We start from the raw sequence: 144,179 nt of genomic DNA on the forward strand, positions 1-144,179 counted from the left end.
ACATTACCCCTTTTCGTGAATGGCATTACATTTAATTATACAAGACGAAGAAAAGTGATGTTTGATCAAGGCTTTTGGAGGGTCCAAATGATCTGTTGATAAAAAAACTTGTAAATGATCACAGACTCCCGCAACACATGATCTAAGTTACTTAAAGTTCAAGTGAGCTTTATTGTCATTCTGCTATGATAGGCTACTGAACACTTTCTTTCCATTTCAATATATTGACACGCGTCACAATACACACACATATATATATATATATATATATATATATATATATATATATATATATATATATTTGTGCTCTTATTTAAGATTGTGGATGCTTGTCTCTTGTCAAAATTGTACACAAAGTTTCACTGGAAAATAAGAAGAATAAAGTTATTTTTCTTTTTTGATAAAGTTTAAATAGAAGATATTTACAAAGTTATAATTTTACCAAAAAAATAATACTTTTAGCTATACAAGGAATGTTTGTTAAATGAAAACTACGAATTGAACATATTTGCATTTAAAATGGTATTTTCATGTAATTTGACAAACTTCCAGTTTAAGCCACGCCCACTTCCGGATCTATCCGAATACAGATACAAATAATTTTGAGATTGTCATAGATACAGATACAGATACAAATTATGGCTCCGCTGCACACCCCTAGTGCAAAACAGCTCAAGTAGTACATTTTACTGTTCTTTTATTTATTTATTTTTTTTTCTCCTAAAATTTAAGTAAAATATGAATGATTTGCAAAATGATTTGACAAATGTTATATGTATTGGTACATACTATTTATATTGCAGAGAATACCGTCGACAGACAAGGGTTATGGGAGGTAAGTTAAAACAATACTTAGAGTTTCAAAGTTTCAAATATTTACAGTGCTAAAATTTAGCTGGAGTGCTTGGAAAATCTTTCACATTGCTGCTGAATACTTGGTGATGTAGCAATATAATTTCAAATATGCTTAAAACAATAATGCCTGTCTTAAAAATGCAAAGATCGAAAGGATCTAATAACAAACATCTTCTTCAAACAGCCAGTGTGTCTTCACCGGACAGGAAGATCGTCCTTCTTGGGAAAACCGGAGATGGAAAAAGCAGCGCTGGCAATACAATCCTCAGAAAAAACATTTTCACCTCTGATGCTTCTCCAAACTCCACAACATACACATTTGGAAAAGGAGAGAGGAAGGTTTATGGAGAGACGATCACAGTTATTGACACACCTGGAGTCTTTGACACAGATCGTGACGATGAGACCATCAAATCTGAGATCATTAGAGCCATTACTCATTGCGCTGCAGGTATTGATGCCTTTGTCATTGTTCTAAAAGTTGAAAGATACACAACACAAGAAATGGAGATTGTGGATCAAATAAGTCAATGTTACGGAGAGGATACCTTTAACAATGCAGTGGTTTTATTCACTCACGGCGAAGAACTAGAGGGTCAAACAATTGAAGAATTTGTTCAGAGAAGTCCAAACCTGCAGGAGCTCGTTCGTAAATGTGGAGGTCGCTGTCACGTCATCGACAGTAAATACTGGAGAAAATGTCTCCATTGCCCCTGTAGTTGTGGGTACAAGAGTAATAATTTCCAGGTGAAAAAACTCTTGGATACCATAAATAAAATGGTGGAAAGGAATGGCCGCTACACCAATGATCTGCTTCAAGCGGTGAACGAGATAATTATTCAAGAGATGATGAATGCAAACGAAGACACTGTGCCTCCAAGCCAGCAGCGAGAAAGAGCAGAAAGAGTTGTGCATGACAGTCTCCTGCTGAAACTTGCAGGAGCATCAATAGGGGCCCTAACTGGCGCTTTATTGGGTGTTGTTGGTAGTGTTGCAACAGCTGTGAACTGCCTTAACGAAGCCAGCACTTCAGAAGTGGCAGTAGCAGCGGGGACAGGTGTTGGAGCAGCTGTGCTGAGGGCAGGAGGTGCAGGATCGGTGCATATGCTGCAGGTGTTACTCTTGCAGCTTCAGGTCTTTTAGGATTCATTGCAGGAGGAGCTATAGGATGGGAAGCAGCAAATGATGCTGAATCCATGTACGAAGCAATAAATATGTCTGCATCCGCTACTTATGAGAACGCAAAAGTTGCATTTGAGAAGGCACAAGAACATATTTCATTTATCTTTAACCCTCATGCTCAACAATATAGGCCTACTTAAATGTTTCGCTACTTCACATCTGTGACCCTGGACTACAAACCCAGTCTTAAGTCGCTGGGGTACATTTGTAGCAATAGCCAAAAATACATTGTATGGGTCAACATTATCCATTTTTCTTTTATGCCAAAAATCATTAGTTAATTAAGTAAAGATCATATTCCATGAAGATATTTTGTAAATTCACTACTGTAAATATATCAAAACGTTTAGTAATATGCATTGCTAAGAATTCATTTGGACAACTTTAAAGGCGATTTTTTTGCACCCTCAGATTCCAGATTTTCAAATAGTTGTATCTCAGCCAAATATTGTCCGATCCTAACAAACCATACATCAATGGAAAGCTTACCGATGCTGTAGAAATCTCAATTTCGAAAAACTGACACTTAAGACTGGTTTTGTGGTCCAGGGTCACATCTCACCTCACTCTCTTTCAATGTTGATGTTTCACACTGGAATTCGTGCTCTGCTTCTGTGAACAGTAAACCCCACCTACATTGATTTAATTGGTCATTGGTCATTGACGAGTGCTGATAAACCACTGAAGCCTAACATTTTTTTTACATTTTAAACCTTATTAAAAACAAACCACCAAGAAGTAAATCAGAATCAGAATAAGCTTTATTGCCAGGTATGTTTACACATACAATGAATTTGTTTTCATGACAGAAGCTTCCACAGTGCAATAGAATGACAGCGACAGAACAAAAACACATAATAAAAGAAGAATTAAAAATAGAACAAGTAAATAGGGAATAACAATGTACAAATTGACAATTGTATGTACAGGTATATTACAATAGACAGTTATATGTACAGATATATTATGAGCAAATTGAAGTATGTATGTTAGATAAGTGTATAAATAGCGTGTGTTCCACGTTTATTGTCAAGTGTTCATGAGATGGATTGCTTGAGGGGAGAAACTGTTCCTGTGCTGGTCGTTCTGGTGCTCAGAGCTCTGTAGCGTCGACCAGACGGTAACAGTTCAAAGAGCGAGTGTGCGGGATGTGAGGGTCCAGAGTGATTTTGCCAGCCCTTCTGCTCACTCTGGATGAGTCCAGTTCTTGGAGAGTGGGGAGGGTTGTACTAATGATTTGCTCAGCAGTCCGGACTACCCTGTACGGTCATTGTCATTGTTTCACACAAAACCCATTTTGATGAGGCCAGAAACAGGCAGAGCTGGATTAACATAAGGGCTAAGCGGGGCTGAAGCCCCAGGGCACGGATTGAGGGGCCCGATGTCTTTGTACTCATTCACACTAGAGTTGCGGGTATGTTTTAAACGCCACGGCTTTACTGTAGCACATGGAAAACAAACACTAAAAGCCAAGTGATGAAATGGCACTACCTGATTAAACTGCACAGCATGAGAGAACAGCTGGACCGCACCGGACCGGTGTCTCCTGCCCGCACAGCGCTGACAATGACTGCAGTTCGACACTTTCGCCTCTCTATTGAAGTGATAATAAGCAGTGCTTGTTCATTTGAATTTGACACAAGACACTTATGTGTACAGTAAAGTCCCTGTGGTGAAGCTATAGCGGAAACCAGATTGAATAGCAACGACCATGTATACTGAAGTGTCGAGGTCAAATGTTGGCTACTACAAAACAAAACTGTAAATAAGCAATGTAATCCACAGCACCACACCTAGCTATTGAACATGCAGTTACTGACACTGTAAAAATATGACATTAATGACAGCCTATTTATTATTAATGTCACGAAAACTATTATAGGCTACTTATAGCCTATTAAATATTGGGAAAAATAAAGGCAATACGTTACTTTTATAAAGGTTTACTATACTGTTAACTCTTGATTCAAGAATATGCTTTAGACGTCTATTAGATGTATTTAAGATGTTTGATTTAGAATGTTTGTAAAACTGACATCTTACAGACGTCTGTCAGATGTTTGTACACAGAAGATGCTTTCAAGAGCAAGTGATCTTTAACAGACATCTTGCAGATGTACGTGTGCTATCTGGGAAACAGAAGAACAGGTGTACAGACAGGGAACCGACCGTTTTTAGTGACCTATATGATGCTGAACTTTAAGGTGATTAGGCAACTAAAGATAAAACTAAATTATCTAAATGTATATTTTACGATTTTGTTTGTTTTTCATTTTACCTGTGTTATATGAACAGTCACTGTTTTTATTTATTATAAAGTATTATTTTGTCATTAATTAGAATAATAAAACTATTTTAAACAACTATTTGTGTAGGTCTCTTTTATTCTTCTCACAAGAGTACATGGACTACTCATTACATTTGAGTTATTTTCTTATAAGCCTTTAATTTCAGTGTACACTAAAAACGTTGCCCTACTTTATACATTTACTCATACGGGACTGTTCAGGATTGACTTGTGCGATAATCCAGTGGTTCTCAATTCCAGTCCTGGGGGCCCCCTGCTCCGCACATTTTGCATGTCTCCCTTACTTAACACACCTGATTGAGATCATCAGCTCGTTAGGAGAGAGATCATGAACTGAACTAACGAGCTGATGATCTCAATCAGTTGTGTTAAGTAAGGGAGACATGCAAAATGTGCGGAGCAGGGGGCCCCCAGGACTGGAATTGAGAACCACTGCATAATCATTATATGGACATGTTGGGTGACTCTCTGTCCAGCAGGTGGCGCTCTTGCAACATGAATTATCGTGCAGTTAAACTCAGTGATAAAACATTCCAGTATCTTTTGGCATGAAATTAGCTTTATTGTACAAACATCCAGAAAAGGTTGTAAGTACTGTTCCCAGTTTATTGAAAGCATGTGGATTGAAAAATTACCCTTACAAGAATAACAGCTTCTAGAACTGTAGGCGTACTTGTGGAGTAAACTGCACACACAGTTATATTTTCTACTGCATCCAAATCACAGCAATGAAAATGTCTTCCAGGTTTCCTGCTCCCAGTAAAGAAAGCAAAAATGCAACACAACTGCAACACAGCTTCCATTGTTTAAACACACTTGTTTTTAAACACACACACACACACACACACACACACATTAGATTAGATTAGATTCAACTTTATTGTCATTACACAAGTACAGGTACAGGGCAACGAAATGCAGTTTAGGTCTAACCAGAAGTGCAATAGCAGCAAGTGCAGTATATACAATGGTTGAATAAGTGCAGGACAAGGATATGTACTGAATATATGTATAAATATATATAGAAAGATGGTTATTAATATAAACAGAATTTACAGGTGAATATGTATAGTGAATAAATATACAGAAATTACAAGTGAATATGTATAGTGAATAAATATACAGAATTTACAGGTGAATATGTATAGTGAATAAATATACAGAATTTACAGGTGAATGTGTATAGTGAATAAATGTACAGAATTTACAGGTGAATATGTATAGTGAATAAATATACAGAAATTACAAGTGAATATGTATAGTGAATAAATATACAGAATTTACAGGTGAATGTGTATAGTGAATAAATATACAGATGGCTATTACTATAGGCAGAATTTACAGGTGATATGTACTATCAATATAATATATATACAGATGACTGTTACTATAAACAAGGTGTAAAAGTGCAGTGGAAGTGATTAACTGTACAAAATATTAATGTAAGCATTGATAATGTAACAACAGTCGGCAGTGCAAATGAGCATAGTCCAATTTAGGTATGGTAGTGCAAGATACAAAAGTAAACAGTTGTTACTGTAATAGATCCTTAAGGATGCTGCGAGCTCGATGCAGACAGCGTTTCCTCTGGATGTGTTCGATGGCAGGTAGTGGAGTCCCTGTGATGCGCTGGGCAGTTTTCACCACCCGTTGCAGTGCCTTGCGCTCCGCAACAGAGCAGCTCCCATACCATACTGTGACACAGTTGGTCAGGATGCTTTCTATTGCGCAGCGATAGAAGTTCACCAGGATAGCTGAGGAGAGCTGATTCTTCCTCAGTGTCCTCAGAAAGAAGAGGCGCTGGTGAGCCTTCTTGACCAGGCTGGAGGTGTTGGTTTTCCACAACATGTCCGCCGAGATGTGGATCCCCAGGAACTTGAAACTGGAGACACGCTCAACAGCCATTCCATTGATGTGGATGGTGTCGTGTGTGTCTCTTGACTCCTTCCTGAAGTCCACGATGAGCTCCTTCGTTTTGGTGGTGTTGAGGAGCAGGTTATTTTCAGTGCACCATGTGGCCAGGTGCTGGATCTCCTCCCTATAGGCAGTCTCATCGTTGTTACTGATGAGGCCAATCACCGTGGTGTCGTCTGCAAACTTGACGATGGAATTAGATCCATACACAGGCTTACATAGCCTATATATATATGATTTGAAAGTTTTGTTTGATTTTGAGTGCAGGTAAAATGGTTTTAAAGTGATAGTTTGATTTTGCCGGAAGAGTTTAGTTTGTAGATTTGGATTTGTGTTTAAGGTTTTGAGAAAATGAGTGATGGTTTCAAGAAATGTGTTTTAGAAATTCAGAAAAACTGTAAAGAAAACCATGAAAAACAACATGACATACTGTGACATCAATTTGCCTTTTTGTCTTTAAGAGTAACCGAGGCAAATTCTTGTACCTTCTCATTCACATGTAAGGTTCCTGCACATGTATCTGCTGCTGCTCTCTTCATTGCGTCATCGACTGAATCGGCTTCTTCTGCTGCATTGCATCCAATAACTCCTCCTTTAACAGCTCCTGAAAGTAATGGAATTCCAAGAAAGACACCTGCTGCCCTGACTGTTTGCAATGGTGTATTGTAACGAAGTAATAATACTTCGTTACAGTACTTAAGTATTTTTTGGGAGTATCTGTACTTTACTTGAGTTTTTATATTTCAGCCAACTTTTACTTTTACTCCACTACATTTCCTCATTAAAACGTATACTTTTACTCCGATACATTTCCCCGAAGACTGAAAGCCATACTCAAGTAAAAGTACAGATATCTTACCAGAAAATGACTTTGGCAGAAGTTGAAGTCACCCTTTAGAATATTACTTGAGTAAAAGTCTTAAAGTGCATGATATTTATTGAACTTAAGTACGAAAAGTACTTAAGTATTGTAAGTAAAAGTACAAGTAAATGCAAAATGGAAAAGAAGCAAATATACAGAGCTGGGTAGTAATTGATTACATGTAATCTGGATTACATAATCAGATTCCAAAATTAAGTACTTGTAATTAGAGTAAGTTACATTTTAAAATACTCGTAATCAGATTACAGTTACTTTTTTTATAGATTACATGATTACATATTATTCACACAATAGCAATACAATATTCATAATATTCACTGATTCTCCCTAATGTCTCTTTTTCATCTTTTAAATTTTCCTTTCTAAAACAGCCTACCGATTATATACATATTATATATGTATATATAGTCCAGTTTTGTGGACATTCAGACAAAGACCAGTCATTAGTCAGGTGGCGACAGCATTTGACCAATGGATTTACAAAAATCATTTCAGGTTTAAGAAGGGTTTCAACACTGCATCAACTACTGATGAACACATTCATTTCTATTTTAATTATTACTCTGTAGGTTTTTTAATCATGTTTTATTAATTATAACTAATTAAAATACACTAATTTCTTAGTTGCATGTAATGCAGGCATTCCAAAACTTTTGTCATCTAAACCTTATTCACCAAATATATTTGCTTTAACCCTCTTCGGTACGCAATATGATATCAATGAGGAAAAAATTATTTGTGATGTTTTTCCTGCTTAAAATTGGACACTATAACAATATCAATAAAGATTTTCAGAAACTTTTTATTTATTTATTTTTTTAAAGTTTGTTGCCTCAAGGCAACATTGTACCACAACGGACAATTTTAAACATTTGACATTTTCATGCATAAAAAATAAATATATTTATTGTTAACATCATTTTCTTTAACCAAATACTTGAACAGTTAGTTTTATAGTTTTTAATGTATTGCACATCTCATATTTAGTAAAATGCAATTTCATATCCAGCTGTTGCTCTCAGGCAACATTGTACCATCGTGGATCACAAGTATAACCAAACCATCATATCAGTTATCATATCAAAACATTACAATCAGAGTTGTTTGAAGGAAGAAAAAAAAAATCAGTATAACCTTATCCTAATATGCACCTTATCCTGACAAGCATGCACGTAAACACACAAGCACATGCATGTAAAATCTCCTTCTTCACTAATGACGCCTCACTGCTTGTGAAAACTGAGGAAGCAATTCCTCTCAACAGAAAAATCATAATACCGTATGTGCAGTCAGTGGCGCCTGCAGGTGTGGCTGTACGCACTGTGCGTACCATGAGCGCTCAGACTGACCTGAGATTTGCCCAGCAAACATTTCAGCAGTAGATTATAGGCCTGTTTGTCCCATATTTCTGTCGACTGAACCAGCCATGCCATTAATAACGAATGTATCAGTCTTTTGCATGCCAAAGTCAATTTCTGCTTATAAACAATAATAATAACAATGCGTCAAATAGAAAGAGAAAATCGTGCTACACGCGCTTTCATGAGATCGGGTTAGACTACAACAATTAATTTGTAGCCTATTTTACAAATGGGAATACAACGAAATCATGACAATGTTTTACATTCAAGCTACTCGTAAAATTTATAGTGAAAAGTTCTTTAAACAATTCTTTAATCTGGAATGCAATAAAGTAATTTTTAAAGCTGTTTTGCTGCATGGATTAAAAATAGGCTAATAAATAATTCACATATCAGACAAAATTGCGTTGCAGAAAATCCTTTAAATCTTAAGGAATTCAGAGCAGAGCAACATAAAAATCAGAAAAAAAATATAATCGGGCCTGTTTTAGGCTTTTCCTTATTTTAATATTTTAGATGGTGATGAAAAATGACTCGCCATCTCCACATTGGACGTGCCTTTAGAGAGAAATGCATCTTTACGGATTACATAATGAAAGAGTTTTTGTTTTCGATTTGAATTATTTCGTTTTAAAGTAGTAATTTAAAGCTTTCTATAGATATATTTATCATATTTGTGACTCTTTCGGTTCATCATTGTGAAGCGCTCCTATTCAAGACGAGACTGCAAGCGCATCTGTTTTCCTATTTATTTGAATAAAAGCACAACGTTTTGATAATATTGTGAATGCACACAAATAAAAGTAGACCTTTACAGTTCCGAATGATGTATTACTGTTACCTTTATAAGCAAAAATTACGGCATATTTTAAGTTGTTTCCACTATCAAGAAAAAATGCAAGTGATCGCTCTGGCGCCTCCATGTCCTGCAAAGTGCGCTTCAGCTTCCACTCTTCACACAAACGATTAGATATGCACCTAGCGCACATTTATATAGTTCAAACATTTAAACTAACATTGTGATATGCTTGTTTTATATCTATAGATTGTATGTAGGCAAGTCGTGATGATTTGAGAAGGCTAAATTGATCAAACATAGGCTATGATCAGCTCACTGTCTGCCGCTGGCCGCTTGGTCGTTACTTAAAAAAAAAACGTACATTTAATGAACAAAAAGAGCTCCAAACGTTTTTATAAATTAGCTTTATAAAAAACAAAACGAAATATAATCACTTTACCATAACATACACACTTCATGTTGTAAATTACAATGAATGGAAAAAGTTTTCTTACTCTTTGCATTTTTACATTATGGTACAAGGTAATGCTATTTAAATCAATGTGATAAACGAGTTTAATCAGAAGTAATCTAAAAGTAATCTGATTATATTACTTAAAATGTGTAATGTAACGAATTACGTTACTGACTGCAATTTTTGTCATGTAATCTGGAATCAGTAACAGATTACAATTTGTCAGTAATCTACCCAGCTCTGCAAATATATATGCTTCCATTTTGTATTTTTGGATAAGACTAAGAATCACTTCACCAGGTACTTAGTGTCTTTCATTCCAACATAAGAAAACATTTCTGGAATCTGCATCTGAAATAGCATTTAGATGTATTTACACAGTTTATGTATCGCAGAGGGGACATGGATGAATTTAAACTGCAGTTACAGATGCATAAATAGGCCTAATGTTTTGTTTTTAACATAAAACGTTAAATATTGATATTTGAAATATTTAGACATGAAAAAAATAAATAGTCGAAATGTGAAATGAAAACCGGCAGTAGGTGACAGCAAGTGACTGTTAATGAGTGAGTCATTGAGATCAACTGATTCATTCAAACAGATTCATTCAGAATTTCATGAAAATAGTTCCAAACAAAGATCACAGCACTGTTTTGCGTCTCTGAGCAATGGGCTGTGTTTACTTATTGAATGAATCAGCTTTTTGAATGAATCGGTTGAATAAATGATTCAGTGATTCACTCATTAACACAGTCAAATGCTTTGTTCCTGAATGAATCAGCCACACAAGAACATGGTCAACTTTATTGCTTTATATTTCATCAGCAACAGATGAGCTTTGAACTCGTCCCCTTAATCCTCTTTGTCTCCCGCTACCAGGATTCATTTTCCAAAACAGATCACCTGTGCTCTTGTTCATATCATCCTGAGGTTCTGACTCCTGTGTGTCATCAGTTTTGCTTCTTAATGTTCACTCATGGATAAATGTGTGCTATTTGTGTTTATTTTGTGATTCTTGAGGTAGTTATATGGTATTAAGCGGCTCCGCCCCGGCCAGTGTTCCCGAGAGTCGAAAGCACTTTAGGCACATAACCTTTTCTAGGCTTCAAAGTAAGTCTGCAATCACCTGGCCCGAATTCAATACACGAGTCATCAATTGAAAGCGCCTGCAGGTCTCCAACTCGCTTAACAGAGGCCAGCACAAGCAGGAGGAAAATTGCCCTGATATTGAGGTGAGTTTTGTATGTTTTTCGACTTTACTGGACTGCACAGTGGAACAGTCAAAACACAGAGCGAGCGGACTTGTTCAGTGGCTTGTCTTCGGCGCTGACCACTATCAAATCGCTCTTGAAGGAGGGGGCAATAAACGTAAAATTTCTCAAGAGCAATGTTTGAAGGGGCCACAAATAATACAGCCAAAATTGTACTTGAAAGGATAGATATGTGTACACAGCATGTGTACATAGCATGGAGACCATGTTTAAATATGAGTTCATGGTTCACCACGCGGTCATATTATAATTATTATTTTGCATCATCCATAGTATTTTAGGTTTCGTCTGAAACCTAGTACGTCTCTTTCGCATTAATTCAACCGCATTAAACCCACTGATCTGCCACTTAACATCGTATTGAACGAAACCCAACATGTAGGCCTACAATATAAGCCTAATATCAGTTCACACACAGGCTTATCGCCAACTATTAACTAACTTGCTCTCTCTCACCAGACTCGTGTGTGTGTGTGTGTGTGTGTGTGTATCGGTAAAGAAGGAAAGCAGGCAGTGGACCAAACCACTGTGAGGAAAGGGAGGGGGGAATCAAAACATTTATGAACTTAAAACGCTTTTTTTGCGTTTATTTTATAGGCGGGATAATCCACGGGGAGTGGAGATTACACCCTCTGACAGTGAAAATGATTTGGAGTGTGTTCGGCAAGGCGGAGGTGGATCTCTTCGCATCAGCGGAGAACACTCACTGCCCGCTGTTTTATTCACTGACACACTCTCCTCTGGGAGTGGATGCACTAGCTCACAGCCGAAAGTACACAAGTATGCCTTTCCTCCAGTGAAGCTTCTGCCTCGCGTGCTTTGCAAAATCAGAGAGGAACAGGAATCTGTTCTGTTAGTGCGTGGCACCGAAATACACATATATGTGTGTGTGTGTGTGTGTGTACCTTTCAACTGATACTTGTTTAGAGTGACTATTACTGTATTAATTTTCAAGTTAAATATACTGTACAATTTCTGTACAAATTAATGGCAAATCACTCCAAATCTCAATGTGCATTCTCACATTTTCTCATAAGCACTTACTCATAAAAAGCTTTCCTTAATAGGTTTGCTCATTCTTCCAATTGATTCCTGTTAACAGTGACCCTGACTATTATTGTAATTATTTTCAAATATTTTTACTGTATAGTTTTTGAGAAAATTAAAGGCAAATTCACCACAAGCATCTGAGTGTATCCTTGCACTTTTACATCACGTACCATTTTCAAACACTCATAAAACTCTTTGCTTTATAGGTTTGCTCATTCTTCCAGTTGATTCCTGTTCACAGTCACCCTGACTATTACTGTATGACTTTTCAAGTCTTTTTACTGTATGGTTTTGGAGAAAATTAATGGCAAAATCACTCCTAAAAACAAAGTGCATTCTAGCAGTTGCACCATTACCCATTTTCAAACACTCATAAAAATATTTCCTTATAGATTTGCTTGTTTTATCAACTGATTCCTGTTCACAGTGACCCTGACTATTACTGAAATAGTTTTCAAATATTTTTACTGTATAGTTTTGGAGAAAATTAATGGCAAATTCACCCCAAGCATTCAAGTGTATCCTTGCACTTTTAGATCAAGTCCCATTTTCAAACACTCATAAAAGTGTTTCCTTAATAGGTTTGCTCATTCTTCCAGTTGATTCCTGTTCACAGTGACCCTGACTATTACTGTATTGATTTTAACATAATTTTACTGTATAGTTTTGGAGAAAATGAATGGCAAATTCACTCCAAAAAACAAAGTGTATTCTAGCAGTTGCACCATTACCCATTTTCAAACACTCATAAAAATCTTTCCTTTATAGATTTGCTTGTTCTTTCAATTGATTCCTGTGCAATTTATCCAAATGGCACATATGAACAAAGTAAATTCACAAATGTAAACAATCCAAACCAAAATATTCAAAACTGAAATGCACCGCATAATATAACATTGATTACTGAATCTGAACAAAAATAGGCTCCTACAGCAGGTATTGATGGCTTTGTCATTGTTGTAAAAGTTGAAAGATACACAACACAAGAAATGGAGATTGTGGATCAAATAAGTCAACGTTACGGAGGGGATACCTTTAAACATGCAGTGGTTTTATTCTCTCACGGCGAAGAACTAGAGGGTCAAACAATTGAAGAATTTGTTCAGAGAAGTCCAAACCTGCAGGAGCTCGTTCGTAAATGTGGAGGTCGCTGTCACGTCATCGACAGTAAATACTGGAGAAAATGTCTCCATTGCCCCTGTAGTTGTGGGTACAAGAGTAATAATTTCCAGGTGAAAAATCTCTTGGATACCATAAATACAATGGTGGAAAGGAATGGCCGCTACACCAATGATCTGCTTCAAGCGGTGAACGAGATAATTATTCAAGAGATGATGAATGCAAACGAAGACACTGTGCCTCCAAGCCAGCAGCGAGAAAGAGCAGAAAGAGTTGTGCATGACAGTCTCCTGCTGAAACTTGCAGGTGCATCAATAGGGGCCCTAACTGGCGCTTTATTGGGCGTTGCTGGTAGTGTGGCAACAGCTGCGTCCTGCCTTAACGAAGCCAGCACTTCAGCAGGGACAGGTATTGGAGCAGCTGCGCTAGGGGTCGCAGGAGGTGCAGGGATTGTTTTTGCTGCAGGTGTTACTCTTTCAGCTATGGTGCTCTCAGGATTCATTGCAGGAGGAGCTACAGGATGGGAAGCAGCAAAAAAAAGCTGATTCCGTGTATGAAGGTATAAATAGGTCTGTATCCGCTACTTATGAGAAGTTACATTTGGGAAGACACAAGAATATATTTCATGTATATATATAACCCTCGTGCTTAACAATATGAAAAGTTACATTTGGGAAGACACAAGAATATATTTCATGTATATATATATAACCCTCATGCTTAACAATATACTTCGCTACTTTATCATCTTATCTCACTCTCTTTCAATGTTAAAATTTATTCTTCATACTGGAATTACTGCTATGCTTCTGAGAACGGTAAACCCCGCCTACATTGATTTGATTGGTCATCTCAATCATTTTGACATTGACGAGCGCTGATAAACCACTGAGGCCTAAAAAAACATTTTTTTAAAAATTAAAAACAAACCACAAAGACGTAAATCAGAATGAGCTTTATTTCCAGATATGTTTACACATATGAGGAATTTGTTTTCGTGACAGAAGCTCCACAGTGCAACAGAATGACAGTGATAGGACAAAAACACATAATAAAAGAAGAATTAAAAATAGAACAAGTAAATAGGGAATAACAATATACAAATTGACAATTGTATGCACATGTATATTACAATAGACAGTTTGTATGTACAGGTATATTATGTATCTTTTGAATTCTACTAGGTTTGTATGTATATTTTTAAATTCAATTGTAAAGCAATTTTTGGTGAAAAAATGGTAACACTTTATTTCTATAGTCCACTTTAGACATTCTACTAACAGTAAGTAACTTTGCAACTACATGTCAACTAGCAGTCATTAGAGTATTAGAAGACTGTCTGCTTAATATCTTCTAACACTTTATTTTGATGGGTCCACAACATACAACATACTGACTATGAGAAACTTTGCAAGTATATGTCAACTTATTCTACTAACCCTAAACCTACACTTGCAGTCTACTCTGAGAGTTAGTTGACATGTAGTTACAAAGTTACTAATGTCTAAAGTGGACTATCAAAATGAAGAGTAACCAAAAAACAAACAAAAAACAGATACTATTCATAGTTCTGGTGTTGGTAACAGTGACACAATTCCACCTTCTATTTGATTCATGCTTCCCAAGAATGAAAACACACAGTAAAGGTAATGAATCATTTATACTTCAGCCTTTTCTATTCTGCTATTCTGCTAATAACCAAGTTTGACTTTCTTTACCATCTGTTCTGAATTTGGTGTGATGAGATTGTGACGTGAAGTAGGAGGTGTGTGAAAGCGTACGGAGGACTGGTCGTTCTGGTAATTCCTGTAGCTCATCTGTAGTGTCTAACGACTCATTTAAGGGTGTTTCGAGCAGAGAAACTCTTCAAGCTGTTCGCTGATACACATCAAATAGCCTTTATGTTTCTGTAGCTTTTTATTAAATGATCAGATGGAGAACCATGAACCATGACTGGATGAGATTTTAGATAAAAACATCAATACAACATAATTTTGATTCATTACTGCACCTCAGTTGTGGACGGGACAAGAACATGGGAGGTAAGAAATTATACCATTAATGAAATACCTTTCCTTATGATTCTAAAATATGAGATGATCATTTTGACTTTGAACGATTCCAAGTGTTGCCATATTTAAGATGAAAAGCTACTAGAGTGTTTAACCTTTAGAAATTCAGATGCTACCAATCTTAAAGGGGCAGTTCACGCCAAAATGAAAATGATTATTATTTATTACCCTTCAATTTTGCTTGAATTGTGAAGAAAAAATGCAAAGAAAATCAATGTTGTTTGACGCTCATTGTTCTTTGAAAACTTTTCTTTATGTTCTGCAGAATAAAATCAGTCAATCTCATGCCTTACACCAAAAGATTACTGTTAAGCATAGAAGACTTAAATCTGTAGACCTCAGTTTATTATGAAAATGGAAACTGATTAACAATACAGCTTTCAGTCACATGACCGGCTCGAAGACCTGGAGGGCAAAACATCCAGAACTGCAGCACAAGCCTGTTAATTTTCCATCTGTTTCACAGCCGCAAATATTTAGATAACCTCTCAAAACAATAAAACAAGTTTTGTCCATTTGCAATCCATAATCAGCACCTGCGGCAATATTCCAATCATTAAACAGTGCAACAAAACGTTGTAAAAACACTTAAAGTGAGTTAATATATTTAAAACAGTAATATTAAAATATCAAATTCAGTAATCTCTATAGTTAATGATGCATAGTTTACATGGGCAAGCAGATGAGGACAGAATATGAACGCATTCGCTTAATGGTTCAGTGTTTTGCTTCTAATGGTTTTCTATGGGAAACCACTTAACGTGAAATTGTGCACATTGTGTTTATATTCTGGTTTCATCTTCTTGCCTGTACAAAATATACATCATCATCAATAAGGTGTTTACTGAATTTAGCCTTTTAATATCTGCGTTTTACTACATTACTACTTAAAGGGGTCCTATTATGCACTTTTACAAAGTCTTGATTTTGTTTTGGAGGTGTACTAGAACATGCTCTCATGCTTGGTGGTTTGAAAAACGCATTATTTTTCACATAATTTACATTATTACAATACCTTTCTCCCCAGCCAGGCACAAATGGCTTAGTTCTGGATTTGATGAAGGCCCGCCTTCCGAAAAACGAAATGTGTTGTGATTGGTTAGCTGTCCCAGTGCGCTGTGATTGGCGAACAGCTTAGACAGTGTTTCAGTATTGCTCCGCCCCTTGCCAAAACAGTAACTTCGTCAGTTTTGCTATATCAGTTCAGACCTCGAGAATATTGAACAAGAGGATCACGCAGAACCTTTGCATGCACGGATATTGCAAGACATATTAAAGTGGTAACGTTTTTGTTGTTTTTTTGGCTAAATTACGTTTTAGATACGCTGTCAACAACAGCTTAAAAATAACTGCATTTACTGTACAGATAAGTGCAACGGTAATATGTATTATGTGTATTGTTCTTTAATTCTAACATTATAATATGAATTGCAGTAAAACTGTTATACAGTTGAATTTATTTATACCATAGTCCAGTGTTTCCCACAGACACTCTATTTGTGGCGGCATATATATGCAAATTCATTCTCTGCCAGCAGGAGGCGCTGTTGGAGCGGGAGAGATCGAGGTTTCCCCGGTAATGCTGTACACAAAGCAGAAATGCACACAAACGCTGCTTTATCAGACATTACATGCAAGATGAAATAAAAATTCACAATTTTTCTGAAGCAAGTCGATTTCCTTCAGAAATACAGTGATATAAAAACACCCGCACCGGGTTTATATGTCTATGGTTCTAACCACGACCTGGCCCCTCCCCACCCGCCAACCACTCGAATTTCTGTAGGTGGGATTTATTTTAATGATATTCTAATTGGCCGCTTTGTGATGTCACAAACACTGGAAAACAACATTGTAGTCCAAAGTAGTGATGGGAAGTTCGGATCATTTTACTGACTCGGACCTTTCAGTCTCGTTCAGCAAAATGAACGAATCTTTTTTCGAGTCATTTCGTTCATTTTAGCAAAATATAATTAAAATGTTACGTGCTACTTCCCTAACACATCTACTACTTATGTGAACGTTGATCACTACAAACAATACAAAACTAATGCTATAAGAAACAGAAAAGATTACTTCATCGTTTACCTGGGTCTTGATTAGCTCACCTCACCTCTTGTCTGACAAGTCTTTGGGTTTGAGTCGTTCGTTCATCACGTGACAGTCCCATAAGCTAAACCTATGCAGTCAGAGCCGGAAAGATAATTGATTAGTTCGTCTCCCGAGTCTTTCGAGTCGTTCGTTCTTTTGTCACGTGATGTGACAGCATTGGACAGATAAATTAGTTAATTTACAAGCTTCCTTACAAACGGGTGCATAGTTATTATTATTATTATTTACTCTTACAGTTACGTGATGCGTTTCTGGTCTCAAATTGTAGCTTTTTAATTACAGTTTATAAATGTGAATTTCTGTCATGATTCTTTTCCATAACACTGAATGTGGTAACAAAGGTAATAAACTAAAGAGTTGGTTATTGTTATTATTATTATTATTAAGTATTTTTCCCTCAGACTGAATAGGTTTAGCTTATGAGGCTGTCACGTGATGACTCAAACCCGAAGACTCGGGATACGAACTAATCAATTATCTTTCCGGCTCTGACTGCATAGGTTACGTGTATGGGGCTGTCACATGATGAACGAATGGCTCAAACCCGAAGACTCGAAACAGGTGAACTAATTCAGTGCAGAACCTATAGGATGTTGCGCATGCGCGACTGAACGAATCACTCTCAGAGACGACTCGTTCTTCCCGAGTCACATTAAAGATTCGTTCAAAAAGAACGAATCGTTCAAGAACGACTCATCACTAGTCCAAACGAGCTGTTCGTTGTAGTTCTTGAAAAGGTTTTTTTCAAAAAACGAAATATCTCCCTTTGGAGTGGACTTTGAGATTTGTAACTTTGTAGATCTTTTTATGCCCAAACATACACACTACACACTGACTAAAATTAAAAAAGTGAAAAAGCATAATAGGACCACTTTAATGCAATCTGCGTAAAAATAACTGGTGGTCAGTGGAGCAAAGCTTCGTTTTGCCCTCCAGGTGATGCCACGTGAAAACTATCAATATCATATTCCCAAGTAGTTTTAGTGTTATGTCATTGTGACTTAAATTTGACTTTTTATGCCACAATCTTTACTTTTTTTCCCCATCATTTGGATTTTTATTTCTGAATTTTTACTTTTATCTCATAATTATGACTCTGTCATATCAGCTTTTTATTAGATTTTTTTCATATTTATGACCTTTTGCCATATGTGACCCTGGACCACAAAACCAGTCTTAAGTGTCAATTTTCGAAATAAAGCTGAATAAATAAGCTTTCCATTGATGTATGGTTTGTTAGGATCAGACAATATTTGGCTGAGATACAACTATTTGAAAATCTGGAATCTGAGGTTGCAAAAAAATCTAAATATTGAGAAAATCGCCTTTAAAGTTGTCCAAATGAAGTTCTTAGCAATGCATATTACTAATCAAAAATGAAGTTTTTATACATTTACGTTAAGAAATTTACAAAATATCTTCACGGAACATGATCTTTACTTAATATCCTAATGATTTTTGGCATAAAAGAAAAATTTATAATTTTGACCCATACAATGTATTTTTGGCTATTGCTACAAATATACCCCAGTGACTTAAGACTGGTTTTGTGCTCCAGGGTCACATATTTTAAACTTTTTATGTCATAATTTCTCTGTCATCATAATTTATTGTATCATAATTTTAACATCTCACAAGTGACTTATGTCATATTTTATTCAACTTCAATTTCAACTTTTTATCTATAATTTTGACCTACAGTGTCATAAGTATGACTTTGATAGTATCACATAATAATCATGACTTAGTATGTCAAACCTTTTATGGCATATTTATGACTTTTTATGTCAACATTATGATATGTCATAATTTAAACTTTTTATCTCAATTTAATCTTCTTATCTCTCAATCAAAAGCATGCTTTTTCTCAAGTGGAAAAAATGGACTTCCATATTATGATTACATGTTCAAGACATAATATAGATTTGTAGACCTCATAGTGTATTATTAAATTAGTAAATTCCTTTATTAACAACAGCATTTTGTTTCCCCTGAATAGCTTCTGACTCTCAGCCTGAGAAAAGGATTGTGCTTCTTGGGAAAACCGGAGATGGCAAGAGCAGTGCCGGGAATACGATTCTCAAACAACAAGTTTTCAAGAGCAAAGCTTCACCAGAATCTGTGACGGCTGAATGTGTCAGTGGAGACCGGAAGATCCACGGCAAAAAGATCACCGTTATTGACACGCCTGGACTCTTTGACACCGGCCTGGATGAGGAGATCATCAAATCAGAAATCATTCGATCAGTGATCGAGAGCTCTCCGGGTCCAGACATGTTCACCATCGTCCTGAAAGTTGGGAGATACACAGGACAAGAGATGGAGGTCGTGGATAAAATCGTTGAGTACTGTGGAGAAGACACCTTCAATCATTCAGTGGTTTTATTCACTCATGGAGAACAGCTAGAAGGTCAAACCATCGAGGAGTTTGTGAAGATGAGCCCAAAGCTACAGGAGCTGGTTGATAAATGTGGAGGCCGCTGTCACGTCATCGACAGCAAATACTGGAAAAAACGACAAATACGACACTCTAAGTGTTTTTTCCAACGTTTTGTTGCATTGTTTAATAATTGGAATAATGCCGCGGGTGCTTAATATGGATTGCAAATGGCCAAAACTTGCATATTGTTTACATACCTTTGTTTTATTCTTTTGAGAGGTGATCTACATATTTGCGGCTGTGAAACAGATGGAAAATTGACAGGCTTGTGCTGCAGTGCTTGTGCCTGGATGTTTTGCCCTCCAGGTCTTCAAGCCAGTCACGTGACTGAAAACTATATGAATTGTGGCGACATGTCGGTCAAGATGCCTTGGCCAATCAATAGCATAGGCGATTGCAGATGAGCAAACACTCTAAAAAGTGCAGATGGAAAACCCTTACGAAAATTAACCATGGTTTTATTGTATTAAAATTGTGGTAACACTTTACAATAACAGTACATGAATTATCATGTACTAATACCTTAATTAATAATTACTTGACTATGAACTAATGAAGAGTTAAGACATGTATAATGAAGAACTAACTTAACTACGACATGAGTCATATGAATTACCGCATGAATAACACCACCTTAATTACATGTTAGTTCCTGCTTGTTAGTTAATGTATTAATTAACACTTTGGGGTAAACTAAATCAAACATGCTCTAGAAGAAATATTCATGAAAATGGCACACTGCAAAATTGTTTATAAATTTTCCACCTGCAGCTATGTCACAAACATCAGTGAATGACAGTGGATTTCTTGCAGTATTTACGTTTAACCTAACTCATCCAACGCACAATGATGCATTCATAATCAAAAACAACTTCATCTCATCCTGTTTTGAGTGATTCCACTGCTGCCCTCCTACAATAATGTATTCATTAAGCAGATGCAATTTTCCAAATTAAAATCAGTGTTAGCAGAGTTGATGGTTATGTTATGGATTGGTTTACTGTCTTTATATCATAATAATGCACTGAAATCAGACGTTTGTCTTGTGTTCTTGCTCTTCTTTTGGGCCACTATTGCCCCTTCAAAATGTTAACCTTCCTCCTACCGTTCAGTTCCTTCTCCATCCAAACGCAGCCACATGACCTCTGCTCTTCCACTTTTTTACAAACCACCAAAAAACACCAAATATCTGATTTAGATGAGCTGAATATGTATAAAACGTGTAATTTATAACTTTTTAAAAATGTGCCCCTCCAAGACAAGTCATGACATGATACATTGACAACTCATGAATTCATGTTAAGTTATAAGTAATTAATGAGTTAATGATATTGTGCCCCCCCCAAGTAAAGTCATGACATTATGATACATTAACAAGGCATGAGTTCATGTTAGTTAATCTATGAGTTGTTAATGATTAATTAATAATGTGTACAGTCAAGTAAAGTCCAGCGTGATCTCATGATAATTCATATGTATTTTATGTAAATTGTGGTTCTATAAAACGTACATTTACTTACGTTTTTACAGGCACTAAAAAGTACAATACTAACGTATTTTCAGCATCTAAATGTACAAATACTTACATATTGACAAAAATGAATCCTTATGAATATTGAAATCGCGGAATTAATTGTATTATTAGTTGTCATATCAATTACCTTGTTTCCAATTGCATCATTAAATTGTTTACTCGTTTACTTAATATGAAATAATAACATTTCGTTTTATTGTGTGATTTCTGCTGCCGGCTCGTTTCCAATAATAGGCCTACAAGTTAAACAAGACTTAACTTTAAACCTTAAAATAAATAACATTTGAAATTGTTTAACCTTTACTTGTCATGAAATGTTTACTTTGTTTGCCATGGGCCACAAAAGGCATTTTCTCCAACATGCTGTGACTGACTATTAAAACTATAAAAAAAACCCACCAAAACCGCAACATAATTATGAAATGAAACTATTTTATTCATGCACTGTAATCCAGATCTTCAGAATCCATACGACTGCGAGGAACAGACCCAAATCCAAGCCTTTATTCGACGATCTTCATCTCCATCCCGAGCAGCGAGTCCAGCGACCGTAAACAGCAAAGCCCGCGCTGACTGACGCGTTCGTTACAAATTCAAATGTTGCCACTTCAAACGACAGGTTTTACGGCAGGATAATCGAACGCTCATTGGCTCTCGCCTGCCTTCGTCAAAGATTGCGACATGCCGTGTTTCTGGTGAGGTGTGTATTTGAATGATGCTAGCAGCACGCATGCGCCTTCACGAGTTCACTGAGAGGGAGAGGATCAGGAAAATAATCTGGATAATATTTTCAGCGATTAACAACATAAATTATGCTCAAATGAAGATATCAATCTTTCATTTGAAAGCCATGTTTCTAGCATCTGTAAAACTGCGTTTTTCCATCTCAAAAACATATCTAAATTGCGACCTATGCTCTCAACATCAAATGCAGAAATTATAATTCATGCATTTATGATCTCAAGGTTAGACTATTGTAAATACATGATTGTAATTGCATTTATCTGTCTGTCATGTTTTTCTTCTACTGTACAGAAATAGCTATGTTTAGGTGTAGATGTAGGAGTGGGATTAGCTTTTTTAATGCTTATTGTTACTAAAATGGTTATTTTATTGGATGTTTATAAAATGGGTAGGTTTAGGTTTGGAGGTAGGTTAAGAGGTCTAAATGTCTAAATCACTTATTGATAAAATGATAAAAATGCATTGATAAGAATATCTTAATGATATAAAAGATACATAAATATTTTAAGTTTTGTCATGACATGGGGGCACAATATTACTAACTCATCATTAACTTAACATTAATTCATGACTTGTTAATGTATCATAATGTCATGACTTTACTTGGGGGGGGCACAATATCATTAACTCATCATTAATTACTTATAACTTAACATGAATTCATGAGTTGTCAATGTATCATGTCATGACTTGTCTTGGAGGGGCACATCTTTAAAAAGTTATAAATTACACGTTTTATACATATTCAGCTCATCTAAATCAGATATTTGGTGTTTTTTGGTGGTTTGTAAAAAAGTGGAAGAGCAGAGGTCACATGGCTGCATTTGGATGGAGAAGGAACTGAACGGTAGGAGGAAGGTTAACATTTTGAAGGGGCAATAGTGGCCCAAAAGAAGAGCAAGAACACAAGACAAACGTCTGATTTCAGTGCATTATTATGATATAAAGACAGTAAACCAATCCATAACATAACCATCATCTCTATGCTAACACTGATTTTAATTTGGAAAATTGCATCTGCTTAATGAATACATTATTGTAGGAGGGCAGCAGTGGAATCACTCAAAACAGGATGAGATGAAGTTGTTTTTGATTATGAATGCATCATTGTGAGTTGGATGAGTTAGGTTAAACATAAATATTGCAAGAAATCCACTGTCATTCACTGATGTTTGTGACATAGCTGCAGGTGGAAAATTTATAAACAATTTTGCAGTGTGCCATTTTCATGAATCTTTCTTCTAGAGCATGTTTGATTTAGTTTACCCCAAAGTGTTAATTAATACATTAACTAACAAGCAGGAACTAACATGTAATTAAGGTGGTGTTATTCATGCAGTAATTCATATGACTCATGTCGTAGTTAAGTTAGTTCTTCATTATACATGTCTTAACTCTTCATTAGTTCATAGTCAAGTAATTATTAATTAAGGTATTAGTACATGATAATTCATGTACTGTTATTGTAAAGTGTTACCAAAATTGTAGTAACCATGTTTCCAGACCTTCAGACTGATGGATGAAGGTCTGGCTACACGAGACTACACTAACCATAGTTTGACCATGGTATTTGTAGAAAACTGTGGTTTTACAAATGGTAATCAATGCGCCAGAAAAAAACATGGTTACTACAATTTTAATACAATAAAACCATGATCAATTTTTGTAAGGGTTTTACATCTGCAAGACGTATTTTTTTAGAGTGTTCATCTGCAATAGCCTAGGTCTATAGGACGTTTCCCATCAGATGTCAATTTAAGACATAACTGACATCTTACAGACATCTGCCAGATGTTTGTACACAGCAGATGCTTTATAGATCAAGTGATCTTTAACAGACATCTTGCAGACATACGTGTGCTATCTGGGAAACAGAAGAACAGGGCCTTTATTCACAAATGGCGCATTTCCACTGCACGGTACGGTTCACTTTTAGGGGGTTTTCCACTGGGTACAGTACCTGGTACTTTTTTCAGCACCACCTCAGCTGAGGTTCCAAGCGAACCGTACCGATACCAAAACGTGACGTGTAAACTCTGCTGATCACTGATTGGTCAACTGCGTCATTGAACTTGCGACATGAGACACAACAGACCCGTTAGATTTAAATCAGCACAGCCAGTGAAGGATCGAATGCAACTGTTTTGAATGAGCGCACCTTTTTTAACAACCTGTTTCGTGGTCTGTTGAGGAAGTACAGACGTTCCTCTCGTTGATAGCCAAGGAGCGGATCCAGCGAGAACTTGATGGAGCGACGTGGAATGAAAAGGTTTTTCAGGAGGTCGCTTAGCTCTTGGCCGCACACGGCTACCAGCGACAGTAGAGGCGGCACAACTATCCACCTTTTTCTTGCCGTAAAAATTGGCGAGGCCATTTGTAAATTCTATGAGTCTAGCTTCCGGTCTCATCCGCGTCCAGCTATTTTTAGCTGTACAAAACAGTTTGTTTTGTTGCTTGATATTGAAAATTGGTGTCTTATCATATTATTTTAATGTATTATCTTAATTATGATCACACTGGTTTGTAGTGTAAACAGTTTTACCGTTTACTGCATGTTGTTATTCTTCTCGTACTTGTTTTGTTGCTTGATATTGAAAATTGGTGTGTCTTATCATATTATTTTAATGTATTATTTTAATTATGATCACACTGGTTTGTAGTGTAAACAGTTTTACCGTTTACTGCACGTTGTTATTCTTCTCGTACTTCCGCGTTGAAGAAAAAGGTGGATAACGACATGTGAATAATCCTGCCCCGCTCTAAAGCGGTACTAAACTGAATTGGAAATGCGAACCGAGCCGAGTCATATCACACAGTGGAAAAGTGCCAAAAGTAGCTCATAACTTTCCGATTTAGGAGAAAATCTTAAAAATAATGTGTCAGTCCTAAATTTAGGACTCCTAAATATTTGCTCTAAGAGTTTTTCACAAAGCGTTTTAGCACTAAAACTAGCTCCTAAATCTGTGAAACGTTAGGAGTAGTGAAGAGGACTTCTAAGTCACTAAGACCAAGCCACAAACTATCCTAAAATGGCTGTTGCCGGCAATCTGCCTCAGAACACAAACATTTTAGAAACATTTGACAATAATGAGCTTTTAAAAAGGTATCACCTTTGACTTTGGTGGTTACCCCCAACTCCAAATTTTCCTTTGTTTATATCCTTATTTTCATTAACCAGTTGGGCAAGAAGTAACAGCTGTTCTTGCGTCCAGAATTTAAAAAAAAAAAGCCTTGATTATTCTACTCTTTTAATTAAAAGGCTGTTTATATGCACATACACTAATTGTTTTTGAGAAGCATACATGTAAGAGGCTGACAAAGCTGAACATATACTTGTTTAATGAATATAATGAATTTTGTGGTTACTGAAGTTTTACTACAAATAGCATAATTATGGATACTATAGTGACATAATAGTAAATTTGTGTATACTGTGATTTTACTGCAAATGCCATAGTTATGGTTACTATAGTAAAAACATGGTTAATTTTCCAAAGGGCTTTAGATAACACGCCTTTTTAGAGCGCTTTTAGCTGTGCAGTAGCGCAGACGTTTAAATTAGTTTAGCGGGGAAGGTCCCGAGGTTGCCAGATTTATGTAAACAAATTAGCCAAATTTCCATTCAAAGCTAGGCGTAAAAATGCAGGCTTAGAAATACTGTAAGACTTGGCAACACAGGAGGGTCCTGGAAGATCGCAGGCCGGATTTTCACAGGGGAAAAAAAGGGTTAAGTGAATCTGAAAATGCCTGCACGGAAAACTGCTACATATAACGACTTCGAATTGGGGACCTTGATATAAATGCAGTTGAGTAGAAAGTACGATATTTGTCTTTCAAATGTAGTGAAGTTAAAGTCGCAAGTTTTCAGAAAAAAATAATACTCATACTCAATAAGTGTACTTAAGTACTCAAGTAAATTTACTTCGTTACTGTCCACCTCTGAATGACATTAATTAGGAGTCGTTTACAAGGCAGATAGCTGAAACCATTCAATTGACCTATCGCCCCTCCCCCCTTAATTACTGTTGCACACTCGGACAAACAAATGGAGTTGCTACTGTTTTTCAATGACAGCTGTCAGTGTGAAAACCTTGTCCCAAGATGTTGTTAATAAGTTTTGGAAACAGAAGTATCATCATTTAAGTGGGACTTAAAGGTGTATGTAGGATTGAACTAGGTATTGCAGTCCAAATTCAAAATATTGGAGACGTTTTTTTTTCACCCGGCCCCTCCTCCTCAGACTTGACTCACATGCAGGTTGCCAGATTAAGGACATCAACAGAAACGAGCACACATGCCAATGAATAAAGTTAAACACGCTGTGTTTTCCGCCAACTGGCAACCCGCGGTGCCGAAATACAATTGGGTAAACTGGCAGTGGGCGGGTTTCACAAACCATAACAAACACAGACATTCCGGGCCGGAATGCACATTTTCAAAGGAGAATAACTGACTGTAGAATTGTTTTTCAGATAAACAAGTATGTTAACTTAGCATGTTTCTCAAATATCTGCAAACATATTTTGGTATATTTATGCTTTAGTAGAGTCAAAATCCTACATACAGCACCTTTAAATATGACATGGAGGTATATATAATATAAAATATTTCTCTGTACATTGCTCACTAGCTGCAGTTTTTGTGTTTGTAGCACCGAGATGTTTGTTTATGGCGTGTTAAAACTTAAGGAACGCACCATAGCTATATGTATTTTCTAGCTGGGAGTATTATATGCATTCATGTGATCGCCCCCTCTCTGCATTTCAGACGCCGCTCTGGCTCCCTACGTGAGCAAAAGTGAAAGCAACTGTATAAACATATTTATAAAGCTTCTGTTATATTCCTGTGTCATTATTGAGTCATACACTCATTATATGTTGCTATGGTGTATGTGAGTGTTTGCAGGTACAAAATGCGGTGTAATGCTTTGTTTTTGCTAACACGGCTAATGCTAACAGGAGTGAACTCCATTACATTTTTTTCTGACTTCTCTACTGGATCACGGTCCATTTGGGCGTGACGTAATTCCCAGCGTCGACGTCTGACTTCTGAGGTAAATCGAATGCAGTAATAGGCCTATTGGTGAGCACCGCTGCTCAATGTGTTCCCATTCCCAAGAGAATAAAAGTCTACATAAAGTGCAAATTGGTGTCCATTGTGAGTTTTATCCAACACAAAGCAAAGACAACTGTTACAACAGCAAATTTGGCTTTAAAGTGGCTTAGGAATGTACACTGTCATCTTCCCTCTATTTGCTTTTGTTAATTTAGCAGATGATTTATCCAAAGCAACTTACAAATAAAGAAAACAAAAAAGTGATTCATTCTATAAGGAGGCAATACAAGTTCCAAATATTCCAAACGGTATCATCTAAAAATAAAAAAGCGCATCTGTGACTTTGTAAAGGTTCGACTTCTTGTTGTTCATTTAGCATCTACATCAGGGCCGTCCAAACCTGCTCCTGGAGGGTCACTGACCCTAAATAAACACAATTAATGACTAGGCATCATCTGTATTAAAGAGAAAATAATCACTTAATCCGATGTTTAAAGTGAATGAAATGGTCTTGACAGCCTACTTACTGGAGTTCAAAACTACTGAAGAGCTTTGTTTTCTCACTGGACTTGTGTGTTGGTGAGGTAAAGTGTGAAAGCAGGCAGTGGACCAAAGCACTGTGAGGAAGGGAGGGGTGACTCAAAAGGTTTCTAAACTTAAAACATTTTTTGCACCGACCCCCCCAGTGATTTCCACCTATGCTGCCATTGTTCTGTCTCAAGATGCACACCAGTAATGTTTATTTATTTATTTGCATGGATGCATTGATTCACCTTTCAAATGAACACAAAAACACTAAAGAGGAATTCTGAATGGCATACAGTATTCTTCCCTAAATCTTGATGGACATGCCATTATAGAGATCAACCATTCATTTTAAGAAATAGTTTGTGCACAAACGGGATTAGAAGTGAAATGTCAAAATATTGTTTTTCATAAATAGGAGTTACAGTAAGTTTCTTTGTTTCTTGTTGTGGTAGTTCAGCTCTTGTGGAAGAGGTGTGTCTTCAGTTTTTTTCTTGAAAGCTTTGATGATCTGAGCAGACAAGGCGGAGGTTGAAAACTCCACCACGGCGCCAACTCCTTTCATGGCTTTACAACTTTCAAGACTGAGATTACAGGTTGTCTTTATTTGTTAGAAAAGCAGTTACACTTGAAAGACGATTCTGAAAGTTTCTTACCAATATAGGCTTATTTGAGAAGAGAAACGAAAGCTTGGTGTGACCATCCATCAACAACCTCTCCACTTCCTGTCTTGATCTTTTGGAGAAACAAAGAAAGGACGGTAAAACAGTAAAAAAGTGAGTAGGCCTTTAAATGTCATTTTACACCATTTACAGTAGTGTAAAGTGTTACCAGAAGCAATTGAACATCTTTGGAATGCATCAGGTTTAACTTATGTAATGCAGGAGTATGATGCTCTTTAAAGACCTCTAACATCTAGTCTCAGCTCAAAAGTATTGCATGTGTAATTGGATATATATATATAGATGGAATGGTTGATCGGTTAATGTCAAGACTAATCTAAATATAATTTAACTTACAGACACATACATCATCAGCAGACAAGGATCATGGGATGTACCTGTAAGCTATGACTGTTACACAATGTCATATTTGTAGTGTAAAATCTAGATGCATTTACAATGGCAGAGAGTATAGAGCTACTGAAATATTTGGGAACAGGAGAAATAGTCAGGAGATTTCCCAGATAACTGTTGTTTGGAAGCTTAAAAAAAAAACTTCACATTACAAAATGTTTCTGTTATCAACAGCCAGTGTTTCGCTGCCAGAGAGAAAGATCGTCCTTCTTGGGAAAGCAGGAGATGGTAAAAGCAGCGCAGGGAACACAATTCTTGGAGAAAATGTGTTCACCTCTAAAGCTTCAGCTTCAAATGAATTAGTTGAATATAAAAAAAGAGAGAGGATAGTTTATGGAAGAAAGATCACAGTTATTGACACACCAGGAGACTTTGACACAGGTCGTAATGATGAAGAGACAAAATCTGAGATCATTAAAGCTCTGATTGACTGCGCTCCTGCAGTTGATGCCTTTGTCATGGTCATAAGGGTTGGAAGATACACAGAACATGAAAACGAGGTGGTGCAGAGACTCCTGGACACACTGAAAGGGGAAAATGTCTTGAAACACACAGTGATCTTATTCACTTTTGGTGAACAACTGGAAGGCCAGACCATCAATGAATTTATGAAGGACTGTTCACAGCTACAGGAGCTGGTTAAAAAATGTGGAGGTCGCTGTCACGTCATCGATAACAAATACTGGAATAAACGTAAACGGGGGAACAAGAGCAACAGAGTTCAGGTGAGAAATCTGCTGAAGACCATTGATGAGATTGTGAAAGAGAACGGCCGCTTCACCAGTGAGCTGCTTCAAGATGTGGAGAAAGGCATTCAAGAGGAGGTGCAGAATATAAACGAAGACGGTTTGCCTCCAGAAGAGCAACGAGAGAAAGCAAAGAAAAATGTTTACTGCAAATATCTAGAGAAGTTTGCAGGAGTAGCAACAGGGGCCGTGATTGGTGCTCTTCTCGGCATTGGTGTTTCAGTAGCTTTAGTTACGAGTATTTTAAAATCGTATTTAACTCTAAAAACAGCACTTGAAGTAGCGGGTGTAGGAGCGGCAGAAGGAGCAGCAGGTGTAGGAGGAGCAGCAGCGGCAGGTGCAGGTACAGTCGCTGCAGGTGTGCTTGGATTTGTGGGTTTGGCAGGAGGTGTTGCTGGAGGAATTACTGGATGGAATGCAGCAGAAGAAGCTGAATCTGTCTGTGACGCCATTGCAAACGCAGCAATGAGCACTTGGGAGAATGGAAAATATCTGATTGAGAAAACAGAAGAAATGGTTGGGCTTAAAAGCAAAATGGCAAACTGATGAGTTAATAACAAAACAAAAACAAACAAACAAACTATAACTGTTTGTCATCTTCATAAAACTTGCTATATATGTATATATGCATACTTTGTGTCTTTGAATGTATATTTATGTTCCAATTAAATATCTTTAAAGCAATTAAAATTGTGTTCGATTAGAATGTGTATTATTAAGCTGGATAAAGTAGAGTTAACATTTGTGACTACTATCAGCTCAGGGAATACATTCATTATAATAAAAGCTAAATAAAATGACTTTAATGAATACATTACATTTATGCAGAGTATATTTTAAATAATACTTTGAATGGATGCAAAGATTAAACAAGCAGGACTAGTCGCAGTACATCTTTAGAAAGGATGAAAAACAAACAAAACTGAAGATATATATAAAGCAAAGTGAATAAACATATACCCACACCCCTGCTACTACTCCTGCACTTTCAGCTTCAGCAGCTGGAATGTGTAATTATGTGGTAACTATTGTGTCTAGTTTCACTTTCATTATGTCACATGTTTTGCAGGAATCGGATCGTGGGTGCATTTAAATTAAAGAGAGAGAGAGAGAGAGAGAGAGAGAGAGAGAGAGATCATGTGTTTGACTATAGCTGCAGTGGGGTAGAGACTGTGAGCTGTTGATGAAACACCAGTAAAAACCTAATACCGACAGAGATGGGCACAAATACATCAAAATGTATTTAAAATACAAAATACTGTGTGGAAAAATGTATTTAAATGCAAATACAGTATTTTGTATTTTGAAAATAAACTGGCCATTCAGAGAAGTAGCTAACACTATTAAGGTCTGTTTACACCAAGAATGATAATATTAATGTATTCTAAGTATACAATGCAGTTGTGTCATCTGTCACTTTAAATGCTCAAGCTCTTTAAAGCAGAAATGATTCCGATTGGCTGTCAATGTTTTTATTATTCATCATTTTTTTTTGTGCTGTTATGGTTATAGTTGTGGTGCTATCTGCTATTCACTTAGATTTAGGATGCACTCACACTAGGGGATCTGATCCGTGCTTGAGCGCGATTGACCCCCAAAGTCCAGTTCATTTCACAAGTGTGACTGCTCCAGTGTGTCCAGTGTGGTTTGTTTAAGCATGCCCTGGCCCGCTTGAAGAGGTGGCTCGGGTGCGGTACATATGTGATCGCTAACCACGCCGGAGCATGGAACAGTTCATTTACTATTTTTGTATGCGCTATTGTTATCATTATGACAGCAAAAATCTGTATTACTACTTGGATATCACGTTTTTCGATTAATTTAATTAGAGTACGTTAAGATTTATATTGGGTCTGGTTCTCATCTTATTGATGAACATGTATTGTAGTTTGTGAATAAAGCTGCAAATTCCACCATAACCTCAGCTGCCTTTGTAATAATCCTGTGATATCTGTCTGTTAGTGAAAGGACAACCGTGCTTGAGCTTTAGTGCAAGTCAACTGTGCCTAGAGTGATTATGCCCTTAGAACTTTTTTTTTTCTTTTTTAATTTATATCTTTATTATTAGCATTATAGTTACAGTCATGGCCGAAAATATCGGCACCCTTGGTAAATATGATCAAAGAAGGCTGTGAAAATTAATCTGCATTGTTAATCCTTTTGATCTTTTATTAAAAAAATAAAAAAAACAAACAAAAAAAACCTTTCATTGGATAATACGAATTTAAAATGGGGGGAAATATCATTATGAAATAAATGTTTTTCTCAAATGAAGACGGCGATGGGTGCCCGCTCACTTTTGCCCAGAATAAAATTCTGCCTACGCCACTGGAAGAGTCCATTAAAAAAAGTTCACGAGGTTCTAGAGCAATGCGTGATAATCCACAATGAAGCAATTTTTTTTGACAAATATAGTGTAACAGGCCTACATTAAAAATATTTTGGAAATGCCAAAATATTGCCAAAACAAAAAAACCCTCTAAATATTTCCAATTAGTTGGGCCTAACATAAACACTCAACTTCAACAGGAGCTTAAACTTCTCTTCTAATCACTACAGTAATGTCAATGATGATAAACATTATTACAATGGGTAAATGTCATTAATTGTTTTAAAAAAATGAATGTAAAAATGATTTATCATCCATAAAATATTTATCCAAAGATAATCAATCCCTTATTGAATTATATAAAACCATGTGCAAGTATCTTTGTATCTCTATGTAGCCTGTCTAATTGTATAGAATATTTTATCATCTAAAAACGTATCTAAACAGAAGAAGTTGTTCTTTTTCTAGCAGATGTCATTTCTTACATAAGTATGGGGTATAATAAGCATTTGTAAAATAACAACCCCAAAACAACATAAAGCCCAAGATTTCGCCAAAAGAATTTCGCAAAGCATAACTTCCAACTGACTGAATGGAGAGTTTGTTTCTCACGGATCACGTGACTTTCTGAAAGAAACAAAAAACCTCTTAACGGAGCTTTTTGAAAGAAAAAAAAGTGAAGTGACGTGTGACCAAGTATTGTGTCCCACACTCGGAATGTGCGCTCTGCATTTAACCCATCCAAGTGCACACACACACAGTAGTGAACACACACCCGGAGCAGTGGGCAGCCAAAGCTGTGAAAGTTCTGATTGACTGTGCTCAAGGCACTGATGCCTTTGTCATGGTCCTAAAGGTTGAAAGATACAGAAGACATAAAAATGAGGTGTTTCAGCAATTTCCAAAAAAAAAAAATTGAAAGAAGACGCCTTAAAACACACAGTGATCTTGTAAAGCAGGGTTGTCAAACTCAATTCCTGGAGGGCCACAGCCCTGCAGAGTTTAGCTCCAACCCTTATTCAACACACCTGATCCAACTAATCAAGTCCTTCAGGCTCAATTGAAAAGTACATGGTATGTGTGTTGGAGCAGGGTTGGAACAAAACTCTGCAGGGCTGCAGCTCATTGCTGTAGCAGCCTTTCTCTTTCACCATCTTTTCGATGGTCTCCATCAGATTTTTCACCTGAAATCTGTTGCTCTTGTCTTCTGAATGACAGTTGTTCCAGTATTTGTTGTCGATGACGAGACTGACATATCCACATTTATCAACCAGCTCCTGAAGTTGTGAATTGGCGTTCACAAATTCTTCTATGGTTTGGCCTTCTAGTTGCTTTTCAACAGGGGTGTCAAACTCAGCTTGGTGATGAAGATGAATCAGGTCAACTTGCCTCCAGAAAAGAAACGAGAAAAAGCAAAGAAAATTGTTTATGAAACAATTCCGGAGTAAGTTGCAGGAGCAGCAACAACAGGGATAGTGCTCGGGGCTCTTCTGGGCAAAGGTGTTGCATTAGCTTCAGTTGTGGCAGTATTACAAGCATTTTGCCCTTCATATGAACTGTTAAAATCCAAAATACCAGCTGCAGTTGGAGAAGATGCTGATTCAGTGTGTGACGCCATGAACAAGGCAGCAACAGCTAACTGAAAATGCAAAAGTTGCACTTACAAGAACTTGCACTTACTTTATACAAAAACATAAATACATTTTGAAAATAGATATTTAATTCATTTGTATTCATAAATGACATGCTTCTCATGCTTCACTAACTATAATGTGTAGCCTAATAAAAGTTTGTCTAAATCAAAGTTCACAGACTCATATTTCACATTAGGGATAAATGTTAGATTTTTTGGCTTCAGGCTTGACAGTTGAATTGTGTTGCAGTCACAATAATAATTTCAGTTAATATAAATAATTTCAGTTTAATATAAACTGAGTATTGATTTTCTTATTTACTTACTAAGCATGCACATCACTGTAACAAGTGATAAGTTGACTTAATCATTTTAAGGCAACGGGTTTAAGTACATAATCATTTAAAAAAATAAGTTAAGTGAATTATTTTTATTTTTTTATTATTATTTACTTAATTTTAAGGCAACAGGTTTCCTCATTTTTAAAAAAAAAATTAAGTCAACTTATCACTTTTTACAGTGCATCACTGGCAACATGCTTAAGTTGGGTGCTTAACATCAGAGATAATAAGAAAACAAAAGTCAGCACACCAAAACATTTTGTTTTGTTTCTTTTGTTATGTATGTTATAGTATAAAGTAGTATAAACCTGTTAGTATAAAGGCTTGTTGATTAAGTTTTAACTGTCTGATGAAGAGCCTGCATGATGCTGCATGAGCTTCGGTGTGCCAATTTTTGTTCTGTTTTCTTTATTTTGCATCTCATATTACCGTTTAATTTTGTGTTTTGTGCTGCATAGTAAGCACAGGTAAGGAAATGACTCATTTCAAGGTCTTCAGTGTCACAGAATGATGTTCAATCATCCTTGCTTTAGTACAACTCTTCTTGAATTTATGCTGATCAGACAAAATGTGACTTAGTAAGAATATTTTAATAAACTGCTATTTTTTCTTCACTTCGTCTTCTGCTTCCTGATCTTGCCCTGACAAGATTTTGGCTATTTGTACATCAGAATCAAGAGCCAACATCTATTTCCTGACAGAGCGAGGTATCGTAACTGGACACTGTCATGAGCATTTACATATTATAAGTCATGTCAATCATATAACAGCCCTGATGTCACCAATTGCAGATACCAGAAACTAAGTAGTGTCAGAATAGCAGACAAAATTAATATTTAATGGCCAGCATGCTGTAGATTAGTGGACAGGCATTCAGTTTATTATATGATGAGCTGTTTCCACACAAAATCAACGTACATCTCCTCCACTGACTTTATTTAATCATTCACAAATGTTTAGTACATGTTGGTGACTGCGTTTGTTAGGTGTGTTTACTGTTTAGAAAATGATTAACTTGAAAGTTCCTTTCCGATAGACTTATATAAGAGGAAATGAAAGCTACTGTAGATCTTGGTTGGGTCATCCATCGACAACAATTTCTTTTTTTGATTCTTTTGGTGGAACAAAGAAAAAAAAAGGTAAAACTTTTACTTTGCATTTTACACATTTACAGATTAGGGGACTTACAGTTTCATCAGGGCAGAATATATTGTCCAGACATTTACAGATGTATATATTAGATTTTGAAAACCCACTCATACCACTGAAAGGAGCAAGGTTGATCTGTATAAAGACTGATGACATTTTATAGCTGCCATCTGATGACATCTGAATAGCTGCCAAATGTAGCTCTGCTTTATTTTGTGAATAATTGGTAACAAGCATAGATTTGAATGTACTCAGACATTATAATAAACTGGTATTTGGTAAAATGTCATAAATTTTATCCATGAATGTTTATAGAAATAAAGAAGGGTGCAAGACTGAAGAATAACTTTCATATTTACCTTACAGACACTGACGCCATCAACAGACGCTTGGATCATGGGTTGTAAGTACATCAAATTGTCCTTTTCTTTCAATAACTGTTCGAAAAGACTCATATTGCATACATTTAGTTTGTTTCTTTGTTTCCCACAGCCTGTGTTTCTATGCCAGAGAGAAGAATCGTGCTTTTAGGAAGGCAAGGACACGGCAAAAGCAGTGCTGCGAACACAATGCTTGGAAAAAATGTATTCACCCCTAAAGCTTCGGATAACTCAGTAAAAGCTCAAAGTGCAAGAAGAAAGAAGAGGCGATATGGAAGCAAGATCACAGTTATTGAAACACCTGGATTCTTTGACACAGATAATAATGATCAGGAGATGAGATCTGAGATCATCAAAGCTCTGGTTGAATGCGCTGAAGGTGTTGATGCCTTTGTGATTGTTCTGAAGGTCGGAGAGTACACAAGCCAAGAACTGGAGGTGTTACAGCAACGTCTGAACACACTGAAAGAGGACGTGTTTGACCACACAGTGATCTTATTCACTTTTGGTAAGCAACTAGAAGGCCAGACCATTGAAGAATTTCTTAAGGCCAATTCACAACTACAGGAGCTGGCTGATAAATGTGGAGGTCGCTGTCACGTCATCGACAACAAATACTGGAAAAAATGTAAACGGGGGAACAAGAGCAACAGGGTTCAGATGAGAAATCTGATGGAGACCATTGAGAAGATGAGGAACAAGAACGGCTGCTTCACAAGTGAGCTGTTTCAGAAGATGGAGGAACACATTCAAGAGGACATTGGAAAAATGGATGGGGAAAATTTGCCTCAAGAAGAGAAACGAGAAAAAGCAAAGAAAAATGTTCAAAACAAAATGCTGGAGCAGGCTATAGGAGTAGCAACAGGAGTGCTGATTGGTGCTCTTCTGGGTGCATATGGTCCGGTGGCTTTCATTTTGGATTGCTTGCAAAAGATCTTCCCTATAAGAGCATTGCTATATGTAGCAGCAGGGGTTCCTGGAGAGCAGCGGTGAAAACAGGAGAAAAGGCAGGAGTAGCATCAACAGAAAGGGAAGAAAAAGCAGCAGTTGAAGCAGGAGGAGCAGGTGCAGGTGTTCTTGGAGTTGTAACAGAAGTGTATGATGCAATGATCACCGCAACAGCTGTGGCTGAGAACATACAACGATTTGTTGCTAATGTTTTCAATAATAAAACAACAGAAACAGAAGAAAATAAAAAATAATTGTAACTATATTCTATGACCTGTTTAGAACAATCAGCTGTGTTAATGAAAACAAATCTGTATCATTCAAACTTATGTTTAAAATCATGAAACATTTGTGTCAAATTTTTTTTGTGATCACAAATAGAAAGTTTTACATACAGGTGCTGGTCATATAATTAGAATATCATCAAAAAGTTGATTTATTTCACTAATTCCATTCAAAACGTGAAACTTGTATATTATATTCATTCATTACACACAGACTGATATATTTCAAATGTTTATTTCTTTTAATTTTGATGATTAAAGCTTACAGCTCATGAAAGTCAAAAGTCAGTATCTCAAAATATTAGAATATTTACATTTGAGTTTGAATAAATGACCATCCCTACAGTATAAATTCTGGGTATCTCTTGTTCTTTGAAACCACAATAATGGAGAAGACTGCTGACTTGGCAATGATCCAGAAGATGAACATTGACACCCTCCACAAAGAGGGTAAGTCACAGAAGGTCATTACTGAAAGGTGTGGCTGTGTACAGAGTGCTGTATCAAAGCATATTAAATGCAAAGTTGACTGGAAGGAAGAATTTGGGTAGGAAAAGGTGCACAAGCAACAGGGATGACCGCAAGCTTGAGAATACAGTCAAGCAAAGTCGATTCAAACACTTGGGAGAGCTTCACAAGGAGAGAACTGAAGCTGGAGTCAGTGCATCAAGAGTCACCACGCTCAGGCGTCTTCAGGAAAAGGGCTACCAAGCCACTTCTGAACCAGAGACAACGCCAGAAGCATCTTAACTGGGCTGTGGAGAAAAGAACTGGACTGTTGCTCAGTGGTCCAAAGTCCTCTTTTCAGATGAAAGTAAATTTTACATTTCATTTGGAAATCAAGGTCCCAGAGTCTGAAGGAAGAGTGGAGAGGCACAGAATCCATGTTGCTTGAAGTCCAGTGTGAAGTTTCCACAGTCTGTGATGATTTGGGCTGCCATGTCATCTGCTGGTGTTGGTCCACTGTGTTTTCTGAAGTCCACAGTCAACGCAGCCATCTACCAGGAAATTTTAGAGCACTTCATGCTTCCTTCTGTTGACAAGCTTTATGGAGATGCTGATTTCATTTTCCAGCAGGACTTGGCACCTGCCCACACTGCCAAAGGTACCAAAAGCTGGTTCAATGACCATAGTGTTACTGTGCTTGATTGGCCAGCAAACTCGCCTGACCTGAACCCCATAGAGAATCTATGGAGTATTGTCAAGAGGAAGATGAGAGACACCAGACCCAACAATGCAGAAGAGCTGAAGGCCACTATCAGAGCAACCTGGGCTCTCATAACACCTGAGCAGTGCCACAGACTGATCGACTCCATGCCACGCCGCATTGCTGCAGTAATTCAGGCAAAAGGAGCCCCAACTAAGTATTGAGTGCTGTACATGCTCATACTTTTCATTTTCATACTTTTCAGCTGGCCAAGATTTCTAAAAATCCTTTCTTTGTATTGGTCTTAAGTAATATTCTAATATTTTGAGATACTGATTTTTGACTTTCATGAGCTGTAAGCTCTAATCATCAAAATTAAAAGAAATAAACATTTGAAATATATCAGTCTGTGTGTAATGAATGAATATAATATACAAGTTTCACTTTTTGAATGGAATTAGTGAAATAAATCAACTTTTTGATGATATTCTAATTATATGACCAGCACCTGTACAGTTTTGCTTGACATTAATTGAGCTGTATTCTCATTTCTCTAAAGGAATTGTGAATAGATTTTGTAACGCACACTTGAATATTAGAATACTTAGAAATATTAGTTTCCTGATATACATTTAGCATGGGTACATGACTGGATTTAAGTAGTGCAGATGTACATGACAACTGAGAATAAAATGTTTTTAAATGATATTCTGCAGTCTGTACATCTATATTTTAATTCATGTAAAGCAGAGCTCATTGCAGTCGAGGGATATTCATGCCTTTTTAACTGTGCTGCTTTGCATTGCATTGGCCACATACACACCACAAAGAACAGGAGTGAAGCAGGAGTCAGTCCCTCAAGTTACCTGTATGTTTACAGAAATCAGGAGTCACTCCTAACACCCCAATTATTAAACCCATTGTTAAACAAGTGGAGTTACAGTCACATAATCAGGGGCACATTAATGCACGGGCTTTAACAAGCTGAAACCCAGGGGCCTAAACTGGAGAGGGACCTACTGGCTGCAGGTAAACTATATTTTTTGAATAAGTATTTGTATTTTTAGGAGTGTGTGTATATATGCAGTGACAACAGCATTCTATAAACAAGCTCACACACTCGTAACTTCTCAGTGCTCGCGATGGCATTTTCGGGCGACGCCCTGCTTGTATTATGTAGTGAAAGGTTCAATGTTTTCTCGCACACAGCTTGTATAGATGGTATGTTCCAACTGCATGGTTTGCGTGGTGCCTTTTAAATCTGAGGGTGGAAAAACAGGAATTGTAATATTGCTTAAATGTGATAATTAAACTTTAAACGGCTACGATTTAATTAAACACGAGAACAGCAAGTTTCAACATAAAAATGCAGTTAGCAGTCACCAAATAGCCCACATTTATGCCAACTTGCCAAGTTTCTATAGTTTCTACAGATGATGAATAATAAATATTTAGTGCATTTTCTGGTGTTTAAATACACTTAAACTCGCATTGCTGCCTTTTTACATATTACCTCTTGTTATGTCCCAGTGAGTGCTGGGTCTGTGCTTTTTCTTTTTCTATGTGGAGCTATAAGAACTGCAGCGCTGATGAGGACGGGGGCACAGCATGTTGCTCCTTTTAAAAATGTATTACTTTTTTAAAAGTAATAAGCACAAGCACACAAGCTGGAGCAAAAGTGAAATGCAGAAATACTACTACTACTACTACTACTACTACTACTAATTTAGTAAACCATATAATAAATATAACAAAGTTATAGTAAGTTACTTTGTTTATGTTTGTTTATAGTAACACTTGTGGAAGAGGTTGAAAGTTTTCAGCAGATCAGATGAAGGTTGACGGCTCATTCCACCCTTGAACCCACACCCTTGCTGTCATTGTTTTACAACTTTCATGACTGTGATTACAGGTTGTGTTTATCTGTTAGAAAAATGTGAAGTTTTGTCCCAGTAGGACCACGTATATAAAACAAAAGAGAAAGCTAGTGTGGCTGGCCATCATTTACCTCTCCACTTTGATAAGCAAGGTGCTTCGATTGTACTTTGATAAACAGAATTAATTCCAGGGATGTCTCTCTCATAGTTCTCCTCTACGTATGGCAGGTTCAAATCTATATAACTCTCCTTCTTTGTGATCCTCATTGCTTTCAACCCTGGTGATACACGCCAACTTGTAATTTTACCAACTTTACCCACCCTGGTGATACCAACTTTTGGATACACCAACTTGTCATTTTTAGGTCATCAGAAGACTTTGATTGTCTTGTTTGGGTGTTTGTGATTAGGACTGGATCTAAACAGCCCTGCAGAATGTGCCACAGCCATACAGTGGCTGTTTAGGGGTTTGCCAAAAAAAAAAATAAATAAACTAGGTATGTAAAGATGTCTTTTCTTTGATTGACAAAAGGACCAGAATGTATATTTGGTAATTATTATGAAGTATGCTTGATTTGAATGATTTATATGTATAAATTATATAGAGATGATTTGGGTTCTTGTCTGATGTGTTTGGGGCCGGTTACGCAGGTTCGACAACATGGGACCCATGACAATGAAAGAGCTCAAGAGCTGCTGTATGCTCCTGTTGTTGATAAACGTGAAACTCCCCTTGCTTCGTCACTCTCTTCATTCTGTCTCTTGCTTTATATCAACTGAGGCAAAAGTGAAAGCGTGTCGAAAGACAGAGTTCATAAGTGGATGTGAGTAGGGTGTCCATGTTTTTCATCTACCACTATTTGGTCATAATTTTTCTTCATATTTGTATATATTTTTTTCATGATTTCTTTCTCATATGTCATTTTTTACATTTTTATCAGAAAATAATCTATATACAGCCACTGGTGCATCAACACAGGTAATTCACTTTTCACATAGATCGATAAACGTACAATTTTTGGCAATACTATACTAATATTCTGATGTGAAAGTTGAACTGAATTATATTGTATTTCCTGCAGTTCTAACATTATTTTGTGTATTAATTGTATTTATGCTGAAAACATAAGGATGTGTCAACTGAAGGATTTAAACTTAAACAGTCCTTAGTGTCTTATTGTGAGCAAAAATATTCTTGAAGTGTTTTGTTATTTCTAATTGTTTTACTGTTTACATTTTCCTTAATTAATAACCTGTTCCATTGTGACTTGACCCAGTGTGACAACATGCCGTGCTATTCTTCCATTCAAAATATTTCCCTATTGGTTAAAAGTCTATAATGGCTGTTCAAGTCAAAACTGAATCTATGCAGGCCCGAAAACGTCACCTTTTACTAATAAAAAGTTTTTTTTTTTTTTTTGCCTCCCTACTTTAATAGACAGGCTTAAATATACAAACATCCATGAATGGTTCTAGATATGAAGAAGTGCCCAGCATTTTTAATAACCTACATATTACCTTTATTACAGACGCCAACATCAATAGCAGAGAAGGATAATGGGAGGTATGTTAAAACATCACCTAGCCTGACAATTTTTCTCTATGGGATTGGTTGCATAAACACGTGAAAGATCATCAGAAAAGACTGAACATTGTAAATATATATGTAAATGAGTAATGCTGTATATCATATCAGTGAAAAAAAAAGAAAAGAAAATAGAATGATCCACATTACTGTTTTTTAATTGGCAGCTTAAAATAAGCCATTTTCAGAAATGAAATGACTAACATTAGTGTTGCTTTACAGCAGAATCTGAATGATCTCCATAGCTGATTTTCCTTAACTGATTCTCCCATGTTCCTGTTTATGTCTGTGAAGCTGCTTTGACATATTGGTATTGCATGAAGTGCTATAGAAATAAAAATGACTTGACAAGCATCTTCTTCCAATAGCCAATTTTTCACGTAAGATTGTCGGAGCGATGACAGGGACAGTGACTGGAGGCTGTCTGGCCATTTTAGTACTGGGGACCTCAGCTGTGATTCTCGTGAGCCAAAACATTACACCAAAGATGCAAGCATTCATAGAGGCTGCACTAGCTAGAGGAATGGAGAGAGTAACGATTGCTGCGGGAGGAGGAGTTACAGGAGCAGCGACAGCAGGAGCAGCAGCGGCAGCGGGGCAAGTAGCTGCAGGTGTCGTTCTCGGGGCTCCGGCTGTAGGAGCAGTTGGAGGAACAATCATTGGATGGGAAGCAGCAGAAGACGCCGGTTCAATGTATGATGCAATGAAGAGAGCAATAGATACTAACTTTGAGATGGCAAAACATGTGATTGAGAACGTACACCAGTTTACTGCTGTTGCATTTAAAGAGAAAATGACAAATTCATATAAAACCAAGTAAAGACGTAACATTACATTTATAAAAATGGATCTGCACCAATATTGTGGAGCTAGTTTGTTGTGGCATCATAAAAAAGCAGCATATAATGACCGATTTTGCTTTAGTGTAATCAAAGTATTTGACTGTTTTAGTCAGTTAGAAAGAATCAAGATACAAGGTTCACCATAAATGAGACATAAGTACATTAACTCTCTAGTACATCACTCTGTATTCATTTTCACAGGATCTGTTTCATACATGCAGACGCTTCAGGTATGTGTTAATAGAATTGAACCATGTACCACTGAATTATAAACCAGTATATCTGGAATAATGGAATGAATAATGTTGGTAAAGGTGAAATACCTTTTTTTTGGTGGAAACTGAAAGTAAAACAAAACAAATAAATTTGAACAAAGGAAGATTGTTCATACTGATGCTGGTGATAGTGAAATAATAAAAAAAAAAATCTACTCATCTTTTAAACTTTGAGTTTAACTGCTCTCTCACGGAATAAAACCACATTTTCAGAGACACAGTTTCAGTTCAGTTTGTTTTTGCAGGGTAAAATAATGTTCATATTTGAAGAATCTTCTGAGTTTTTCATTTGGAAGTACTTTCTCCTATTTATCTTAAATTTTTCTAATGATACAATATGTGCACTAATTTAAGGATTATCTTAATAGTAATGTTAAATTACGTTAATACATTCCCTATTGAAAAATAAAAGTACTAAACTGTATTTGAAATACATTTTTTTTTCTTTCATGCCAAGTATACTACAAATACAATTACATATTTATGTGCTTGATAAAAATACGCTGCAATTATACTTTTGTTGTACTAAACTGGTATACTTGAAGTCTGCTAAACTGGAACAACTAACTTTGTCCTTAATGCACTTTAATTGTGAGGAAGTAGTGCTGAAGTCCAATTACATTTTGGGGTACATTTTAAATATCTTTTAAATTGCAATAATGACATTTAAACAGATTTCTCTGCTTAATATTAAGAAAAGTGCATTGTACACAGTACTCTAAATACAATTGAATTATAATCTTTATTATCAGTAAGTCTCCAGCGATGTCAATAAATATACTAATAGATTTGAACTCTTAGTTATAAAATAAATGCATTTTAAATACATTTATTTTTATTTATTTATTTAATAGGGTTTACATGTTTATGCAGTCAGACTGAATAATTATTATAAAACATCTTTATTTTTCAGACAGAACTTTTTTTTTTTTTCTGTAATTTTGTGCAGGTCTCATTTATAAAATCTTAGTCTAATCTGACTGTAGACTGTTTGGCATGACAAAGTTTAGTTGTTGCTGTTGTGCATTTAGTATGCAAATATGATCTGACATGTTTTGTGAACTCTGTCCAGCAGATGGCACCCATGCAATTTGAGTTAATACATGGATGCAAACAATGCTTCATGCAATTAAAATGTTTGAAATTTAGAAAGATGGATAGATATTTCCCCCCCAGTCATTTTAAATGGCAAAAGTATCTAAATGTATCTGGATTCTCCATAGTTTATAAGTTCATGTGATTTGTGCACATTTTTCTGATTGATAAAAAAAAAAAAAAAAAAACTGCCATTAGCGCCATCTGCTGGACAGACATAATCCAGCATGGCAGATCATGGGTTCTTCTAGAGCTCTTGTAATATTTCAGTTCCTTCGAGTGCTTTAATACAGTGGTTTTCAAACCTTTTTCAGAGCGACCCTATTTGTTTCTTTTTAAATTGACGCGACCCATATAGAAAGAAAGAAAGAAAGAAAGAAAGAAAGAAAGAAAGAAAGAAAGAAAGAGGGAGAAAGAAATAAGGAAGGAAGGAAAGACAACTGCGCTACAGACCGGTCTCGAGTCCCATCATAGAGCTCCGGAAGTATGTTCTGTTCCAAAATCAAATCTGTCGGTCTTCATGCACATCTATTCTGACACACCATATTTTGTCCAGTCCATAGTTATGATTATCACAATGTCATTGCGATTTCGAGAGAATATACGGATGTCACTTCCGAAAGTTTGTTGCAAGTACGCCACATTGTTCGTGCACAAGTCTCACTACACCACACGCACACACACACACACACACACACTAGAAGATCACGCATAAGCACACTACACTCCGGGACAGAGTCCCACCACCGCACACAAGGGCCGACTAGCGGCCTGCCTGGAAGCCTCGGTTCCTGCCACAAAAGACAAAGTTAACCAAATAATCTCACAAAACAAAAATAACGATAGCAAATTATACAATTGCGCAACACTTAATGAAAATTACAAAAGAAAAATCAAAAACACCTGCTATGAGGTAAAAATGTATCATCCAATGAAAGTGGATGTTTACTCCAATTTTGCATAAACATAATAAAGTAAACAAAAAACTAAACAAGGCCAAGCAAAGCAAAAGTAGTAAAGATAAAGCAATAGTCGCACTAAAACCCAAGTTAATCATATAAAACAAAAATACACAAAACAAAGAAAATACACAGAATAAGGAACAATAACAATGCAATATAGATAAATGAATAACTTGGGGAAAAAAAAAACTTCAACAAATATGCAACAAACCAAACAAATACCAACAGGAATGAATAAAGCAACAATGAACAAAACAAGTACACACAGAAGAGCTGGGGCCTGTTTCATAAAACAAGTTAACCAACTAAGCCAGGCTTATTTAAATTAGTCTGACTTATTTTGAACCAGATCAACTGACAATAAGTCAGACTAACTGAAATAAACCTGACTTATTTGGTAAACTTGTTTTACGGAACAGGTGTTACAGGGCTGACGAGACGAGAGGCGTGCGGATCCATTTGCAGACTTTATTGGCAACAAACAGGCAGGGTCAAACAATGGCAAACAGGTATATAAAGGCAATGCAAAGAGTAAACTGAAACAGGCGTGGGTCAGGCGACAGCGAACAGTATCAAGAGGGCTAGACAAGAGAGGTAATCAAAAACGTGAGCGATAGTCCAGGCAGGGGAAAACACAATCCGACAAAGGCTAGGCTAGGCTAGGCTAGGCTAGGCTAGGCAAGGCAAGGCAAGGCAAGGCAAGGCTAGGCTAGGCTAGGCTAGGCTAGGCTAGGCTAGGCTAACTAATAGGGCTCTGTAGGGCAGCAATAATGCGTACAATACTCGGCAACGAGGGAGAGCATGTCCAGGGTTGAAATAGTGTGTGTGATCAGTGATGCTGTGTGATCAGGTGTGCGTGTGATTAGTGCAATGAGTGATTGGTGACAGCTGTGTGCGTGTGATTGGTGAGATGGCTGATGGGAAATGCAGTCCATGTGATGTGTGGTGTAAAAGTCCATGTGGTGAGCGGGTGACCTCTAGTGGTGAATGAACGGGAGTGCAGACCAGATTCGTGACAACAGGCCCCTGGTCTATCGGAGGGAAGCGATAAACAGCGCCACCCTGAAGAGCAGGATTAAATCCCAGGCAATAACGTCAACAAAGCAGCAGCATCAAGGATTGTTGCCCCTCAGGCTGCACTGAATGAAATGCATCCTAGATCAACTATTCCTCCTAAAAAGGTTTAAACATAAAATTATTTACCACATAAAATACTACGCATCAACTGCGGTCATTACACCTACCTTCATGTTATTGCTATAGCCACGGGTCCGGTCACACACACAGACAGACAACATGGCGAACAGGCACCGGATTACAACAGAAGCATGTTGAATGAGAAGGGCAGCCGCCAACCAACCACTATGATGTTTGTCCGTCGGAAAACTACAATCTGAATAAAAAAAAAAAAATGTATATTTATATATATATATATATATATTTATTATTACCTCAAGCGCACCTCTCAATGCTGACTAGTTAGCAGACACATACCTGTGAGACGGGAAGAGCCAAAAACCGGAATGGGCAGGCCTCGGGCAGTGACGCACAATCGGTGCTCTAACACAACGGTGCCTTAAAAGCCCCCTTTTATACACCTGTGAAAGTATATGATTGGACAACTCATGCATTCATGGCATATTTAAAGAAACAACGCATCTACTGTTCATCCCACTACAATAAGAACAGGAGCACAGGTGGTTATGTGTTTCGAAAATGAATCCTGGTAGTGGGAGAAAAAGAGGAATAATGAAGGGGATGAGGTCAAAGGTCATTTGTTGCTGATGAAATATACATCACTATAGTTGAGCATGTGCTTCTGCATTAAATGATCATAAGGAAAGCTGCCTGCAGGATCATCTACTTACACATTACAATTACAGTACTTCAGATGAGAGAACTTTCACTATTCTTTGTACTGTAAACACTGCAGCACGCAGCCTCAAACTCGTAACTGTTGAATTGATTTGTATCTAAGTACTTTTTACATGTATTTGTGCAGAACTGAGAGTCGACTGTCTGGGGGAGGTGGAGAAAGTATTTCTCAGAAGACTAAGAAACTGCTATAGTATAACAAATAAGGATATTACCAATACTGTAATGCAACTTGGCAGAGGATGCTGTATTTATTTATGTATTGCTGTACAGAAACTGACAGGATATTCCAATGTGTGTTTACTGTATATTCAGTTGTTTGGTTTTTGTACTTTTCTCTTCTAATGCATCTACTGTAAGATAACTTTACAGTAGTGTAATGAAAGTAAACTGTAATAAAATACCCTGGTCTGACATGCTGGATGATATCTATCCAGCAGGTGGAGCTCATGCAAAGAAGTCTGTAATACCTTGAGAAAACTGACCAATGACTTTTCTAAAAACATCTATTGAGATTAAAATTAATTAATTAATTAATTAATAAAAGGGCCCAGTCAATATGCTGTTCAGGGGGCCCAGAAACCATAGCGACACCCCTGCACACAAATACTTTTTGAAGAGGTTGTAATAGAATGGATGTTGATGGATGGAGATGCTGATGGAGGTGGACGTTTCTTTGCACGTGGCTTGTTTTTAAGGCGGGTGTTTGATAGGCGTGTCTGGATAAGTTAAGTTGTGTGCGTCAGTTTATTACACTACTATTTGTCATTCTGTCACGGATTGCTTAATAGTAGTTATTAGACAGTCACTGATCATTTATGAATGAACAAAAGTAGAAATCAAGCCAGAATAGAAAGGTTTTCCTTAAAAAAAAAAAATCCAGCACAGTACAAATACAGAGTGCAGGAGATAAAGCAGCATGCACTTAATTATGAGTGTTTTCCATTAATTTTCTTTAGGAATAATCCTTTAGTTAATTCCAGGATGGAGTTAATGTTTGTTATCAGAATGCATGAACATAGTTTCTTTAAGTACCTGGAAGCTTACCCAATACCACTTTTCCAAGAGTGAAATGACAGAATTACAGTAAGTGCAATAAACTGTATAGGAAAAATTTCCTTAGAAGGTGAATCATGAATGACCATTTCCCTGGGCAGCTATACGCAACCTGCATTGAGTCAAAAACATTTTACATTGATTCTGTTTAATGCAAAACATTTCTTAAAATACCGGATCAATTAAAACTGCACTCAGACTCACTCATATCCCACCACAGCGGATGTCATTTCCCTGCCGAGACCCTCATAAAGCAGCATCGCACTGATAGAAACAAAACCTGCAGGAACCTGACGCTATTGCTGACTGGAAGGAATTACATTACAAATATCATGAAATATTTTCCAGAAAAGGAAGACCAACTGAGTTTCCATTGTGATTATGAATGAAAACAGGAAAATGTCTATGTATAGCCTATAAAAATTATCCATCCATCTTTTAAACGTAAAAGTGTTGCCAGTCATTGTGTGAAAAAAGTATTAAAAATAGTCCCAAACGTTGATTCTCCGCTCAACACACCAGTGATTCCCAAACGTTTTGATAATTTAACAACATTTGCGTGTTCGCCATCTCTGATGCAGGTTGATGGTCATGCAGATGCAGGTAATCGAATGAAATATTTTGGGGTTGTTATAATATATACATTTTTATTTTAAATCTGGTTCTTCATTTTATTTAAAATTTTAGGTCACACTTTATATTAGGTGGCCTTAACTACTATGTACTTGCATCAAAAAATAAGTACAATGTATTTATTGTGTTAATATTGTAACACTTTTTCTGCTATTGAGGTGGCATGTGGGTAAGGTTAGGGACAGGTTTGGTGGTCTGGGTAGGTTTAAGGGTGGGTTAAGGTGTGAGGGATGGGTCAACAGTGTAATTATAAATGTAATTACAGAAATTAATTACAGATGTACTTACATAAAGGTATTTTTAAAAATATAAGTACAATGTAAAAACATGTACACAATAAGTGCATTGTACCAAATTATTAATTTAAATGTAAGTACACAGTAGTTAAGGCCACCTAATATAAAGTGGGACCAAATTTTATGTTGAAAAGCTAATTAATTAAACTTAATTACATCAAATCACAAACCGACCCCATTTCTCTTTACGAAGCCCTAGGGAATCCCTATTGTTTAAATGAATAAGTTGAGTGAATGATTCAAAGACTTATTTGTAAATCTCGTCGCCATTTGACCCTTCGCAAAGACCCGCCCCCCTTAGTTACTGTTGCTATGTCCGACAAGCCATGGTGCTCTCATTTTCTCATGCAGAAAAAATTAAAAATTAATAATAATAATAATTCGCAGAACAAAGAGGAAACTGACACCTCACAGACAGACAGGAGATAGCAGGTTACTTTTGCTATGAAACAAACAATTTTAAGAAATTCAAACAATAAATATAATTTTGTGGCTCTTGTGTCATGACAGATCGCTGTAGTGCCTCGGTTCAAGTGGCACATGAACCGATCATCTCTTCCTCTTTACTATTTATAGCATTAAAATAAACAAGAAAGAACATCAGAGGGTATATTGTTTCAACATTTTTCAAGATCAAGTCCACAGAAGTTAATCTACTCTCCTGGTTTTTTGTTGGAAAAAATGGCAGATTCTGCGTTATGATTGGTAAGATCGCCTGTCAGTCAAACTCCCTGTGAAGGGTCAATTGTCCAGCGTGAAAGAGGCATAAAGATATAACAGAAATGTTTTTTGTAGCGTGCAAACAAAACGAACAAATCAGCACAAGTAATGGAAACACAGCATCAAATGTAACAGTTCCATTGTATTGCAGAAGTCACTGGCATGTCATCGTGTGCTTCAGTACCCAAGTAAACGTCTGTATTTATGTGTGCTAACACACGTTTGTACAAGCATCTGTGTGAGTGCAGGATGCTGATTCAGAAATTACTAACAGGAGTGGTGGCTTGATCAAACAGAGGCGTGTGTGCGCGCGCTGTGTCTCTACTGGAGGTGTGTCATCAACAGCTGTATATTTCGAAATCTATTAGGATAGATTATCAAATGATAAGATACAATGAATTTAAAGACAGCAAAGAGAAACTCCACCTCTGAGAGAGAGAGAGAGAGAGAGAGAGAGAGAGAGAGACACTGATGACACGCTGAGACATGAGGCTGCACAGAATGTAGAGAGAGCCACAGAAATATGTGGACTATAGAGAGGAACGACAGACGACCACAGTGAGAGCACCAGGGAACTGAACTACCTGAGGAGGAACTAAGAAAGAAAGAAAAGGTGACGTATAAACTCTGCTTTCACTTGTAGCTGTAAGCCACTGGAAGTATAAGAAGGTAAGACTCGTTTCCTGCTTTCTGATAATATCTGAGTCAGTCAGTCAGTTTGAAGATCACAGTTAATAATTATCACTGTGTGTTTACAGCCAGAGAGATATAAAGACATGCTCATGATATTAAGAAATCAGGCCACTTGTCTTTAACTAAATAATCTAGGTTATTATTCAATGAATAACTACATGTATGTAGCCTACCATATCTGTTTTTTTTTGTTTTTTTTTCTTATGTGAACAATACAAAGTTTGCATTTATGCATTTAGTAGATGCTTTATCCAGATCATTCGAGGTATACATTTTGCCTGTATACGTGTTCTCAGGGAATCGAACCTATGACCATGATCTATGACTTGAGCTACATTGATTTGCAGTAGTAGTATATGGTTTTTAGCTAAAGTACACATTATTATGTTATGTAACATTTTATTTTATTTTTTTTTAAAAAGTGGTTTTCAAGAAATGTTTAAGAAATAATGTATGATATGCTGGCTCACTTTCATCTGGAAAGAAATAAGGAAATAGGCTGTCCAAATTTTCCCAAATTTCTAAGCTGTTAGACCAGCACCTCAGACCAGCAACAAACCAGCTGAAGGTGACAGACCAACCAGTGACCACTTCTTAAAAATAAAGGCTCTTTATTAACACCCATAAAACTTTTCCATTGCACATAAGGCTCTTTAAAGTTGAAAAAGGTTATTCAGGTTATTATTACTCATTTTTAAGAGCATACAGTATGTTCTCTCAACTCTGATCCAACAAACTTTAGTTTCAACCAAATCGAAAACAAGCCAATCAAGATCTTCAGGATTACTAGAAAGTTTCAGGCAGGTGAGATTGATCAGTTTTGGTGATAAGATCTGCAGGACAGTGAACCTCGAGGGTCAGAGACCTACAGTAGCACCAGTGAGCAGCTCAACTGGAATTTAAGGATTGACTATGATTGCAGTGTAAATACATTTATGCTCCCCAAATGCTGCAATACAAATGCTGTAAACATATTTAATGATATGCCATTAAAAACAATGTGGCACTATGTATAAACGGTAAAAATTGTGTCTAATTAGTTAAATGTAATAAAAGTAAAGCGACAGAAAAAGTACTTGCAAATAATGTGAATCTTATACATGACAACATGCATGCATGCAAAACATTATAAAAAGCACAATGGGCATGGTACTATTTTGGACATGAGACACATATATCATGATACATAAATACGGTAATCATGATATGAACATTATTGCATCATGTTAGTTATATTTGTTTATCACACTCCCACATTATGCAACCTGTGCTATATTGGGGCTGTAGATAGCTGCCAATGCTGTTTTTTTAGTAAGATCACTATCAGCAATCCAAGAGAAGTGTGTCTGGGCATCCACCCATGTCAGCGCACATCTTCTCACATAAATTCAGTTTTTTTCCCCCCCTGTGCATGTCAGTAGAATATTGTCATCTGTGTAAAGCTTGTTAAGACTCGCTGCTTACGTTTTTCAGGCTAGTGCTGTACAACACAGCTTAATGAACCGTGTTGAGTAACATTAACGTTTCGAGGTGGTCTCAAGGAAACAAGGACAATACATTGGATTTATTCTTATAAAAGCCAAAATTGAACATGATTTTTCACAAAGCCACAAATGCATATGCTTATTTGTGTAGCATGTACTGTGATTCAGAATCAGGTGTGTGTCACTGTACGCAGGTGTAGTCGAGTGCTCATTACTCTATTGTGCTCTCACCGAGGGCGTGTTGGTCTTTGTTAGTGGGTGTGAGTGGATTTTCACGTCTGTTTGATGTGTATGTCTCAGACTGTGTTCAGTCTCCCAGACATGTGCAAAGACTGACCACATTGAAACGGGAATGTCAGGAAGTCAATCCAAGCGTGTTGAACTTCACTTCAGCAAATCTTGTTATCATTCTGTCTTTCTTTCATCTGATCCTGGTTTTGTATGAGTTTGGTTTTGGTGGAATTAGGAAAGAATTGTGAAAGATTTCTGGAGCACATATGCCAGCAGCGTTCATGTCTGGTCTCGCTATCAGGAAGCAGGTTTTATGTGGAAAAACTTGTCCCTTTTTCCCATGGAACTGAATGTAAATAAATGACAAACTGTATATGGTACCTGTGGTTTTGCAATGTTTTCACAGAATAGTGTTGTAAGAAACAGTGATATAATTTTCTGACTTTTTTTTCTCCAACAAATACAAGTTGTTTTGAAATCTAACACTTAAAAAAAAAAAGAGAAAAAAAAAGAAAAGAAAAAAAGGTTTACGTTTCATATAATAATTTGTTAAATCACATTGACTTTCTATTTTTACTTTTTATAGGCAGAATGTACAAATTTAGGCACTAATGTCACAATTGGCTTCATATTGTAATATTTTCTACTTCAAAAATAGGTTATAATTCCACAGAGACTTACAGCTTATAGTGTTAAATCTTGTGTGATAAAGATTCATCCCTGTAGCTCATTTCTGGGCTGCGTTTCCCAAAAACAAGTTGATCGTAGCTCCATTGGTTTCAATGGGTCTACGATGTACTTACGCTTACGATGCTTTTGGGAAATGCGGCCCTGATTTGTTAAACTGACCGTATTATGGTCTCCTGAAATGAGATGATACCTAGTTCACTCAAAAATGAAATTCGTGTCTCACTCACCCTCATGTTGTTCCAGGCCTGACTGACTTCCTTCGGTGGAGCACAATGGAAATCCATTATCTTGATCCAAACTGTGGTTTCTCACACAACAAAAGCTGCTTTCAAGTTCCAGAAAAGACAGAAACTACCATAAACAAGTGGTTTTCAGTTCTGGTCAGACAGGCGTAGTTCAGTTCATGGAGCTCTCACTTAATTAGCTGAATCTGAAGCAGGTGAGTCAAATGATGAAAACCTACAGAAGATGCAATGTTGCGGATCCTCAGAATTAAAAGCCAATGCCATCATAAAAGTCCAAAAACAGAAGCACTTATGAGTTGTGCATATTCTGAGTCTTCTAAAGTCATATATTAGTTTTGAGACTGAAATTTAAGATGTTGTGTTATTGCATGTTGAATGTCTAGTAACTGATTATGTTGTGTCAAGTTTGAATAAGCAAAAATATGACATTTGAAGGCCACATCAACATGTCTAGTTTTTAACAATTGACGTTTTGTGTTTCACATCAGAAAGACTTACTGATTTGGAGCAACATGAGAGTGAGTAACTGATGACACTTTTCACTTCTGGGTGAACTGTTGCTTTGATGATTGAAATCATTATACTCTTATCCCTGACCTCTTACTGTTGTATCTGACCACAAAGAGTTGCAACATTAATGGCTAGACTGGACAGCTCATCAGTGACTGTTGATTAAATCCAAGCACAAACTGCTAATGTAAAGGTCGGGAGGAAATAAAGTCTGCTTACACAAGCATCATTTCTAAGACTCATGGCAACAGGCCCAAAAACAAGGTTCTTCAGAAATACAGCTATCAGCCCGTGGTTTTGTGCTTCAGTTTGACGTTTGAAGTGGGTACTGAAGCAGGAATACAGTGACTGATGGAAATGCCTGATGTGGTCTGGTGAAGAGATAAACGGTTAGCCTTGTGAATGTCAACTTTAAACTTTCAAACTTTAATCACACCTGAATCTGTTTCTCGTGATCTTTAAAACCTTCTTCAGTTTTGACAATTTAGAAACGTTGAAATAGAGCCCGTATGTATCAAATGAAGTCAAATAAATGTTTAATGATGTTATTTGATGGAAGATTTGAAGTGCATATTGGAAAAGCGTCATGAGGACTGCGTTTCCCAAAAAGCATCGTAAACCTAAATTAATCCTAGCTTCATTTGTGATAATGGTCGTACGATCAATTTACACTGTAAAAAATGTTAAAAGTTGACTTAACTTGAAAAAACTGAGGAAACCCGTTGCCTTAAAATTAAGTAAATCATTTTTTTATAAAAAGTTAAGCAAACTTGATAATTCACTTAACTTATTTTAATTATCATTTACTTAAAAATTTTTAAGTTAAGTCAACTTATCACTTTTTACAGTGTAGGCTGACGATGCATTTGGGAAACGCACCCCATTTCAACATATCATTCCCATAACTCCTTTTTTTTTTTTTTTTTAGTTCTTTGCATTTCTTTCCTCTACTGAGTTCACAACGGTGTCACATGTTTTGTCACCAAATCATTCCCGTTAACTCCTTTTTGTGTTATTTCACAACTTTGATGACTGAACTATTACTAAATATATTATGCAGAAATGAGGAATTATTATATATTTGCATTTTGTAGTAGTCACAGTGCACACAGCAGGGAGGAACGAGGAGATGATGATGATAACTCAAAATAACAATCTTTAATAAATCCAAGACCGACAGGGCAAGGCTGGGACACACAGGAACACCGGGGAGTAACGAGTTGACCAGACCAAATCTAACTCAACAGGCAGGAACTAAATACACACGACAATTAGACATAATTAGACAAACGCAGCTGAGCAAGAATTAACTGATAATCACACTTAACAAGGACAGGAACAAGACCAAATAAGGAAACAAGAGGCGGGAACACATGACACACATGACAGAGGACTGACAGTAGTAGTTCATTTATTTATTTAAATAATATTATTAAAATATTTCTATTAATATAATTCATATTGAAATAGAATATATTTTGTAATTAAAATTAGGAATTTAAAATGTTATGCAATTTGTATAAGTCTTTTTGAGAACTTTATTTTGGTGCATGATTTAATCTTCTGTAAGCACTCTGAAACTATATCTCACCAAAAATATGCTTGCTTATTAACAGTTTACAATAACAATACCACACCTTATGAGAAACTATAACAACACAACACCATCCAAAATCATCCTCGTTAGATGTCGACTGATAACATGCAGGCTTACCTTCTAGAAAAAACGCCAGTCATCATAAATGATCACAAATCATTTCCTGTATGAACTTCCTGCAGTGATAAGCATGCAAGGTTTGTGGGCAGAAGTGGGTCTTCATACAAACACTGGAACTCTTCACATATTCATTGTTAATTCTTCAGATTCATTCGGCATTTTCTAGACTTTCACGTTCTGTGTTCTGCGTCTCTTTTCTTTTCTCTTCTCTCCCCGAGGGCCTCTAATGGACGCAGTGTTCTGGCCGTCTGTGTTCTTTCACTCGGTGTACCGCGCTGGTGCCTCTTGAATGGATGGTTTGTGGTCATATTGAATTGTGGATATCTGGCTTGAGAAGATAACGATCACGTTACGCAGACTCCTGTAATCACTTGAGCAAAACGTTGTGTTTGTAATGCATCAGGGAGTCTGTCAGCGTCTGGCGTGTGCTAATGCCTTCACTAATGTACATTAAGTGGCTCTGTGGACATGATTTTTTCCACTGGCCTTTTTCCTGGCCGCCACTGAGACGTGATGAGGCTATGACTCTCTGACCTGTGCTTCTGTCTGAAGACCACAAACGTCATTTACGGTGGCTTCCACCCTCTTTATGAGTGTCTAATATTGAAAATAAATCCAAAATGCAAACAAATGTGTTTGCTCTTGGTATACATCCACAGACATTCGGCTGCCATTGTGGTTTATCAATAGCCTATAAATGTTACATTAAGGTGGGTTATTAAGAACCTGGAACAACTTCAGCAACGGGTCATATGCAGCAAGAACATACCATTTATTTTCTCCATAAAGATTAGAGATTTCTAACTTCCGTATAAACCTCTCAAAACAGACCAAACATGAACTCAGAGGTTCTTTGGTGTTGTGCTTCCGTTTAAGCTGTCATTCAGCATAATTTCAACTTCATGTTGTAAATATTAATAGTCAAATCAGTCTCATTATACTTTTAAACTACTTTTAAATTTGTAATTATATATTCAGTGCCTTGCGAAAATATTCATACTCAATATTCATATTCATATAAATTTTTTCACATTTTGTATTGTTGCTGCCTTATGTTAAACTGCTTTAAATTACTTTTTTCCACATCAATCTACACTCCATACACCATAATGACAAAGCAAAAACAGAATTGTCCCAATTGTGAATTTATAAAAAAAATTATAATAATAAAAAAAAACTGAAATATGTACTTTGCATTAGTATTTAACACAGTAATTAGCTGAAGCACCTTTACAATCTCAAGTCTTTTTTGTTTGATGCGACAAGCTTTACACATCTGCATTTGGCAATTATCTGCCATTCATCTCCTCGCCTCTTCACGTCTCAAGCTCTGTCATGTTGGATGGGGGCAGATGCATATTTTCAGGTTTTTCTGCAAACACATTGTTTGCAGAAATATTTGATTGGGTTCAAGCCCAGGCTGTGGCAGGGCCACTCAAAGACATTCACAGAGTTGTCTATAACAAGCCACTCTTGCTGTGTGCTTAGGGTCATTGTCCTGTTGGAAGGTGAACCTTCTGCTCAGTCCGAGGTTCTGAATGCTCTGGACTGGGTTTTCATTAAGGCTATCTCAATATTTTGCTGTGGTGAGCATTCTTTCTACTCTGATGAGTCCCTCAGTCCCTGCCGCTGAAGAACATCCCCACAGCATGAGACTGCTACCAGTATGCTTTACTTCTGGCATGGTACTCTGCAGGTGATGAGCAGAGCTGGTTTCCTTCAAACATGATGCGTGGAATTGAGGTTCATCGGACCAGATAAACTTGTTTCTCAAAGTCTGAGGGTCCTTTAGATGCTTTTTTTTTTTGCAAATGCCAAGTGCGTTTTCATGTGTCTTCACTGAGGAGAGGATTGAGTCTGGCCACACCGCCATAAAGCTCAGATCGGTGGAGTGTTGCAGTGATGTTTGTCCTTCTGTAGGTTTCTCCCATCTGCATATGATCATGGAGCTCAACCAGAGTGACCATCAGCTTCTGATCACCAATCTAACCAAAGCCCTTCTCCATCAGTTGCTCAGTTTGGCAGGCGGCCAGCTCTAGAAAGAGTCCTGGACTGCGTTTCCCAAAATAATCGTGATTGTAGCTCCATTGGTTTCCATGGGTCTACAAATGTACTTAAGCTTTCAATGCTTTTGGGAAACGCAGCCCACGTTGTTTCAAACTTCTTCCATTAAGGGTAACGGAGATTATGTGCTTCTGTGCATCTTCAATGCAGCAGATTTTTTTTTTTCTGAACTCTTCCCCAGATGTGTGGTTTGATGCAATCCTGTTTCTGAGATCTACAGGCAGTTCTTTTGACCTCAGGGCTTGGCTTTTGCTCTGATATGCATTTTCAGCTGCTAGACCTTTTAAGATGTGTGTGTCTTTCCAAATTATACCTATTCTGGTTAACTCTGCTCGAAGTGTAGTAACATCTACAAGCAATATGAATGCTCCTGAGCTAAATTTCAAGTGTCCCAGAAAAGGAGTACTTATGCAATGGAATAATTTCAGTTTTTTAATTTCTAATAAATTTGAAAAGTTGCTACAAACCTGTTTTGTGCTTTGTCATTATGGTGTATAGAGTGTAGATTGATGTAGAAAAAAGAAATTTCAAGCAGTTTAACATAAGAAATCGTGTGTTAACACAACAAATCGTGAAAAAAAAAAAAAAAAGACAAAAAGGGGGGTGTGAATACTTCTGCAAGGCACTGCATATATATGATTATATACATTTTTTAAATTCATTTATGCCATGCACATTAAGTACAGTACTTTCCATTCATATTTTCTGGTTCATACCAAAGCTCAAACTTTAGTTTTGCAATTCAGTTTGATCCCTGTAGAATAAATGAATGGAAAAATACTTCTGGTCGGATCCAGTACTGCTAAAAAATGGCATTGCTTTTCTCTGCATTTATCTACTGACTTATAAAATGGATGCCATTATCAAATTAAAAAAGTTCATTTGGAAATATCAGTTGATCAGTAAAATGATGCTCTGTCAAATCACTTTGTATTGAAGAAAAATAACTCTGTACTATTGAAATTAGTTCATTCCAGTAACTTCTTACTGAAACCCAGGCTCATTCGAAATACTTGCCTCTAAATGCATTTCTGCAGCACCGTTATTACCTTACTGCACATTTCGCGGCAGTTTCTAAGTGAAACGTCCAGTGAATGGCGCCAAAACGCCAGTTCAATACGTGACCCTGGCACATATTTGTTACGTTGATATACAGTAGGCACGTATTGCTGTGTTTGTATTAAATATTCGAGGAGTGTCACTAAGCTATGTTCTATCGTGTTGGAAATATCCTCTACACCAAAACCAACCCTAAACCTACCCGATAGTGTTAACAAATGCAAAAGTGATACAAAAAATGCATCTATTGTTGTAGTCTGCTATTTTAACTTTCTTATGCATATTTGAGCTATTTTGTTGAACCGTCGATTTACGGGGTTCGTAACGCCGTATCACGTGAGCTACCGAGCAAAACTCATGTAAGAAGCTGATATGTGACGCTAATGTTCAAATATATAAATTTTCACATTTCACAGCATGAATTCACGACATAATATTCCTCAAGTAATTATGCGAAAATTAGGCTTTATTAATCGAAACTGTGGACCTGCAAACTATACCTTGTGTGAAAAGGAATAAAAGTTGAGGAAGTTTTATTGCCTTTAGTGTTCATTTCAACTGGAAACTGCAGCGATTCGTATGTATAAGTACGTTTTTGGAGTTTCGCAGAAATGTAGGTGGAGGTGCATATTTCCAATGAGCCTAGGTTGCCTTACTGGATGTATATCAACAGAATTAACTGGAAACAAAAATGATACACAATCAAAAAAGCTCCAAACTTACCACCTTTGTTACACTGTATTTTTTGGAGCTTCAGTAATAAATTCACATTTATATATTCAGCATATTCACAGTTATTAAATCCATATTTATATAAAGACACATACATAGTCATGTTGATTATATTTCAGTATTACTTTTATTCAGAAAGGACACATTAAATTGATCAAAAGTGAGAGCAAACACATTTATGTTACAGAAGATTTATATTTCAAATGAATGTTGTTTCTTTCTCTTTATTAAAGAATCCTGAAAAAAAAAAAAGGTTTATCATGGTTTTAATAGAAATAATATATATTTGTACTTTTGTTTTTTGTGTTTCTGTGAGTGTCTCTGAAAGTTCATGTTTGATCACAGGAATAAATTACATTTTGTAATATATTTACATTAAAAACCATTAGTTAATATTGTAAGATTCTTTCATAATATTGCAACTTTTACTTTTAATCAAAAAACATGTTTAAAAAAATAATAATTATTCCAAACTTTTGACCAGTAATGTAGTGTAATGCTGTGATGCCACAACCATGCAGTGTTTAAAACAAGCTAGACAGTCACTGCAACTGACAAAACATATTTTTATTTTTTTTTACCCTTAGATTGCCAAGATGGCCTCCTCTCCTCTCCTACAGGTCACTCTGTCCTCCAGCCCGACTCTGAACACGTCAATGAGGGATCCTGACAACTTCTCCAACATGACTAGAGGTAGCGAGACGATCTTGAGCAACAGCATCGGAGCGGTCGCTGGCGCGGCGATCCTCGGCCTCGTGTTCCTCCTCGGCGTCCCCGGGAACGTCTTCATCGTCTGGAGCATCTTGGCCCGAGCGCGCCGTCGCTCCATCACCACCCTCCTGATCCTGAACCTCGCCTTCGCCGACGGCTTCCTCATGTTGCTGACACCTTTCTTCATGGTTTACTTGTTTCAGCGCAGCTGGATTTTCGGCCTGGTGCTGTGCAAAGTCCTGTTCTACCTCTGCTGCGCCAACATGTACGCTTCCATATTTCTGATCATGCTGATGAGTCTCCACAGGCTGGTGGCGATAGTGTGGCCGAAGCGTGTCGGCGCGCTGACGGACCGCAGGATGCTCACGAGGGTGCTGGTGGGACTCTGGGTGCTCGCTTTGGGACTCTCTGTGCCTGTTTTGGTTTTCAGGGCAACCAACGAGGTCAGCGTAGAGCCTCAGAGTCTCGTGTGCGACTGCCTTCACTCACAACCACAATATGTGAGTCTTTTCTAAATTAATATTTCAGATCAAAACTTATTACATACACATCCTAGAAAAAAAATAAATAAAAAAAAAAGCACAATGAATTGAATGATGCTCTTCAACAGACTGAAAATTACACACATACAGTAACGCATTACCCCTCAGCCTATCTAAGATCTAGATAAGTTTGTTGCTTCATCAGATTTGGAGAAATGTATCATTCCATCATTTTCTTCAATGGATTCCAAACCGCTGAGTAATTCACACCAGACCAGTCCATCAAGTAACAGCTTGTGAAGCAAAAAGCAAGAAGTTTATGAGAAACAAATCCATCACTACAACGTTTTAACTGTAAACCATTGCTTCTGGCCAAAATAAGAGTCCATAATCCATAATAACGCTTCCTGCAGTGAAAAAGACCATCCTCTGTTGTCCACTCACATCAAAATGTTTGTTTAGAACTATTTTGGCTTGTAAACATTGCTTGATCTTTGCATAGTTCTCTCCCGATTCAGATAAGATTACTTTGTCACTTGAGGAAGTAATATCATGGAATAGTAATTTAGCCAGAAGCAATTTTGAAGTTTAAAAAAAGAAGAAAAACAACCACACACGATATTGCAGTGAGTTGTGATTTGATTTGCATAACATGCATAACAGTTTGAATGTGCAAAATACAGTTTTGGTGTAACCTAGAAGTTAATTAAGTCTCAAAGCAATATTTGCTCATTGTAATATGCATCAGTCCTTGTAGAAGCATCTTTGGCTGCTTCTGTTCTGGGAATGTTTTTTATCAGGTTCGTACATCTAAACTGTAAAGTTTGGAAGTGCGCTGGTTCAGGAATGTGTGCCACCAGGGTGGCATGTCCTTCAAAACACAGGGGATCCAGTACTCAATCCAAGATCTTTATTCATCAGAGGCATAGGAATCAAATCATAGTTGTACGGCAATCAAATAGAGTTTTATGGTTTCTATAAACAGGAGACAAAGAACAAATATATATATATACACACAAAAAAATAATAAATACAATTAACAACATAGGAATTCAAACAATAAGTTACAAATCCAGGTACAAGAGCAATAATCCGGGCAGGGGTGAACAGAGTCCGAGACAGCAGGCATAGGGTTAATCCAAGATACAACGGCAGAAATCAGAACACGAGGAAACAGGCAAGGCAAGACTAAGACAACTAAGTAGACAAGACTAAACAAACACAGAAAGGCTCGGTAAAGCAGCTATCGCTAGGAGAGGGATATATGCAGAACTAAACACAGAGCTTAACATAAACACAGAATGGCTTGGTAAGGCAGCTAACACTAGGAGAGTGCTACACACAGAACAATACTCGGCAAACTGTGAACAGAAGTCCATGGTTTATATAGGGTGTGTGATTGTGTGATAGCTGTGTGATCAGAGCATTCAGCTGTGTAAGTGCAATCAGTGTAATCAGCTGTGTATGTGTCATCAGTGCAATGGATGATGGGAAATGCAGTCCAGTGTAATGTATGGTGTGTGAGAGTCAATGTGGTGAGCTAGTGACCTCTGGTGGTGAGTGAACGGAAGTTCATATACCGGATTCGTGACAGGAACACACCAACTCTACAAAAACTCTCTTTGAGGAGAAGGAAAGGCATATCAGCTTTGGCTGCATGTAGAGACGTTATGTTAAAGCCCTACATTACCTAAATGTAACATGTAACAATAACATGTTACATTAAAGGATTGTATCGGAGCTTGATTCGTTTTACCAAAAGCATGCGATCTATGACACCTGAAGCTTCAGTCGCCTGAAAACCACGTGACTGCTTCAGTATCTGAATATTATTTTTTCAAACTAAGTGAATCTCAGAGCCGTTTCCTTTACATTATATTGCATTATAATGCGTTAGCATTGTTTGTTTTTTTCTCCAATATCATAGTTTATATATTAAGGTCAAATAAACGTTGCCTATGCAATAACAGTCTAAGGACAGAGGCAAATTATTAAACAGACAGATCACAGATTTAATTTATGAATTTTGCTGCCAGTACACAGACACAAATGAATGACTTTGACAATGACCATTATTTACAATAAAATAAAACAAGGAATCATTTATAGAACCAGATGTGAAACCACTGGCTGTAATGGAATACAGCACTTTGGAGGGTGCTATTACAACATAAAAAAACATTTTTTCCTGTTACAACTGTGTTGAAAGCTTCGCTGGTTCAGAACGTTTCATTTCGCCATCACTAGCTGCATGTTGCACGCAAACGCACACACACACGCACACGCACATAGTGTTGCCAACTAATTTTCAGGGGAAGTTGCTAAAGGAAGGTCGATTTGTTGCTAAAAGTTGCTAAGTGATGTTGTGATGTCATTGCACATCATTACGCAATTATGATGCAAAATTGTGCCACAACATCAAATCTCAGCAAAAAATGTTAATTTAGATTTGACCGTAAAATAAAGTAACGTAATATAATATTCAAATATAACTATATTTTTAAATACAGCATTGAATTATTTAACACTTACACATTTTTGGACACATTAAGTTTTTTTTTTTTTTTTTTTTTAATTAGCTTTTAAACTAGTAAAACTACACATTCTGAACAATTATAGTTTTAAGCAGTGTATTAACAGTTAGTTAGTGTGCTACACTCTAAGAAAAGACATAACATAATGCTCAACATAAACCCTGCAATGTTTTGAAATTCTCCTTGGAAGTCTCTGTCAGTTTGAAAGGGAACTGTTGGTGAATGGCAATAACTGGGCCCTTCTGAGTTGTTCAGGTTATGATTTTTATATCATTCTCGTGTTCATTTGGCAGTTTGAATCTTCCACTCTGTAAACAACTTATCCACTTTATGACATTGTCACACTGCATGAAGTTCCTACCACAAATATTGTTTTGTGCCAGAAGCATTTGGCAGAGAACTACATTGTTCTTGTTTGTAATGTGTCCAACAAGCCTTCTGGCAGACATATTTTCTATGACAAGATGAATAACAAAATATCTTCAGATATCTGTTTGTTCATTTCCCATTACAGCTCTGTTATTTCATGACAATGTTGTTCCTCTGCAGGAGGTGATGCAGTATGGTATGGAAACTTTACTGGGCTTCTTGCTGCCATACGGCGTGATCATAGGCAGTTACGTGTGCATCCTGCGCAGAATCCGCAAGACGCGCTTTCGCAGACGCATCCGCAGCGAGAAACTCATCCTGGTGATCATCATCACCTTCGGACTGTTCTGGCTGCCGTACCACATCATAAACATGGTGCAGGTGTGTGTCTGTCCATCAAACACTCTATTTCTCAAATGTGAAAACAACCTAATCGTGTTTTTTTTCTCTCTCTCTCACACAGGTGGCTGCTGCTTTACATCCAGAAGATTCTCCCGCAAAAGAAAAGTGAGCATTTTAAAAATACTCAAACCAGGACCTCAGCAACTCCAAAATGAAGATTAAATGCCAGAGTGCAATATCTCTTAAACATATTTACAATGTTGTAAATTCTGCTTGTTTCCTTACCTTTTCCATTAAGTGCAATTAACTTTAAAGGGGTCATATGAAGTTGCTAAAAATAATATTATTTGGTGTAATGCAATGTATTTACACAGTTTAAGGTAAAAAAAAAACAAAAAAACCACACACATTATTTTGCACATACCGTACATTATAGTTGCCCTTCTCTGTCCCGCCTGCTCTGATTGGTCAGTTATCCAGTGCGTTGTGATTGGCCTCAAGCCTGTGACTGAAAAGTTACGCCCAGTGTTGAGTAAAGCCCTAAACACACTGCACGATTTTCGGCTGTCCCAGATGAAAGACTGGCATCATGAAGCAATCGTGGCGATTTCTGATTGGCCACGATTGTTTCATGATGCCAATCTTTCGTCTGGGACAGCCGAAAATTGTGCAGTGTGTTTAGGGCTTAAGTTACTAAAAAAAAAAAAAAAAAAAAGTAATCCATTACAAATTACTAATTACTTCTTTAAAATTGTAATTTGACTGCATTACTGATTACTGCATTTTAAAAAAAAGTAATCAGATTACTAACTACTTTAGTTTCAAGTTACTTTCGAGTTTACTTTACTTTTCAAGTTATCAAACCTAAAGAAAAAAATACACTACAAAGAGAAACTCATTAGTTCTTTCATTAATTTAATATTGACTGAAAAAAAATGCATAGCCTAAGTATTTTGATACATAGCTTATTATTTGTATACCCTGATTCACTCCCAATATCAACAAAACATTTTTTTTTTCTTTTTTCTTTTTTTTTTTGGTTTTGTAAAAATAAAGAAAACAAATAGGGTGCGCTTTCTGCATTCTCAGTCTCGTGAATATCTTCCTGAAACGAGTATGCACAAACAGCTTGTAACACTCTAAAGACAAAGGAAAACATGAAATCGCATCATATGACCCTTTTAAGTAGCTAATGTTTGGGTAAAATTAACTCGTTTCATTGACAAGGAAAGCTATGCTTCAAAATGGTTAAATTCTGCTGTAAAGCACCTCTAACAAGATGATATTATTATTAGGCTATTCAGTCCAGAAATCCAAAGCAAACTTACATGTTTTTGAATTGCTTTTATAACGTCTCAAATTTTTATAGAACAAATAAGCGTTAAACACCAACCAGCTGTTCATCCTTCAACAGGCTAAAACAGATCAGGACGAAGCTGCGAGCACTGACCTCTACCGTGGCCTTCGTCAGCAGCTGCATAAACCCTCTGCTTTACACCTTCGCCGGTAAGTCGTTCATCCGGCGGGAGGGTCTGGCCTTCATGGCGCGGCTGTTCGAGGGAACGGCGCTGGAAACAACGCGGAGGATCCGGCGCAGCAACCAGAATAGCCGCGACCAAGAGAAGGAGACCGATGAGGGAGACAGTCTCAAAGACAAAGACTCAGACTCCGCCACCACCAGTGCTAACACGAACTCGGTTATTAAAGTTGTGCCGCAGAAAAACGGCAAGTGAGCGTCTGGCTGCAGCTAGTTTCGGGGAACTCAATCTAGCGTTGGGCTGTGCGTTGTTCCGGGGATGCATGGTGGGTAAATCAGGACAGCTTGTGCTTTTGTAACAGATGGAGGTGAATCCAATTTTATATTATAAAATAAAAAATGGTTTACCAATGGTGTACCCAAAAACAAAAGAGTAAGGAGCCCAGTGCCTAAGCCAAACCATCACCAGACCGAGAACTGAGACAGCCACATGGGTTTTATACTGTACATTGACTAATGAGCTAAACAAGGAACATATTCTAACTGTTAAAACATGACAAAGAAAGTCCGCAAATCCGACCTGGAATACTCTGTATTCCAGCGCTTCCAAAGAACTGCTTCATGTGTTTGTACAGTAGAGGGGGACACGCACCTGAGAGACAGATGGACAGTTCAGATCACGTCAGAAAGACCACCTGCATGCATGGATCCAAAGATTCAAGACTGGTAAACGTTGGGTTGACACTGAAAATTAAGATGGAACCCAGTATCCAAGCCCTGTTTAATTTCAAATTGATTTCCATGACTTAAACATAACATTTCCAGTAGTTCATGATTCATGTTTAAGGATTTGGTTTTGTTTAAAGATTTGACAGATTTCACTCAAATAAATACAACTACATTATTAGAAAATGCATAGAAATTTTCATGACATTTACAGTGAACCTGTATGACATTAAAAGAGGGTGAATCAGGGTATGACACTTTGTTTTTTGTCATTGCAACAATGACTGAGCTAAATCAAAGTTTAAGGATTTGTGTTTACTTATGTCTGAACCACTGAACAATTGTTATTTACATTTTATTTTTGTTTTTTTTTTAACAAAAATGTACTACGTCATCAGTCATATTAAATGTGATGATTTTGTATTATAGGGATAGTTCACTCCGAAATGAAAGTTACCCCATGATTTATTCATCTCAAGGTGACTTTCTTCTTTTAGACGAAGGCAATCAGAATTTTATTAAAAATGTCGTGGCTCTTCAAGCTTTATAATGACAGTGAATAGTGGTCAAAATAAAGTGCATCCATTCATCATAAAATACGCCTACATAATGCCACTCTCTCGTGAACGCGCGTACGACAGCGGAAGCTAGAGATTATGGTTTGAATAGTTTTAAATATGGATATCGTTCTTATACAAACATGTCGATCCCACTCTTTGGACCTTTGCTAGGCCTTTATTAACCCCGCAGAGCTGTGTGGAGTACTTTTTATGATGGATGGAACTATGGAAGCACTTAATTTTACTTCAAAACCTTGACCACAGTTCACTGCCGTAATAAAGCTTGGAAGAGACAGGACATTTTTAATTTAACTGATTGTATTTGTCTGAGAGATGAAAGTCATACACGGATGCCTTGAGGGTGAGTAAATCATGGGGTAATTTTTTGTGTTCTTTGTGTGAACTGTCCCTTTAAATGTGAAGATTTATGATGCATGTATCCATGTGTGTTTGTGTTTGTGTTTTGGGATTATTGGGAGTTTTAGAGAATACAATTAAAAACTAAAACACTTCAATTATGATCAGCTGAAAATGTGTAAATATCCTTGTGGTTTTAATATATGTCATTGTGTGTGAACTGATCAACTGTTTAATAATGTTCAGATTGTACATAAAGAGTAGGTCTAATGATGAACAATGTAAAGCAATGTAAATTCTGAAAATGAGGAAATGAAACAATGATTCTCAATAAATCAATTATTTCCTATCACAGTTATCTGTAGAAAATCAGGCATTGCTGTTAATCATTCTCAATTATCTTAATGTTAATTGAACCAGAGTTGTCCAATTCATCATTTCAGTTTACCTTTTTGTAAGAGGCCATTTAGTGGTCATTTGCTGACCTTAAAAGTGGACACTCGGGTGATTAAAAAAAAAGGCCGGACTTTTTTATAATATAGGCTACGAAAGGAACTAGAAGTGACCTAAGCAATTAATAACGAGGCAACATCTCTCTATAGAGCAGCATGAGGTTTGCGCAAGCAGCGTCTCTGAGGCCGCACTGAACAATATGTGATTAGAATGAAATTATGTGAGTCTGGATTTGAAATGAAGTTAGAGTGCTTGCAGTGCACAACTGCTTAGTAAACAAACAAAAGCCTTGTCCGTTTCATTCAGATCAAAATAAATTATTCAGATCGGGGAGACCAGGCAAAAATACGCAGATGCCCTGCGCAGAAATCACCTGCATGTGGCTGATATTGCGTCTCATCCTGGTCACAAGTCTAAACTGGAAACGGACACACTCCCCTATTATGAAAGCAACTCGGGGCATTTGGAAATCGAAGTAGCTTACTACTACACCCACACACACACACACACACACACACTGCAATTAATAGTAGGTCATGATCACAGGACACGACTTCCCTATATGTAGATCAATTAAAATTTCAGAGCATAAAATGCAACAGAAAGAAAAGATACCAAAACAAATGAACCAAGTCACAGCAAAGGTTTTTTTTTTTTTTGTGCATGTTAAGTGTTCTTTGCTCTTTCCTGTCTGAGGCAATTGGTTGTTTCTCAAGTAGACTAGTGTGTGTGAAGAGGAAGCGATGACGTTAAGCATCACTCTTTGATATATGTTAATGATACGGAAACTTTTAAGACATTGGTCAAAACTGATTCCATATATTTGCTACTACGTTAGTGAGCTCGCATGCGGAAAAGTTGAGAGGAATTGAGGTAAGGCGCATTTGAGGTGCATATATATTCGGGGTTGTGTGTATGTGTGTGTGTGTGTGTGTGTGTGTGTGAGAGAGAGTTTTAAATCTAAAGGAGGGGTTCTACGATACAAAATAATGTCTTTTGGTAATGTTTTATTGAGAGTAAATTGGACTTGGTGACCTTTTTATCTAAACATCTGATAATAGTCAATTTTCACATGATTGTGCTTGAAATGTTTTTTAAGGACTTTACAACATTTAACATTGCAAGACGAGAGAATGATCTTATCTGTCATAAATGTGTAAAACATGGTTAACACCCTTATCAGCAGGAAACGCTTCATATATTATAGATGACTTAAACCTATAATACTCACTTTAACCAAAATCATATTCGCAAAAAAACAAACAAAAAAAAAGTAACCATAAGCATAAAAACTGTAACCATAAGCATATTTTGATTGGGCAACGATGTCAGTGTAACAGCTTGTGGTGTGAAGAAAAAAAAAAAAAAAAACACCACAGTGCTTCTTCAGGGTTTCGCGCCACACATGTCGCATGCCCTGTTAAATTAGAGAAGTTCAACTTTGAACAAGGAGACTCATGCAGTGTATCCTTGTGCTCAATCTAGAATTTCCTGAAAGAAAGAGAAAGCGTCAACTCTGCGAAGTCGAAACGGTAGGCTAAATGTTGGGTTGAGGACTGACAATTTCGAGGAAACCCAGTGTCCAAGTCCTGTTTTCTTCCATATGAATTTCCATGACTTCTCAATAGCATTTCCAGTAGTTCATGATTAATGTTTAAGGATTTTTTGTTTATTTTAGTTGTAATGATTTGACAGACGATCTCAAAAAATCCTTTACTCAAATAAATACTTTACAACTGCATTATTAGAAAATACATAGACATTTCTATGACGTTGACAGTGAACCCGCATGACAGTAAAAGAGGGCGAATCAGGGTATAATCGAGACTTTCTTGTCATTGGGACAATGCATGAGATAAATCAAAGTTTGAGGATTTATGTGCTTAATTATGTCTGAACAACTGTTTTTTTCATTCTTTTTTTTTAAATAATTATATAATAGGTCATCAGTAATATTAAATGTGATGAATCAATGTGAATGTTCTGTGGCACATATATGTAAAAATCACAGTCATATAGTGGAATTTGATTTTTTGTTGTTGTTGTTGTTGTTGTTTTAATGTGTTTTTTTTTTTTTTTTTTTAAGGTTTACAGCAACCAAAAGGGGAACTGCTCTTTGTTTTGGGCAATATTACTACTGCGAACACAGCAAAACAAATAGGCTACTATTTATATAGATAGATAGATAGATCTGTGCAACCACAAATTGCTTCATTGGCAAAAAGGAACGTGATCTTGTTTTTTCCTCTCTCTGTTTACTTTATCTCCACAGCAAATACGAGAAACAACACCGTTAACTTTGAACCAAATGGCCACTCTTGTCCCTACAAAACCCTCAGCCCTATCTGGACCAGTTCAGTCTTCCATCCCACCCGCTGTGCCTTCCACAGCACCCCTGTCCCTGTCCAGTCAGATCGGGATGGCTATCTTGGTCATTGCCTTCGTGTTTGGTTTCCCCGGGAACCTGTTTGTGGTTTGGTCGGTTCTGTGTCGAGTGCGTCGCCGCTCCGTTACATGCCTGCTGATCCTGAATCTGGCCATGGCGGATGCGCTGGTTCTCCTGAGCGCTCCGCTGTTCCTCCGCTTCCTGGCAAAAAGACTACACTGGGAGTTTGGAGCTGCCCTGTGTAAGACGATCCATTACCTGTGCTGCGTCAACATGTACGTTTCCATCTACCTGATCTGCCTGATGAGCATGGACCGCTGGCTGGCCGTCGCAAAGCCGTTTCTGTCTCAGAGGTTGAGGACCAAGAAAAGGCTCCTGTCCATCATGTTGGGCATCTGGGTGATGGCTTTTCTGATGGCTTTGCCCATGCCGTTCTATCGGTACGTTTGAGAGTTACGATCACACTAAAACACAAATCACACTTTCTTCAAGCAGTTACATTCACCCTACTTGTAAGCTCAGATTCCTAACAGATAGATCTGATTGGTTCAACATATAGCCTAATTCAACACGTAATGCACAGAGGAGGACAGTAACAAATGACATGTACTTGAGTATTGTACTTAAAGGGGTCATCGGATGCCCATTTTCCACAAGTTGATATGATTCTTCAGGGTCTTAATGAAAAGTCTATAGCATGTTTTGGTTAAAATTTCTCAATGGCAACACTGTTTTTATGCTGTCAAAAGCACCTCTGTTCATAGCAAGCCGTTTCCATGTGTGTTGCTTTAAATGCTAATGAGCTCTGCTCACCCCGCCCCTCACTTCCATGAGGTTCTCTGAGAGTTGGTTATAGGGTGGTTGTGTACACACACTGCCAAGACACATTTTAAAAGTGACACATGTAAAAGTGAATTTTGCATCCAACGACCCCTGTAAGTACACTTTTTAAGTATCTGTACTTGAGTATTATTATCTTACTTGAGTAAGATAAACCCACCCTTTACAGAAAACTTGTTTGCATTGTTACACTTTCAGATAAACATCATTTACTATTTTTTTAAATATGTTTTCCCTCGTGGGGACCGCAGGCCGGTCTCCACAATGTCAAAAATTTCAGGTTTTACTATCTTTGTGGGGACATTTCCATAATTTAGCACAAACAAGTACACACACACACACACACACATAGACAGATTTAATTGATTGATTTCTGCTCTAAAATACGTGTGTTTTACCAATGTTTCATAAGTTTAGGACACCGAATAGGACACATGCCTATTTGATTTTTAAAATGAATAACAGTTGAAAACGTTCATTATAAATTTAGAAAAGTAATCAAAAAGTAATCAAATGTAATCAGTTACATTAATAAAGCAATTGAAATAGTTACACTACTTATTACATTTTAAATAGGGTAACATATTACATTTCCAAAGTAACCTTCACAACTCGTATCAACAACTAGGAGCAGCACTATTGGTTTTTATAAATAATTGTAATCTTCTTTATATCTTCTTTGCACCGACAGTATCGTGAGGCCATTCCGTCCAGGTATGCATGTGTGTATGCCGTATCACTGGGAGAGCGACACTCATGAAATCTTTCAGTACCTGTCTGAGACTATCCTGGGCTTCCTGCTGCCCTTCACCTTCATCCTGTTCTGCTACATCTCAGTGATCTGTCGTCTGCGTAGCGCCATGTTCCAGCGCAAAGGAAGAGGAAACGCCCTCATCCTCATCATCATCGCTGCGTTCACCGTCTTCTGGCTGCCGTATCACCTCATCAACATCCTACAGGTGAGCAACACCTCTCACTGTATGATCCCATTCATATCTCATTACCATAGCCTACATCACGTCACCTCGCAACATCACATGATTACATGCCAGTGGAAAAATATTCAAATTCAGCCTTATGAATAATATCCCTTGTTGTTCAGTCTTGTTTTTAAATCCTTGAAAACAACTGGATATTTTTTGATATTTTGTCTCAATTTGAAAGTCTCATTTAACCTGTTGACCACAAACTCACTTGACTTGATGATTGTCTTGAAAGGTCACTTATAGCAATTTATTAAATGGTTATTTATTTGAAACGAGGCAAATCGTTTGCTGTAGGAAGACGTTGAGTTATTTGAATGTCCATTCTGATGGGTCAGTTTACTAATGAGAATTTTTTAAGCTGTCAACTCACTTCAGGAAAGAAAATAAGACCTTTTAAATTAAAAATGCATTTAAGTTATACAAATTAATGGATGAATTGTTAAAAACAGAATTTAGTTTGATCACTTTAAATTAGGGACATCCTGATCAGGTTTTCTGTGCCCCCGATGCAACGAGTTATGACAATGCCATCTCTGATGGTAGAAAAAAAGCAAACGATAAATGAAGGACTGATCGTTATGAAAGTATGCATCAAATACACCGAACACAAAAGTTCAAATGTGTGTGACATGCTAGAACAGTGTTTCTCAACCCTGGTCCTGGGCGCCCCCCCCAGCACTGCACATTTTGTATGTCACCCTTATCTGACACAACCATTTCAGGTCCTGCAGTTCCTTCTAATGAGCTCATGAGTTAAATCAGGTGTGTTTGATTAGGGAGACACACAAAGTGTGCAGTGTTGGGGGGCGCCCAGGACCAGGGTCGAGAAACACTGTGCTTGAACAACCTCACTGGTTCTTACGAACAAACTCTTCTTCTGATTTTAATGGCGGCTGAACACACATTTGAGTGTCTTTGAGTGGTTGCCAAATCTACTGTAAGGAAAATACTGCCACCTACTGCACATCATAGGCATAAAATAAGGATCAGGCTGAGGAGAGCTGATATGGTCAGTTAAAAAAAATTAAATAAATAAAAGGGTTTGATTGGTTTGGGACTTCCCTACTTTTAATAAATTATTAAGGATAGCCTCCCTTGCATATCTAACACAGAGGTCTTCAACCCTGCTCCTGGGGCCCTACTGTCCTGGAAAGTTTATTTCCAACCGGCTTCAGCACACCTTCCTACAATTTTCAAGCAGTCTTGAGGAGCTTGATTGGCCGTTTCAGGTGTGTTTGATTAGGGTTGTAGCTAAACTCTTCAGGATAGTGGTCCCCAGGAACAGGGTTAAAGACCCCTGCTCAAACAAACTGTCAGGTATTTACTTATGTGTGAAATATAAAGTAGACTATGTTCAATAAGGTCAATTTTCTCTCATTTATGTCAGCTCACAAAAGCACTTGTCATTTCTCTTTCTTGTTGGTCTGTTCTCACAGGTGATTGGTGTGATGCAGGGCTCCTCCTCTTCTGTTTTAAAAGCAGCGAAAGTGGCCCGTCCTAACGTGACGGCGTTCGCCTTCATGAGCAGCAGCGTGAACCCCGTCCTGTACGTGTTTGCCGGCAGCTCTCACATCCGTCAGGCTGGTCTGGGCTTCATGGCCAAACTCTTCGAAGGAACCAACTCGGAGTCGGCCACCACCCGCAGCAGTCGCGGCTCTAATGCAGAGATCTCTGTTTTCACCAAGCTGTCCGTCAAACTGAGTCGTAAAGGAGACAGAGCCGAGACCCCTGGTGGTGAAGATGAGACCATGGCAGACGTGTAAAACAGAGATGAGATGAAGACCTTCAACACCCTGCATTAAAGTGCTCATATCGTGTATTTATTCTCCTGAGGTCCATTTATAATGTTAGCAAATGTCATTGGACTCTCAGCATCCCAACTGAAATATCATCTTCTGCTGCTGTTTCAGAATAAAAGTGTCTTATATTCTCTGTCTAAATACTTGATTGTGATTGGCTGGAATGTGAGCATTAAAAATTGTTACTTTTTTTTTTTTAGAAGATTTTGTTTATGAAAAGTCTAAATGTGTTTCATTTCATACTCCTACAGTTTACTGTATGTTTTTATTAGTTTGTTTAGAAAACATAAACATGTATACACATCCTCGTTTGTTTGCTGATGTCCACACCACACTTAGACATTCAGGCTGGACTATTTACATATCTGACGTGAAACAGAAAGATAAGCAGTGTTATTGATCTTATCTGTTAGTCTTATTTGTTAGACTTATTAGTTTGACTCCGAAAATCATCAATTAACATATCCAATGCAAACCAATGTTTTTTTTTTGTTGTTTGTTTTTTTTTAAAAACTGTCTTCAATATATTTTTAAATAGTATGTCAATGTATTTTTCTTACTATCATGTTAAGCAAATTGTAAACATTTGCGATAATAAATGTAGATAATGATTGTTTAATTGTGCTTGTTCATCAGCTCCCTTTTATTAAACCCAAACAACAACAGGGAAGTTACACTATGCCTGAAAATGTTTTTTAAATAAGATTTAAACAATTTTTGCCATGTTGAAATTTAATGATGCAAAATAACCAAATAAGATGAGATTGCTGGTTTTACAGGATTTTATTAGACCTGCTGTTGTTGACATTTATGTTTTAAGTTTTACTTTGATGTTTTGCACAAATATTGTAAATATTTTACATCCAACCTTCCCTGTTTAAAGAATAAACAATATTCAAATTAGCTAAAGCACATAACGTTGGTGCTCACTAACACACATTCAACCAGTCATTTCTAATCTAAAGACATGATTCATCAATAATATAAGAGCTTAAGAAGTATTCACACCAGCAAACAGAGATCCTTGAAACACAAATAAGGAACTTACATTCTTGGATTATCTCATAATAAAATAGAAAGAAAACATTATAATAGTATATCTAATAATGAGTATAAAAAAAGAAATGTTGAAAGATTTTCAAAAAGCAAAATATGTTAACAGCTATTCTGGCCATTGAGGCTCTTAATATGGAGCAAACAAACCCACTGGAATCACATCATGAAAAACAGACCCTCAAAAGAACAATTTACAGTGCAGTCAATAACAGTTATTGTTTTGAACTGTTTGAACTATATTAACAAACATCTGAGCAAAATATTTCTGCTTTTAACCTTCCGAAATTATTATATGTAAAATTATTGCTTTACAAAGTGATTAATAAAGTTAAAGGAACACACAAGCATTTTATCTCTTACATGAAAGTTCTGTGTATCTTTCTCTCTTAATATCTGCTGCAGATGAAGTTGAGTTTGTGGTGTTCAGGACGGCTGATCCAGCGCTGATCTCCTCCAGACTGAACTGCTCCAGATCTCACTGCGTCTTCACAGTCCTCCGCTGATGTTGTGTTCCCTGGAGCCCAGTTCTGATAGCACACAGTCTCTCCACTCACCCAGAACCAGATGCCCACCGTGCAGGAGTGACGTAAACCCATCCACACCTCCGCAGTAGACGCCCGTTTAACCACGTTCATCACACGACGCTGAATCTCTTCTGAATGAACCGAGACCAGATCCACATGATTCTGTCTGCAGTATCTCAGAGCTTCAGACCACGTCAGACTCTCTCTGATCACAATCAGTTTATCTGGAAACCAAACAAACACAAGCAGAAACTAGAGAGAGACTGATCAAACACAACATGCAGAACAAACTCTGTGGATGAATTTGTCATGTCAGACATGCCAGGTAGAAAAAAAGTGCACTTTCATAAATGTACTTAAAAGTGCTCTATTTCCGCACACTAATTTTGTAGTTGATATACTAAAAATTATTCTTTAGTACTTCTTCAGATAAACTTAAGATCAACTAAGTGTACTCAACTGTGCTATTTTGGGACACCATGAATATGAACTAAAATGCGCTTTTAACATACTATCTCTGTATTTAAAAATGTATTTAGTCAGCACTTGAACTCATCTTTATACACTAGTACACTCAAGTGTACTACAAGTGCTGACTAAATGCATTTTTAAATACAGAGATAGTATGTTAAAAGCGCATTTTAGTTCATATAAATGGTGTACCAAAATAGCACAGCTGAGTACACTTAATTGATCTTAAGTTTACCTGAAGAAGTAAATAACTTTTAGTATATTAAATACAAAATTAGTGCACAAAAATAGAGCACTTTAAGAACATTATGGAAGTGCACTTTTTTTAACCTGGGATGTAGCATGACATTTCAGAGATCTGGAGGTGATGATGGATTGTGTGTGTTTTGTGAGGATCTGCTCACCTTCATGACACACAAAAGGATATTGATCGGTGCAAGAGATGTCATTCCATTGTCCCAGAGAGGCTTGTCCAATCTCTGTACAGCTTTCACCTCCTCCATCATTATTAGGTTCACCAGTGCTCCAGTATCTGAATGAGGAGTCACTCTTATCTGACCACTGCGTCTCTGAACAGACCGATCCAGACTTGTGATCCAGATAACTGTCTATCACTAATGATCTTCTGAACCTGTTGATTCTCATTCTGGTTCCTCACACTGACCAGATCAGTGTTATTCTGTCTGCAGTAACTCTGAGCGTCTCTCCAGTTCATCATCTGATTGACAAAGACGAGTCCTGTGTTCGCTTTAAGAAAAACATATGTAAAAGGTTCATGAATCAGTTTGCTCATTATTCGTATGCTGCTTTATGGTTTGAATGTGAGGATTAGCAGTGGAATAGCCTATTGAATATTCACAGTTTGAGGATTAATAAAAAAAAAGAAAAATATATGTAATATGAAGTAACATTTGTGAACATTGATGATTTCAAAGCTCTTTTATCCACTGTTTCCTCACGTCTCTCTGAAAAATGTGATTCAGACACAAAGAACAACATGAGAGAAACATCAACAGAGGAAGATACATATGCACTGCAGCTGTAAGTTAACTAGTCCATAGAAACATTTACTTGGACTTAAGAGTAAATTAAAATTAATATAGTTGCATTGTTTTATGTTTTAATCTACAGAAGTTAATTTTCAAGTAAAATGAATAAAATAGCAGGTTTGATTTCAGATACTGAAGAGTGAAGCTGTATCTGTCAGGGGTCTTCTTCAACAGTTCTCTCTGCCTTGTCCTTGTTTAATGTGTATTTGTGTTGTGTCTGAGCACATGGCTCTTTGTATCAGTTCAGTCTTTGTTGTTGTTTGCCATATATTCCTCTTGCCCTTGTTTAGTCCTCATGAGTCCTGTTTGTCTTATGGTGCATTTCAACTGCATGGTACGGCACAATATGATGAGGAAAGATCACTCTGATAAAGCAATGATACCTACGAGATTCAAAGATCCGAGTCAGTAAAATGATCCGATCCCATCACTAGTACCGTTACCAAAATGTGACGTGTAAACACCGCTGATCACTGATTGGCCGGAGAGAATCGTTACCTGCGTCACTGAACTTGCGACACGAAACACCAGAAACTCTAGATTTAAATCTGCACAGTCAGCGAAGGATCGAATGTAACTTTTTTTGAATGAACGCAACTGTTTTGAATAAGCACGCCTTTCGTGGTCTGTTGAGGAAGTACAGATGTTCCTCTCGTTGATAGGCGAGGGGCGGATCCAGTGAGAGCTTGATGCAGTCGAAAAGCACCATTAGTGTTGTCACCTGTTCCTCATGTTCTCTGCTCCCTTTATATTGTGCCTCCTTTCCCTCTTGTTTTGCCAGTTCGTCACAGATTGATTCTGTGGTGTTCCCTGTCGCTTTAGTCTTTAGAGTGTAATGTCTTTCATTAGTTATTTGCCTTTAAACTTTTCCCTTTTACTTGTTAGTTTATTCTTTACCTAGCTTTAGTCTTCTGATGTAGTTTTCCACTTGTAGTTTTCTAGTCCTTGCTCGGTTTTGGTTACCATCATCTGTCCTGTCGTGTGTTGTGGTGTCTCTTGTCTGTTTCAGTCCTGTCCTGCAGGCTGTTCTTCTCTGGCTGTTCTCTGTATCTGCCAAGCAGCACGACCTGTGCTGTGTCTGTGAGAGCACGAGTGTTTAGGTTTGTGGTTTATGTTCCCGTCAGGCCATCGCTGCTAACCACCGTCTTGCTCTGCACTGCCGTAACTCCCCAGCAGCCACTCTCTCAGCTATCTGTCTCTGAGCCTCATCCCTGTTCGTTGTTTGGACTGTGTTCAACCCTCCTCACCTTCTCCTGTCTTATCAGCAGTAAACCCATAATCACTCATTCTGCATTTGAGTCCTCTCTCCCTGACAGTATCACCTCTATATGTAATGCTGATTATTTTTTATAAATATTATATTTTCTCTCTCTGTTTTTTTCTTTTCTTTTTCTTCTACAGTATGACTTTTTAATTGCAGTTTCCCCCGTGACAAATAACATAGTGTGACAATAAAAGAAGAACGAAGTCATGCCCTCTAGAAAATATTGTCCCTATACAGAAATTGACTCAACATTGAAAGTGACACAAATATCTACAGTATCTTCTATATTCATGACCAAATTAAACATTCGTAATGTTTAGTATTGCATTAAAATTTGGTATATGAATCTATAAATGAAGGGTTGATGTACTTTTAAATAGCTGCACTCACTGCTGTTGCAGATGAAATGTCAGGTATCACTACATGCCAAATCATGCCATTGTCCATTCAGCATCGCAGCACATTCATCTTTGCCATCTGGTTGTCCAGTACTCCAGTTCAGATCGAGCGCAGGTTCACCTGAAGACCAGTGCCATTCATCACGACCCGTCTTCTGCAGCCCAATCCAGACACGTCCATTATTCACGCTCTTCTTCAGCTCGTTCAGCTCGTTCATGTCGTTCATGTTGTCAATGGTGGCCAGATCTGTGTAATTCTCTCTGCAGTATCTCTGAGCTTCAGTCCAGGTCTTCCTCTCATTTATAAAGTGATACTGATGCTGAACACATTCAGATACGGAGCAGAGAGCTGTGAAAGAGAGGCTTTGCTTTAATGCTTTTCATAATGAAACTTTAAACCGTAATTAAAACCACAAACATACTCACCACTGAGACGAAGAATTAAATATACAGTTTGGTCCATTTCTGAGAAAGAAACATATTGAAAAACTCAAATATTCTCATGTTAATTTTGGATTAATACATGATTATGCAATAATAATAATAATAATAAAGAATATTTTCAAAGTTTTAGCAATCATTGAGACAATATTAACACCATTTCCACTTTAAAAAAACAACAACATGTAAGTCATTCGTACTTTAAAGGTTGTGTGTTTCTGTCCTGAGTCTGATGTTTCTGTCTGCAGCTTCAGACTGTGTGATTATTATATCTGCTCTCATCATCTGTCATTCAGCGTCACATAATTTGTTTATTACTATAAAAAGCCCTTTAACATTCACTTCCTTGTGTACTTGTTCGCTTCTTTCCCCTTATTTGTATATTGATGTCTGTGTCAGTAATATGTAGCCTATATGGACAATAAATAATACATCAATATGAATATGGACCATGATAAAAAATTATATACATATGAACATTCTAATTTACATTATGACATTCACAACTAAACAGCTGATTTAATGTTATTGGCGGGCTGAGTATAATGCTACATCTTTGTTCAGTCTGATAAGTATGTTTGTGCTTCTCTGCTTTGGGCCACTATTTATCTGGTGCTGAAACCAGGGCTGGAAATGGGGGATTTCTATATTTTATCAATTCAAAAGACGATCAAAAGCGATCCCAGTTCTGCACATAAACCTAGCGAGATACAGAGTAAAAACGTAGCGGGACAAGTCCCCCCAAATAATTAGAAATTGCCAAATGTCAAATAATTGAACTGGCCAATCATATCAAAGTAGGCGGGGTTTAGCGTTCACAGACGCTGAGCGCGTCGTGAAGATTGAAAACATTGAAAGAGAAAGAGGTAAGATGGAAACTAGGGCTGCAACAAACGATTATTTTGATACTAATCACCGATTAATCAGTAGTTTAAATGCAATTAGTTTTATTAAGTTATACATATTCTAACATAAAAGTCAATTCAGCTTTAGAAAAGCATATTATGTAATTACAATTATTATACAATACGGTTCATTGGTTAACATTAGTTAACATGAACTAAGAATGAACAATACTTCTACAGCATTTATTAATCTTGGTTAATGTTAATTTTAGCATTTACTAATGCATTTATAAAAATCAAAGTTGTGTTTTTTAACATTGGTAAATGCACTGTGAACTAACATGAACAAACAATGAATATCTGTATTTTTATTAACCAACATTAGCAAAGATTAATACATGAATTTAATAAATGTATTGTTCATTGTTCATTCATGTTAATTAATACATTACAATAAGGTATCATTTGTTAACATTAGTTAAAGTTTTACCAATTCATTATACAAATAGATGTATTTGGCACACAAAATGAGATGACAGACAGACACTCTCACCATTTAATTAGCTACATGGAAAAGTAACACATAATTCAGCTTAACATCTCCTTTTGTAAGTGATAAGAACCAAAATAAAGGTAAGTGATGAGATGCTTTGGATAAACTATTTTATTCAAAACATAATGTCTTAAAATAGCCTACCTTATAGGGTTATGATAACCAAAACAGTTATCACTTTAATTATATATTTATTTCCCCACTAATAAAAACATTTTATCATTAGCTAGCTCCACACTGGAGAGTTGCTTTATTTCAGAAAATCAAGTTGTAATTCTAACTGAAAGTGACACTGACTCTGTTTTTTTCCTGTTTAATACCGTAAAGCTGCTTGATTTAAGGCTATCTATTGCATAAAGTACTATAGAAATAAACATGATGTGACCGGACTGTACTGGAGTACTGAACTGCAGAGCTCATGCAAATATACACATCGTTGTAATCAGATGCATTTTTAACTGCTGCTTTCACACTGCTGTCAGTTTTTGTTGTTTATCTTGTTACTGAGAGGAAAGTGCACAATATATATTTACATATTCATCAAACGCTGCTCAGGTTCGGGTGTGTCTTCTTCTCTTGAATTGCATCCAGGAGGGATGAATTACATTCTTGCGCTACAGCGCCACACTGGTCGAACCGCAGTATTGCAGGCTCTTGCATTAGGTCATGTGAGATCAAACGATTACTCGACAACAAAAATATTTGTCGACAATTTTTTTTATTGTCGACGTTGTCAATAATGTCAACTAATCGTTTCAGCCCTAATGGAAACTGCAAATAATTTAATGTTAGTCAACTGTTTTATGATAGAAATGTTAAATGACCGACAGTTATATTCAGTGAAGAAAACTACTCGACTTTTTCCCCCCTCAAATATACCCACTGGTGTTGGTTGAGGAGAGACCCCCCCCCCCCCGCCCCCATGATTGTAAAGCGCTTTGGGTGTACAGCAATACACAACTAGATAGTAAAGTTTGGATACAAACTTTAAGTTGGCTTGAAAAAGCCTAGCCAGAAAGTTTGTAAAAGTTTTAAAAGCTTGAAGTTTGAAGGTTTTAAGTTTGAAGTAGTTTGAAATACGTAAAATAGTTTTAAAGATTAAAGTTTGAATGTTTTAAAGGCAATACAGTCTATCAGAAGAACAGATCGCTGGGGTACCTGTAGTAGTTGTTAGGGTGTTGCTATGCGGTTGCTAGGGTACTTGAGGTGGTTTTAGAGGTGTTGCTATGCGGTTGCTAAGGTACCCGGGGTGGTTGCTAGGGTGTTGCTAGGCGGTTGCTAGGGTACTTGGGGTGGTTGCTAAGGAGTTGCTATGTGGTTGCTAGGGTACTTGGGGTGGTTGTTAAGGTGTTGCTATGCGGTTGCTAAGGTACCGGGGTGGTTGCTAGGGTGTTGCTAGGCGGTTGCTAGGGTACTCTGGGTGGTTGCTAGGGTATTGCTATGTGGTTGCTCGGGTACCCGGGTGGTTGCTAGGCAGTTGCTAGGGTACCCGGGGTTGTTGCTAAGGTACCCGGGGGTTGTTGCTATACAGTTGCTATGGCACTCGGGGTGGTTTGCTAGGTAGTTGCTATGGTTCTCGGGGTGGTTGCTAAGGTGTTACTAGCTTGTTGTTAGCATGATTAACAAGTTGATAGCATGTTGCTGGCATGATTCTAGTATGATTAGCAAGTTACTAGCATGTTGTTAGCATGATTAGCAAGTTACTAGCATGTTGCTAGCATGATTAACATGTTACTAACATGTTGCTAGCATGATTATCAAGTTACTAGCATTATGTTAACATGTTTCAAGCATGATTCTAGCATGTTTAGCATGTTACTAGCATGTTGTTAGCATGATTAGCAAGTTACTAGCATGATGTTAGCATGTTTCAAGCATGATTAGCATGTTGCTAGCATGATAGATTAGAAATAGTATTAGATAGAGTGGAAGCTTATATGAGTTTGAATGGGTTAGAAATAGTACATAGAAGGGAAGCTTGATTGAGTCTAATGGGCTTCAGTGTGTTTACATTTGAATGTTTGTCAGCTGGAGCTTGCAAGGTCTTGGCTCATTTGAACATTCCGTCAATGTAAGTCTATGGGATTTTTCACAGTTTTAATCTTTTTTAGGAAAACCGTAAGTCGGATCAGTCTGAAGAGATATAGCAACCCGAGTCAGACCAGTCTGAAGGTCTGGGCCGAGTTTGGTGGTTCTAGCTTGAAAGCTCTAGGAGGAGATACAATTTAAATTTTGGCTCAGAAGAATAATAATAAGTTTATATAGTAGATCAGTAAGTTGGCTTTTTCAAGCCAACATAATAAAGCGCTATATAAATGCATCATTCATTCATCCATTCATTTTGAGAGAGAGAGAGAGTGAGAGCGAGAGAGAGATTAAATGTTCTGTGTTTTAATTATCTGCATCTGTTTGTCTGTCCCTACAAACAATGAAACTGTGAATTTAGTTCTACTTCAAAAACACGTCCTTGCTGAGAAATATAATTTAGCTATTCAGTATGGGAACTATTTTTATGAGTAATGTCTGTGTGTGTGCGCGCCAATTAAAGCATATATAATTGGTTATGGCCTTGGTGTGCAGTGTAGAGAGCTTCATTAATTAAAACAGAAGTTTGTGAGATCGCCATGAACTAAGATGAGTGACAGAATTTTAATGATTATAAAGGGAGTTTGAAAATATGAAATTTAATTAATACAACAGTTTTATACATTTTTGATTTTATACAGTCATGGCCAAAAATATCGGCCTTGGTAAATATCATCAAAGAAGGCTGTGAAAATGAATCTGCATTGTTAATCCTTTTGATCTTTTATTTAAACAATTCACAAAAAAATCTAAACTTTCATTGGATAATAAGAATTTAAAATGGGGGGAAATATCATTATGAAATAAATGTTTTTCTCAAATACACGTTGGACACAATTATTGGCACCCCTAGAAATTCTTATGAGTAAAATATATGTGAAGTATATTCATATTCACAATTTTGAGCACTCCAGGGTGATTATGAACATGAAATTATCCAGCCATGGCTTCCTGTTTCACAGAAATATAAATAGGAGGGAAAACAAAACCCAAATTCCCTTAATCATCCATCACAATGAGAAAAACCAAAGAATATATTTCTGATGTGCAGCAAAAGATAATTGAGCTTCACAAATTAGTGAAGTGGCTTTAAGAAAAGAGCTAGAGCAGTGACAAATTCCCATTTCCACCATCAGGGCAATAACTAATAATTTACAATCAACATAAAATGTTATGAATCTGCCTGGAAGAGGACGTGTGTCTATATCGTCCTAATGCACGGTGAGAAGGAGAGTTTGAGCGGCTAAAGACTCTTCAAGGACCACAGCTGGAGAATTGCAGAAAATAGTTGAGTCTCGGGGTCAGAAAACCTTTAAATAAATGGTCAAACAGCACCTACATCAGCACATGTTGTTTGGGAGGGTTTCAAGAATAATTCTCCTCGCTCATCCAAAAACAAACTCCAGCATATTCAGTTATCAGACACGACTGGATCTTCAAATGGGACTGGCTTCTATGGTCAGATGAAACTAAAAAATGAGCTTTTTTAGCAGCAAACACTCAAGATGGGTTTGGTGAACACAGGGATAAAAAGTACCCCATGTGTACAATGAAATATACTGCTGTATTTTTGATGTTGTGGCCTATATTTCTGCTGGAGGTCCTGGACATCTTGTTTAGACGCATGGCATCATGGATTCTATCAAATACAAACAGATAACAAATCAATAAGAGACTGACTCTGTTAGAAATCTTATAATGGGCCATGTTTGGATCTTCCAACCATACAATAATCCAAACACAAACCTCAAAAACAACACAAAAATGGGTCACTGAGCACAAAACCAGGCTTCTGCTGGCCATTCCAGTCCTCTGACCTGAACCCAACCCTGTAGAAAATGAGTGAACTGAAGAGAAGAAGCAGCAACATGGAGCTGTGAATCTACATTTACATTTACATTTATGCATTTAGCAGACGCTTTTATCCAAAGTGACTTACATTGCATTCAAGTTACAGTTTTTACATTTTATCAGCTCTTGCTTTCCCTGGGAAAATCTAAAGGGTCTGGAGTGATTCTGGATGAAGGAATGGTCTCTGATGTCTTGTCAGGTGTCTCTAACCTCATCAGGCATTATAGGAGAACATTTAGAGCTGTTAAACTGGCGAATGGAGGTTTCAAAAAGTATTGAATAAAAGGGTGCCGTTAATTGTGGATTAGAGAAAAAACATTTATTTCATAATGACATTTCCCCCCATTTTAAATTCTTATTATCCAATGAAAGGTTTGATTTTTGTGATTTCAAAAAAATAAATAAAGATTAAAAGGATTAACAATGCAAATTAATTTTCACAGCCTTCTTTGATCATATTTACCAAGGGTGCCGATATTTTTGGCTATGCCTGTACATAAGTTAATATTAAGTGACTTACATTTTAGGAACACTGTCTGATTGTGCTCTATTTCTTCATCTAAAATAATTCCAAACAAGTCACAGCTGAGCCGCTGCGCATCTCCAAGCAAACACAGCCCTGTTTCATTTATGAATTAATCTGTGTTTTTGAACAAATCTAGTGAGTCATAAAGGGAGTCACTTGCTTCGTTTCTAAATGAATCAGCCTTTTGAACGAATCGATTGAATGAATGATTCAGTGAAAAAGACAGTGACTTGCTAATAAAGTTAGAGGCATTAAAAAGGTTTAAAAATAAAAATAAAAATATAAATATAAAATATAAAACTTTTAAGGACTCAAATATTTCCTTATAATGGGAAGGTTAATTTCTGTCATTCATCAGAAGGTGTTCCTATTTTTTTTTTTTTTTTTTTTAAGTAGGAGCACAAGTGCTCCTGAAAAGAAATGTATGCAGTGTAAAGTCCTTAAGAATGTAATGTTACCTTTTAAAAACTAATTGCAAACATTTATGCAAAGTGTAAACTATTAAATATAATCAAATCATGTAATACTGTACCAGTAAATAAGAAGTGTTTTGAGGGCTTAGCTAAACAGGCCAGTTAGAGACAATTACTAATTTTATAGTAATTTTATTAAATCATTCTTTCATTTCACTAATCCATCCTTTTTTTTCCTTCTTCTTCTTCTTTTTTTTTTTTTAATTAAACACATGGGGTCATTAATGATGCTTACCTTATAACATGCAAATTCACACACAACCTATCTTTAATTTGGCCAGAATTGCAGGTGCCTGTCTTAATCTCCAAGAAGCTTTAGAGAAAATATGAAATAAGTTTAATGTTATTATAGATCATAAGTGTTTTAAAATGAAATGCATCCAAAGGGTAATCTAAAATTACCATTACCCCCCCAATATTTACCATTAGTAAATATTGTTGGACTCTCATTATCCCAACTGAAACAATAACATCACCTTCTGTCATGTCTTATTTTGTCTTCTTAGATACTTGATTGTGATTGGCTGGAATGCAAACATTAAAACATTATTACTTTTTAGTATTCTTCTTTTGTCTGAAAATTCTTATTTTGTTTCTTTTCATACTCCTGATGATTACTGTATGTTTTTGTTTGTTCACAAGACATGAACACATTTGCATGTAAACACATCCTCATGTCCACACCACATTTACACGTTCAGGCTGGACTATATTTACATCTTTGACGAAGTGAAATAGGAGAATAAATGTGATGCATTTGTAAGGATTCACCCGCCAGCTCAAAACGCAGAATCCAGCGGCCTGGTCGAAGGTTTAATTGTGTGTTCAGTCTTTTACTTGCGCTTCTGAATTTATCAGAATTTAGTTTCAATTTTAGTCTAGCTCCGTGTTCAATCTGACTCCAATTTCAAGTGATCATTAAATTCAGGCAATATTCTTAATTAAAAACTGATAACGGATATCAATTGTTTATTAATTTGGATATTTGAGTATTCTAGAAATCCCATATATTCAATTATTCATTCATTAGCCACCCAGTGTCGCTTAGCAATTCACTCGGCCAACTGTGAACGCACGGCACAAACTCGCCAGTTGATCTTACTCAGAGGATACAGGGTGACTATAATACCTTTAAATAGGCTGCACCCTGCTAGCACATAATAAAAAGTGTATTTTTTCTATAATCACAAAAACTGTAACTTGTTAAGTCAGTGACAGACAGAAATCAGAAGATCCCTAATGATGAGCCCCCGCTTCATTCATTGGTACTTCAGTATGATCTGTCCTGGACGCAGATTTGTGGAAACACTAGACTACAACTCTAATCTACTGGAAAAAAATATTTCAAAAGAGATCAGAATAAATCAAATATAACAATTTATTATTAGTCAGGTAAAGTCAATTCAAAAATAAGAAAATACATAACATCAGTTGTTCAAAGATAAAATAAAATGTTTACCTGACTTCAGGAAGATACATGGAGCATATGAAATACACTCCACACTACGGGCTGATCTGGCTGCAGAATCGCGATGACTGATTTGCAACTTTCCCTTAAATACTACCAGAACAAAAGGGCCATAAACATTTATTATCTACTGCAAAACAGATTAGATCTGTGTATGGGGGATGAGAAGCCTCCTGTAGGAGTTGTTCTCGCGCACGCAAATGGTCACACCTGTAGAGCAATGTTTATCAGATTTTGAAAGGAGACCGCCCACAACAGAAGCAAAGAGTTAACTTAAGTTTTCAATATTTCTCATAATACAAGTGACTACTGTGAAATTGAGACCAATTTACCAATCGCACAGAGACCTTTAAAATGATACCAAACATGAAAGGGTTATGATTATAAATTCTGAAGATACAGTAAATGCATGATGTAAGTATAGCAACTTGAGTTCTTGACATTTCTCTGTCAACTTTTAGTGACCTGGACCATGTGCCCAGGGGGGAAGGATGGGTGAAGGGACTGATGAGCAAATGGTCTTTCTCCCAGATCTTCTTGTCACATAAGAGAGTTTATTGTTTTGTTTGATGGCACATGTGTTGCGAGAGTTCCTGAATGTTTGGCTTCATGAGGAGATCAAAGCCCCCCTACACATTGTAATAAGTTAAGTTGTCAAAATTATTATGTGGAGTTCAAAAAAGTGTTGTGTGCATTTATTAAATGAGTTATTTCTGTTTGTCATACAGTACCTGCGTGATGCTGTCATCGCACGCTTCAGTAGGGGGTGCGCCGGCGGTGATGCACTTCATTCATAGCAAATACACTGTTAAGGTGATGATGCAAAGGGCAACTTTATGAGCAATGCTGCGGTCAACACAGATTTAAAAAAGTTGCCCTGTGTATCATCACCTAAGGAAGCCATCGCAGCAGCGCTCTTCTTTTTTGTGATCAACTTTTTATTTTCTTTAAATCAACAAAACAACATCCATTCAAACAACCAACAGGGAGGGGGGAGCAACAGACACACCATCAACAATTTCAATTTCAATTTGTAGTAAAAAGGACAAAACAGAATTCACATAGAATGACATAAACATTAGAGTTCATAGATTGACAACAATTGGACATTTCTAAAACATGTGTTGATACAGTGTTACAGATATGACAGTTATAGGTCGATTTCAGTTTCATTTTAAACCTCTTGTAAGGAGGTTATGTATGCTCTATGGATGACTTTGAAATGGATAAGACGATGAGCCAAGTTTTTAGAAGTTAAAATTAGATTAGACCACACCCTCTCCCAGTCGACCGATAATTCACGATTCCAGATAGATTTAATAGAAAGAGACTTTGCAGTGTGATCATTAAGCTTACTATATATTAAAGAAACAGATGGCCGTCCAGAGGGTGGTGCAATCCAATCCCACACAGGATGAGAGGAAATAGGGGATGCCCAGGGAACTCCATAAGCCTTGAGAGCAGAACGTAACTGAAAAAAGACAAAATATGATGATGCTGGTAAACAAAACGTAGTTCTTAGTTCTTGAAGTGGGCAGAGTCCCTGTGTGACGGCCCGAGTGGTGGCCGCACAAGAGTGGTAATGTGGATGTATCATCTTACACACAGCACACGCATCCACACGCATCTACAAGTATGCGCTTTCATACATGTATCTATATGAAGGATATATTAAGGTTAATCTTCATTTAAATTTCCCTCTTTGCCATTTGTATTTATTTTGGCTTTAGTTTATAATAACCACATGAAACACAATATTCATTAGTTCTTTATTGTTAGGTTTTCATATGTTTACATTTATAATCCATCTTTATATACATCGTTGCTGATTTGGAGTGCACACGAATTAGTTGCGTTGTATCTGTTACTTACATTTGTTTCTATTTTGAGTTTAAGTTCATCGGTGATGTGCGGCGATCTTCAGGTGTCGTCTGCTGCAGCCGCATCCTGGTGTGACGAAAATTAGAGTCCGGGCAGGAACCGAGAATTTAAGCATCAGTGGTTCTGCCCGGACATACCATTCGTTGAGGTTGCCCGGGGGAGGAGGAAAAGTTGATTTCTTTATTAATTGATTTATGTAGTTGTATATTTATGCGACGTAATTACATTTTGTTTTCTTTATCTTGATTTAATGTTTCTCTGTTTGACTTAAGTTTGACTTGTGTAATGTTACCTGTTGAATGTAAAAGTTGTGTTGCTTTCCCTCTTAATTTGTAATGGGCCCATCTTTTGCTTTATAAGCTGTTGCTTTGTTCGTTTGTGAAGTCAGTTTTAGTGGTTGGTTTTGTGTCTGTTTGATTTCATTTCTTTTTGGTTTATTTGTTGTATGATTATGAGTTTGTAGAGTTATTGGTTTGGGGGTAAATAAAAACCCAATTTTCCTAGTGAAAGCTGGTGTCCCTTGTTCCTGACTTCTCGGTCCCTCACACCCTGGTTATCATATAAGTCACCGCATGTGTTTCTGCCCAATGTAGACCAAGAGGGCTGGACCAATGGCCGATTTCAATATAAAAAAAAAATTAAAGTTGTGCCATAAGGGTGTGTTGTTACAAAATTTGAAAGGTCCTCCCATCAGACGTTCCACCCTTTTTAGAAAAAAAGTGAAGTCCTTAGATGTAGTATTCTGGATTCTCCAAAGATCGATTCAGTGATAAATTTATTCAATAACTTAGAGGATGGGTTAGCTGTAGTATCAGGGTGAGATTTATCCAGTGCAGGATTTAAAACAGCATTAAAATCACCACCCATCACATAATATATTGGAAATATTTGTGAAAAATGCACTGTCTGCCTCATTCGGGCAGTAAATGGAAAACAGTGCTAACCTGTCATTATGTATTTTACAGCGTATAAAAACAAATCTACCTTCATCATCATCCCTGGTATGTTCAATAGTTAAATGGGTTACACTTTACTTGAAGAGGTGTGCATAAGACTGACATGACACCTTCATAATCATGACATGACACGTCATGAATATGAAGGGTTTTTATGCATGTTTATGACAACTGCCATTAAGTGTCATTCGCTCAGTTAATGCAAAGATGACATTGTTTGAGATGTCTTTGTTATGGGCTAGGGTTAGGAGTAAGGGTAGGGGTAGGTCAAATAATGTCATCTTTGCATTAAAAATGACATAACTGAGCGAATGATACTTAATGACAGTTGTCATAAACATGCATAAAACCTCCTTCATATTCATGACATTTGTCATGTCATGATCATGAAGGTGTCATGTCAGTCTTATGCACACCCCTTCAAGTAAAGTGTTACCGTTAAATGTAACTTCCTATTGACTACGATAAGCACCCCCTTAGTTTTATTACGAGCACAAGAGATGGCTGCCAGTTTGTAATACTTTTTTTGAAAACGTTCCACATCGCATTGTTTTAAATTTGACTCTTGTATCAGGGCACAGGAAATCGATTAACGGTGCAAATATTCTAATATCCAGGTACGCTTAATAGGAGAATTTAGGCCATTCACATTCAATGATGAGATATTCAAAACATGCATTGTGTGCTCGCAATGCCAAGATTCTGTCTAAGTGAAGAGAAAAATAAATAAATAAAAGCATTGATGTCTGTTGAAGGGCGTATAAAAAAAAATAAAAAATAAAAAACAAGAAAAAGGAACGACAAACAACTGTGTATAAAAACCAAAGCAGACCACATATTACTGAGAGTGTAGGTCTGCATAAACAACAGAAACAAATGTTGATGCGTGACCAGTCCACTTCAACACAAGACATGTCCCCAAGACAAGGCCCACTGAGACAAAAGCATAGTGATTGAACCTGCTCTCCAACAGCCCGAAGAATAATAATAATAATAATAAAAATAAAGAAAATAAATCTGTTACGAATGGAGCACAAGTAGGCAACAGAAGTGGGTCCAAATGCAGTTTAAGATCCTTTAATGATAATCCACAGATATATAGATCTGAAATATATGACGTAACCAAGAAAAGGTAACCAGAAACACAGGAGGTAACACTTATCAACAACTCACACAGACAATAGGAAACTGGAGCTTAATATACACAAACACAGGATCAAACAGGAAATGGAACACAGCTGAACCAGGTAGACACTAATGAAAACACAGCATGATGGGAAGTGGAGTCCATGAGCAGAACAACAGGCAGGAACACAAAACACAGGAACGCCTTCTAATGCCTCACAATGGTGCAGGCAACAGGGCATGACAAAATCATTATTATTTACCAATTAGCAGACGAACGTACAGGGCAGGGGCAAGATTCCAAAAAGAAATTAACAAGTGTCCATGGCCACCTTGTTATTGTCCTCTTCAGGGCAGTTAGGATCACCACAGACCTCATCGTTAGTTTTCCCTTGTTGAGCTGAGAGGATGGAGACGGTAGCCGACACCTTCCCACTGCTTTGTAGCGCTGCAGAATACATCTTCAGTGACAGTGAAGTAACAAAATCCTCCGCCTTTTGAGGAGAGTCGAACATCATCTGCTCACCTTTGTGCCGTAGTTTAATTACCGCCGGACAGGTGAGGAAGGCTGGAGACCAAGTGCTGTCATCTTCTTCAAGACTGGATTAAAGCTCTTTCTCTTGGTAGTTGTGGCTGGACTAAAGTCGGGAAAAAATTGTAGCGTGACATTGTCCTGCGTATACTTCACCGGATATGCCTGCCGAGCACCCTTCAGGATCGCCAATCTGTCATGTCATCTTAGTACACAGAAGATGAGAGTACGTGGCCGATCTGAGTTTTTCCTTCCGTCATACACGCGATGGGCCCGGTCAATCTCGATGTCACGGCCTTTCAGGGAACGGATCCACTTTGAAAGATTAGCTCTGAGGAAGCCAGCTGCATCGGAGCCCTCCGCCCCCTCCGGCAACCCCACCAGTTGTACATTATTTCTCCTATCTTCAATGTCCGTCATTTTTTCGGTGAGTTGCTCCAGCTGATTTCTTAAGTTTGTGACTGTCCTGACGTGCAGCTGCTTGAACGGAATCGATCTGGTCACGTGTGTGTTTCGCTGCGATGGCTAGCTTTTCAACTTCTGCTTTTAGCTCTTTTACAGAATCGTTGGTCATCTGTATATCCAAATGTAGATCACGGAGTGCTGGGGTCAGTATAGAGTCTATCGCTTCTCTTACAGTCGAAGCCACTACTGAATCGAGAGTACTTTGTTGCTCTTTAAGTTCTACCTCAAAACCGTTAGCTATAGCAGCGTCGTGATCCTCTCTGGAGATGGTGGAATCTTTGAATTTTTTCTTTATTGGCGATTGTTCGCTCTCTCTTTTCCGGCTGTCCTTGACTGCTGGGGTACACATAGTGAGCTAAAATTTACTGACAGGATATATACAATTTCTGACAAAGTGAGCAGAGCGAGGGACTATGCGTGCTTTGCCGCCGCAGGGTCACGTCATTCTCAGCAGTGCTCTTCTTTAACTTTATTCTACTTCTTTTAGGTAACTACAAGGCACAAGAAAAAAAAAAAAAAAACTTTTGAGTATAAACTCTGTTTCATGAAGTGCCAATGAGTTGAATGTGTTGAAAGTAGTTCTTTTGACTTTATTAATAGTGTGTCATGAGTTGTGTGTGTCTGAGCACATGGTTAGCATGGGTGCTCCGCAATTAGCGTGATAGCCCTCATATATGATAAATAGCCAATATGGTTATGTTATTTGAGTGAATAAGAGTTTATGATGTTATTTCAGAGCTATGAGTTATCTTAAACTTACATATTTGGTCACTTAACCAAACTTTTATGTCTGTTAACTGAGTTATGCATTACATTTGTCTTAATCTTGCATTGTATCTTTGTTTTATGGAATACATCAAATACGATGGCTTGAACAGTATTTAGGTTAATATACTAGCTGCAGTGTTGTATCAAGTTCACATTGTTATTTGGTTGTTAAGGGTAAATACCGATGAGAATATTCTATACTGTTTCAGTGCCTGTGTGCACGTTCTGTAAATCTTTTTTTTCTGTTTATAAAGTGCATGAGATTTAAGTGTCACTGTGCCGCTTGTAAATGCCACACGTCTTTTTGGCGCTGGCACATGTGAACTGTATAGGGAGTGTTTGTTAGATAGCCTGTTTATTGTAGTTGCTTATTTCTTGATGTAAAATGTTTGAAGTTGTTTACAGCCAGTTACTGCTATGCAAAGGTAAAAGGTTTATGCAAGTGTTAATGTAACGTGCCTAACTCTTGTTATTTGCATATGCTTTCATTAAACGGTGAGTGTCATTGATATAGTCATATTCCATTACATTTCATTAAGTTGTATCTGTTAGATTTGCAACCAGAGGAAGGTTAAACTATAAATGTGTCCCAGTTCAGAAGCTGCATCCTTTAAAATCCATGAATTTCGAACAGCATGTTGTTAAATGACACGGTTTAAGGAGGATTTCCTGTTTGTGTCACCAGCCGTTTGTCGCTTAGCAACTGTGTGACACAGAGTTCATTACAGACAGACTGTAACGCAATACAACAGCTCCAAGACTCAGCACCCAATGATGACCTTCTAGAAAACAGCCAAGGAATCCAGGACAACATATTTCAGCCACCGGAAACACCAGAGCCAGAGCCCCGCTCACCAGACACATCATCCCTCTCTCCAGCATCCAAAGCCTGTGGACCCAGCTCATCCTCCTCCTCCTGCCACAACGCCAGGGCCCAAACCTGTTTTGTTCAGTCTTTAAATAAAATATATTTTGCAGTCTTAACATGTCTGTCTTTATTCATCTTAACACAACAACCCCAGCTCCTATTTCTTCTTTCTTCATTTCCATGTATCCAACCATAACACTTAACACAGTGCCATCTAGTGGCTTGCTAGACTAGCAGGCACAATCAATAGATATCATCACATATCTTCAAAGAAACATAAACAAGTAACCTCAGCATTCTTTTGTAACACATCTCAAGTTGCACTCAGTATAACATTTTAACTCAATGTTTATGTTTGCACATTTCATGCAGTTAATACAAATTATGAACTACAAACATGAACATTTCCTTACTGCTACATTTTCAGCAGTTTCTTACAGATTCGATGCGTCACTATCTCATAATTTGAGTAGTAATCGATCACCACTAGATAGTTATTGCCTTTCAGATGGAAGAGATCCATTCCCACCTTCTCCCAGGGTGATGTTGGTAAGTCCGGTATTATCATTGGCTCCTTAGTTTGCTTCTTTCTGAATTTTTGACGTGTCACACTGTCTCACCATCTTTTCGATGTCTTTGTTTATTCCAGGTCAAAAGACCTCTCCTCTTACATTTTTCTACGCCGAGATGACCTTCATGAATTCTATGTAGTATGTCTTGTCTCAAGCTTTGTGGAATGACGATTCTGTTTTGTTTCGGAGGAATTCCATCCACCATACATAGATCACGTCTGATGTCCTGCAATTTTGGAGATGAACTCGTTGGCCATCCAGTATACATGTTGTCAATGACAGCTTGCAACTCAGCATCTTTTCTGGTTTCTTCAGCTGTTTGCTTTGCCTTTGCATCTGACACTGGAAAGAGCAGTGCGCACCATATTCACATGAATCTCCTTCTCTTCTGTTTTAAAAGTTGCAAAAGAGCCTAACTGTCCTAACGTGACGGCGTTCGCCTTCATGAGCAGCAGCGTGAACCCCGTCCTGTACGTGTTTGCCGGCAGCTCTCACATCCGTCAGGCTGGTCTGGGCTTCATGGCCAAACTCTTCGAAGGAACCAACTCGGAGTCGGCCTCCACCCGCAGCAGTCGCGGCTCTAATGCAGAGATCTCTGTTTTCACCAAGCTGTCCGTCAAACTGAGTCGTAAAGGAGACAGAGCCGAGACCCCTGGTGGTGAAGATGAGACCATGGTAGACATGCAAAACAGAGATGAGATGAAGACCCTCACCACCCTGCATTAAAGTGCTCATATCGTGTATTTATTCTCCTGAGGTCCATTTATAATGTTAGCAAATGTCGTTGGCCTCTCAGTATCCCAACTGAAATATCATCTTCTGCTGCTGTTTCAGAATAAAAGTGTCTTATATTCTCTGTCTAAATACTTGATTGTGATTGGCTGGAATGTGAGCATTAAAAATTGTTACTTTTGTTTTTTTTTTGAAGATTTTGTTTATGAAAAGTCTAAATTTGTTTCATTTCATACTCCTACAGTTTACTGTATGTTTTTAGTTTGTTTGTTTAGAAAACAAACACGTTTGCATGTATAGCCTACACATCCTTGTTCATTTATGTCCACACCACATTTAGACATCCAGGCTGGACTATTTACTATGTCTGACGTGAAACAGAAGGATAAACAGTGCGTGTTACTGATCAAGTCATATTCCATTACATATCAGTCTTATTACTTTGACTCCTAAAATCCAACAATAAACAAAAATGTCAAATGCAAAACAATTATTTATATTTTTTTACAAAGGTGTCTTAAATGTTTTTAAAAACTATGTCAATGTAATTTTTGTTATTATCATGGGAATCAAATAGTAAATAAAATTTGCAATGACAAATGTACATAATGAAAGTTTAATCGTGTTTGTTCATCAGCTCCTTTTTAATAAACCCAAGTAACAACAGGGAAGTTACACTATTTGAACAATTTTAAATAGAATTTAAACCATTGTTGCTGTATGTTGTAACTGAATGATGATTCTGATGTTGGGAAACAATCAAAAGAGATGAGATTGCTGGTTTTACAGGAGTTTATTTGAGCTGCTGTTGTTGACGTTCTTATATGTGTAGCACAAATGTATTATAAAATATTTTATACCCAGCATTTTCTGCTTAAAGAATAAACAATATTTCAATTAGCTAAAGCACATAATGTTGGTGCTCACTAACACACATTCAACCAGTCATTTCTAATCTAAAGACATGATTAATACGTAAAATGTAATTTAAGAGAAATAGACGTATCCACACCAGCAAACAGAGATCCTTGAAACACAAATAAGGAGCTTAAATTCATGAATTATATCATAATAAAATAGAAAATATTATAAATGTATATCTAATAATGAGTATGTATAAAACAAATTTTGAAAGAGTTTCTAAAAGCAAAATATGTTAACAGCAATTCTGGCCATTGAGGCTCTTAATATGGAGCAAACAAACCCACTGGAATCACATCATGAAAAACAGACCCTCAAAAGAACAATTTAGAGTGCAGTCAATAACAGTTATTGTTTTGAACTGTTTGAAGTATCTGAGCAAAATATTTCTGCCTTTAACCCTCAGGTGCGACTGCCTGCTGAGCTAGAAATTATTATATGTAATATTATTGCTTTATAAAATGATTAATGAATTCAAAGGAACACACAAGCATTTTATCTCTTACATGAAAGTTCTGTGTATCTTTCTCTCTTAATATCTGCTGCAGATGAAGTTGAGTTTGTGGTGTTCAGGACGGCTGATCCAGCGCTGATCTCCTCCAGACTGAACTGCTCCAGATCTCACTGCGTCTTCACAGTCCTCCGCTGATGTTGTGTTCCCTGGAGCCCAGTTCTGATAGCACACAGTCTCTCCACTCACCCAGAACCAGATGCCCAAAATACGAGAGTAACGTAAACCCATCCACACCTCCGCAGTAGACGCCCGTTTAACCACGTTCATCACACGACGCTGAATCTCTTCTGAATGAACCGAGACCAGATCCACATGATTCTGTCTGCAGTATCTCAGAGCTTCAGACCACGTCAGACTCTCTCTGATCACAATCAGTTTATCTGGAAACCAAACAAACACAAGCAGAAACTAGAGAGAGACTGATCAAACACAACATGCAGAACAAACTCTGTGGATGAATTTGTCATGTCAGACATGTAGCAGCAACTTTAAGAGATCTGGAGGTGATGATGGATTGTGTGTGTTTTGTGAGGATCTGCTCACCTTCATGACACACAAAAGGAAAATGGTGGTTGTTGCAAGAGATATCGATCCATCGTCCCTGAGCATTCAGTTCAATAGCTGTACAGTCTTCCACAGCTCCTCCATGATTATTAGGTTCACCAGTGCTCCAGTATCTGAATGATGAGTTACTCTGATCTGACCACTGCCATGAGTCTCTGAACAGACCGATCCAGACTTGTGATCCAGATGAGTTATTATCTTTAATGATCTTCTCAACCTGTTGATTCTCATCTTGGTTCCTCACACTGACCAGATCAATGTGATTCTGTCTGCAGTAACTCTGAGCGTCTCTCCAGTTCTTCAGCTGATTGACAAAGACGAGTCCTGTGTTCGCTTCAAGAAAAACATATGGAAAAACATTCATGAATCAGTTTTCATTATTCTTTCACTGCTTTATGGTTAGGATATGAACAGGAGATTTGGTGTAAACATCAGAAACACGTCATTCAAAGACTTCAGCTGCTTCTAAACATATACTGAATATTCACAATATATTCAAGATAACATGTGAACATTGTGATGATTTTAAAGCTCTTTCTATTTCTCTTTATGTTTTCTTGCATGTCTCTGTTGAATACTGGATTCAAACACAATGAACATCACAAGAGAAACATCAAAAATAGGAAGATGTTACACTTCAGCTAAATGTGTCAGTTAACTTGTCCATGGAATGTATTTTGACTGTAGATTAGTCATTTATGCATTCATTTATAGTGATCATCTTGATGGTTGGCTGTTTTATGTTGTAATTGTTTTGAGGTGGTGTTCAGATCAGTAATGCTGGCTGTTCTTTGTCCAGGTTAAGAGACAAGAGCCTCCAGAGGTCACCAAATGAGACATCTTCATCTCTCAAACTAAAAGTACCACCAGAGAGTGAGTACACCAATTAGATGATGCTTTTGAATAGAAATAATTAGATATCAAAATGGAGGAGTCTGATTACTGTAAAGTTCAGAATGTTTTAATGAATTTGAGAAAGTTTTCACAGAAACCATAAAGAAACCCTCAGATGGGGTTGTGCATGTCCTGACTTTGAAGAGCAGACAACTGAATCATGGACAGGCAACAAAAGAAAGAACTGAAAGAGGTTTAGGATAATGAAGTTCAAATGCTGCTTTTCTTCTTTATAGGCTCTTTAATTTCCATTGTGACGAATTACCCCATAGTGTGACAAAACAAAAGTTTTCCTGGAAAATACAGGGTTTATACAGAAATGTACTCATCATTGAAGGTGTGACATACCCACAGTCTCTTCTTCTATATTCATGATTAAAATGAAAAAGTAATAGTGTTTAATATTGAATTATGTAATTATATAATATTGGATTTGGTCTATGCATCTAATCAATGAACATTTGTTGTCATTTTAAATAGCTGTACTCACTGCTGTTGTAGATGAAATGTCGGTCATCACTACATGACAAATCATGCCATTTTCCATTCAGCATCACAGCACAATAATCTCTGCCTTCTGGTTGTTTATCAGCCCAGTTCAGATAGAGCGCAGGTTCACCTGAAGACCAGTGCCATTCATCACGACCCGTCTTCTGCAGCCCAATCCAGACATACTGAACACGTCTATTATTAACACTCTTCTTCAGCTCGTTCAGCTCGTTCATGTCGTTCATGTTGTCAGCGGTGGCCAGATCTGTGTAATTCTCTCTGCAGTATCTCTGAGCTTCAGTCCAGGTCTTCTCCTCATTTATAAAGTGATACTGATGCTGAACACATTCAGATACGGAGCAGAGAGCTGTGAAAGAGAGGCTTTGCTTTAATGCTTTTCAGTACAGGATCAAACCGAATGAAGCCATAAACCATAAAAAAAAAAAACCCGACAAACACACTCACCCATGAGGAGAAGAATGAAATATAGCATTTGATCCATTTCTGAGAAAGAAACACATTGGAAAAGTCAAATATCAAAAATTCCCAGATTCATTTTGAAGTAAAATATGACAATTTCAGTTAGTATTTTAACAACTGAATGAATGCTACAAACATTATAATTTAGTCAACATTGACATGTCAAAAGTCTAATTCCAGTTAAAGAATGAACATGTGGGTTTTTCTTACTTCAGAGGTGGTGTGTTTCTGTCCTGAGTCTGATGTTTCTGTCTGCAGCTTCAAACTATGTGATTATTATATCTGCTTTCATCCATCATTTAGCACGTCACATCATTTTCATGTTTTACTTTCTCTATATTTGTGTATTTGTCATTCTTTCCCCTTATTTGCATTGACATCTCTCAGTCAGTATCAGTCAACATGCAGGAGTATGTACTTTAATCAAAAAACTTATGTACACATTATTCCACATCATATTTTAACATTCACAACTAATCAGCTGCTTTTACATTATCAATGGGCCACTTTTATATTTGGTACTGAAATAGACAACCCACTAATGATCTGACTGATGATGATTGAGTTAATTAGTGAAGACGGGTGATTACTGAGAGCCTTTAGAAACCCTCCGTTTGAGGAGCTTCAGTTAAAGAAAAAGAAACGTGTGAGTGAGTGTGATCATTCACAGAGAGTGTGTAGTGAGAGGAAGGACTGAAGGATAAAAAAAATGAGATAACGAGAAATATTCTTTCTTCTTAAAACTTAAAACTTAAAACTTTTTAGTGAAAATTCTTTTGTTTTTGCTTCATACTCCTGATGTTTGCTGTTTCTTTATAAAACATGTCCTCATTCATTTGCTTACATCCACAGTGCATTTACACCGTCAGGCTGGACTATATTTGCATCTCAGATGTGAAACAGAAGGATAAACAGTGAGTGTTATTCTATTTCATTACATATCCCCAGCCAACATTGATATGTGGGCCCCATATGGGTTATACCCGGGCAGCATAGGTTCCATGTGGGCATGGGCTGAAAATGGGCAATTAATGTTGGTCCTATGTGTGTTTCACAATGTGGGTCCCATATAGGTTTGAACATATGGGACCTTTATGGGATCTATGTGGGCAAAATTATTTCACACTTAAAATACATCCTTATAGCTTTAATTTTTTCTTGGTTAATAGTCACTTTTTAAAAAAGAATATAGATTTCATGGATCTGATTAATATAACTACTTTTTAAATGAAAATGAATTATTTTCTATTGTGATGTTTCATTTTGTTTGAATTATCAATATTACAATGTTAGCCTGCTTATGCATTTATCAAAATGTATTTGTTTTCTTTTACTGTAGCCTACACATTTTAGCAGGGACGATCATAAATTCCAACAGTTAATAACGTAAATGTCTCTGAGGTTTAAAATTGAGGTCATTTTTGTTGACTCTGACGTGTAATGTTGTTTTTGCCTTACATTTTTCAAGTCGTATAGCCAAATTTTGTTTATTTTAGGCTTTTCTGCTGTATTTTGTGGCTGCAGCCGCCATTTTTTCTCCTGAGGGAAATATACATTTCCAGCCAATATAGCACTAATTTTGAATGACATAATTCTGAATTTGCTTTCTGACATGAGTAACATGGGCTTTCAGGCTGTGTTACCACCAAATGATTATGGCTGTCGTGATTAAAGTTAAAAATGAGTGATGCTGATTGCGGCATTACTGCTTATGTTGCTAAGCCTTAAAACCAATCACACATCATGTTCATGTTGAGTTTATGAATGTAGTGGCCAATCAGCGTTTAGATTAGTCATCGCGCCGGAGTTTTGAATTTCGCGCTCTGAATTCTGCATTTTCATCATAAACAACAATGCAGCATGCAAGAGATTCATTTTACAGTTTGCACCGCTTCAATGATTATAACGAGAGGTTTTACAAAGGTACATAAAAATTATTTGTGGTATTAATTAATGTGACATTGTGAAATTTTGTGATATAATAAATGCTGTTGATTGAGGTTAACTTTTTTTGAACCTAGAATGTTTTTAACTGGTTTCCCATAATCATTAATCATGAAACATCTGTAAATGTCTTAATATATAAATATATAAAACACCCAAACCAGTAAAAATAAATAAATAAAATAAAAACTTCAACCATATACTGTAGGATGTATGTGATGTTAATAAATATTAGCCTACTCAGTACTTCAATTTAAAATTGCACTGCAACAAGGAGACTGTAAAATAAAGTGTAACCCAAATATGCAGCTGGACATTTATATCTAAACTTATGCTTTTACAGGTGGACTGAGGAAGAATACTACGATTAATGATGTGAAGGAGGCAGAAAAGGCTCCTAGTGGTTTACTGGGACCAGAGACGAGTGGAAAGAGATTAGAGAACAGCACGAGAAAGACCGTCTCCAGGACTGTTATCAGTTTGTGTTGTTTTTTTGTTTGAACAGATATAATTTATGCTTTTGTGCACATATAAACACTGATCAGCGGACAATGACGTTTTAATAAACGGAAAGTCAAGCCTGCTTGCTTGAAGCGTGAGAACCAATGAAGTACCGTTGAACTTCTTTATATATTCACTGATCAATGTTTATGTAAATAAAAGCTGAATATAAATCTGTTTACCATGTAATGCAATCATGTCTCTTCAGAAGACTTGCATTAAACCCCTCGATTCATATGGATTTGTTTCACAATGTGGGTCCCATATAGGTTTGAACATATGGGACCTTTATGGGATCTATGTGGGCAAAATTATTTCACACTTAAAATACATCCTTATAGCTTTAATTTTTCTTGGTTAATAGTCACTTTTAAAAGAATATAGATTTCATGGATCTGATTAATATAACTACTTTTTAAATGAAAATGAATTATTTTCTATTGTGATGTTTCATTTTGTTTGAATTATCAATATTACAATGTTAGCCTGCTTATGCATTTATCAAAATGTATTTGTTTTCTTTACTGTAGCCTACACATTTTAGCAGGGACGATCATAAATTCCAACAGTTAATAACGTAAATGTCTCTGAGGTTTAAAATTGAGGTCATTTTTGTTGACTCTGACGTGTAATGTTGTTTTTGCCTTACATTTTTCAAGTCGTATAGCCAAATTTTGTTTATTTTAGGCTTTTCTGCTGTATTTTGTGGCTGCAGCCGCCATTTTTTCTCCTGAGGGAAATATACATTTCCAGCCAATATAGCACTAATTTTGAATGACATAATTCTGAATTTGCTTTCTGACATGAGTAACATGGGCTTTCAGGCTGTGTTACCACCAAATGATTATGGCTGTCGTGATTAAAGTTAAAAATGAGTGATGCTGATTGCGGCATTACTGCTTATGTTGCTAAGCCTTAAAACCAATCACACATCATGTTCATGTTGAGTTTATGAATGTAGTGGCCAATCAGCGTTTAGATTAGTCATCGCGCCGGAGTTTTGAATTTCGCGCTCTGAATTCTGCATTTTCATCATAAACAACAATGCAGCATGCAAGAGATTCATTTTACAGTTTGCACCGCTTCAATGATTATAACGAGAGGTTTTACAAAGGTACATAAAAATTATTTGTGGTATTAATTAATGTGACATTGTGAAATTTTGTGATATAATAAATGCTGTTGATTGAGGTTAACTTTTTTTGAACCTAGAATGTTTTTAACTGGTTTCCCATAATCATTAATCATGAAACATCTGTAAATGTCTTAATATATAAATATATAAAACACCCAAACCAGTAAAAATAAATAAATAAAATAAAAACTTCAACCATATACTGTAGGATGTATGCTGTCCAGCTATCATCCATCTTCACATTGATCTTCAACAGATCACTGGAGCTGTGTGAAGTCCCCTCCTGCTTCAAAGGTTCCACCATCATCCCTGTACCCAAGAAACCAAAAATCACAGGACTTAATGACTACAGACCTGTTGCCTTAACGTCTGTGGTCATGAAGTCATTTGAGAGACTGGTGTTGGCCCACATGAAGGACATTACTGGACCCTTGCTGGACCCCCTACAGTTTGCTTACCGAGCAAACAGATCTGTGGATGATGCAGTTAATATGGGACTGCACTACATCCTGCAACATCTGGACAAACCAGGGACTTATGCAAGGATCTTGTTTGTGGACTTCAGCTCCGCTTTCAACACCATCATCCCAGACACCCTTCAGAACAAGCTGACTCAGCTCTCTGTGCCCACCTCCATCTGTCAGTGGATTACCAGCTTCCTGACAGACAGGCAGCAGCTAGTGAGGCTGGGAAAACACACATCCAGCACCCGCACCATCAGCACTGGAGCTCCTCAGGGCTGCGTTCTCTCCCCACTGCTCTTCTCCCTCTACACCAATGACTGCACTTCAAAGGACCCTCTGTAAAGCTTCTGAAGTTTGCAGACGACACCACAGTCATCGGCCTCATCCAGGACGGCGACGAGTCTGCTTACAGACAAGAGGTTGAGCAGCTGGCTGTCTGGTGCAGTCACAACAACCTGGAGCTGAACACGCTCAAAACTGTGGAGATGATAGTGGACTTCAGGAGAAACCCTCCTCTCCCCACTCACCATCATGAACAGCACTGTGGCTGCAGTGGAGTCATTCAGGTTCCTGGGCACCACCATCTCTCAGGACCTGAAGTGGGACAATCACATTGACTCCATCGTGAAAAGGCCCAGCAGAGGTTGTACTTCCTTCGTCAGCTGAAAAAGTTCAACCTGCCACAGGAGCTGCTGAAACAGTTTTATTCAGCTGTTATTGAGTCGGTTCTGTGCTCCTCCATAACTGTCTGGTTTGGGTCAGCCAGCAAATCAGATTTAAGAAGACTTCAACGGACTGTTAGGACAGCAGAAAAGATCATTGGTGTGCACCTGCCCAGCCCTCAGGACTTGTACAACTCCAGAGTGAAGAAACGGGCAGGTAACATCATCAAAGACCCCTCTCACCCGGACACAACTTGTTTGCACTTCTCCCTTCAGGCAGACGCTACAGATCTCTGTGCACTAGAACATCTAGGCATAAAAACAGTTTTTTCCCCCATGCCATCTCCAGCTTAAATAGCTAACACGTGGATCATTACCTGTGTTCTGTAATTCATTCTGGAATTCATTCTCCATCTTTAATTATTGCCTCCCTCTCAAGTATAATGTAAATACACATACATATGTTTATCTATACAGCTGTATATAGAGTAAATAATGCACAAATCTGTACATAAATCTACTGTTCCAGATTCATACTTATTATTATTATGATTATCATCCATTGTTAAGTCTTACTATTTAAATGTTTTTTTTCTGTTCTCATGTCAGATGTGTATTTATGTATGTATGTATGTATGTATGTATGTATGTACCAGGAGCACCTTAAAACCACAACAAATTCCTCGTGTGTTTGCACACCTGGCGAATAAAGCTAATTCTGATTCTGATTCTGATTCTGATTCTGATGTATGTGATGTTAATAAATATTAGCCTACTCAGTACTTCAATTTAAAATTGCACTGCAACAAGGAGACTGTAAAATAAAGTGTAACCCAAATATGCAGCTGGACATTTATATCTAAACTTATGCTTTTACAGGTGGACTGAGGAAGAATACTACGATTAATGATGTGAAGGAGGCAGAAAAGGCTCCTAGTGGTTTACTGGGACCAGAGACGAGTGGAAAGAGATTAGAGAACAGCACGAGAAAGACCGTCTCCAGGACTGTTATCAGTTTGTGTTGTTTTTTTGTTTGAACAGATATAATTTATGCTTTTGTGCACATATAAACACTGATCAGCGGACAATGACGTTTTAATAAACGGAAAGTCAAGCCTGCTTGCTTGAAGCGTGAGAACCAATGAAGTACCGTTGAACTTCTTTATATATTCACTGATCAATGTTTATGTAAATAAAAGCTGAATATAAATCTGTTTACCATGTAATGCAATCATGTCTCTTCAGAAGACTTGCATTAAACCCCTCGATTCATATGGATTTATTTTACAATCTCTTTATGAATGTTTTGAAGCATCAGAGTTTTGGGGAAGTAAACTTTCACTAGAGCAACAGAAATCGCTCAGATAAAAAAACAAAGATCTTCATTTGTGTTCTGAAAATTAATTAATTTCTTATGTGTTTGGAGTGACATGATGAAAGAATTTTCATTTTTGGGTGAATTAAGCTTTTAACTGTTAACTGTCAATTTTTTTGTTATGTAAGATTAGTTGCATAAGACCAGTTGTTGAGATGGTATGACCCTGTTGGTTTATCAAAATGTTAATGCTGATCAACATTTTACAACAACCTGAAAAGTATAAAAAATGTGTCAGAAAATGATAATAAAGTATTATATTGAACCTGTACATCATTTTAATGTATGATTAATTGCACACTTTCATGCTTTGCGAGTTTGTAGATTAATAAAGAGTGGAATGTTCATGCCGAAAACGTCTCCGGTTACTGTCGTAACCTCGGTTACCTGAGTGCGAGAACGAGACATCACGGAGAATTTCTCCGTTATGGGAACTCCTTCCCTTCAACCTTTCCTGAAGTCCTATTGGCTCACGCCAGTCAAATGACTGGCCAATTGTCGCGAAGCATGCAACCGTATGCAAATACTGACGAGCTCGAGAGGCAGTATAAAATGCGGTGCCCGCGACAATTACGTCAGAATCGGATACTGAACGCCGCTTAGCTGGTCGAGCAGCGAGCACGGCGAACACCGTGATGTCTCGTTCTCGCTCTCAGGGAACCGAGGTTACGACAGTAACCGGAGACGTTCCCTCTCGAGCTTTCACGAGACATCACAGAGAATTTCTCTGTTATGGGAACGATATTCAATCCCGCCGTGAGAGAGGCTACGAGCAGCCTGTACAAGTTACACACTCAGCGAAGAGAGAATACACACACACATAATTCCCACCAATAGCGACGCTTGTTAGGCGGGCTCGCAGCTGATAGGTGGAGGTAAGCCAATGAGCGTCTACACCCCAGGTATACGAAATTTGCATATCTGGTCGATAATATTGCAGGCTGTGCTGCGAACAGGGCAGAACAGACGCAACAATAGCATTGTAAGGTGCTGCACAGAGATAGCTGTGTTAAGCAGCAGAAGCATAACATGATCGTGGTAGCACTAGTGAATAGACACGAATAACTGGAGCTGCACTGAGTACAGGGCAGACAACAACAACGATAGCAAGAAGGCTGCGCAGAGTAATTACTGTGCGAGGCAGCAACACACATGTCCCACAATAGCGGTAGCAAACATAAATCAGTCACTCACCGACAACACTTGGGAGGCTAAGGACTGAACGTCCAGCTTGTAAAACCTGGCGAAGGTATTTTGAGAAGACCAGCCGGCAGCAAAGCATATATCCTGAATAGACATACCTCTCGACCATGCCCAGGAGGAGGCGATAGCCCTTGTTGAGTGGGCCCTAATGTGCAGAGGGCATTCCAAACCTCGGTTCGTATAAGCAGCCGTGATAGCGTCCACAATCCAGTGGGAAAGCCTCTGTTTTGAAACGGCCCGGCCCTTCGCGCAACCACCGTAGCACACAAAAAGCTGGTCAGATTGCCGAAAGCTGGCCGAACGGTCGATGTAAATCCTCAAAGCCCTGACGGGGCACACCGAAGTCTGAGCGTCCGCATCACACGAGGTCGATGACTCAGAAGACAGGGCAGACAACGAAACAGTCCAGGAATAGCCCAGTCTCGGCCGGAGAGTGACGCTGCAGTCACCGGGTCCGAAGCGAATACAGTCGCTGCTCACAGAAAACGCGTGTAAATCCCCTATGCGCTTAGCCGAAGCGAGGGCAAGAAGAAGTGCAGTTTTGAGAGATAGCTCCTTCAAATCAACGGATGCCAAATGTTCGAATGGTGGCTGTGAAAGAGCTCTTAACACCACCTCTAAGTCCCAAGGCGGGACTGAAGGCGGACGCGGAGGATGCAATCTCCTCGCTCCCTTAAGAAAACTCACCACCAGCGCGTGCCTCCCGATCGATTGCCCGCCCAGCGGGGAACGAAACGAGGCAATCGCTGCCACATAGACCTTCAGTGTTGATGGTAGAGATCCACTATCCAGTCTGTACTGTAGAAACCTCAGAACATCCGACACAGAGCAAGTAGCCGGGTCAATATGAGCATGACTGCACCATTTCACAAACACTCCCCATTTCAGAGCATACAAACGCCTCGTAGAGGGTGCCCGCGCCTCCGTGAGCGTGTCGAGCACACGAGAATGCAGGGCGCTCAGCTCCTCTGATATCCCCGAAGCAGCCACACATGAAGGCTCCACAACTCCGGGTTCGGGTGCCACACCGAGCCGCTCACCTGAGATAGCAGGTCCTTCCTGATGGGGATCGGCCAGGGCGGCGCCACCAGCAGCTCTGTCAGGTCCGGGAACCAAGGCTGGTTCGGCCAGTTTGGGGCGACGAGTATCATCGAAGCCCCCTCCTCCCTGATCTTGCATAGCACCAGTGGCAATATCTTGATCGGAGGAAACGCATACAGCCTGGCTGCCGGCCAGTGCGATGTCAGAGCGTCCCCCTTCAGATGAGAGTGAGACAGGGAGAAGAACAGCAGGCAGTGCGCATTCTCGCTCGTGGCGAACAGATCCACTTCCGCTCTCCCGTAGCGAGTCCAAATCATCCGAACCGACTCGGGGTGCAACCTCCACTCTCCTTGGGGAATCCCCTTCCTCGAAAGCATGTCCGCCCCGCGGTTTAGGAGACCGGGGATGTGTGCTGCTCTGATGGATAGAAAGTGTCGGTCCGCCCATAGCAGGAGACTCGCTGCCTGCTTGTACAAAGCCCTGGAGCGAACGCCTCCTTGGTGATTTATGTACGAGACCACGGACATGTTGTCGGTGCGAATCAGTACATGCCGCTGTTCCAGCTGCGGCCGAAAATCCTTTAGAGCTAAGAACACAGCTTCCAGCTCCAAGCGGTTTATGTGCCACCGGCTCAGAGGTTCTGACCACAGCCCCGAAGCCGGCATACCCTGCACACTGCTCCCCAGCCGCGAGTCGATCGTCCGTCGTGACCACAACGCGGCGTCACCAATCCCAGGAACCCCGGCTGAAGAGATCTGGGTTGCGCCACTGCCTCAGAGCTTCGATGCAGCCGCGGGAGACCGCGATGCTCAGACGGCCCGAAGTCCACGCCGTCCAAGGGACTCGAGATTTCAGCCATAACTGCAGCGGGCGCATGTGTAGTAAGCCCAGATGACATACCGCTGAAGACCCCATAGGAATCACCCACCTGAAGAAAAAACAGATTCTCAAAAGAACAATTCATAAAATTTACAGCTCAATAACAGTTTACTGAAGCATATATTTGAACTATATTAGCAAACATCTAAACAAAATGTTTCTGCCTTTTTAATCCTCAGGTACGGCTGCCGGCTGAGGCTGAAATTTTATATGCAAAAGTATTACTTTAACTTCATTTTCATTCATAACTTTGTAAAGAAAGTGAACACAAGCATTTTACTCCTTTCACTCTTAATAGCTGCTGCAGATGAAGTTGAGTTTGTGGTGTTCAGGACGGCTGATCCAGCGCTGATCTCCTCCAGACTGAACTGCTCCAGATCTCACTGCGTCTTCACAGTCCTCCGCTGATGTGCTGTTCCCTGGAGCCCAGCGGGAACGAAACGAGGCAATCGCTGCCACATAGACCTTCAGTGTTGATGGTAGAGATCCACTATCCAGTCTGTACTGTAGAAACCTCAGAACATCCGACACAGAGCAAGTAGCCGGGTCAATATGAGCATGACTGCACCATTTCACAAACACTCCCCATTTCAGAGCATACAAAGCGCCTCGTGAGGGTGCCCGCGCCTCCGTGAGCGTGTCGAGCACACGAGAATGCAGGGCGCTCAGCTCCTCTGATATCCCCGAAGCAGCCACACATGAAGGCTCCACAACTCCGGGTTCGGGTGCCACACCGAGCCGCTCACCTGAGATAGCAGGTCCTTCCTGATGGGGATCGGCCAGGGCGGCGCCACCAGCAGCTCTGTCAGGTCCGGGAACCAAGGCTGGTTCGGCCAGTTTGGGGCGACGAGTATCATCGAAGCCCCCTCCTCCCTGATCTTGCATAGCACCAGTGGCAATATCTTGATCGGAGGAAACGCATACAGCCTGGCTGCCGGCCAGTGCGATGTCAGAGCGTCCCCCTTCAGATGAGAGTGAGACAGGGAGAAGAACAGCAGGCAGTGCGCATTCTCGCTCGTGGCGAACAGATCCACTTCCGCTCTCCCGTAGCGAGTCCAAATCATCCGAACCGACTCGGGTGCAACCTCCACTCTCCTTGGGGAATCCCTTCCTCAGCATGTCCGCCCGCGGTTTAGGAGACCGGGGATGTGTGCTGCTCTGATGGATAGAAAGTGTCGGTCCGCCCATAGCAGGAGACTCGCTGCCTGCTTGTACAAAGCCCTGGAGCGAACGCCTCCTTGGTGATTTATGTACGAGACCACGGACATGTTGTCGGTGCGAATCAGTACATGCCGCTGTTCCAGCTGCGGCCGAAAATCCTTTAGAGCTAAGAACACAGCTTCCAGCTCCAAGCGGTTTATGTGCCACCGGCTCAGAGGTTCTGACCACAGCCCGAAGCCGGCATACCCTGCACACTGCTCCCCAGCCGCGAGTCGATCGTCCGTCGTGACCACAACGCGGCGTCACCAATCCCAGGAACCCCGGCTGAAGAGATCTGGGTTGCGCCACTGCCTCAGAGCTTCGATGCAGCCGCGGGAGACCGCGATGCTCAGACGGCCCGAAGTCCACGCCGTCCAAGGGACTCGAGATTTCAGCCATAACTGCAGCGGGCGCATGTGTAGTAAGCCCAGATGACATACCGCTGAAGACCCCATAGGAATCACCCACCTGAAGAAAAAACAGATTCTCAAAAGAACAATTCATAAAATTTACAGCTCAATAACAGTTTACTGAAGCATATATTTGAACTATATTAGCAAACATCTAAACAAAATGTTTCTGCCTTTTTAATCCTCAGGTACGGCTGCCGGCTGAGGCTGAAATTTTTATATGCAAAAGTATTACTTTAACTTCATTTTCATTCATAACTTTGTAAAGAAAGTGAACACAAGCATTTTACTCCTTTCACTCTTAATAGCTGCTGCAGATGAAGTTGAGTTTGTGGTGTTCAGGACGGCTGATCCAGCGCTGATCTCCTCCAGACTGAACTGCTCCAGATCTCACTGCGTCTTCACAGTCCTCCGCTGATGTGCTGTTCCCTGGAGCCCAGTTCTGATAGCACACAGTCTCTCCACTCACCCAGAACCAGATGCCCACCGTGCAGGAGTGACGTAAACCCATCCACACCTCCGCAGTAGACGCCCGTTTAACCACGTTCACCACCTCATACTGAATCTCTTCTGAAAGAACCGAGACCAGATCCACATGATTCTGTCTGCAGTATCTCAGAGCTTCAGACCACGTCAGATTCTCTCTGATCACAATCAGTTTATCTGGAAACCAAACAAAGCACAAGCAGAAACTAGAGAGAGACTGATCAAACACAACATGCAGAACAAACTCTGTGGATGAATTTGTCATGTCAGACATGTAGCATCAACTTTAAGAGATCTGGGGCCTGATGTATAAACATTGCATAAGCACAAAATCAGAATAAAAATGTATGTATGCAATTTTCCACGCACATATCGGGATTCATGAAAAACAAATTAGGCATAAATATTTGTACGCACTGTACGGACACTCTAGACCAGAGGTGTCGAACTCTAATTAGACACACCTGGGGGCTGTTTCATAAAACAAGTTTACCAAATAAGCCAGGTTTATTTCAGGTATTCTGACTTATTTTGAACCAAATCAACTGACAATAAGTCAGACTACCTGAAATAAACCTGAATAAATATGAAACTTATTTGAAAGCTCCATGGTTTGTGTGTTGGAGCAGGGTTGGAACTAAACTCCGCAGGGCTGCGGCCCTCCAGGAACCAAGTTTGACACCCCTGCTCTAGACCATGCGTATGCACTCTTTTACTGGAGTGAGCGAAATAAAGTAAACAGAATAATTTTAAAATCTGTTTTACATTTGACATACACATTTAGATTAAATATGACACTCATTAATGGAGTTGAAACTTCATGAAATCATTATCCAGAATTTATATATATTTTTTTATATGAATTTAAATAGAAATATTTGCAGTGAATGTGCTGCTTTCGATCAATTTTCCAGTGGTATGATGTTTTAATGTTTTAATCACAGTGAGAATTGCTTGGCATGACAATGCCACTTTAAATTGTGTTCTAAATAGCAAAACTCATGTTCTGAGAAAATGTTTTTGTACGAACAATGATCATTGATGTGAACTTGACTACGTCTGATGGCTTTGAAGGATGCACTCGTTGATCGAACAGTCCATTGACTGGTTTGAACAGGTGTCATGATCTTGCCCGTGTTCACCTGTCTTGTGTTTGGGTTTTGTGTTAGTGGTGGCCGCTTTCGAAGCACTGCTTTGTGAAGCTCCGAAACTTTTGTGAATCATTTGTTTTTAAACAGTGCTTCGGAGCGCGTATCAAACTGCCAAAGTCACATGATTTCAGTAAACGAGGCTTCATTACGTCATTACTGTTTTGAAATGTTTCAAAATGTAATTGTTTCGCAATCATTGAGATTGAGTGGCGAACCATTGAACCAGCGTCTATAGTTTTTACCTGATCTCAGATCAGTTTCATCAATTTGTAGACAATTTTAACAAGACATTTGTGTAAATAAAAGGATAAGTAGTTAATATATCTTTCTGGCCTATATATACAAGCTCTCCACAAAACAAAACAAAATGGGTGTTTTGTTGGTTGGTTAACAGGTGGAGCTTTAACTCCACCTGTTAACCACATCCCAAATCCTTCTAATGCTCTCTGTGAATCCTTTTTGAGCTATTTCATTGACAATTTCTAAACTAAGGCCACAGGCGATGCCACCATATGTTGTCGCTTGTGTATCTACCCAGCCGTTGACCTCATGGGAAGTTTTTGATCTTATTTCGCCTCTCCATCTCACTGAAATTATTGCAAATCTCAAAACCTCCTTTTGCCCGCAGGATGTGATACATCCCCGGTTTCTTAAGCTGGTAGTAGATTCTGTTGGCTGTGGTCTGCTATCCCTCTTAAACAAATGTCTACAAACTGGTTCGTTTCCTACATGCCTGAAAGTGGCTACTGTTACCCCTCTACTCAAGAAGACTTCTTTAGATACCTCGGATTTAAATAATTTTCATCCAATGAATCTCTGTGGTTCCTTTTATCTCCAAGATTTTGGAAAAAGTTGTGTTGTGCCAACTTCAGTCATTTTTGAATAAGAATCATATCTCAGAGGTCTTTTAGTCAGGTTTTAAGCCTTTCCACAGCACTGAATCTGCTCTTTTGACAGTTCAATATGACATTTTATACAGCTACTGATGCAGGTGACTGTAATTCTGGTACTCCTAGACTTATCCGCTGCCTTTGATACTGTTGATATGCAAATATGACCATGCCACCCCAATTTTGCGAGCCCTCCATTGGCTCCCAGTCCACTTCAGGATTGATTTTAATTTTTTTTTAAATTTGTGTTTAAATGTTTACATAATCTTGCTCCAACGTACTGGTCTGATTTGCTGTGTCCCTATAACCCTCCTAGAACTTTAAGATCTAGCAACCTTAAAGGGGTCATATGATGCGGTTTCAAGTTTTCCTTTCTCTTTGGAGTGTTACAAGCTGTTTGTGCGTAAATGAGATCCCTAAAGTTGCAAAGACTAAAGTCTCAAACCCAAAGATATATTCTTTATAAAAGAAACTGTAAAATGTATATGCAAAGAAAGAAGGCGGAACTATTATTCTCGTTGTAGTATTGTTGCTGCCACCGGCGCCATGTCGTGGAGACACTGTGATCTGTAATATAAATCCTGGAAACTAATTCAAATAACTGAGGGTTAAAATTATATGTAATATCTAATGATTATTAATGTCTAACTTACATTGGAAAGGTTTCCGTGACTTCTCGCGTGATCTTGGCAAAAATCTCACAATGTATTTCCAGAACATGATGCATGATGGGATACACCAAGCCTCGAATAGCGCTCCAGAGCAGTATTCGAGATAGTATGGATTTAATGTGCATTATAAAGGCACTGAGCTTTGGTGTTTTTAAGACCTAGGACAGTCTTACACACTTATTTCCTGTTGCGTTCACGCACTCTCAAGTGGCCAAGACCACAAGTGTGGGTATTTGGACAAGGTAAACAAGTCCGATGACAGTACTATAGAACCTCTGCACACAGGTGTCATGCACAGACAGACAGTAGCCTAATGAACAAACATCATTGTATTTAAAGGATAGAATTTGAAGGAAACTGTAAGACATGCATGTTTTATTTTCAAAATGTTTCGTTATTGACGCGGTGAGTCAGACAGTTATTTACACTGCAAAATATAAGGCCTATATCTTAACTTTAAAATATTTAAACATCCTAAAATGTATGTTTACCATATAATGAAAAATTACATGCATTTGATTTGTTTAAAACAATTTAAATAGACTATTTGGCCACTGGAAAAGAATGAGAACGACTCTGCTATTCATTGTCCTTGAAAATACATTTCAGATACATTTTTCAATGTAATGTCTCAAAAGGCATTTATAGTCTGTATCGAATTTTTTCCTAATGTATTGTGCCACATGGATGGAATATGCATGGAAATTATACATAATGATGACATTGTACATAATTTCACAATGTACATAAGATTACATTATGTATAAAACTAAGCGTTGTAAGCTTCATATGGCTATTTCGGGGAGGAGATGGGATAGAAATTCATGTATGCACAATATTCTGCTGACTGGGTATTACAGAGGGAATTTTGCACAGGATCTGGTGTACACATGTGTTTATAAATTTGAAAAGTTTTGTGCGTACACAAAATCTAGCTTTTGTGCGTATGCACATTATTAAGATGAAAATCTGCGTAAAAGTTTATATATGAGGCCCCTGTAGGTGAAGATGGATTGTATGTGTTTTGTGAGTGTATCCCCTCCAGTCCTAACCTCCCCACTTTGACTCAAATCTGGCATGGCATGGGAGGCGGGTGCACTAACGAGGATGCTAAAGACTGCAGCATCTAGTGTCAGTAACTACTGTGCCTCTTACCTGCACTTCTCTTAGCAGCTGGCCGCCATTACACAAGGATCAACTCACCTTCATGACACACAAAAGGCAAATGGTTGGTGCAAGAGCTGTCATGCCATCGTCCCTGAGAGTTGTGTTTGATGACTGTACAGTTTTCACCATCTCTATTAATGTTAGGTTGACCAGGAGCCCAGTACCTGAATGAGGAGTTACTCTGATCTGACCACTGCCACGTGTCTCTGAACAGACCGATCCAGACATCAGATCCAGATAACTGTCTATCACTAATGATCTTCTGAACCTGTTGACTCTCATTCTGGTTCCTCACACTGACCAGATCAGTGTTATTCTGTCTGCAGTAACTCTGAGCGTCTGTCCAGTTCATCATCTGATTGACAAAGACAAGCCCTGTGTTCGTTTTAAGAAAAAACAAATGGAAAAGATTGAATCAGTTTGTTCATTGTTCTCATGCTGCTTTATGGTTTGGATGTGAACAGTAGCAGCCGTGGAAACATCAGAAACACGTTGTACTAAATTCCTTATTCATTTATCAAAGTGCGTGTGACGTGCGCGTACAGAGCGCTGACGGCAGTTCCGCCGGCGCGGTCCCAGTTTACTTTCAGTTTCGTTCTCTGCCGCTATTCTCATTGAGTGGTAAATGTGCGTGCATGAATGTAAGTTAATATCTTTCTTTACCGGTCATATTGCAATGATGTTACCGCCGCATGTCGGATTGTGGTCACCGGTTCATACTGTAGTTAAGTTTATGCAGAATATGCAGTAGTGATGCTCGTGTGATTTACATGCATATGTTTAGCGCCATTTATCGGGTTGTACTTAATATTAATGTGTAGAGAAGTTGTATTAAGGCACATGTTTATGTAACTGTATATAGACGGATTCTGATATTTTATTTGTTTCTTCCAGATTAAACCACATTTACTACTTCTGATAATTTAATGACTGTACAATGCTGGAGGATGTAAAGTGACCCAGCCTGAAGAGATTAAACGGACAAACAATCATCTGTCTCCAGTCACACTTCTTACGGGAGTTCCGTAGTGGACTAGCATTCCACCTAACTATAGAAAGCAGATTCCTTTTCATTTGGTCCTTCGAGCCGGATAGCTAGAGCCACTACGGTGACATGGATCAACAGATACCGCATTATTCTCCCGATACCACATGTCCTGCTCAGATGCAAGCCAGAGCTCGTCAGATCCCTTCATATTTGCAGGCTTACGACGTAGCCTTGCCCCCATCCCTTCTGCCAGTTACTGGGCCTTACAAACCATATCAGCAGCCGAAGATGGACCATGCAGCGGCACCATTGACTCTCAGTGGGCAGGCCGAGCTTTCCTCGACTGGGATGCAGCCGTTTAGGCATGAGTTATCATCTCTGCAGTATGGACCAGGTCCTGTCATAGTCAGTGGGAGCAATATAGACGCTGGGCTCAGCGACCTGGTAGAGCAGTTAGATGTTGGGAGATCTCCTTTCCCTTCTCGTTACACATCTCCAGTACCACAGCAGCGAGGAAACAGCCAGTCAGAATGTGAGTTAAGTAGCGGCACTGCATCTCCTTTTTCTGAACAAATGGAGCAAGCTTACTCACCCCCCATCGTTAGGTCGAAAGCTACGGCAGCCCCAGCCTTCCCATTACTGGATATAGGGCCACCTACATCCTGCCTCGGAGCACCCAGGGATGTCACCCATCAATCAGTACGGTGGCAGACATCACAGACCACAGCGCATATGGTGTACAGCACACCTGCATTACAACCGCCTGTGCCACCGACATCAGCAACTTATGAGAGGCAAACGCCAGCAGCATGCAGTGCAGGGTTCCGTCCTTCTTCCTATAATCTCATATCCTCGTTGCCTCACACCATCACGTCAGTGAAGCTGCCAATATCTACAACCGTACACCGTACTCTGGTGCCACCAGCTTACCAATTACAGATCCCGGAACATAGTCAGTCACAGGGCCAACCGATGCCTGTGTTAGATCCATATCAGCCTTCACCTGTGATCACTGGATATTACGCTCCTCAGCCCTTCATGCAGACTTCAGGGCAGAACTGGTATCCTCCTTCAGTGGCACCCACCATTACACATATGGCAGCCCCCGTACGTCCAGTATACCAGCCAGTACTTGCTGCACCTCCGTCGCAACCAGTCCCAGTCCCATCACTGCCAAAACTTGTGAATGACAGTGAGAGGGAGTTCACAGATCTGAAAATAGCCCTAGACAATCTGCTGAATCCCCGCACTGATCTCACAGAACACTACAAATATCGTGTGCTAATGGAGCAGCTGGTCCTGGATGAGGCAAAGCTAATCGCCCAAGCATGCCGTCACCACCCTGCACCTTACTCAGCAGCCATGGCAGCCTTGCAGCGCCAATATGGCCAACCCCACCAGCTTGCACAAAGTGAGGTTGCGGCTCTAATGAACTCACCAGATATCAAGGCTGGAGATTCTAAAGCATTCCAGAACTTTGCTCTTAACGTTGACCTTCTAGTGGGTATGCTGACATCTCTGGAGGGACCACATGGACGAGAGCTTACTTGTACCGGACATGTTGACCGGCTGCTTAGTAAACTCCCTAAACATTACAGGGATGGCTTCATAGAGCACCTCCAGTTAAGGGGAAGACTGAGTACAGACAGTCTGAATCCATATAATTTACATGACCTTACAGAGTGGTTGAAGGTCAAGGCTGAAGCTCAAAGGCTTTCATCAAAGATGGCTCAACGCTACCACACTGAGAAGGCTCTGGCTCCACGTAGAGAGCGTCCTGCTATCATTAAGCCACAGACCCGGGCTATCTCTGTTTATCATGGTAGTAATCAGCCCGAGAAGGTTAAAGAAGTACAGCCCGTCCGAACAGAGGCTTCTCCAAACCAGCAACCTGTCAAGATAACAAAGCGCCTGTGTTTATTCTGTCACAGTGAAGAGCACTACCTTTCTCAGTGCAATGAGATTGCTGAATGCCCACCTGAGCGACTTGTCAAATGGATAAGAAATGGTAAGAGATGTTGGAAATGCGGACGCACCAGCCACAATTGTAATGAGTGCACACTGAAGAAACCATGCGGGGAGTGTGGGGATGTGCATCTCAGAGTTCTCCATCGCATAGCAGAGCAGGGCCCGAGCATCATGCTAGTTACAACAGCAAGCGACCGCATCTACATGACACCACCTAGCCCTACAGGACGTGTCTTCCTAAAGGTCATCCCCGTGCTGCTGTGGAAAGGCGAGAAGTCTATACAAACCTACGCCATCCTTGATGATGGGGCACAGCGCAGCATTATTCTCCCAGCAGCGGTCCAGCAACTAGGCCTACAAGGAAAGAAGGAGGTTATGGCCCTTCGAACCATTCGTCATGATGTTACCCAACTGGAGGGACAATCAGTCCAGTTTCAGCTTTCATCCCAGCCAAAACCGAACGAAAGGTACAACTTAGCCGGTGTATTCTCTGCGCCTCTCCTGAATCTAACTGAGCAAACGTACCCGATAAAGAGACTTCAGCGGAGTTATTGTCACTTGCGGGGGATTCCACTTCCATCATTTAGCAAGATTCAGCCCCTACTCTTGATCGGATCCGACTACCCAGGTTTAATCGCTGCGAAGGAACCCATTCGATTGGGCCCCGATGGTGGACCAGCCGCTGTACACACGCAGCTCGGTTGGGTGCTGCAAGGACCAGATGGGCTTCTTCCGCACCAGGTATCGCCTCAACAGTGCTTACTCACTTCCCTTTCTTTAGCACGAGATCCTGTTCTCCAACAGGTCGAACGGTTGTGGCAGTTGGACATTCTCCCTTACCGCAACGAGAAGCTGGTAATGCGTTCACGACAGGACCAACTTGCCATGGAACTGCTGGAGAGCAGAACACAGCATGTGAAAGTGGATGGAACATGGCGTTATGCAACCCCTCTCCTACGTGCTGCCAATGCACCACCACTGAAGGGTACCAGGGATTCCGTTCTACACAATCTGAGAAGCACAGAGAAACGCTTGGGCAAAGATCCAGAGAAAGCCAAGGTTTATGAGGCCGAAATTCAGAAGCTTTTGGATGCAGGATATGTTGTCAAAGTCCCTTAGAGCTTCTACATTCAGATGAAGAATCATGGTTTATCCCACATCATCTAGTCCACCACAACGGAAAGGACAGACTAGTTTTTAACTGTTCTTTCGTGCATCAAGGTCTCTCCCTCAACCAACAGCTCCTTCCTGGCCCTTGCCTCGGTGCGTCATTACTAGGAGTCCTTATTAGATTCCGACAGCACGCGGTCGCAATCAGCGGCGACATACGTGCTATGTTCCATCAGGTAAGACTCCTGCGGAGGATGAACCTCTCTTGAGGTTCATCTGGCGGAACATGCGGAAAGGAGATCAGCCTGATATCTACCAATGGCAAGTCTTACCATTTGGAACGACTTGCAGCCCATGCTGTGCGACCTTTGCACTTCAGAAGCACGTCAGGGACCACCAGCCACGTGATGCTGAAGTAAGGCAGTCGATAGAACAGTGCTTTTATGTTGACAACTGCCTTCAGAGTCTTCCCACTGTGGATGAAGCTAGGCAGCTGGTCAACAAGATGAGATCTATACTCGCCTCAGGGGGGTTTGAAATCCGGCAGTGGGCCAGCAACGTCCCCTCAGTGGTCGAGCACTTACCAGCTAGCGCAAAATCAGAGAGCATAGAGCTATGGCTGCAGAAGAATCATTCCGACCCTCAGGAGCCAGCTCTAGGTCTGATCTGGTACTGCCTGAATGATCATCTGGGTTACAAACACCGCCCGACAACAGAGTGTCTCCCCACAATGAGGCACATTTACAAAGTCCTGGCATCCCAATATGACCCTTTAGGGTTCATCACCCCCTTTACCACCAGGGCTAAAGTTCTAGTCCAGAAACTCTGGGCTAAGCCAAGAAGTTGGGATGACCCGAACCTTCCCATAGATCTGCTTGAGAGGTGGAGAGCATGGGAACAGGAACTACCTAACCTTGCCAAGGTAGTGTTTCCCCGTTGTTACATCCCATCAAACTTCAGTGAGGAGGTGTCAAGATTCAGCTTGCACATTTTCTGTGATGCGGCCGAGGTGGCCTACGGAGCAGTGGCGTACCTGCTTATCAAGCATCAGGATGAAATCCACACCTCCTTCGTGATGGCCAGGTCAAGGGTGGCTCCCAAGCGACAACTGACAATGCCGCGGTTGGAACTCTGTGCAGCCTTGGCTGGTGCCCAGCTTGCTAAGCTTCTAGTGCAAGAGTTGACCATTCCTATTGAGACGACCACACTCTGGACTGACTCGACTACTGTCTTGACCTGGATTCAGTCAGAGTCGTGCCGATATAAAGTTTTTGTCGGCACTAGAGTGGCTGAGATCCAGGAGTTAACTGACTTGCATTCGTGGAGGTATGTGGACTCAGCAAGTAACCCGGCAGATGACATCACCCGGGGGAAGACACTCGTAGAGCTGGCGGGTCCCAGTAGGTGGAATCAGGGACCTCAGTTCTTACGTGGACCACCAGATCAGTGGCCAACTATACCGCCTCTGGAGAATCGAGATGATTCCTCAGAAACCAGAAAGACTGTATTCTGTGGACTAACTACAGATGACCGGAACCTGCAGATGCTTCATGCAGCTCAATTTACCTCTTGGAAGGCCTTGGTTAAGGCCACTTACCAGTCCCTTCATGGGGCGGCTGCTTTGGATGCAGGAGCACATAGTCCGGATTATCGGAGCGCTGAAGCGTTGATTTTGAGTCAATCCCAAGCTGAATCCTTCCCACTAGAATTCAAAGCCTTGAAAGCAGGTAAGCCAGTGCCCTCTTCTAGTCGTCTGAGCACACTAGCACCAGAGTTTGATCAGACACTAAGTTTGATTCGAGTTGGAGGACGGCTTCGAAGATTGGAGGACTCGAGTCCAACCGAGATTCACCCAGTAGTTTTAGACCCCATCATGCTGTTACCAAGCTACTCATCCAAGACGTTGATGAATGCCTACTTCATCCAGGGCCGGACAGAGTTTTTGCTGAACTCCGTCGTTACTACTGGGTTCTGAGAGGTAGACAGGCGGTGAAGAAACACCAGAGGGGGTGCGTGCAATGCCAGAGGTGGAGGGCTAAGCCAACGGTGCCCATTATGGCTGACCTACCTTTAGCTCGGCTACGACTCTATCAACCACCATTCTTCTCGACAGGTGTTGACTGCTTTGGGCCATTCATGGTCAAAATAGGCCGTCGCTCAGAGAAGCGATGGGGTGTGATCTTTAAATGTTTGACCACCCGTTGCATACACCTCGATCTCCTCAACAGCCTGGATGCAGATGCTTTCTTACTTGCCCTAAGACGTTTCATAGCCCGACGGGGTACCCCATCAGAGATTATTTCTGACCAGGGAACTAATTTCCGAGGTGCCAAAACAGAGCTGAGGGAGGCATTTGAAAAAATGGAACCTCAACTGCAGGAACAGCTGGCAGACCAGCAGATTACTTTCAAGATGAATCCTCCTGCAGCCCCGCATTTTGGCGGCACATGGGAACGTGAGATTAAATCTGTGAAGTCGGCCCTGCAGGTTGTTGTAGGAAGTCAATCCCTGCCAGAAGACGTTCTGCACACCGTGCTAATTGAGATAGAGGGTATCCTGAATAGCAAACCCCTAGGCTACGTCTCGTCTGACGTAGCGGATGTAGACCCGGTCACCCCCAACTTCCTCCTCATGGGGCGGCGGGATGCCTCACTACCCCAAGTCGTCTACACTCCTGAACCTCTATCTAAGCGACGATGGCGCCATGCTCAGACTGTAGTTGATCATTTCTGGGCATACTTTACCCGTCATTACCTGCCTAACCTGCAGTCTCGTCTTAAGTGGCAGCGTGAGACTCAGGATCTGACTAAGGATGCTGTTGTGATGGTGGTAGACCCACAACTGCCTCGGGCTCACTGGCCCATCGGTAGGATTGAGAGTCTGGTACCCAGCGAAGACGGCCATATTAGGTCAGCAAAGGTCAGGATAAAGGACTGCCTGTATCTTCGTCCTGTGGCTAAACTAGTTCAACTCCCAGCACTCCCGGACGATGAGGACACGGCCGTTAAGGACTAAGGAATTTATATTTCTGCACATTAGCTATGCTAATCTGGGGGCGGCTGTACTAAATTCCTTATTCATTTATCAAAGTGCGTGTGACGTGCGCGTACAGAGCGCTGACGGCAGTTCCGCCGGCGCGGTCCCAGTTTACTTTCAGTTTCGTTCTCTGCCGCTATTCTCATTGAGTGGTAAATGTGCGTGCATGAATGTAAGTTAATATCTTTCTTTACCGGTCATATTGCAATGATGTTACCGCCGCATGTCGGATTGTGGTCACCGGTTCATACTGTAGTTAAGTTTATGCAGAATATGCAGTAGTGATGCTCGTGTGATTTACATGCATATGTTTAGCGCCATTTATCGGGTTGTACTTAATATTAATGTGTAGAGAAGTTGTATTAAGGCACATGTTTATGTAACTGTATATAGACGGATTCTGATATTTTATTTGTTTCTTCCAGATTAAACCACATTTACTACTTCTGTTAATTTAATGACTGTACAATGCTGGAGGATGTAAAGTGACCCAGCCTGAAGAGATTAAACGGACAAACAATCATCTGTCTCCAGTCACACTTCTTACGGGAGTTCCGTAATGGACTAGCATTCCACCTAACTATAGAAAGCAGATTCCTTTTCACACGTCATTCAAAGACTTGAGCTGCTTCTACAGCTGATATATTGAATATTAACACTATATGCAGGATTATTTTAAATATAGGGAGTTAACTAGTTAACTGAGGTTCGGGAGCGAGGCCACGCCTCTACCAATCACCTCACTTCCTGAATCCTTAATATATCGGGCCGCCTCATACCGCACTGATTGTCTCTTTCTCTCGAACCCACCCTTCCTTCCCCTTTAATCAAATCAGCTATCCTTATTCTTTTCAGGTTGCATTGGGTGGGGGGGTCCTAATCATCTGGCTTAAATATACAAACGAGATGATACCCCCATCCTGAGTCTCCCCGGGCCATCAATTCCAGACGCCCGGGCCAGATCAACCTGACCATCATCCTTTCCCCTTTTACCTTTTCTTCCTCTTCCAACTCATCCCTAACATTCTGAACAATAAACTATTCATTTACATATTTGGTTGTGGTGTGGTCCTTGCTTGTGAAATCACATGTAATAACATTTCTGAACATTGTCATGATTTTCTGTGTGTCCCTTATTTCCTTACACATTTCTCTAGGATACTTGATTCAGACACAAAGAGCCAGATCAAAGAACATCGAACAGAGGAAGATATTTTACTGAAACTAAATGGGTTAGTAAATTAGCCAATAGAAATATTCACTTGGACGGTAGATTAGTCATTTGTAAATGAATACAGTTGCAGTGCTCATCTTGATGCTCTATTGTTTTATGTTTTAATGGGCTAGACCAGGGTCCCTCAAATCTTACCCTGGAGGTCCAATCCACTGCAGAGTTTAGCTCCAACCCTGATCAAACTCACCTGTCTGTGATTTTCTAATGATCCTGAAGACATTGATTAGCATGTTCAGGTGTGTTTGATTAGAGTTACAGCTAAACTCTGCAGGAAAGTGGATCTCGGGGTCCAGATTTGAGGAGCCCTGGGCTAGACCAGGGGTAGTTAACGTCGGTCCTGGAGTGCCGCTGTTCTGTAGAGTTTAGCTCCAACCCTAACCAAAAACACCTGAACAAGATAAGCAAGGTCTTCAGAATTACTAGGGCTACAGGCAGGTGAGTTTTTTTCTTTCTTCCTTCCTTCAGGGTTGTAGCTAAACTCTGCAGGACATCAGCACTTCCAGGACCGATGTTGCCTAGCCCTGGGCTAGACTTAAGATAATCCACAAGCAATAATGAAATTACAGGTTTGTATCAAGATACTGAAGGCTAAAAATATCAAGCAGTATTATGTCTAGTCACTGCTGTAAATTAATTATGAATATTATGATCATTATCAGGTGATTATTATTATTATTATTATAATTATTAACAGCTAGATCCATACCAGTCTCTAATTCACTCTATATTTGTTCTTTTTTTTTCTTTTTCTTTTCTTTATAGACTCTTCAATTGCAGGTTCCTATTGTCAAATTACCCCATAGGTTTTTTTTTTGTTTTTTTTTGTCTGGGAATTGTATCTATACAGAAATTGTATCAACGTTGTATCACAAATTGTATGTCAAATACAAATATGTAGTTTTAGCTGTACTCACTGTTGTTGCAGATGAAATGTCGGGTATCATTACATGGCAAATCATGCAATTTTCCATTCCGCATCATGGCACAATTGTCTCTGCCATCTGGTTGTTTTTCACCCCAGTCCAGATCGAGCGCAGGTTCACCTGAAGGCCACTGCCATGTATTACGACCCGTCTTCTGCAGCCCAATCCAGACATACTGAACACGTCCATTATCCACGCTCTTGTTCAGCTCGTTCATGTCGTTCATGTTGTCAGCGGTGGCCAGATCTGTGTAATTCTCTCTGCAGTATCTCTGAGCTTCAGTCCAGGTCTTGTTCTCATTTATAAAGTGATACTGACGTGGAACACATTCAGATACGGAGCAGAGAGCTGTGAAAGAGAGGCTTTGCCTTAATGCTTTTCATAACTGGATGAAACATAATGAAACTACTGTATAAACCATAAAGAAAACCACAAACACACTCACCAATGTGAAGAAGAATGAAATACGGAGTTTGGTCCATTTCTGAAGACGCTAATCTTAGATTTCAAATATTCACAAATCAATTTTGGAGTAAAACACGATTTCAACAATGTTAAAATTCCATTAACAGTAACACATTCACTGTACATAATCATTAAGACAATTAATAACTATTTCAAAAGTCTAATTCTAGAATTAACTTGTAAGTTGTTCTTACTTTAGAGGTTGTGTGTTTCTGTGCTGAGTCTGATGTCTGCAGCTTCCGACTGTGTGATTAATATCTGCTCTCATTTGTCATTCAACATCACATCATTTGTTTATTACTCTAAACAAAAGCCTTGTTCATTTCTCTTCCTCATTCATGTGTGTGTTGACATGTTTTCTCAGTGTTGGTCTTTGTGGCTGTAATTTGCTTGAAGTTTGTTAATTTGAATGTGGTCGAAAGAATGTGGAATGTCTGTATGTTCTATAATAGACTCATTCCACAGTGGCTTCACAAGAATCCACCTCAACATTTGCATTTTCTTCTCTAATTCTTTGTTCGTTTTTTTCACTTTCGATACTGTCATGATACATGGAGCAGACAACTCAGTGAACTCAGAGTCTTAACTTTATTTTACACTGATATAGAACCATCTCTCTGCATTAAATGATGCAGCATCTGGACTGAACTGAGATGTTACATTGCAGATAAATATGTTAGTTAACTAGAAACATTTACTTGGACTATAGATTAGAAATGTATAAATTAATATTGTTGCAGTTGTCTATTTGTTGGATGTTTTGGATGTTTTATATCACTGCTGTATGCTTATTACAATTATCAGATTTATATAAAACTCCCTCTTTCTTTGTGTTTTTTTTTTTCATAGACACTTAAATTGCAGGTTCCCATTGTGCCGAATGATCCCAAAATAATTGCTGTTCATTGTTGTACAGTCGTGCCCAACTCTTTGCGACCCCATGAAGTACAGCATGCCAGGCCTCCCTGTCTTCCAGTATCTCCTTCAGTCGGCCCAAATTCATGTTTGTTGCATCGGTGACAATATCTAACCATCTCGTCCTCTGCCTTCCCCTTCTTTTGCTTTCAATCATTCCCAGCATCAAGGGTCTTTTATAATGAGTCATCTCTTTTCATTGTGTGACTGAAGTATTTGAGCTTTAGCTTCAGTATCTGTCCTTCCAATGAACAGTCAGGGTTGATTTCCTTTAGGACTATGTACTGTAAGAGAAAGAAGCAGCCACACCAGCAAACAGAGATCCTTAAAAACAATGAACTTAATTTCATGAATTATCTTATAATAAAATAGAAGGAAATAGAAGGAACAGTTTATCTAAATGTTTTAATAATGACGACGAAAAATTCAATTAACATCTCCTAATTCTGATGTTAGTAAATTACAAAAAAAAAAAAACAGACATGTTAAAAGAGTTAAATATACATTAACAGCGATTATATATTTGAACTATATTAACAAACATCTGAGCAAAAGATTTCTGCCTTTTTAACCCTCAGGTATGACTGCCTGCTGAGACTGAAATTCTTAAATGCAAAATTATTATTTTGAATGAATGGAAATGAAGTTAAAGGAAGTCAACTCAGAAACGTTTTGTTTTCTTACATGAAAGACCTGTGTATCCTTTCACTCTTAATATCTGCTGCAGATGAAGTTGAGTTTGTTGTATTGTAGTAAGTGAGACTCACGTCACCAAAGACGATGTGATTTTTGGGTCACACGTCACTCAAGGTGCGTTTATGAGTATATCAGATGACCAATTCCCACCTTGCTCAGTTAAGACCATCAGTCCAGGACGGTTAGTTTGGTAATATGGGAGTGTTTCCCACAAGCTGTTCAACAATTTGAGATTCACAAATTGGAGGGAATGGGTCAACTGATTTATCTGAGAGATATGGTGGTTTAGATAGCTAGTAGAGCCTCGGATCATCAACACAAAGACGACACAATTGTAATAAGATTAACAACATTTATTAACAATGGATATGCAAGAGTAAATACAACAACTAGTGAATATGCACATAGAAAACAGACAACTAAATATGAAGGAAGATACCAAATAAATAGTAGAAACTAATAAATGGAGTAAACACAAAATGGCAAAATGCAATGCTGTTGAGCTGAATGTAGCAATGGAAGCAGATTTCTATGGCAATGTTGCTTATGGCAACCACTTAATGGCTCTGGTGGAATTAACAATAAATAACTGCTTATTTATCTCTGAACAAATAATATAGCTATTATTCGTAATGCTGACCCAAAGTAAATTTGGTCTAAACAGGTTAGAGAAACATAGGCTGCAGGTATAAACTAAGCCAAGGTCTTTAGGAAAGAGGTTTGTTAAGTCTATAATTACGTTCCACAGGCGGGTGATCAGTCCGGCGATGGAGACGTCTTCCACTGGTGATGCAGACTGCATGCAGTGGGGAGGGAACAGAGTTGTGTTTCAGTTGCCGTCGATGCGCTGACCTGGAGGATGCTGAACTTCTGTTGTGCCGAGCAGGTCCTTAGAGCATGGACCAGGCAGCTGGGTCAGATGGGTCTTCACATGGTCCTTTGCAGTCTGGCTGCGTCGTTGAGGAGCCGTGTGTTTCAGGCAGTGTCTGCCACTGTGGAGGTCCTTTGAGGACTGGGCTGCGCTGCTTTCAGAGTGGCAAGAGTCAGACTGGGTCCTTCGCTACTGGGTCTTTTGCATCTGAGTCTCTGGCCGCTGAATGCAATATAGCAGGTTTACTCAAGAGCTGAGTTGAACCTTAGCTGTCTTGAAGTCTCTTTCCTCGTCAAGCCAGAAACTCAGAACGCTGTATCTGGTAGTGTCCTTTCCCTCGCAGGATTGGAGCTCAGAACAGTGTATCTGTTATTGCCTCCATCCACACAGGTTGGAAACACAGAACAGGGAGTGTCCATTGGATGGATTGTGTGTGTTTTGTGAGGATCTACTCACCTTCATGACACACAAAAAGATATTGATTGGTGCAAGAGATGTCATGCCATCTTCCCAGAGAGTCGTGTTTGATCACTGCACAGTTTTCATGAAATCCAACATTATTAGGTTCACCAGTGCTCCAGTATCTGAATGAGGAGTCACTCTGATCTGACCACTGCCACGAGTCTCTGAACAGACCGATCCAGATGAATTATTACATTTAATGATCTTCTTAACCTCTTGACTGTCATTCTGGCTTCTCACACTGACCAGATCAATGTGATTCTGTCTACAGTAACTCTGAGCGTCTCTCCAATTCATCCTCTGATCGACAAAGATGTGTTCACTTTAAGAAAAACAAATGAGAAAATATTGATGAATCAGTTTGTTCATTACTCTTACGCTGCTTTATGGTTTGAATATGAACAGGAGCAGCGGTGGATACATCAAGAACATGTCATTCAAAGACTTGAGCTGCTTTACAGCTTGTGACATACCAAATATTTACAATTTATTTGAGATTATTTTAACAATATAACGTCAAGTTTGCGAACATTTGTGATTTACAGGTTTGTGTTAAGATACTGAAAGTTGAAAACGTCAAGCTATATCACCTCTAATCATTGCTGTATGTTTATTATGAATATTATCAGATCTTTAACAACTGAATCCACATCAGTCTGTCTTTAGGTTATTTAATTGTAGGTTCCCAATGTGACAAATTACCCCATAGTGTGACAACAAAATTTTAAATATCTACACTTACTGTTGCAGATTATATGCTGGGTCTCAGTACATGCCAGATCATGCCATTGTCCATTCAGCATCACAACACAATCTCTGCCTTCTGGTTGTCCAGTATCCCAGTTCAGATCGAGCCCAGGTTCACCTGAAGACCACTACCATTTATTACGACCCGTCTTCTGCAGCCCAATCCAGACATATTGAAATCCTCCATAATTCACTCTTCTTCAGCTCGTTCAGCTCGTTCATGTCGTTCATGTTGTCAGCGGTGGCCAGATCTGTGTAATTCTCTCTGCAGTATCTCTGAGCTTCAGTCCAGGTCTTGTTCTCATTTATAAAGTGATACTGACACTGAACACATTCAGATACGGAGCAGAGAGCTGTGAAAGAGAGGCTTTGCTTTAATGCTTTTCAACTGGATCAAACCTAATGAAGCCATAAATCATAAATAAAACCACAAACACACTCACCAATGAGAAGAATGAAATATAGAGTTTGGTCCATTTCTGCAGAAGAAAAAGACTAACAAACTCAAATATGCTATGAATATTGATATATTGTATTGTAATATGCTCACATTTTCATCTTGGAATAAAACATGATCATGTAATTAAAAAAGCAGCATTTGCTATTATTAAAATAATATTAACATGTCTGAAGTCTAATTCTATTTAAAGAATAAACATGTGAGTTGTTCATACTTTAGAGGACGTGTGATTCTGTCCTGAGTCTGATGTTTCTGTCTGCAGCTTCAAACTGATTGATTATTGATTATATCTGTTCTCGTTCATCACATCACATCATTTGTTTATTACTCTAAAAACCCCTATTTCATATTCCCTTGCTTTATATTTGTGTATTTACCCACTTATTTCCCCTAATTTGCATATTGACATCTATGTCAATCAGTATCAGTCAAAATTAATATGGACCATAATTACTAAATTAAATGCATATGAACATTTATAATTTATATTTTAACTAAACAGCTGCTTTAAAGGGGTGGTTTACTGCGATTTCACTTTTTTCATTTTAAATAGTGTGTAATGTTGCTGTTGGTGCATGAACAGTATCTGCAAAGTCGCTGCGCTGAAAGTTCAACGTAAGCGGAGATATCGTCTTTTAAAAATCAGGAAGTTTAATGCCTACAAAAACGACTCATATGGGACTACAACGAGATACTTCCCGGGTTGCATACGTAATAAACCCATCAACCCCTCCCTCCGGAACATGCAAAAAAGGGGGCAAGGCCATGTTCTGCGGCTGTGTCGAAGAGGAAGAGTTATAGTGGAGAGTTGTAGCTATGCCGTCGAAACGGTGTTATTTTCACCCAGCTGTCAGGTCTTCTGTGTTCGGGCTTCTACGGACGCTGTAGTTCGTCAACAATGGTTAAAATTTATGTTTGATTATGTTCCTGACAATTACAATCCTAATTTAGCTCTCTGTGCTGCGCATTTTACGGAAGACAGCTTCCAGAATCTACACAAGTTCAATGCTGGATTCACACAGAAACTGTTACTAAAACATGGAACAGTTCCAACTTTAAAACCACAGGCAGCAGTTGTTGGGCCACAACCTGTAAGTAAGATTTCATAATTTTAAATGTATTTGCATGTATAATTTCAGACGTAATGTTTTAGTTTTATCAAGGACGTAAACAAATGCCAATGCTGGCTTCAGCAGCCAGTTAGTTAAATGATGTTTCGTGTGTCTATGACAAACGCGTACAAACATTTTGGACCCGAATTTGTAATTATGTCCTAATTTTGTAAATGTATTTTCCATGTATACTTTATGACGTGATTTTTCGATTTGCTCAAGAACGTAAACACAAGCCAACGCTGTTTGGTTATAGTAGCCAGTTAGTTCGATGCTATTTTGTGTGTATAAGACAAACGTGTACAAACTTCAAAAAATGATATGTAATCACAACAGCAAACTTCCATTCAGAAACGTTTATTAAGAGCCGTGCTTGCGGAAGTTCTGCTCGACTCTCTTCATTACTGCTTTCTGGGTCTGATTCTGGCTCAAACTGATACGGCAATATTGACACCATTATTTACATTTGACCGAAGCACATGCAGCTGTCGCCCGTGAAGGTGATGGGCGTGAAGTTTCCGGACAATGTGCAGTACGCAGTTTAGCCAATCACAACACACCGGCCCAACTAACCAATCTGAGCCCATTGCCTGTTTCTGAGGGAGTGGTTTCATAGAATCAGGAAGTCAACCGGTCGTTCAAATGACAGAGGAGAAAGCGGCTTACAATAAAGGTGAAATATATGAAAAATAAGGCGTTTTTTAACAAACGAAACACGAAGACGTTATATTGCACCACATAAACACAATCAAGCAAAGAAAAAAAGCAGTAAACCACCCCTTTAATATTACTGGTGTGCTGCATACTTGTTTTGCATCCCTGTTCAATTTCACATGCATGTTTGTGTTTATCGGAGCCACTTTTTAGCTGGTTCTGAAACAAACAACAAACAACAAGCTAATGAGCTGGGGTATGTTTCAAGAAACCTTAACACTACGTCTTTCTTAAGTTATACCTAATTAAGCTGTACCTTATCATTAATGTGTGTTTCCCAAAACGTTCTTAGTTAAGTATACCTTCAGTAAGTCATACGTTCTTAAGGTTGGTCTTGACCACTCTTAGCTATACCTTATTACTGTTGACAGTTCACAGTTCTTTACATCTCAGTCTATACGAATATAATTATGAACTTGTAACAGGTACACCATTAGAGTCTTCGTAGTGCACTAAGACAGTGGTTTTCAAACCTCTCCAGGAGGACCCCCTGCCCTGCACATTTTTTATGGCTGCGTTCAAAACTGCATACACAATGAGTAGATACTTAATAACAATAACTTCAATAACTTACTTTACGAGTGCTAAAAGAGTACGTTCTCTACAGCCAAATCTCATTAAATATGAATGCGATCCGCCATGTTGACGTTATTATGTGACCTATGACGTTATAACAAGTGCAACAACTTAAAAGATACGAGCAACACGTTTAATTCAGGTTTAAATCTGTAAATATTTTGATGTTTCTTGTTGAATTTAAGTCTCATTTCATCCCTCAGGCTTATAAATAATAAAAAAGAACAAAAAAAAAAAAAGAAAGAAATATGTTGAAGAAAATCCTGACCTAACTGATCAATCCTCAATTGGGAACAGTAACAAAGAACCAGGAAAAAAAAAAAAAATTAAAAATGATGTTGACGATCTTATTGTACAAGGCTTACAGCGGAACTGGAGCCGGAAGGTGAAGGAACAAGAGAAGATGGAACGGCGCAGACGGGTTCAGGAGAGAGCTGGAGCATCAGAAAATCATCTTCAAAATGAGAGCAATGGTGAGACTACTGAGGAAACAAGAATTGATGAATAAGAAAATAATGAAATTACTGAGAGAAATGACTGAATTGCATGGTTTTACTGTTGAATTACAAACATTGGCGAACGATTTGGGAACGTTGAAACTCCAGACTCCTGTTGCAAAAGTATAAATGTTAGTTGCTTTGTGCGTTTAACTGCTATATAGGTGCTCTGCTTACTCTGTAAAAACGGTTAGAGATAAAGGGATGCATTTTGCAACATACGTGCAGAATAGAACCTCTAGCTAACCGCTGCATAGTATTTTATCACACCTGTGTAGAGGTGTTAGATTGCGGTTTAGACATGCATGCGTATATCTCGTATGACTCGCTTACGCTTTTGAAAGGTGTTACAATTATTTTTATAGGTTAAAGGTAGAAATACACATGCTTGCTTTTTAGAAATGTTGCAATTCTTCCATTTGAACTTTTGACATTCCCTTATGCAAATTTACAAAAAAAAAGGAAGAATGCGGGGGAGGTTTTAATAAAATTAATGCAAATGATACGCAAGACTATATTAAATGCTTGTAGAAGATTTTATTAATCACCGACACTTCGTGGTGAAGACTACTCGCTGTTACTTTTGATATTTTGCTCATGAGTTGTTTTTTTTAACAATGGTGATTCGTTAAACTTTTAAAACAAGTCTCTGAGTGATTAATTTCTAGTAACTGGTTATCTGAACCTGAAGAACTCCTTTATCGAGCTCCAAGTAGTTCACACCCTGACTGAGTAAGCATGGAGCAAGATCTTGAAACTTCTGATAACATCTACCCAGGCAAGAGGCAATTGCAAATCTATTGATTATGAATTGATGATGAATTGTAAGGATCCACCCGCCAGTCCAATCATGAATATTAGAAGACTATACATGAATATAGAAGACAAAGGCCCACATAATGAGCCTTTCGGACAGGTATGTGACTGAGAGGGAAGAGTTACAAGAAAGAATGTGAGGATAAAATACATTTATATATTATTTGGTTTGTAGTTTATTTAGAATATATTCAACTATCACACAAAATAACTTCAGATTCACTTGCGAGTGCAGTTAAAGATTAATAAATTGTGTAATAATGTATTGTTCATTCATGTTAGTTAATAGATTAACTAATGTTAACAAATGACACCTGTTACGTCCCCTGACGTAATTGTGTATATTGGGAGATGGTCACATGTTTTCTCCTCCCTCTTTTTCTCTTTCTCTCTTTTTCTGCTAAGTAGCGGTCCAAACCATCTGCAGGTGATTTCAATTAGCGGCAGCATGGCTTCCCTGTTACGCAGTGTGCAAGAGGGATAAAGGAGCAGAGAGACACCGCTCAGGAGGAGTCCCTTATCCGCTATCCCAGAGACGCTGTTTTATTATCTGCTCCTGAGCAATCTGTGATATGTGAACCTAAGGTGTGGTTTCAACAACGTTAATGTTGAGATTGTGTGTGAATCTAGTATTGTGAAACCATGTAGGGAGTTGGGCGCCGATTTATTTGGGTTTAACCCCTTCTAAACTTTTCACCTGTTTTTCTTTAGTCAGGGAGAGAGGTAAGATTATGGTCTTATTTTGTTTTCGTTTGGCAGGGAAGTTATTTTGTTATAACCTTTAGAAAGACTTTTGTTTGTTATTTTGGCATTTGCTCTCTCCTGACGCTTTGGTTATTTAAGTGGATTAACTGCTTGATATTGTATATTTTCAATAGTTGTTCTTTTGGATTGTTAACTCCTTAATAAAATAATTAAGTATATTTTCGACAGTTGGTATTCTTTTGTGTTATGGTGTCAAGTAGAAGATTGGTGTGAACCTTGTTGTAAGTGCTACTGGTAAACGTGATAACAGCTGGGATAGAGGAAAAGGAGACTTCTCAACGTTCACTTATTTGATCACCGCTTTTAATTTTATTACTTCTGCTCTGAAACCCCTAGACTAGAGGGCGGAATGTAACACCTTATTGTAAAGTGTTACCATTAATATTTATTCATCATACCATTGAACTTGACAGTATTTTCTCTCTTGTTATTTCATAGGAGCTCCAAAGAAGACGGAGAAAGCCAGAGTCTTGTGCTCTGTGTTTATCGGTATCCTTATGTTAGTTGGGTGAAAAAAGAAAAACTCAAAAAGTTAAAAATAATTTGACTATTTTCCTCCTAAGGTTTCTATAGATATCACGATATCGATATTGTTAATTTTTTTGGCCACAATAACCATGATATATAAAAAAAGAAAAATCTAATATCGTGACAGCCGTACTCGTGGCTATACTATAGGTGTTTGCGGAAGTCGCAAGAAATGCACAAAAAGTAGCCAAAAAACATCAAAAGCAAAAAAAGAGCCTGACATATTAAAATTAGTCATTCTTATAAACAATTAAATAACAAAAAACTAACAGCAAACAAACAAACAAAAATAATTAAAAACTACCAAACTGCTGCTGCATGTCACCGTAACGCAGCGCCACCGGACATGCACGCTAACATGGCCTGGATGTACCCAACTAATCTAACATTACACAAACAACAAATCGTCATTTAACCAAAGATACATTGAATCCCACAAACGCACCCATTCTAAACTAATAATCCGGTCCCACTTAATATTAGGTGGCCTTAACTACTGTGTACTTACATTTAAATTAATCATTTGATACAATGCAATTGTGTACATGCATGTTTTTACATTGTAATTAAATTTAATTACAGATGTAACTACATATAGGTATTTTTAAAAATATAAGTACACCTTAACCCACCCTTAAACCTACCCACACCACCAAACCTGTCCCTAACCTTACCTGTATTCCACCTCAATAGCAGCAAAAGTGTTTTGCAATACAATAGGACCACATTAAGTACATTGTACTTATTTTTTGATGCAAGTACATAGTAGCTAAGGCCACCTAATATAAAGTGTGACCAATAATCCCTCTAATCTCAACCCTAAGGGTTTCAAAACAACTTCACTTACCAGAGGAGCATCACATCAACAGGTCAGAGCAACACAATGCTAATCAGAGACTGAGACCTCTCCTGCTCCTATAGGTACATAACATGATTACCACACAATGGGCCTCATTCATGAAACATTCATAAGTATAGGAGTAAATTCTGAGTAATTTGCAGTAAAACGGACTTTCCCAAAATCTCTCTTCCAGATTCACAAACGCTTCGTAAACTTCCGAAATTGATAGTTAAACATGCGTATGTTAATGAATTCCAATCATTAGTAAATAGGGCTCATGTGCACGCTCATTCTCAATTAGCATAATCCCAGCCTATGAATTACAACTGCGCAAATTGCGTGTCCAGGAATGCAGTGGAATATTCTGGTCTACATTCTCAGGTTTGGCTCCAGTATATTGCATAAATGCAAAAAAAGACTAATAGGCCATACGCCTAACAATCAATATTCAATTAACGGGTCAATACACGGGGCAATTGCCCCCTCAGATTTTTGAACCAAGTGGATTTTGAATGAATCTTCCAAAAGAGAAAAAAAATAGCTAATTAATATTTTCTATATTTAAAACAATCACACCAGCATGATTAAATCGTTCAGCGCATCATATAATTAGCTGCTAATTTCAAATCTGCATTCACTGGCTGGCGCTGAGCCAGATACAGACGCGTTTTTACAGCATTGTTTATTATAACCAATCATACGCGATTCTGTTGAGCTTATGAATGCAATGACCAATCAGAAGCGTTCAGATGAGTCATTGCTAAAATGTTGGCGTTTTCTTCACTCGCTCGCTGACTGAATAGCTGTTTTTTCGATCTCAATTTCCAAGATTTTCTCTATGCTAGAATGTATTTCTGACCAAAACAGATTTAAGACTGGACAAGACCAGAAAACATGTTACATTAACTTTCAATGTTAAATTCACATTATATTGTAACGGGCGGAAGAATCACACGACAGGATGAGTGCAATAAATGCCCCGAAGGGTGCGTTTTATTGAGTGAAATGAGTGGCGTGCCGTAGAATTCAGGTGCTGTGTCTTCGTGCTCCAGGATCAACTTCTTTTCAGTGCTCCGAGTGCGTTAGTGCCCAGTGTCCGGTGTCCGTGCGGTGCAGGTGCTTCGGGCTAGCCGGCTAAACGCTGCTCTCTGAGGAGAGAAGGAGAGAAAAGTGAGTGATGCTTCACTGGAGTCATGTCTCCCTCAAATGCGCCTCTTGGTGGCTTATATGTCTGCCTCGTAATGAGGTTCAGGTGTGGCCGGCCAGCCAGCGTTAATGGCGTGCAGGTGCTTCTCCTCCGTTTCCAGGGCGACGCTGATAAGGTCCCGGGACACGCGTCACACTCCCCTAAGCGTCGTCCTGTTCCTGTGGGCAAGAGGGAGACTGGGGGTGGGTGGGAGAGAAACCTGACAGACCTGCGAAAGCTGACCAGCTCATGAGCCCATCGGCGTTGGCGTTGGCCGTTCCCGCCCGGTGTTTCACGGCGAAGTGGAAGTCCTGGGCGCCAGGAACCAGCGGGTGACCCTTGCGTTGGTCTCCTTGGCCCTCGCCATCCACTGCAGGGGGCATGGTCTGTAAACAATGTAAACTTTCTACCGAGGAGGTAATACCTGAGCTCCAGGACTGCCCACTTGACGGCCAACGCCTTCTCTACAGCGGCGTAGCGTTGTTCCGTGGGGTCAGCTTCCGGCTGATGTAGAGCACCGGGTGTTCCTCACCGTCCTGAACCTGGGAGAGGACGGCTCCCAACCCGTGTCGGAGGCGTCCGTTTGCAGCAGGAAGGGGCAGTTGAAGTCCGGGGCTCGGAGCACCGGCTCGGCGGTGAGAGCCTCCTTCACCCTCTGAAATGCTTCGGCCTCGGCGGGTCCCCAGGAAACCTTCTCCGGTTGCCCCTTCCTGGTCAGGTCTGTCAGGGAGCGGCTAAGGAGGAGAAGTCAGGATAAAGCAACGATAGTAACCCGCCAATCCCAAAAGGCCCGTACCTGGGTTTTGGAGGTGGGCCGTGGGGCCGAGAGAATAGCTGCCACCTTGTTCTCCTGGGGTTTTATGAGTCCTCGGCCCACCCGGAACCCCAGGTACTTTGCTTCGTCGAGGGCCAGGTGACATTTTCGGGGATTGGCGGTCAGCCCGGCCCTGCGCAGCTCCACGAGCACCCTCCGCAGCCGCTCTAGGTGGTCCTCCCAGGTCTCCGAATGGATGACGACATCATCCAGGTAGGCCGCGGCGTAGGGCTGGTGGGGCCTCAGCAGGATGTCCATGAGTCGCTGGAAGGTGGCGGGAGCCCCGTGCAGGCCAAAGGGGAGAACCCGATATTGCCAGTGCCCACTGGGGTGGAGAAGGCGGTCTTGACCCGCATCCTCGGACAGGGGCACCTGCCAATAGCCCTTCGTGAGGTCCAGAGTGGATATATATCGGGCTCTCCCCAGCCGATCCAACAGCTCGTCTACCCGCGGCATGGGGTATCCATCGAATTCGGAGACCTCGTTCAAGCGGCGGAAGTCATTGCAAAAGCGGAGGGTGCCATCCGGTTTTGGGACCATGACGATGGGGCTGGACCATGGGCTGCGAGGGCTCGACACCCCAACTTCAACATCTCCTGCACTTCCTCTTCGATGGCGTGTCGCCGGGCCTCTGGCACTCGGTAGGGCCGCTGCCGAACGATGGTTCCTGGTGGCGTCCGGACGTCATGGTGGATGACATGGGTCCGCCCGGGGAGTGGGGAGAACACATCGGGGAACTGACCGACCAGGTGTTGCAACTCGTTCTTTTGGGCAGCCGAGAGGTGGGGGTTGACATCTACAACCACGGGAGAGGAGGTGGCCAGGGCGGCGAACTGGGTCCTGGTCCCGACCCACCGTTTCAGGAGATTTATGTGGTAGATCTGCTCCTCCTTCCGTCGTCCGGGTTGGCGTACTTTGTAGGTGACGGGCCCCACCTTCTCCGTCACCGTACGGCCCCTGCCACTTTGCTAGGAATTTGCAGGCGCGGTTGGGACTAGGACCAGGGCGAGGTCTCCAGGTTGGAACTCCCGTGGTTGGGCTGCCCGGTCATAGTGGCGTTGTTGGGCCTGTTGCGCGTGAGGTGCTCCCGAGCGATGGGCATAACTCTGTCGACCCTTTCCCTCATTTCCCGGACGTGTTCGATAGTGGACCGATGGGCGGCGGCTGTTGCTCCCAGGCCTCTTTGGCGGCGTCGAGTAATCCAGCGGGGCTGGCGTCCAAACAGGAGCTCAAAGGGAGTGAAGCCGGTGGATGCTTGGGGCACCTCCCGGATCCCGAACAGGACATACGGGAGCATCCGGTCCCAGTCGCGTTTGTCCTCCGCGGCCACTCGGCGGAGCATCCGCTTCAGGGTCTGGTTGAACGTTCCACCAGCCCATCGGTCTGCGGGTGATACGGAGGTGCGGAGCTGTTTGACCTGTAGGAGGCGACAGAGGTCTGCCATGGTCCGGGACATGAACGGCGTACCTTGGTCGGTCAGTATCTCCGCTGGGATGCCGACCCGACTACACAGCAGGAACAACTCCTGGGCGATGGCCTTTGACGTGGCTTTCCGCAGGGGGATGGCTTCAGGGTAGCGGGTGGCATAATCCACGATGACCAGGATGTGTTCGTGACCCCGGGCGGACTTCGGCAGCGGGCCCACCAGATCCATGCCTATCCGCTCGAAGGGTACCTCGATGATGGGTAAAGGAATCAACGGGCTGGGGGGAGGGGTGCTGGGTGAGGTCCGCTGGCATGTGGGGCAGGCGCGGCAGAATCGCTTCACCTCCGCATCCAAGCCGGGCCAGTGGAAGCGGTCGCGGATCCTTTGGATGGTGTTATGGGCTCCTAGATGGCCGGCCATTGGATGGGAGTGCGCAAGCTCCATCACCGTTTCCGTCTTGGTCCGGGGTACAACCAGCAGCTGTTTCTCCTCCCCCCTTCGCGGAGCGACACAGTAGAGCAGGCCATTTTGGACGATGAAGTGGGGGACCGGGTGTGGTGGGGGTTGGACATCCTTCCCTTCGGTCACCCTCACTTGAGTCCAGCAGTGTTTCAGCCGATCGTCCCCGAGTTGTTCCTTGGCGAAGGTCCCGCCTCCTCTAACCTGTTGAAACAGATCAAAGAAGAGGTTAGCAGACTGGGAGGGGGACTCACCGTCTCGAGGACTGTCCGAGGCCAGCAGGACGGGGCGTCGTCGGGGACGTCGGCTGTGCCTCCGGGTTCGGCGGCTCCCGGCGGGGCTGGCGGGTTGGGCGGCCATGGTGAGCAGGCGGTCAAAGCCTGGCCAGTTTCTCCCCAGGAGGACTGGGACGGGAAGGTCCTTCATCAGGCCCACTTCTACGGGCCAAGCACCTGGGCGGCGGCAATGGTGACGCTGGCCTTGCGGGACTTGGCGCATGTCGCCGTGGACGCAGGTGATCGGGAGGACGGCCCTGGATCCTGGCCGTGGGGAAACCACCGACGACTGGACCAGGCTGACCGCACTGCCGGAGTCCAGGAGGGCCCGATAGGGACGCCCATTGACCTCCACGTCTACCTTCGGGGCTGCAAGGGGGGGCTCTTGATGCAGTATACAACCCGCCAGCCATGCCCGGCGTGGTGTGGTGGGAGGCTCTGTGGGCATCGGTTCATCCTGGGGCACGGGAGCCGCCGGCCTGCCTACTGGCCTGAAGGTACCCTCCGGCGAGCGTCGCTCCTGGGGCACCCTTCGGGGAATCGGTGGCGCCGCTCCCCAGCCTCGCGATGCTGGGCCGCCTCCGCCAGTTCAATGGCGTCCACCAACTCTCCCACGGTGAGCGGGTTCCGCATGCCGGCGGCCTGACGGATGGGGCGCGGAAGCGCCCGAAGCAAACGGTCCACGACTACCCGATCAGCCACTTGGGCGGCGCTGGGGTCTCCTGCCAACAGCCAATGGCGCGCGAGACGAGACAGATCGGCAGCTTGGGCGCGGGCTGGCAACCGGCTGGAATATTCCCATTCGTGCACCAGCTGGGCGGCCGCGATGGGGGAGAGTCCTACCCGGGACAAGATTTCCTTTTTGAGATCTTCATACGAATCCCTCAGCTCCGGTGGCATCGCGAAGTAGGCTCGTTGGGGCTCGCCGGTCAACAGCGGCGCCAGCGCGCGCGCCCACTCGTCCCGCGACCAGCCTTCTTGACTCGCGGTGGTCTCGAACATGAGCAGGAAACTCTCCACGTCGTCGTGGGCCGTCATCTTCGGTATTAACGCTGGCGCTCGGGCGCGGGGGTCGGGCAGCGGAACCCGCTGGGCGGAGGCGGTCCGAGGGCGGCAATTTCGCTCTACCTCTCCCTGACGGGCAGCCATATGCTCCACGATCTGCTGTTGGCGAATGCTCACTTCTGTCAGATGCTTCAGCAGCTCTTCCATGGCTGGGGAGTCGACGCCACCTGAATGTGAATCCACAAAGAAAAGAGAGAGGGGTGCGTTATCGGCGGGGGAAAAAAAAGTGCTTGTCGGTGATTCTTCCACGTGTTATGCCCGCATTCTCCACCAGTGTAACGGGCGGAAGAATCACACGACAGGATGAGTGCAATAAATGCCCGAAGGGTGCGTTTTATTGAGTGAAATGAGTGGCGTGCCGTGAATTCAGGTGCTGTGTCTTCGTGCTCCAGGATCAACTTCTTTTCAGTGCTCCGAGTGCGTTGGTGCCCAGTGTCCGGTGTCCGTGCGGTGCAGGTGCTTGGCTGGCCGGCTAAACGCTGCTCTCTGAGGAGAGAAGGAGAGAAAAGTGAGTGATGCTTCACTGGAGTCATGTCTCCCTCAAATGCGCCTCTTGGTGGCTTATATGTCTGCCTCGTAATGAGGTTCAGGTGTGGCCGGCCAGCCCGCGTTAATGGCGTGCAGGTGCTTCTCCTCCGTTTCCAGGGCGACGCTGATAAGGTCCCGGGACACGCGTCACAATATATAAAGTCAGTCGTATAAAAAAAATGTTATGGCATGACACCCATAAACAGACAGGTTTTTATGCATAGTTAATAGATTACATTATTAGGTTACTTTGATCATAATCTATAAAGGTGAGAATCAAGATATTTCATGATATAGTTAGTTAATGCGTTTGGGAATGTTTAGAATATAAAGGAAAAATAAAAATAAAACAAAAGTGCTGTTGCCTGCTGTGTGTCACATGACGACCCCCCAAACTCGTGCCCCCTCAAAAATAATGAGTGCATGACGCCCCTAAGTGCAGATTATATCTAATGAGGAGTACAAAGATTTGCAGGTTTCAAACTCAAAGCCTCATGAAACAGTTCAAAACCAGCGATCTCCTTCAGGTACAACTGCCTGCTGAAGTTGAAAGTATTATATATAAAATGTCCAACCCGATCTCATGAAAGTGCGTATAAATAGTACGCCAAATAAAAAAGAAAAGTCGTGGTATTGATACGCAACAATGGACTTTGGCGTGTCTATGGGGGGGGGCCCTAATATTTATTCGCATTTTCATGAGACCGGGCTCAACTGTATTACTTTATAAACTATGTGATGAATGAAAAGTTAAAAGAAGTTAACACACAAGTATTTGTTACCTTACATGAAAGGCCTCCTTTAAAATGTATTTAAATGTATTAAATGTTCCTTTTCTCTCTTAATATCTGCTGCAGATGAAGTTGAGTTTGTGGTGTTCAGGACGGCTGATCCAGCGCTGATCTCCTCCAGACTGAACTGCTCCAGATCTCACTGCGTCTTCACAGTCCTCCTCTGATGTGCCGTTCCCTGGAGCCCAGTTCTGATAGCACACAGTCTCTCCACTCACCCAGAACCAGATGCCCAAAATACGAGAGTAACGTAAACCCATCCACACCTCCGCAGTAGACGCCCGTTTAACCACGTTCATCACACGACGCTGAATCTCTTCTGAATGAACCGAGACCAGATCCACATGATTCTGTCTGCAGTATCTCAGAGCTTCAGACCACGTCAGACTCTCTCTGATCACAATCAGTTTATCTGGAAACCAAACAAACACAAGCAGAAACTAGAGAGAGACTGATCAAACACAACATGCAGAACAAACTCTGTGGATGAATTTGTCATGTCAGACATGTAGAAGCAACTTTAAGAGATCTGGAGGTGATGGATTGTGTGTTTTGTGAGGATCTGCTCACCTAATATATTATAAGGATATTGAGCAGTGCAAGAGACATCATGCCATCCTCCCCGAGTGATCGGTTCCATCACTGTACAGTCTTCAACACCTTCATAATCATCAGGTTCACCAGTGCTCCAGTATCTGAATGAGGAGTCACTCTGATCTGACCACTGCCATGAGTCTCTGAACAGACCGATCCAGACTTGTGGTCCAGATAACACTTGATCACTAATGGCCTTCTGAACCTGTAGACTCTCATTCTGGTTCCTCACACTGACCAGATCAGTGTTATTCTGTCTGCAGTAACTCTGAGCGTCTCTCCAGTTCATCATCTGATTGACAAAGTCCTGTGTTCACTTTGTAAAAACAAAAAAACAAGAAACACACAGAAAAGATTTATGAGTCAATTTGTTCATTATTCTTACACAGCTTTACAGTTTGCATGTGAACAGGAGCAACAGTGGAATATTAAATATTAACAGTTCAGAATCATTTAAAAAAAAAAGTAACACTAAGTAACATTTGTGAACAGTGATGATTTTAAACACTTATCCAATATGTTGCCTTACACATCTCTACAGAAATCTCGATTCAGACAAAAAGCAACATGAGAAAAATGTCCAACAGACACTGCAGCTAAATACTGACCACACACTTGAAGATTTTGAGCCCAATTTTGAGCTTGATTTGCACCCCCAAGTGATCGTGAATATCAAACATGTTCAGGCTGTTGATCAGGCTGCTTCTGAAGTGACTCCTGCGCTAGCCAATGACTGCGTTTACATGCGCACGAATATTGCGATTATTTCCAATAATCAGAGTAAGGACTTAATCGCATTATGATGTTTACATGTAAAGAGCAAAGCTCTTACTCCCGTTTACATGCAATTTCCATTATTCGTATTATTCGCTAAGAATTGTGGTTAATTTTTTACTGCCATTATTCACATACCCCACTGGACAGCACAAATGATGGACTCAGAAAGAGCAGTGTTGGTCGCTGTTTTAATTTATTTACGTCTAATGCATAATGATTTTGTATGGCTGTATTCCACGCTTTTTCGGCGCCATAGAAATGTGATGGAATTCGTTTGCCTACCCAGATAGCAAAATTTGTCTGGCCCACCTCTGGGCCACAACCTTGCTTCACTTCTGGCCCAGTTCTGGCTGGGTCCCCGGCCCAAAACTGGCACACACACTGAAAACCGACTCAAACAATTTCCTCTGGCCCAGATGTGGCCCACAACCTGTAAAATGACTCCTATTTATTGACGTGGCCCAGATCTGGCCCGCATACTGTAGAGTGACTTCTATTATTTTATGTGGCCCAGGTCTGGCCCAGACACTTTAAGCCAGATCTGGCTGAGACTCGGCTTGGTCCCCGGGCCGAATGTGGCCCAGAAACTGCTAAATGTAATTCAGCAGTAAAACACAAATACAACCATTTAAAAACATTAAAAAGGCTTTAATTATAAAATTACCAAATACTTTAAATATACATGAACAAATGCACTACAGTATAAACATTCACACTTTTTAAACCACAAAGTAACAAGTAAATTATATTTACTGCATATATATATATATATATATATATATATATATAAAAATGAAGAGTTCATTTGCAGAAACAGATAACTTCGTTTTAACAATTTTAAAAAATCATGTTTTTTCATTGTGCATTCCAATTAATCTCAATCAAACTGCATGCAGGTTATTTTGATTAGGTAAAGAATAACTAATAAATACTAGCTAACTAACACAATAAAACAAAACAAAAAACAAAATTTTATCCGTTATCCGTTTTTGCAAATAAACTTCATATATAAAACATTGTGTGTCATAATTCAGTTCAGTTCTTATCAAATGGTGTCAGTGCAGTCAAGTCAATAATATTGCTGAATATTAGGTGTCTTCAACCAAGCAAGACAAAAGGCAACAGTGACAAGGAACCCAAACCCAAACAAGACCCGGCTCAGTCAGGAAACAGTCTCCTCTGGCCAAACGAATGAACGTGGTGTGATTATTCCAGGCTGCATCACAAGTCAGATTGTGGATTGATATCATTCAGAATATTTCGTCCAACTTCTTCTGCATGAGGAAACATCACGTCAGCAGGTGAAGCTGGTAAAAGGGTCTGTGCAGAGGGCTTGTCTGGTTCTCGTAGTCTTTGCTGAGGATCTGTGCTGAGGCCATCAGTGAGGTCTTCACAGGGATCTGTCATCTAGCTGACATGGTCTCCGCTGACAGTCAGGGATGTGTTGTGGTCGCTCCTGGGTGCAGGTCCACCGTCTGGTCTGGATACCGACTGGATCAGCTGATTATTGTAACCTAGGGATAAGGGTGAGACAGTATATAAGCAACTAATATAAGCAATGATGTCATTCTTCTTACAAATTAACATGTACATTAGATATTATAGGAAGTGTTGCTGCTTACCCTAATTGGTGCAGCATAAAAATCCTTTAAGAGATTTGAATTATAGAAATGTGATAGTGTGTCATGTGTATGGAATGTTAAAGAGATGGTCTTTTAAACTCACAGAGTGTGTCTGCCTCCTGAAGTCCACCCTTTTGATCTGCCAGCTAGAGCCACCTCTTCATAGTCCCCTTGACCTCCATTTCAGCAGCATTAGCTTGAAAGTTTTTTTCCAAATTGCAGCCTTGAAATATGTACAAATATATATTGTAAGGTAATTATTTAATCTTAAGCATTACAGCTTTTACAATCATTAGGACGAGAGCCAGAATTCGCACCTTATATGTTTGATGAATGTTCATGCAGCAGCTCAGAATTTCTGTAAAAAAATAAAATAAATAAATGTCAGATTACATATATATAGTGTTCAGATTAAACTTTTAAATTTGTTTGCTCATAATAATCCCCACCACAGTAAAATAAGTATGATTTTAATCACATCACACGGCATATCTATGCTTCAGAAGTTTTCATTCACTCTAAAACTGAACCTGCTGAAGTGCAGCAGACAGATTAGGCCTCCATTCAAGAACAAAAGATGATGCACTTACATTTTACGGCTTTCTCTTACGTATCTATAGTGTTTTCTCTGTCAGAGCTGCCCACACGGCAGTGTTACCACAAAATAAATATTATTATTAAATTCAGATTGCACATATTGAATTATCTTAGCAGGTGTAATGCTACTATAGCGTGCTCAGTTTGACTTACAAACAAATGACTCATTTGAATGGTTCAGTGAATCGAATCAGACAGAGTCACTCGTATAGATGTTTATGGCTCCAGCAGCGCGGTCCGACTCCTTTGATTCAATAGCAATCACTCGTTGAAAAAGATGAATCGAATGAATTCTAGCAAACAAAATGGAATTTAACTCATTAAAATTTAATTACCTTACATTATCGTGCACTGGATACAGCTCATCGGTTTTTCATATTAAAAAAATTACATATTGTTTTCCTAAAGAGACCGCGCCTGACAGTTAGGCCTAACGTTACTCATCAACACTCAATATATCCGGACCGAATGATTTTTCTGACGCTATTATCATCGCAAACCTAACAGAAACCATCTAAAAACTATACTCCTCCTGGCATTTAAACATCAAACAACACTAGATCGATCATTAAATAACTTAATTTACCTTTTTGCAGCTGAAGTATTCCTCTTGAGAACTGTGTCCGCCGAAATCTCCTCAGGATTAACCGCCAAATCTCTCTCTCAGGCGGATCTTCATTCTAGCAGCGGCCGCCGGAGACAAAACCAGCTCGGGCCGAAGGTAGAGACACACAACTACACCGAGTGTGGACCTGCCGCGTACAACAGCTTTCAGCCGAGATCGGCCCAGAGAGAAAAGCCGTCTGTCAACCAGAAGTGTTTTGTAGAGTCGGCGCGGCTCTGGCCCATTATCTTCTCACCGACGTCGTGACTGAGCCGACAGTGCCGCATTTCAGCCAGAATCGGCCCGAGTGTGCTTGCTATGTGGGTATACGCTGCCGTCGCGTTCTGCTCGCCCTTTCTGGATGAGGTAAGGAACAGAGACTGCTGGCAGCTTGTTGTGTTTTCCTCAGAATGCGATGCTTTCTTCCCCTCCATCGTTTCTAATCTCCTTATTATTACAGGTGCGTGTCACGTTATTCATGTCCTGGCGCATGCGCACTTTGGTCAGAGCGGCAATACTGCGATTAAGGTGTTTACATGCCTGTGTATTTCGATTAAAATCGGCGTACGCCACCTATGTTAATACGATTATGCTTGCTGCGATTATGAGCTTAATCGTATTATTTAGATCGAAGTATTGCGTTTACATGAGGTAAAGATTAATCGCAATATCGCCAAAATCTCATCATAATCGCATTAAGAGGGTGCATGTAAACGCACTCAATCTTGCACGCTACTCTGCTGTGCGGTCAAAAACTGTGTGCTTCACCATTACCAACACACACACACACCCATAATGTTAAACGTCCATTAAAACTGTCATTAAATCTGTGGTCTCCACATTTGAAAATCATCTAGTGTTCCAGGCCTTAGTTAACTAATAATTAGAAACATTGGTAACACTTTATTGTGATGGTCCCTTTTGAATATTCTGTTGACAATAATGCTGCACCTACATGTCAACTAACTCTGAGTATTAGTAGACTGTCTGCTTCATATCCTTCTTTATTGCGATGGTCTCCAAACAGACATTCTACTGACTAAAAGTAACTTTGCAAATGCATGTCAACTTATTCTAGCCCTAACACACTAATGAGAGTTAGGAGATGTAGGTTCAATGTTACTTAGTCAACAGAATTAGTTAAAGGGACCATCAAAATAAAGTGAAACCGAAACAGTTACTTGAACTGTAGACTAGTAATTTAGAAATGAATGCAGTTGCAGTGTTCATCTTTATGCTCAGTTGTTTTATGCTTTAATAGATTTTATTCTACAGAAGTTAATGTATGTAAAAAGTCAGAAATTAAATCTACATTACATTTACAATTATTCATTTAGCAGACACTTTTATCCAAAGTGACTTACAATTGAGGAAGATGAGTTACAGGTTTGTTTTG

The 144,179-nt window shown here is 39.3% G+C and overlaps 8 protein-coding genes, 2 long non-coding RNA genes and 1 pseudogene across 18 annotated transcripts in view; 5 read left to right on the plus strand and 6 right to left on the minus strand.

Moving 5' to 3' along the window:
- The first annotated feature begins 15,190 nt into the window (after nucleotides 1-15,190).
- LOC131543893 (GTPase IMAP family member 7-like) lies at nucleotides 15,191-19,978 on the plus strand. Its single transcript, XM_058781700.1, has 2 exons — nucleotides 15,191-15,241; nucleotides 19,383-19,978. The coding sequence occupies exons 1-2, from the start codon at nucleotides 15,235-15,237 to the stop codon at nucleotides 19,976-19,978; spliced, it is 603 nt and encodes a 200-aa protein (XP_058637683.1). The 5' UTR covers nucleotides 15,191-15,234.
- Nucleotides 19,979-27,779: 7,801 nt separating this feature from the next.
- LOC131545005 (uncharacterized) lies at nucleotides 27,780-52,384 on the minus strand. The gene is made up of 3 exons (XR_009272293.1): nucleotides 52,256-52,384; nucleotides 28,338-28,416; nucleotides 27,780-28,265 (listed from the first exon to the last, which is right to left on the minus strand). It is a non-coding gene; the product is annotated as an uncharacterized LOC131545005 (long non-coding RNA).
- Nucleotides 28,323-30,084, plus strand: LOC131545003 (GTPase IMAP family member 7-like). Its single transcript, XM_058783594.1, has 3 exons — nucleotides 28,323-28,457; nucleotides 28,703-28,743; nucleotides 28,932-30,084. Exons 2-3 carry the CDS (start codon nucleotides 28,731-28,733, stop codon nucleotides 30,047-30,049), a joined length of 1,131 nt encoding a protein of 376 aa, XP_058639577.1. The 5' UTR covers nucleotides 28,323-28,457; nucleotides 28,703-28,730; the 3' UTR covers nucleotides 30,050-30,084.
- Nucleotides 35,204-36,345, plus strand: LOC131545004 (GTPase IMAP family member 7-like). Its single transcript, XM_058783595.1, has 2 exons — nucleotides 35,204-35,358; nucleotides 35,448-36,345. Exons 1-2 carry the CDS (start codon nucleotides 35,352-35,354, stop codon nucleotides 36,326-36,328), a joined length of 888 nt encoding a protein of 295 aa, XP_058639578.1. The 5' UTR covers nucleotides 35,204-35,351; the 3' UTR covers nucleotides 36,329-36,345.
- Nucleotides 49,474-66,216, plus strand: ltb4r2a (leukotriene B4 receptor 2a). 2 transcript variants are annotated; one of them, XM_058783592.1, is made up of 5 exons: nucleotides 49,474-49,543; nucleotides 58,943-59,566; nucleotides 62,632-62,832; nucleotides 62,915-62,958; nucleotides 64,208-66,216. In XM_058783592.1, exons 2-5 carry the CDS (start codon nucleotides 58,952-58,954, stop codon nucleotides 64,524-64,526), a joined length of 1,179 nt encoding a protein of 392 aa, XP_058639575.1. In that variant the 5' UTR covers nucleotides 49,474-49,543; nucleotides 58,943-58,951; the 3' UTR covers nucleotides 64,527-66,216. The 2 variants fall into 2 exon arrangements, with proteins under 2 accessions (XP_058639575.1, XP_058639576.1); XM_058783593.1 differs by lacking the exon at nucleotides 49,474-49,543 and adding an exon at nucleotides 52,368-52,467.
- An 876-nt stretch (nucleotides 66,217-67,092) lies between these two features.
- ltb4r (leukotriene B4 receptor) lies at nucleotides 67,093-73,001 on the plus strand. 6 transcript variants are annotated; one of them, XM_058780495.1, is made up of 5 exons: nucleotides 67,127-67,239; nucleotides 67,852-67,898; nucleotides 68,639-69,192; nucleotides 70,284-70,551; nucleotides 72,015-73,001. In XM_058780495.1, exons 3-5 carry the CDS (start codon nucleotides 68,675-68,677, stop codon nucleotides 72,339-72,341), a joined length of 1,113 nt encoding a protein of 370 aa, XP_058636478.1. In that variant the 5' UTR covers nucleotides 67,127-67,239; nucleotides 67,852-67,898; nucleotides 68,639-68,674; the 3' UTR covers nucleotides 72,342-73,001. The 6 variants fall into 6 exon arrangements, with proteins under 6 accessions (XP_058636479.1, XP_058636475.1, XP_058636478.1 ...); XM_058780493.1 differs by having other exon boundaries at nucleotides 67,129-67,239; nucleotides 68,453-69,192; XM_058780496.1 differs by lacking the exon at nucleotides 67,852-67,898 and having other exon boundaries at nucleotides 67,093-67,239.
- LOC131543292 (C-type mannose receptor 2-like) lies at nucleotides 72,579-77,957 on the minus strand (annotated as a pseudogene).
- A 15,951-nt stretch (nucleotides 77,958-93,908) lies between these two features.
- Nucleotides 93,909-104,667, minus strand: LOC131543289 (C-type mannose receptor 2-like). 2 transcript variants are annotated; one of them, XM_058780488.1, is made up of 5 exons: nucleotides 104,418-104,667; nucleotides 97,128-97,166; nucleotides 96,664-97,029; nucleotides 95,259-95,612; nucleotides 93,909-95,095 (listed from the first exon to the last, which is right to left on the minus strand). In XM_058780488.1, exons 1-5 carry the CDS (start codon nucleotides 104,533-104,535, stop codon nucleotides 94,734-94,736), a joined length of 1,239 nt encoding a protein of 412 aa, XP_058636471.1. In that variant the 5' UTR covers nucleotides 104,536-104,667; the 3' UTR covers nucleotides 93,909-94,733. The 2 variants fall into 2 exon arrangements, with proteins under 2 accessions (XP_058636471.1, XP_058636472.1); XM_058780489.1 differs by lacking the exon at nucleotides 104,418-104,667 and adding an exon at nucleotides 97,353-99,805.
- A 3,170-nt stretch (nucleotides 104,668-107,837) lies between these two features.
- On the minus strand, nucleotides 107,838-122,395 carry LOC131543291 (C-type mannose receptor 2-like). Of its 2 annotated transcripts, none has more exons than XM_058780498.1 (6): nucleotides 122,240-122,395; nucleotides 122,026-122,078; nucleotides 121,572-121,928; nucleotides 112,358-112,696; nucleotides 108,256-108,619; nucleotides 107,838-108,014 (listed from the first exon to the last, which is right to left on the minus strand). In XM_058780498.1, exons 1-5 carry the CDS (start codon nucleotides 122,311-122,313, stop codon nucleotides 108,258-108,260), a joined length of 1,185 nt encoding a protein of 394 aa, XP_058636481.1. In that variant the 5' UTR covers nucleotides 122,314-122,395; the 3' UTR covers nucleotides 107,838-108,014; nucleotides 108,256-108,257. The 2 variants fall into 2 exon arrangements, with proteins under 2 accessions (XP_058636481.1, XP_058636480.1); XM_058780497.1 differs by having other exon boundaries at nucleotides 108,247-108,619.
- Nucleotides 122,396-124,971: 2,576 nt separating this feature from the next.
- LOC131543293 (C-type mannose receptor 2-like) overlaps nucleotides 124,972-144,179 on the minus strand; it is a 22,383-nt gene continuing 3,175 nt past the window's right edge. The window contains exons 4-11 of the mRNA XM_058780500.1: nucleotides 142,702-142,711; nucleotides 139,160-139,490; nucleotides 138,581-139,001; nucleotides 132,052-133,193; nucleotides 128,964-129,080; nucleotides 126,180-126,215; nucleotides 125,732-126,089; nucleotides 124,972-125,311 (exon numbers count right to left, since the gene is read on the minus strand). Of these exons, the coding sequence (XP_058636483.1) occupies nucleotides 138,640-139,001; nucleotides 139,160-139,490; nucleotides 142,702-142,711 (703 nt within the window). The 3' untranslated portion in view covers nucleotides 124,972-125,311; nucleotides 125,732-126,089; nucleotides 126,180-126,215; ... (1 more) ...; nucleotides 132,052-133,193; nucleotides 138,581-138,639. The remainder of the gene's footprint in view (nucleotides 125,312-125,731; nucleotides 126,090-126,179; nucleotides 126,216-128,963; nucleotides 129,081-132,051; nucleotides 133,194-138,580; nucleotides 139,002-139,159; nucleotides 139,491-142,701; nucleotides 142,712-144,179) is intronic.
- Nucleotides 140,877-142,093, minus strand: LOC131543294 (uncharacterized). The gene is made up of 3 exons (XR_009271870.1): nucleotides 141,900-142,093; nucleotides 141,686-141,805; nucleotides 140,877-141,474 (listed from the first exon to the last, which is right to left on the minus strand). It is a non-coding gene; the product is annotated as an uncharacterized LOC131543294 (long non-coding RNA).

The sequence above is a fragment of the Onychostoma macrolepis genome, chromosome 07, assembly GCF_012432095.1.
Source record: "Onychostoma macrolepis isolate SWU-2019 chromosome 07, ASM1243209v1, whole genome shotgun sequence".
In the NCBI taxonomy this organism is placed as follows: Eukaryota; Metazoa; Chordata; class Actinopteri; order Cypriniformes; family Cyprinidae; genus Onychostoma; species Onychostoma macrolepis.

Coding starts and splice junctions, on each gene's coding strand:
- ltb4r2a (XM_058783592.1), top strand. CDS start 58,952: ATGGCCTCCTCTCCTCTCCTACAGGTCACTCTGTCCTCCAGCCCGACT. Junction 62,833..62,914: donor ACATCATAAACATGGTGCAG/GTGTGTGTCTGT, acceptor TCTCTCACACAG/GTGGCTGCTGCTTTACATCC. Junction 62,959..64,207: donor GATTCTCCCGCAAAAGAAAA/GTGAGCATTTTA, acceptor ATCCTTCAACAG/GCTAAAACAGATCAGGACGA.
- ltb4r (XM_058780491.1), top strand. CDS start 67,824: ATGCAGTGTATCCTTGTGCTCAATCTAGAATTTCCTGAAAGAAAGAGA. Junction 67,899..68,638: donor AACTCTGCGAAGTCGAAACG/GTAGGCTAAATG, acceptor TTATCTCCACAG/CAAATACGAGAAACAACACC. Junction 69,193..70,283: donor TTGCCCATGCCGTTCTATCG/GTACGTTTGAGA, acceptor TTGCACCGACAG/TATCGTGAGGCCATTCCGTC.
- LOC131543289 (XM_058780488.1), bottom strand. CDS start 104,535: ATGGTCGAGAGGTATGTCTATTCAGGATATATGCTTTGCTGCCGGCTG. Junction 97,030..97,127: donor TTTCATTCTTCTCCTCATGG/GTGAGTGTGTTT, acceptor TCTCTTTCACAG/CTCTCTGCTCCGTATCTGAA. Junction 95,096..95,258: donor TCCTTTTGTGTGTCATGAAG/GTGAGCAGATCC, acceptor TTTGGTTTCCAG/ATAAACTGATTGTGATCAGA.
- LOC131543291 (XM_058780498.1), bottom strand. CDS start 122,313: ATGAGAGCAGATATTAATCACACAGTCGGAAGCTGCAGACATCAGACT. Junction 112,697..121,571: donor ACATTTCATCTGCAACAACA/GTGAGTACAGCT, acceptor AAACGAACACAG/GGCTTGTCTTTGTCAATCAG. Junction 108,620..112,357: donor GCCTTTTGTGTGTCATGAAG/GTGAGTTGATCC, acceptor TTTGGTTTCCAG/ATAAACTGATTGTGATCAGA.